Source organism: Schistocerca serialis, chromosome 2 (genome assembly GCF_023864345.2).
Source record: "Schistocerca serialis cubense isolate TAMUIC-IGC-003099 chromosome 2, iqSchSeri2.2, whole genome shotgun sequence".
NCBI classification, from domain to species: Eukaryota; Metazoa; Arthropoda; class Insecta; order Orthoptera; family Acrididae; genus Schistocerca; species Schistocerca serialis.
This window is the reverse complement of record NC_064639.1, coordinates 445,330,458-445,452,090: the sequence shown is the minus strand read 5'-3', so window position 1 is coordinate 445,452,090 and position 121,633 is coordinate 445,330,458. Positions and strand designations below refer to the sequence as shown.

General features: G+C 42.6%; 1 protein-coding gene across 1 annotated transcript; it reads left to right on the top strand.

Annotated features, from left to right (window-relative positions):
• The first annotated feature begins 4,064 nt into the window (after window positions 1–4,064).
• On the top strand, window positions 4,065–65,712 carry LOC126456058 (esterase FE4-like). The gene is made up of 8 exons (XM_050091813.1): window positions 4,065–4,091; window positions 22,013–22,150; window positions 37,724–37,855; window positions 39,541–39,688; window positions 47,204–47,389; window positions 50,612–50,811; window positions 61,110–61,275; window positions 65,513–65,712. Exons 1-8 carry the CDS (start codon window positions 4,065–4,067, stop codon window positions 65,710–65,712), a joined length of 1,197 nt encoding a protein of 398 aa, XP_049947770.1.
• The last annotated feature ends 55,921 nt before the right edge of the window (window positions 65,713–121,633 follow it).

Here is a 121,633-nt window from a genome sequence, read left to right as displayed (position 1 = left end):
GTCGTCCTCCCGAATGCGAGTCCAGTGTCTAACCATTGCGCCACCTCGCTCGGTAGTAACCTCTGGAGTGGATAGAGGTGTAAAGGGTAGAAAGGAGAAGAGGCAATCTTTGAGGTGGCGATAAGTAATGTCGCGACCAGGGGAAGTGCTGCATTATTTTGGATATTTGTTTTATGTCGTGTGCTGTGATTGGTGTATTTAATTCAGTTTGTTGTATGTTCTCCAAGCACTGGAAGCTGGGATTTAGGGGTGGGACAGCGGTATCTGTATGTTTGTGGATGTTAGGGAAAACTGAGTAATCAAAATGAGGGTCGTCATGGTGAAGACGTCAGAGGGACAGGATGCAAAATGTTTACCTTTGCTCAGATTACCAGGTAAGGGATGTTTGTTGTGGAGAAGCGAGGTAAATGCCAGTGGGGCGACGGAATGCTTTCCAGCAATTGGAAGACATAATTTCGAGTATGGTGTCGAATTCGTGTGCATATCTGGCTCCAGTCCAGTCGTTTTATTTCATTTAATAAATTCCTGATGTGTGTCTTTATTTGCTGGTGGTGAGAATATCCCGGTCACGAGCCTGCAAGAAGGAACAGTACACACAACAGGATTCTCAGAGGAGTATTAGGGCTTGTGGGGATGAGGTCTGGGACAACGATATACACCCTTAGTACGAATGTGGGTGGATATAGTGTGTGATAAGGTGTGCTGCTGGAAGGATGTGCAATGAGGGATATCATCAGGTTGTTTGGAAGGTCAGGGGGTGGCTTCCAGCCAGTGTTTCTTTGCATTCAAATGGTTCAAATGGCTCTGAGCACTATGGGACTCAACTGCTGTGGTCATCAGTCCCCTAGAACTTAGAACTACTTAAACCTAACTAACCTAAGGACATCACACACATCCAGCGGTTGCAGACTGTAGCGCCTAGAATCGCTTGGCCACTCTGGCCGGCTTTCTTTGCATTCCCGGTAGGTATTTCTGTTGTTGCAGGAGCAGTCCTGGATAACTTTTGTATGGAGATTTGGATGGAGTGCAAGGGGATGAGGTTGAGTGTAATAGACGGTGAAGAGTACAGGTAGGTCGTCACTTGCAGTTGGATCGAGAACATCTGCAATGAGATGTCCAAGGAGGTTGGGAGATGATAGAAAGACACTGGGATGGTGTTGCTTTCAGGATTGGTGTGATGTTGGATGGAAACAATGACAGATTGCATGGAGTCAGTTAACTGGCTCCATCACTGGGATTCTGTGAGTGATCTGCTATGAATGTTGAGGTCAATGGCAATAATATAAGTGCAAAGGGTACGACCTGTGTGGGTTATAAGGTCGTAGGGGTTTGGGTGATTAGGTCATATGTAGGTGGTGGCCCAGATAGTGATTAGGGTTTGGGAAAAGAGGGTAAGTGTATGGGTATCTGTGGAAGTATTAGAAGGGCTATGGTGGCCAATTGCAACTCCATCTGTGGTCACAGAAAGGAGGTTTTCTAAGGATAGGTTTCGGTGGTGTGATAGAGCTGGAGGGTCGTTTCATAAACGATAAAAGTATGGATGTTAGTTGGGATAGGATATGCACTAAAAGATGTTAAGCGATTGGTAGCCAGTGGATGTTGTGCCACATGATTGTTTAGCGCTGTCATGCCCTCATAAGAGATAAGACTTGTTTGAATACCAGAGGAGACTCAAACAAGCATGTCAAGGCAGGTGAAGATGATGTGGACATGGTTTTGGAAGCAGGTAGTTCGGATGTTGAGATACAAGACGAAGAGGGCAGCAAGGGAGTTTTGTTGGACATTGAAATGGATGAATGTCTTGTTTTATAATGTCTTCAGCAGTAGGAGTAGAATGGAGGGAACTGTTGGGGTTAATTGGGATATCCGAGGGACAAATTGGCGTAGTGAACCTACATTTGGTTGGTTGTGGCTTCGCTTTGCATTTTTCACAGTGGGAGATGTTTCAGGTGTTGCAGATAGGAGGGGATTCTTGATTAGGGACTGTTTAATAAAAAGAAACACTTTGCTGGTGGACAGGTATGTACGTTTTTACAATCCACAGTAAGGTGATCGTTGTAACGGAGATTTTTTGGCTGCAGCAGGATTGAGGATGGGATCTGGAAGAACTGAAACTGTGGCGGTGGTGGTATATCAGGGTTTCCTCTTTAAGGAGATGATGCAGGGTGGTGACCGATTCAGAGAAAATAAGGGCAAGGAGGTTGGTCAAAGATCACTATAGACCTGAAAGGCGTTTCAGACTTCTAAAGCCAGGTGGTCGTTCAATTTAGATGCCACTTCCTCATCCATGATCTCAAGTTCGACCTTTATGATCACTGTGACGAGGGTGAGACGACAGTGGGAAGTTTCAGGTTGTTTCGCTCTGGGTGTTGTGGTGAGACAGGTTAAGGAGGATTTGGAACTAAAGGTAGTGTGAGGAATTTTACAGAGGAGATCAGTGTGGAAATTGGGATTCAGGAACTTTAGTAAGACAGAGTTCTTTCTTTGGGTGATTCCTTGGATGTGAAGGCTTGGTAGATACTTTTTGATTTCGTGTGTGAGGGACTTAGGTTTGAGGAACTTTGGGTCATGGTAGGAGAGAATGAAAGTGTAGATGAAAGGAGGAAATGTTAGAGGGAAAGGAGTTGTTTCCATATGCTAAGTGTCTTCAGATTCAGTTTGTGTTTTTTTAGGTGTGGTAGTGGGAGACATGTCGGTGTTTTGACGTTCTTTAAGTTTCTTAACAGCTGTTGGAGGAAAGGATGATTGCGGTATGGGGGGGGGGGGGCGGGTTATGAAATGTGACATTTTTGATCGTTACCTTGGAGTTGCGCACGTCCTTCAACACGGCTGCGTTGGTCAGTGTGGTGGGGCTCCGTGAAGTGATGCTTATCATGCGACTTTTCACTTACGAAGTTATAGGAAGAATTCATGCAAAAACATGATCGAGACAGGTACTTTATTTTTTCAAGATATGAAATACAATGGAACTTATAAAAATGTATTCAATCGCAAAATGCAGCAGACGCTAATGAGGGCCGTCGCTTCGAAAGCGCCATATTCTACCGAGCATGGCTGGTAGCGCTGCGCGACAAGTGTCGTCTGGCGAACGTGACTTAATTTGCATTTTATGAACTCTCCGCCTGTTGTCAACACAAACCAGAAAGTCCTATGTGTTGCTGCTCGATCCGACATCAGGGGCCAAGGGACTTTTCCAACCAAGGACAGTTACGAAGCTTGTAGCTATAAGCAAAAATTTTGACCTTAGTTATTCGCTAACCAGTTGGTCAAATAAAAAATAAAAGGGAAATTATCTGAATTTATTGTAGGCGATGTTTCCGTATACTTCGAGGGGTTATCTTTTTAATGTTTTCGTCAGGGTTTGTGTGTGTGTGTGTGTGTGTGTGTGTGTGTGTGTGTGTGTGAGTGTTTCAGAGAGAGAGAGAGAGAGAGGGGGGGGGGGGGGTAGAGAGAAGGGGGAGTCAGGTAAAATGAAACCAGGATTGACTCTCTTTCTTTCCCATGATTTCTCAATCTCTAAAACACATATAATACAGTATCGTAGCTTAGCACGTCCTGTTGCCACTGTCTTAACGAAAAACTTGACATCAAGCACACTATGAATTAAATTTGCTATTCTGTCATTTCTCTGGGTTTCGTGGATTGTTTTAAAAGCGCCATTAGTTTTATGACGACAACGGAATCTCTCACGCCTCCCTATTAGCCTGAGTGCTTGTGGATTCAAGGTTCAGTTTTATCGCTCTAAACTATCGCTTTCACTGCTCAGATCTCTTATCAGCAGATACCTAAGAATATATAATCTTTCCATATCTCTTGTTGATTGTGCTTGTAGTAAGACACTGATCGACCTTTTAATCTAACAGTTTGCGTATTTTCGCATAGCTTAAAGAGATTTTTATTTTTTTTTTCCACTCAAGTATAATAAATGACCATGTCTCCTCCAAATGCCCTACTGATGTCCTTGGCTGCTTCTAACGTTAATGATCAATCACTTTTATATATATAGTACGCAACTGTACTTGAGATAAGAGATCTTACTTTTATCTATTGTGTTCGTATAAACCATGACAGTTGGAAATTCAGATGAATTTGTAAGTAAATCTTCAGTAAAAGTAACTTTATTTTACACCATGGACAATGATATTTCATGTTCAGAGATCCATCATCATGTGATCTTTAGCCTGATAAAAATTACTTGATACTTGGCACCACATACTTGCCACTACACGTACTGCAGCTGCTGTTCCGGTGTGATCTAGAATCCTGAATTTGACCCTTTAATCTCGTATTTCTTCAGATGCACGAGCGTTTCATACATATTGCTAACCAAACACTACTGGAGCCTTTCACAATAGAAGCGATTCAGTGTCACATACACTGATGAACCAAAACACTATGACCACTGTGTACCGCAACTTTGGATGCCGTCTGGTGGTGTTGCTGGCTCGTAACGCGGTAAAATAAAGTGTATAAGCGGAGCAGACACGGACGGGGGCTACACTAGCGAAGATATGGGCTGCAAATGGGAAATTCCTTGAGATAAGCGATTTTTACAAAGGGAAGACTATTATTACGCAGAGCCTGTCTGTGAACGAGTATCTCGAAAAGAAGAATCTGGTCGAATATGCACGTGCTACTGTCGTGATCATCTGCGGAAAGAGGAAGGACAGCGAAACTACCACGCACAAGCGTTCCGGAGCACACCGTTCATCGTACACTGTTGAACATGAGCTCCGCAGGAGACCACCCGGACGTGTTCAGATGTTGACACGACATCGTCCGTTGTAATTGCAGTGGGCACGGGACCATCGGGAATCGACCGTCGATCAATGGAAACACGTCAGCTCGTCGCGTGCATCACACTATATTGATGGTCGTCTCCACAAACGCCGTCATCAAGGCTCGAAACGTGCAGCGCGTCACGGACGCAGCCTTATGGGAGCAGTATTATTATGCAGTCCCTTGCATGGGACCTATGGTAGTGATCGAAGACATGCTGCCAGCTGTGAACCACCTGCATTTCTTCCTGCTTAATGTCTTGCTTCATGTCATCTTTCAGTTGTACAATTGTCCATGTCTCGGAGCCAGAACTGTGCTACAGTGGTCTGAGGAGCATTATAGTGAGCTCATCACGTTGATGTCTCAGCGACAAAATCCGCCTGATGTAAATCCTGTGGAACCCATCTGAGTAGCTATCGGCAACCATCACCGAGTACGCATATCAGCGGACTGTTATTTACGCGAATTACATGACCCACGCGTAGACATCTATTGCCACACACCTTCGCAAACATACAAGCTATCGAAACCCTGATACGCAGGATCAATGATCTATGTAGTTACAAATGCGACAAAAAAGCTACTGAGCAGGTGGTCATAATGTTTTGTCTCATCAGTATATACAGTTATTATGATCACAGAGGTCGGCTTACATCAGAAAAGTTTCGCATGACACCACATGAAGCCAAATTTTTGAATGCTGCAATTCATCGTTGCTACTGGACTATCAGAGCCTTAAATGTAAGAGTGTTATGTACCATAGTGTCGTAGACTAGGTGTTAGCGCATGAAGTTGTTGTGTTGAAGATCCTAGATTCAGAACCTCTGGAACATAGCGATTTTGTTTTCACTTCTAATTCTAATCAAAAGACTTTCATTATTCCATTATTTTGATTTTCATTATTATTTTTATTCAATTAATAGATTTATTTAAATGTAATTTTTCTTTAAATTTCTAATAATTTGAAGCTCCATGTTCACTATCATATTGACTTTTTTATTTGTCCTTATTTTTCTTCCTGTCATTCTTTTTTCGTTTGTAATCCGCCGGTTTATTTTATCAGCTACAGCCAAGTGCCAACCAGGGTTGCTCATCGGACGGTTAAGCGGCAATTCGTGTAATCAATGTGAGGTAACCACGAAATGATAACGTTAAATTACACTCGCTTTTTAGCTCTGAAACTCAAATTTTTGTGTCTTGAGTTTGCTCGTAGGAGTTAGCTTGAATCGACTTGAACAGAGCGATTGTGGTTTTAGTTCTGCTGCTGACTGATGACAGCTTTTTTACAGATACAGCGCACATCGCAAGGTTGTGGTTAGATTAGAACATGAGTTTAAATTCAGGGCTACAAAACTCAACGTCTGCCGCAGTTCAGTCGTTGGTCTTTAAAACCAACTGTCGACAGAGCACCTCGCATTTCCATCATACCTCACGGCACTCACTTCCAACATAGCTATCAGCAATTGCGAAGTGACCCTCCATGTCTGTGTGTCGCCTATAAGCGAGCGGTAGCCGGCAGCCGATGAGGCAACACTGGCCGGCAAGTGACAAATGTCAACTACCAAGTTTTTTTAAACGGACTATAGTTTCTACACCATCACAGGAGTTTCTTTTCACTGTCTCTTGCGTCTGTTGCTAACAAAATCACGTATTAAAGTTAATGTACGGAAAATACGATTGAATTAAATAGCTTTAGGACAGAAACAATTGCCATCTCTCAGCAACACATCGTTGAAAAGTCGCTCCTTGACTGGATGAGCAACATCAGGTGACCAGGTGCTTGGAGATAAGGTTAACATTTTCTGTGCTTGTCGCACCTTCATCAATTGCCGGCTGGTGCCAAGAGATGTCTTCCCAACTGGGAATGGGACTCGTTCTGAAGGTCCCTGTGGTCACTCTAATACGCTCGTGGTGGACTGTAACCAGTACCTTAAGGTATGATAGTCTGATCGATTCGTGCATCATGAACCCGCAATAAAGCCGATGCTATGCAAAAACTTCTACGAAACCTGCTTGTCACCCTCCTCCAGCTTGTCTATTATGCGATACATTTTGAAATATTAAGTGCTTCTTGGAATTGAGTATTGGAAGGTATAAAACACCACGGTACTAGTTGAAAGACGACATACACTGATTTTTCTGTCCAAAACTTAAAATTATTTTATGGTGCGCGTTTCCTTAGTCTCCTAACAGTAATCGGAAGCTGACGTGTATATAAGGTAAAACTGTAAAATGAATTAAAACTTGAACGACGTTCACAAATAAAGAGCGCTTGAGACCTGAACCGTTACTTTGGTCGTAATACTTTCTACAGCCATTAGAAACAGGGTCACACTTAAAATGCTAACCTCATCGACATCATTCTCTAATATGAAAGGATTTGATAGCCACATCACCGATTGGATATTTAAAATAATTTAGAGATGGAAAAGAATGGAAGATGACATGAGAATACGTTTTCAGAAGGCTCATGTGTGGTGCTTTACGAGGATATTATCGCCAAATAGTGCCATAGCTTTCGAAAGATCGTAAATATACGTCTTAATTGTTCTTTCGTAGGAAATCTCTGCACGAAAGGATTTACCACTTAGCAGAGGAGTTCAGAAATGGGATTGCTATTTGCTATCTGCAGTCCTTTAATAGAGAGATAAGTAAAATAGCTTCTTTCTGCGAATGAGGAAATCGTCCAATTTCCCATATCGAATGGAAAGTTTCGATGACGTCCTGATCATTCTCAGCAAGGTGTTGCAAAACGCTGCAGTCATTTTTGTGGTAGCCTTGTGGCGTGTCAGGTGCTGGCGGTTGGTGCTGAATCCAGTTTTCACTCAAAAAAGGGCCAGTTGTAAACTTCAACATCGATTAAACCAAAGACTCAACTGTCGCTCTCAACAAGAACTCGGTAGTAACACCAAGCCGCACCCAGACTGCCGGCGATGGTGTGGGTGTTCTCCGTCATCATGTGGACATCACCTTTCTTGATGGCCAGAAGATTCCCATTCTTCATTACAGCATTTGTATGGTATCTCCCACCACTCCTCGTAATTCTCCTATCTGTTTCCTATACTCTGACGGAAAAAGTCGCTACGTCAATAATGAGTTGTCCAACATAACCTGAAGCTCGTAGGCGTGTTTCTACTTCTCGTTAATTGCCTTTCCGGCTGGGCATAGTGTTGATGTCAGTCAGGAATGCCATTAAGGCGACGAAGAGCCACTATCAAAACTCATTGAGTGTGTACGACGTTGTAAGGAGATCGGGTTCCGAACGGCCATATGGCACTACCGAGAAGGCAGACCATCGTGTTCGGCGTATGGCTCAGTCGCTTCGTACTGCTCCTGCACCAAAAATTTGAGCAAAAATTGGCACCACGATAACATAACGAACTATTACAAATCGGTTACTTTTGAGCCACACATTCTGGCGTTCCACTGACCTCAAACTAACGATACTTGCAGCTTTAGTGGTGTCAAGCCAGAGCTCATTGGAGAGAAATCTGGAAGTCTGTTGTGTTTTTTCGTGAAAGTTGATTCTGCATCGGTGCCAGTTACGGCAGTGTCTTTGTTAGGAGGCCAGTTGAAGGCCTACACCCAACCTGTCTTTGTGCTTTGCACAGTCTTGCTACACCAGGAATTATGGTTTGGGATGCGATTTCTTACGACACCAGAACCACTCTCGTAGCTATTCTACACACCGTGGCAGCAAATTCATACGTCAGCCTGGTGATTTCCATCTGTTGCGCTACTATTCATGAACAGCATTCCAGGCGGCGTTTTCCGCCAGGTTAGCGCTGCCCCCATACCGCTGTTGCGATCTAACGTGCTCTACAGGGTCTCGACATGTTTCCTTGGCCTGCTCGACGACCAGGTCTTCAATCGAGCATATGCTAGCGTCATCGGACGCTAACTGTACTGTCATCCTCAAACAGTTTTAAGCGTCCCGGTATTGACCGACCAAGTATAACATCGCACAAAATCTGTCAACACATTGCATACAAGTTTACATGCTTGCATCAATATGCTGACCGTTACTCCGTTTATTAATGAACCACCATTTCACATTTGCAATGACTTATATCGCACTTGCATTAACCAGTTATTCTGCAATGTTAATCCCTTAAATATGTTACCCATACAAATATATTCCAAAAATTTCGTTACTCTACATTAATTATTGTTTAGTATTGCTATTTTTTTCCGTCATTGTATATGGTTCTGTTTACTGGAACAGTTTATGAAGTTCAAGACCTGTTGCCATGATGATTAACTGCACTCCTTAACGATGAGGCGGCCTTTAACTCTCGCCACCCAAAAATCAAAGCGGTTGCATCAGATGGCGTGCTTTAGAACCATCTGCATTTCCGCAGAGCAGCACATATACCGAGCGACAGCCGTTATTCCTTCGGCAGGGAGGAAAAAAGCAGCGTGATTGATCGTTTTCTTGATATTACCGATGCATCACAGCACATGGAAGCTACATTCAAACACATTACCGCCCAGGATCGTCTTGCCGAGCACTCATTTGGGTGCCGGTTTTATTTCGGGTTAAATAATAAGCTGTAAACAAGAGGGAAGTGGTCGTAGAAGCTCAAAGCACGTGACGTTCATTAGAATCTCAATAACTGGACAACGCTTGAAAGAGCTGTGTGATGAACTGCTTGAGAACTTCATTATCTACAATTTCGTTATGGTGCATTTGAGGGAAATATAAGAAGTGTTCATTTGAGGGGCACAAAGCAGGTGTCGTCACTTCCTCCTAAAAATTCAAGTCTGTACTCTCAGCAGGTAAGGTGACGTTCCCCGTCTTTTTCGACGTCAGAGGTCCAATACTCATCGAATCCCGAATCCCTTTAACAGGGAAAAATGACAGTGACGTGTACTGTGAGACAATCCGTAGCCCACACAAGTCCATTAGGAGAGAATGACGTGGTCTGCTTACGAGGAGGGAGTGATTCAGCTCAACTATAACGCGACTCCACGCGTCTCTAAGGCCACACAAAGTGTAATGGCCATTTCAAATTGTACCATCTTGAGCATCCAACCTACAGCGCGAACATGTCACCCTGCGAAATCCATGTTCTTGGATCGTTGGAACAACATCTCATAGAGAATCACTTAAACTCGGATAAGGAACTGAAGGACAAAATGGAGGGTGTCTCCTGTCACAGCCACTAGAATTCTGGGAACAGGAAATCCTTCGGCTAGTGAAAAAGTGGGGTGGTTGTGCTCAGGCTTCTGGTGCTAACTTTTCAATAAGACTTCAGTTTATTATACCCAACCGCATTACTGAATGCTGACCTGTGAAGCTGAGTGCACGTGACACGGTAAGGGAAGTATTTGAGCGGGGCAGAGACGAATGGGGAATAGCGACGATAAGTGGCGCACATCGAGAAATACACTGGCGTAAGTGACAAAGGTCAAGTTGCTGTGGCACAGTACCTGGGACGAGAATATCGGAAACGACGAAGCTGGTCGGCTGTTCACGTTCTACTGTCTTGAGCATCTATAGAAAATGTATAAAGGATGAAGAAACCACGAGTAGGCGACAAGAAGTAGAACGTCCACACCTCATCACAGAGAATAGGAATCGAAGGCTTCTCTAAAGCCCGACAGGTGGCGTCCAGTTGCAGGCCTGACGACAGAGTACGATGCTACCACAGAGACAAGCATTTCGGAGTACACTGTTCGGCGCACATTCTTGAATATGTTGTTCCTCACCAGAATACCCCACGTGTCCCCATGTTGATCCAAAAGCGTCTGAGCCACCCGGCACAGCTTCCTTCGATTTCCTGAGGTCTCTTTTTGCTTCGTTTCTTCGTTTCTGAGACGTTCTTCTTCTGGTGGAGGCGGGAGCTCGATTTCAGCCACGCTGGCCACGATAGGGCGCGATTGGCAATACGGCGGACGGAGCGATCAATGCAGGGTAGTCGCGTGGAGCAGCTCTGGCCGAACGGAGGTGGCAAGAGAAGTTAGGACGCGACCGCCAGTACAGATACCAGACGGCCAAATCGTTTTGCAGAACTAGAGGGCCACAGATGTTGGGGTCCACTGCAAAGGGACCATCACCTGCCTTGGTCGCGTTTTCACTGCTTAGTGACCTTGAACTTCGGTTATTTGGTGGAGTGGCCATAGTGCTGTCATCCTGGATACGGATTTTGATCCCAGTTACCAACTTGCTTTATGGCTTAGCTGTTTGCTTACAGGTATTCCTGAAAGAATACGCCTGGATGGCGCCGCCTTACTGGCGGTTGTGCTATATTTATTCATTTAATCAGGAGGCCCACCCGGTGTTCTAATATGAATACTTCCCGACATCTTTGGCGTAATGGGTGTGTATCATTAACTCCACCTGTGCACTGTATAAGTTGCTGCCTCCCTTCGAGTTGACTTGTGTTGGACGACTGTTTGGTTTAACCTTTTCATTTGTCGGGTACTTCTTGACTTGTTCTGGGTTTCCATGACACCTCTGTGGCGTTTTGGTTCGATACGGCTGCGTCGTGTTGCGGACCTTGCTTTCTGCCAGTTGCCTTTCAGCTCCCGGTAGCTTGGCATTTCCATATTGACTGTGATTTTACAGAGGCACTGTGCTGCTTCGCACCGGACTTGTATTTTTCTCCCGTTTGAGTGTATTGAAACTACTTCTCGACTATTGGTATGGAACCGGCAGTTAATACACGTCTTAGTGCGTTCTAGTGTTGCCGTCTTGAGGGCCACGCCTTGTAGAAGACGACGCCAGTCGAACGGAGTGGAAGGACGCCCGAACCTGCGACAACAGAGGGACAAAGGCTCGGCAGACGGCTAACCGTATCAAGAGCTACGCAAAGCATTACACATAGTTGGAAGCTTGCTATGAAGGTATACCTTGGTGGGGGCTCCCAAATTTTGCTTTTCCTCCTTTTCTCAAATGATTATGATTTTAACAGTTTTCTTGTTGATTAACTGAAAGAAGTTGTAAAGTTTTATTAAGTGTGGTGGCAACATGAAGAGAAATATTTTTAAACAATCATACACAATTTGAAGTATGTCTTGACTGTATATGTCGCATGTCCCTAAAATGGTTATTTTCTCTTAAATGGTTGGTATCCTTTTTTAAAAAAATATTATTGCTTTTAAATGGCAGAAAGATGTAAATCTGATGGTTAACATTTCTCTTAAGAATACTGTAATAGTGAAATTTCCTCAAGCCCTTCAGTCCGGGTATAGGTTAGGTTACTTGTTGTTTACATTTAAATTATATTTCTTAAAACCCTGGGAAATTTTTAATTGAAAAATCTTGGCTCTTGTTTCAGTAAATTAAAAGGTGAAAGATGTTTTCGATCTACTTTGCCTACCCTTTCCACGTTCCCTTGGCATTGTCTCTTTTTTCTTTAAATTGCTATTATGTTTTGTTTGGCGATGTCAGCATTGTCCGTTATGATTGTAGTATTCGCAGTATCATCGAGATCGGACAGCGGATCAGTGGAATCGTGTCACCTGGTCGGATAATCACGCTTTTTGTTAAATCAGGTCGGAGGTTGTGTTCGGATACGCCGTCGTCTAGGCAAACGGCTGCTCGAAACATGCACTACACCACTCACGCTTACCTGTGGGAGCAGTCTTACGTTATGGGGGGAGATTCACCTGGGCTTCCAGGGACGTGCGGTAGCAATATAAGGCACCATGACAGCTGGGGACTATATGAATATTACCACCGACCACTCGTAACCCCCTTACTCTTGATATCTTCCTCAACATCGATGGCATTTCCCAACAGGATAGCTGTCTGTGTCACAATCGTGCTGCAATGGTTTGAGGAGGATAAACTCACGTGATGTCTTGATCATCAAATTCGTCTCATCTGAATGAGATGATACACAACTTGGACGCTATCGGACCTAGCTCCACGCCCACAAGCCACGCTCCCTTAAATTAAGGAAATTGTGTTACCTGTGCGTACGTATTTGGTGCCACAAACCTCTGGAAGCCAAGCGCGTGGCGAATCCAAGGCAGGCTGAATCACTGCGTCCAAAAGGGGGACGTACACTCTTTTAAGCAAGTAGTCATAATTTTTTGGCTCTTCAGTGCTTATGCCGTTCTTAAATAGCAGCTGCACTGTTGCTGTAACTTCTTGCAAAGTGGTATGTAGGGAAGCAGCGAGGGGTGATATTTGTTTTGGACGTTACGACCCCACACCACAGAAGCATTGATCTTTAAGATGGATCTCTTGGGGACTAAAATTAAATCGCACTGCTCAGAAATGTTGCCCCACATACACTCTGTAATCAAAAGTATCAGGACACCTGGCTGACAATGACATACAAGATCGTGGCACCTTCCATCGGTAAAGCTGGAATTCAATATGGTGTTGGCCTTGATGACAGCCTCCACTCTCGCAAGCATACGTTCAATCAGGTGCTGGAGGGTTTCTTGGGAAATAGCAGCCCATTCTTCACGAAGTGCTGCACTGAGGAGAGGTATAGATGTTGGTCGGTGAGGCCTGGCACGAAATCGGCGTTCCAAGACATCCCAAAGGTGTTCTATAGGATTCGGGTCAGGACTCCATGCGGGGCAGTCCATTACAGGGTTGTTACTGTCGTGTAACCACTCTGCCATAGGCCGTGCATTATGAACAGGTGCTCCATCGTGTTTAAAGATGTAATCGCCATCCCCGAATTGCTCTTCAACAACGGGAAGCAAGAATGTACTTAAAGCGTCAATGTAGCCCTGTGCTGTGATACTGTCACGCAAAACAACAAGGGGTGCAAGCTCCCTCCATGAAAAACACGACCACACCATAAACCACCGCCTTTGAATTTTGTGTTGGCACTACACACGCTGGCAAATGACGTTCACCGGGCATTCGGCATATCCACACCCTGCCATCGGAGCGTCACATTGTGTACTGTAATTCGTCACTCCACAAAACGTTTTTCCACTGTTGAATCGTCCAATGTCTACGCTCCTTACAGCAAGCGAGGCGTCATTTGGCATTTACCGGCGTGATGTGTGGCTTATGAGCAGCCGCTCGACCATGAAATCCAGGTTTTCTGACCTCCCGCCTAACTGACATGGTACTTGCAGTGGACTCTGATGCAGTTTGGAATTCCTGTGTGATGGTCTGGATAGATGTCTGCTTATTACGCATTACGACCCTCTTCAACTGTGGGCAGTCTCTGCAAGTGAACAGACGAGGTCGACCTGTACGCTTTTGTGCTGTACGTGCCCCTTCACGTTTCCACTTCACTATCACATCGGAAACAATGGACCTAAGCGTGTTTAGGAGTTCGGAAATCGTCGCGTACAGACGTATGACAAAAGTGACACCCAATCACCTAACCACATTTGAAGTCCGTGAGTTCCTCGGAGCGCCCCATTCTGCTCTTTCACGATGTCTTATAACTACTGAGGTCGCTGATATGGAGTACCTGGCAGTAGATGGCAGTACAGTGCACCTAATATGAAAAACGTATGTTTTTGTGTGTGTCCGGATAGGGGTGTCCGAATACTTTTGGTCACATAATGTATATCCTGAATCCATGGACGTTCCACGGGAGTGTATTAGGCACTTATCGATTATTTTTTTCTGCTTCTGTCCTCTTGTTACCAACTTTATAAGCTATGAGGAGGGACCGGTTGGTTCCCTCCCTCTTCAAGAAGATGACCATTCTTCAGATTCGTTTGAAGCACCATTTAGAAATGTAAGAGGCCCTTGGAGCTCCCTTTGGTCAATTTTCTGTTTGTTAGCTTTTCGGTTTTCTTTCTACAGCAACGTTCCTTCGGTTGAACGCTTTGGTACACTACTGGAAGAGGTGAGGCTGAGAGGTCGGTTCCTTAAACCTGCTTTGTCACCTCACTCGCGAAGAGCGTTGTCTGCGAGAGGTTCAAGTTTCGGTTCGGGAAAAAGTCTTAACCAGCCCGGAAAGCTCAAAACTACGTACACTTAGCCGCAGAGTGAAAAGTTCTTCATGTATACTGGTTATATGTTTCGCAGTTTCTCGTTGGGTTGCTGAAGGCAACTTCGTACCGCTCTCAGACAACGCTACACCTGAACCGATGAGTGCCACAGAGGCAGCAATGGTCTCACAAGTGCACTGGGAAGAACATGTATTGCTTGTTGGCGCTTCTGGTTTATGTCTTCGCGGTTGTATAAACCTTTGTCAGAGGCATCTTTTATATGGAAAGGTATAATGAAAGAAAGCCCGGCTACTTCATTGATCTGAAAATTTTGTCCACTTCACTATAAGGAACTCTCTCAGTGATTTTGATCTATTGCACTTCCTTTTCTTCCAGGCTTCTTGTTTAGTTTTACGTGTATGTAGCCCAGGATACTCATATGGCCAAAGCGGTACACTGGGCGACTGCCGTCTAGATAAACTTGATGAGTTGTACAAAGAAAATTGAAAATAGCTACAGAGGTGAAACTGCACAATAATGGACACAATACAAAGAGATATTTTACTGCAGTTAGAGACAGCCAGTGTTGTGAAATGATACCATTCCATTAGGTTTTTTTCTTAGCTTTCGATACTGCGTAGCCAGTTACGGGTGTTACTACACTCCTGGAAATGGAAAAAAGAACACATTGACACCGGTGTGTCAGACCCACCATACTTGCTCCGGACACTGTGAGAGGGCTGTACAAGCAATGATCACACGCACGGCACAGCTGACACACCAGGAACCGCGGTGTTGGCCGTCGAATGGCGCTAGCTGTGCAGCATTTGTGCACCGCCACCGTCAGTGTCAGCCAGTTTGCCGTGGCATACGCAGCTCCATCGCAGTCTTTAACACTGGTAGCATGCCGCGACAGCGTGGACGTGAACCGTATGTGCAGTTGACGGACTTTGAGCGAGGGCGTATAGTGGGTATGCGGGAGGCCGGGTGGACGTACCGCCGAATTGCTCAACACGTGGGGCATGAGGTATCCACAGTACATCGATGTTGTCGCCAGTGGTCGGCGGAAGGTGCACGTGCCCGTCGACCTGGGACCGGACCGCAGCGACGCACGGATGCACGCCAAGACCGTAGGATCCTACGCAGTGCCGTAGGAGGCCGCACCGCCACTTCCCAGCAAATTAGGGACACTGTTGCTCCTGGGGTATCGGCGAGGACCATTCGCAACCGTCTCCATGAAGCTGGGCTACGGTCCCGCACACCGTTAGGCCGTCTTCCGCTCACGCCCCAACATCGTGCAGCCCGCCTCCAGTGGTGTCGCGACAGGCGTGAATGGAGGGACGAATGGAGACGTGTCGTCTTCAGCGATGAGAGTCGCTTCTGCCTTGGTGCCAATGATGGTCGTATGTGTGTTTGGCGCCGTGCAGGTGAGCGCCACAATCAGGACTGCATACGACCGAGGCACACAGGGCCAACACTCGGCATCATGGTGTGGGGAGCGATCTCTTACACTGGCCGTACACCACTGGTGATCGTTGAGGGGACACTGCATAGTGCACGGTACATCCAAACCGTCATCGAACCCATCGTTCTACCATTCCTACACCGGCAAGGGAACTTGCTGTTCCAACAGGACAATGCACGTCCGCATGTATCCCGTGCCACCCAACGTGCTCTAGAAGGTGTAAGTCAACTACCCTGGCCAGCAAGATCTCCGGATCTGTCCCCCATTGAGCATGTTTGGGACTGGATGAAGCGTCGTCTCACGCGGTCTGCACGTCCAGCACGAACGCTGGTCCAACTGAGGCGTCAGGTGGAAATGGCATGGCAAGCCGTTCCACAGGACTACATCCAGCATCTCTACGATCGTCTCCATGGGAGAATAGCAGCCTGCATTGCTGTGAAAGGTGGATATACACTGTACTAGTGCCGACATTGTGCATGCTCTGTTGCCTGTGTCTATGTGCCTGTGGTTCTGTCAGTGTGATCATGTGATGTATCTGACCCCAGGAATGTGTCAATAAAGTTTCCCCTTCCTGGGACAATGAATTCACGGTGTTCTTATTTCAATTTCCAGGAGTGTATTTTCTACAGTTGCATTATAATATATACCTTGAGGCACAGTAAAAAGGATCATATTATATTTTACTTTCTAATGGAAATGATTCGATTCATTAGCTATCATTTATATTTATTTCGTTACAGCATCACGACTTGAAGGCACTCTCGTAATAAACACGCATTCTTTCTGAAAATGCAGTTGCGTAACAGACCTTCCTCAAATTTACTAAGACGCGCATTAACGTGATAACATGATAAGCCAGTTATCTACGTGACAGGCTAATTATTTCATCAGACTGAACATTCTATAATAAAAAAAACGAGTAACATCCATTATTGTCATTACAGATTGACTTGGAAGTGTAGGCTGTTTCCTTTTCTTTTTGTCCTCGCATCGTTTAACACATAATTACTGACACTGCCATTTATCTGTGACGACACAGACGGAGCTACTCAGTTAGGTCACCGGCCGCCGTCGTGGAAGGAAGGGAGATCTCGAGGACGATGGAGACACTTCGCTTATTTGCAGTTTTACTCCTTTGTTTAATACCAGTCGCTATATCAGTGAGTACCCTCGTTTACTCTACATAATTCGTTACGTTTCGTACACGGAATTCTGTTTAACAAAATACGCGAATGCGTGAAAACAACAAAAACATTCTATAATCTGCCATCAAAACTTCATATTTACTAGTCACGATGTGTGTCACAGAGAGTTAACTTCAGATTCAGAGATCAGTTTAGAGTTTTAATCCTTAAGGATAACTCTTTTGAACAGAAAGCACTTAGCCAATCTAAAATATTTAAAGGACGGCTTCACGGCGTGTGTTATCTTGGTCAATTCTGCACCCCAGCTTTGCTCTTTTTCATTTCACATTGGTTGTGTAAAGTAAGTGTTGAATTCTGCTGCACAATTCACCAGAATAACACGCAGTCTTCATAGACGTAGTATTGTGCAAAGTGAAAATGCTCTGATGCTACAGGATGACAAATCGTATGCTGTTACGGATACTTGGCAACAATAAAATGAAGTAAGTGTTTTGAGGATTTTATGTCTATTTACGAAACATCAGGAGTAGAATTCGTAAGTGATTTAGGAATGAAAAAATTCGTAGTTCTACTACGAAGTGGGAAATCAGTTTCTGATTACTTTTGCGACATTCACGCCGAAACCGCTAAAACATTTAAAAACACACAGCACTTTGTCCAAAAGGCCATATCCGTATACATCTTACTTACGAAGCCATGGACCACAGGCGTACCCTACTATCAGCTATTACCAGCCGAAATCAGGACTCAAGAACTACTTGGCCATTGTCAATCGTTCTACCTGACAATGGCCAAAGACTACCTGGTCGAAAACATAGAGGTATTTTAAACACTGGATGCCGCGAGAATCCCGAGAACAGTTTATTCGACCACTTAGCGACCGAGGGCAGCGGCGATTGCGTTGAGTTGTCGGTGCTAACAGACACCCAACACTGTGTGGAAATAACCGCAAAAATCATCGTGGACGTACAACAAACGTATCCGTTATGACAGTGTGGCCAAATCTGCCATTAAAGGGCTATGACAGCACGACATCGCTTACGGCGCCTCTCCTGGGCTCGTAACCATTTCGGTTGGACCCTAAACGACTGGAAAACCGTGGCCTCATCAGATGTCCGATAACTATTCGATGGGATTCATGTTAGACGATATGGGTGGCCAAATAATTCTCTCGAATTGTCTAGAATGTTCTTCAAACTTATCGCGAGTAACTGTGGCCCAGAGACATAGCACATTGTCAACCATAAACATTCCATCGTTTTTCAATGAATGGCTGCAAATGGCGTAGTAAGAGTAAATGGCTGAGATGTGGTATTATCGGCACACTCTTGACATTGTGGATCTCGGAATACTGAATCCCTCAACGATTTCCGAAACGGAATGTTCCATGCGTCTGGTACCAACTACATTTCAGCGTTCCGTTAATTCCCACCGTACGACCGTAATCAGGCCGGAAATCTTTCCACATGAATCACCTAAGTACAAATGACAGCTCCGCCGCCAATTAACTGCCATTTTATACCTTGTGTACGCGCTACTACCGCCATCTGTGCATTACATATCGCTTTCCCATAACTTTTCGTCACATCCGTGTGCAACCACCCGCTCGACTGAAGATCCGTCCTTAAAAACTGGAAAGTTGTGCACATCACACCAAGGGCGCCCATACGATAGTTAGTGTGTGTGTGTGGGGGGGGGGGGGGGGGCGGCTTTTATGTAGTATTTTTAATATTTTGAATGACGAATGGCAAATTGCAAGTAGCCATGAGAAACTTCCAATTTCGACCCTGTTGAAAAGCTGAGTATTACCTACTTTCTTGGAAGAACAACACCTGATTACGCTATACTTTTCCTTTTTTTGAGAGCCGTGTACGCCCTTGCGTCTACGAATTTTTAAGAAACGAAATAGGAGAAATAGGGATAATCTGTAGATTTAGAGACTCATATAACTAACGACGATTTAGTGCAGCATTTCGGAACATATTTATGTTTTGAACAACTTCGAAGGAAACAACACACAAAACCGGTTCAAAAAATATCGTTTTTCTGAAATGTAATTAGCTCTTTATTCACATAAATTAATGAGTGCTATTGGCAGGGGATCTCAAACTGATTCCGTATTCTTAAATTTAGAGAATGCGTTTGGCATCGTTGCATACAACTGACTTCTAATCAAACTGCGTACCCGTGGGGTTGAACGGCTGGAATTGTTATTTCCTGTCAGAAACTCACAATTCGTAGGAGCTGAAGAAAAGTCTTCGAGTAAAACAAAAGTGATACCTGGCGTTCCCAAGAAGGTGCCATAGGCCCTCTTCTGTTCCTAAGCTACATAAAAGATTTAGGAGACAATCTGACGATCACTCTTACACTGTTTGCAGATATTGCAGTTATTTACCATACGGTAATTGCAAAATAATTTAGACAAGATGTCTGTATCATGCGAAATTTGGTAATAACGAAAGGTGTGAGGTCACTCACATGAGTATTAAAAAAAATTGGTTAAATTTCTGTAACACGACGAAGCATACAGATCTAAATGCTGAAAGTTCAACTACACTACTGGCCATTAAAATTGCTACACCACGAAGACGACATGCTACAGACGCGAAATTTAACCGACAGGAAGAAGATGCTGTGATATGCAAATGATTAGCTTTTCAGATCATTCACACAAGATTGGCACCGGTGGCGAAACCTACAACGTGCTGACATGAGGATAGTTTCCAACCGATTTCTCAGGATCTATGCACCCAAATTGCGTGAAAATGTAGTCACATGTCAGTTCTAGTATAATATATTTGTCCAATGAATACCCGTTTATCATCTGCATTTCTTCTTGGTGTAGCAATTTTAATGGCCAGTAGTGTAAATACCTACGGATTACAATTACGAATAACTTAAATTGAAATAATTACATAGAAAATTTTCTGAGTAAGGCGAGCCAAAGACTGTTTTATTGGCAGAGCAAGTCTACTAAAGAGACTGCCTACACTGTATTTGTCCGTCCTCTTCTCGTGTAATGCTGCCCGCTATGGGATCCTTACCAGATAGGATTCACGGAGGGCATCGAATAAGTTCAAAGAAGGGCACCTCGTTTTGTACTATCGCCAAATAGGTGAGATAGTGTCACGCGTATTATACGCTAGTTGGGGTGGTAATCATAAAACAAAGGCGTTGGTCGTTATGGCGAGATTTTTCCCGAAATTTCAGGCACTAATTCTCTCCTCCGAATTGGAAAATATTTTATTCACATCAATCTACACAGAGACAAACGATAATCGCAATAAAGTGAGAGAAATCAGGGCTTGCTTGAAAAGATTTAAGTTTACAATATTCCACGAGCTGTTCGAGAGTGGAGCAGTTGAGAAACAGTCTGTCGGTGGTCTGAGGAACCCTCTGCCAGTATGAACGACAGAATAGTTATGCGGATGTAGATCTTGGAAAAGAGCTGATCTGTTGAGCTGATTTGTGCCTATTAATGAAACGAGAGTCTTTCCACCTGAAAAGAGGCTAATCAAAGCAGTGGGTGATGGACGGTGGACCTGCTGCAAAGGACCAAATTATGGAGGAAGGCTATCTCAATACAACTAAAACAATGGATGACGTACTGTCAGTCGCTCTTTTGCTGTGCTTAATCTCTCACCTTCCTATTTCAATAAAACATCGCTTCCTATATCAGCTACATAGGAAATTTGTAAACAGCGCAAATAAATATGTTGTCGAATAAACTGTTCTCCAGATTCTTGCGGCATCCAGTGTTTAAAATACCTCGAGTTTTCGACAAAGTACGCTTTTACTCTTTGGCCAGTGTCAAGTGGAGCGATTGACTATGGCCAAGTAGTTCTTGGTCAAAGGTTCGTGGCATTTTGATCACTTGATACAGCACGAGACCCTACGCTCTTGCAAAATATCTTACCGTCCTCTGTCAGGCGTGTATACATGTCTAGATGGCCCTCTCTAGTCGTCTTCTTCAGTGACAGTTTAAATCTACTGTTTCATCATTTACATACACAGATAGCAATGATGAAACAGCAGATTTAAATTGACACTGAATAAGACTAGAGAGGGCCTTCTAGACATGTATACACGCCCGACAGCAAGGCGCATATGGTACAAGTGTAAATTTTCATGGTGTATTGCAATTTTTCCAGTCATGTCGATTTGCATTGCTTTTGTGGATGACGATAGGCTATTCTCTTCCAGTCTTCTACCACCAGGAGATTATAAGGTATGAGAGACGATTCTCAACACGTCGCCAACCATTTGAACTGACACAGACACAAGCTCATAATCCTCAATAAACATTTATCAAAAAATTTACAGCATTTATACCGTAACTACTGAAATTTTGTTATTTATTTTCTCGACTTTTCTCTTGTTCTCCTCTCATCAGAGGCTGAATTTGAGACTTTTTATGAAACAATGTAACTTTCCTCACAGTCCACTAATATGCAGATAGGAAGTTTCGGAAGTTTTCTTCTATCTCCTTCGTTCCGTGACAACACTTCCGCAGCGTCCAATGACCATTTCACCTTTCGTCCTTCCTTATTACCTAATCCTCTTCCAAAAGCTCTGATGATAATGCACAGACACTCTCCTAAATACCTCATGCCTTAAAGACAGTTCACTATTCCTTTATTGGTTTTAGAATGATTCCCTATACTCTTGATGAGCCTCCAATTTTCAGTTTGATATGTTCAGAATGCTTATTAACATGTTCATTATCTTCTTTGCTTTCTTCTTAAATCTTTTACAGGCTGTAGAATATGTTACAGTCGACATAGAAGAAGGCACCATCAGAGGTCGGATGTTCGAAACGTATACCGACAAACCCATGTACAGATTTGAAGGTATTCCGTATGCAGAACCACCAGTTGGAGATCTCCGATTCCAAGTAAGTAGTTGTCAATATCTGCTCAGTGCAGCTCGGAGAAGCACAACTACGGAATGTAGAAATCACAATCTATGCACATATTTTGTAGGATGATTTACACATAAAACAGAAAAAAGTTTCAAATTTTATGATAATATTGCCGCGAAGACTTTTCACTATCATCACGGACACTACCTTTTGATAAGTTAATAAGTATGTGACACAAAAACCGTTAATTGTTTTGACTATACAGATATTAAACAAATGATGAATTTCTACAGGTTTCTACATCCCACCACGCAGTAAATACGGCTGACAGCCTTCATATGCAACCGCGCAATACAATAATTGTAGATTTATCCGATGTGAGAAAATTATATGTAACATGGTTTCACTGGTCAAAGCAAAGAAAAGCTATTTTTATTTTTAGAATTTCATGAATGTAAGAGAGTTTTAAATGTTAAAGTTAACTATAAAATGAACCTTGAACGTAATCTAATACACAACATTAAATTTGATAAATAGTTTCGTCGGTTCACACAAGCATTTCAGACCCGAAAGAACAAGCAAATTCAGGTAACTGCTTTAGGTAAAACTGACTTAAGTAGTCTTTAGGAATACACATATTTCAAGATAAAGTAACGTACAGATACTAATGTCATACCAATTGGGGTAAAGACATTGTGTCAATGTATGCTGTAAAGTTAGACTGCACTGGCTGCATATCTTGCTACTACGTAGGAAAGGAAGCAGCTATCAGATGAAGGTGAACCATAATGAATTTTACGGCTTTACAAAAATAGGGAAATAATAAACATGAATGATGTATAATCCTCATATCAGAGACAGCTTCAGTAAAGTGCTGGCTATACCAACGAGATAAAAAAGGGTAATTCTAAACCTGTGGCAATAAAAGAAACAGTTTCATTACAGATAATGAATATGTACTCTGCTTATTGCAACTTATATCTTCTGTGCTGGTTATTTCATTATTTGTCATTATTTGTAATGAAACTGTTTGTTCGGTTTGTCACCCTCCATCAGTCATTTACGACTTCGTATTAGCTTTCCCTATACTGTCGACAAAAGTTTCTATTTAGTCGTTCTGCCTCTACGATACCCCGGTACTGTTTCCGATTCAATCTGAAACTCCTCTGCTTCTTATAGCGCTGTGCGAGGCCCTCATTTAGTACTCAAATGTAAAAGCGTCCATCACTGCTTCGTGATACCTAACAAATGCCTTTGCTTTCCCTGTTCAAGCGCAATGTGGTGATCTGTAATAACTCCACGTTGATCCAGAAGTCCAGGCTTACGGCTGCCACTAGATCATCTATAAAAAAACAGTATATTGTCCCTTGCCTTGCCCAAAAACTGGGGTATCCAAACTATCGGCACCTGATTCTAATGAAGGAGTGGTCAAACTGAACGGGATCCTATCTTCTCTCATAGCAAGTAGTTTACATTTCATCTCTGTGTTATCCACCTTCAACTGTATTACTTGATTTATCAAAGACTCAACTGCCTCCCACTCGAAAACACCCTGTGTCTCGAACTCTGATATAGTGGGATCCTTATGCATCAAACCACCACCACAATAACAACATAAGCAAACTATACCACAATGACAACAACAGCAAGAAACACACAGAGAAGACAACAATATCGGCAACTGCAATATCAGCATATAAATTCCACGCTTTACACCTAATCATAAGCGACCTCAACTCAGTGCGTTCTTTTCCAAAATGGCCATAGTGATGCCACGTATGACACACAAGTAGTGCTGACTCGGCACGTGGTGCACTGTGGTCTAACAGATTGTACTGCGTGCACCTCACTAATTGCGAGTAGTACTCTATATTAATTCACACAATAAGACAGCCGATTCCTCTGACTTCACACACTCCACCTTCATGATCCTATGACAGTCTCGCCTTGTATTCAAATCCCTTGCACACGAGCCAGTAAAAGGAGAAAAAATAGTTTGTTCTCATGTAACCTTCCCACTGTATGACTCTTTATGAAATTTAGCCCGCCTTTACCTCCCACTCTATGAAAAGTCTACATATACCAAAATTATGTACCCACATACTGTTATCCAACTTAAATTCCTATGCTAATCTTTAACTATACAGTACCTAATTTGAATTGAACTGTAGCGGTTCTGAATACAGCTTGTCTTTGTATTAAATGAGCAACTGAAGTAAAATTATTACCTGGCCCTAATCAGAATTTCCATGTGCCTCGTGTCTAGACAACACTGTTGCAGGAATCTCGAAAGCACAATAGCAGACCACAAGCAGGCAGCAGCTAAGTTAGATTTATATTTTTAAATAAAATTTCCAAACCATATTCAAGCTGTTGCATACCATATGGTACAATGTGGTAACGCGTAATGATAAACCTTCCTGAAACAGTGGAATGAGGTGAGTAACTATTCGTATGAAATGGTATTCCAAGGCAACGATTTTAGAATGAAGTATGAATGCAAAATGACACAGAAAAATTTCGCATCATCTTCACACATAACATTGGTCTGAGCAACACTATGCTTAAGAAAGCGAACAATGATTTGAAAACGGTACAGTGTTAAGAGAGAATTTCTATAAAAATCAAACAGCTTACTCAGTTTATATCTTAATACATGATTCAGTGAAGTGGGATGATCTCTCTCTCAACTCTGAGCAAGTTAACTAGCTGACAATAATTCCGACAAGCTGCGTAGTGCTGCAGTTTTACCTCAGACTTCTTCTCTTAAAAATAATACTAATAACAATACTCAAAATTTATATTCTTTTCGCCTTCCAATATATTCATCACATTCATCCTTGGTGTCCTTTACAATAAATCTTTCTTCATCTAAAAGATACAGGCACAAGTCAACACAGCACTACTGAATACGTCCATCACCTACCACATTTCAACCAAGAGTGTATTAGATTGAGCAGAGGCAAAGACTGGGGCACAACAAGACCAAAGATTACTTAGCAGTAACGTAACTTGCTCTCACTCTGACGTAGACATCAATAGCTTACAAAAATCAAATTGACATTTCCACCTTACTCACCTTCCTACTACCCGCCCTGATAGCCGTACATGTTAAAGCGCCCGCTTCTGGCGTGGGTGGATGCATCGCCCCCGGATCGAGTGCGCCCGGCGAATTCACGCTGAAGAATGGTGTGCCAGCCCACCTGCATGTGCTTTTTAGGCAATTTCTCACGATCCCCTAGGTAAATATCGGGCTGGTACCCAAGTGTCGTCTCAATTACACGATTCGCAAACACTTAGAAAATTTTCGGCCAGTTTCACATAACATTACAAGCGGGCAGTTGTGATACAAGTCTTCGGTTCCATGGAGTACAGTAACGGGCTGGTCAAAGGAAGGGCATCCAGCCATCCCTTAAACCAACCATGGAAGGTCCGTAAATAATCATGCTGAACCTGCACCGACACGGGACCACGGCACTGTTGCTAGCCGCGCTGGTGATTGTGGATCCACCGGTGGACATCAGAATTCGGAGTTGGTTGACGTTAAACGGCCATTTCTATTACCAGGTATAGCGATCAGAGGTGATCTGTATGGTGGATGGTGGAACTGGGCTTTCATAGGTCAAGAAGCCAGTAGTTCACCAACCTGGGCGAAGAAGCAGTGGAGCAGCAGATATGGAAGTTTGGTTGTTGCCCGAAGTAGTGTGGTAAAAAGAGCTCTTTTGAACGTTTATTTTATTACACAGCAAACGATAACACTAGTGACGACTCCCAGATGTGTCAGTGCCCCCCTTCCCTCCCCCCCCCCCCCCCCGCCCCACCTCCCCCAAGGAGTAAGCTGTTCAAGATAGGTGGGGAGTTGAAGCCGTCAATAACCGGCTTGTTGTTACCGGTAGCTTCCAGGGTCTATCGGCCGGTGGAGTCGATTGCGTTAGTAATTTAGCAAGGACGCCGACACCATCAGCGGTTCGAAACCAGCAATGCAGTCTAGAGTCCGTACACGGCAAGGGCAGGGTGCGCAGTATCACACTGTGGGCCAAGTGTGGAGGGTTCAGCTCCCAGCAAGTAGGCCTGCCCGCGCAAGCAATGGAAAGCAGTAGCAGAGTTTCACCGCCCAAGCACAGCTGCGCGCCTAACACAGGTTGCCAGGGCAAGAGGCTGGCAGCGACGGTAATAGCCAGGCCGGTGGCCCACCAGTTGATGCCACTAAGTCAGCGGCATCAGACTTATAAGGAGAAGTCCTCACCGGTTATGTAGGTTAAGACACAAGTTATCACACCCTGCAGACATATATCCTGCTGAGCCCTCGTTTGCAAGTTGCTGAAAAATAAAAACGGAATTTTGCATTACGCACAATAGCATTGAAGAAGTAATATCATATTGAGCATTTGCTTGTTGTAATCTACAGGGTTAGGCGTCGACGTGAAGTGGGTACGTATCTCGTCAGGTACTTTAAATTTTTATCGAAATTACTTTGATCATTGTTTTTATTCACTTTATTGTTTTAGATTTAATATTTTATTTTTATCCCTCTGTCGCATCATTTTAATCGTCATATCAACTTCTTCATTTACTCTCATTATTTTTCATATCATTCTTTTTCCGTTAGAAATCTTTGTTCATGTGATTTTAATTAATTTTATGCGTTAGTTTCGATTTAATTTGTTTCCTTTTATCATAATGTTCTTTTCGTCCATGTTGTTTCATTTATTATTTCTATTCCTCACTCTGCTTGCATTTTGTTCTACTTATAATCTCTTCTTTCGTTTCAATCTTCATCTGCATTATTTCGTGCAAAGTGGAATAGAAATTCAGAATATCTTTTAAACGTTTGTACGACGATTAAGATCCAAAAAGGCGAACATCTTGTAACGAAATATACATATATGAATATACTGTACGGTCAATATAAATAGATTACTTCCTCATTTGGTTTTTAGCTGGTAGATCAGCATTTTAAAATACTCAAATATTATAATATAAATATAATTAAATTCTCATTCACAAAAATTCCGAGCGGAAAAAGAATACTATTAAGAACAAATGAAAACAAATGAAAAACTTCATACAACGATTAAAATGATGTGACAAAGGGACAGAAATAAAAAATTGGATTTAAATCAACTAAATCAATGAAAATAACGACTACAGTCATTTCGGCAAAGATTTAAAAATAAAAAAATGTTAAAAACCTGGCGGGATTCGAACTCTCATCCTTTTGCACATGAAAACCTTACCCTATGTATCACACCACACTACAGGCCTATAATTTATTTTCTTTTTCAATGCTATTGCGTCTCACGCAAAATTCCGAAGTCGTCGATTATTCGCAAACGAGGACCCACCAGTGTGAATGATTGCAGGGCATGATACCTGGGATCTTAACCTACATCACCATACAGATGCATTCAAAAATTCGATCCGACTGCTGGGATCCTTTCTTCATTAGGCCAGATGTTAGGTCCGTGGTTACCAGGGACCAAGTCCACAGGTAGCGTCTTGCTGGCCACGTCAAGTCAAACACCAGTCTGGATTTCTCCTCGAAGTTGATGGCTATCAGACTGCATGCTTCGTGCTAGAAATCAGCAGTATTCAGGCAGGTTTGACTCGTTCCTTTTTTTTTTTTTTTTTTTTTTTGCCAAGGCATGGGTTGCTATCACATAAGCCACAACAGAGCCTCGGATCAGATCTGAAGCTATCAGGTCATCAACTTCACTGCGACTCTGCGTTTCTGCTGCATGGATGATACTGGAACTCTGGTCCCTCTGCTGACCAGGCTATGTGATAACTACCTGACGCCGTTGTGATAGTACGTGTTATATCAGCAGGTCGTTCCTGATGTAAGTTCACCTGGATAGCCATTGCCTGACCAGCTTCAATGAGATTCTTCATCAACAGTGGTGATGACTTGATTTTATTTATCCATACCCAATAAAAATGCCGCGCCACAACAGTAATCACATATTTGAATTCGAGTTCCTACAGGCTATTTAAAATCTTTATACACTAAGATAACAAACCATGGGATGCGGTATCACGTACACAAGGTATAAAAGGGCAGTGCACTGGCGGAGTTATCATTTGTACTAATGTAGTTATGTAAAAAGGTTTTCCGGCTTGATTATGGCCGCGCGACGGAAATTAACAGACTTTGAAGGTGGAATGCTAGATGGAGCTAGATTCATGGGACACTCCATTGCGTAAATCGTTAGGGAATTCATAACTCCGAGATCCACTGTGCCAACAGTTTGCCGAGAATACCAAATTTCAGGCATTACCTCTCATCACGGACAACTCAGCGGCCAACGGGCCTTCACGTAATGACCGAGAGCAGCGGCATTTGAGTAGCATTGTTAGTGCCATTGGAGAAACAACACTGCGTAAATAACCTCAGAAATGGGCTATGGCAGCAAACGACCGACATGAGTGTATATGTTAACAGCACATCACCTAAGGCGCCTCTCCTGGGCTAGTGACCGTATGAACTGAATCCTACGCGAGTGGAAAAGTATGACCTTGTCAGACGAATCCCAATTTCAGTTAGTAAGATCTGATGATACGGCTCTAGAATGGACCCAAATTGTCAACAAGACACTGTGCAAGCTGGTGTTGGCTCGATAATGATGTTGGCTGTGTTTATATGGAATGGACAGGGTCCTCTGGTCTAACTGAACCGAATATTGACTGGTAATGGTTATGTGCTGCTATCTGGAGACGATTTGCAGCCATTCATGGACCTCATATTTCCACACAACAATGGAATTTTTGTGGATGAGAGTACGCCATGTCACCAGGATACAATAACTCGCGAATAGTTTGAAGTACATTCCGCCCATTCCGAAGGATGTTTTCGCCACCCAGGTCGCCCGACATGAATACCGTCGAAGATTTATGGGACAGAAACGAGAGGTCAGTTCGTGTACAAAATCCTGCAAACTACACTTTCGCAATGATAATAAGAGGGCTTTAGAGACGCGGGGCTCACCATTTCTGCAGAGGATTTCCAGCGACTTGTTGAGTCCATGCCAGGTCGACTTCCTGCACTACGCCGGGTAAAAGGCAGTCCGACACGACATTAGGAGGAATCCCATGATTTTTGTCACCTCAGTGCACACTTCACCACAATTTCGTAAAGTCCACAAACATAAAACCACTCCATCTTGTTTTATTATTCACAAAGATCCTAGCTAGCCTAAAAGAATCAAACATCCTTCAGTTATTGGTGTTTCTAAACACGCCTTTATGCGTCTCGGTTTTGAGAAACGGATGAATACTGAGTAACATTAATTATTCTTTTATCTAAGAGCGTACAGTATGAGGCCATTCGACTGAACCAATGATTTTCCCACCTGCGTGCACGCACGCAGCACACAGCTACTTGGACCAGCCGTGTAGCGACTCAATATCGGTGCATCGATCGCATGGTGGTAGCGGCTTTACACGCTAGTGAAATAACCAACAGGCACAACACCCGAGAACCGCTCGATTATGTGATATCGATGTTACTGGAGAGCGAAAATCAGTTCACTACATGCGAATGGAGAAGGAATATGGTTATGGGAACAGGGAAATAGTTATTTCTGTTTTTGAATTACATCATTTAGAAAAGCTATACGTCTCAGGATAAGGAGATAAGCGAGTAGCCTTCTAAAAGAGGAAGATTCGAAGTATTGTGGGTGACACCACGGTATTTTAAGCTAAGGACTCTAACGCTAAGTGGTACATTAGGACGAACTGTATCGAAGAAAATGTCCATCTGTTCTTTGGCAAAGAAGAGACTTCTCCAGCAATACTACACCTCTGTTGGCGTGTATATTTTTGGGAGAGCTATTCCATGCCACACTAGCTTGCACATTGAGTCGCGCCATCTGAACTGTTCGCGTCGATATGAGCAGGTAGTTGCAGACTGGCAATAATGATTCATGAACTACTGTTTGTAATGAATCAAAAATTCTACAAATATCCACTTGTACCGATATCTATATTCCTGTGCGCTAAAAATCTAAAAATAATTAGTTTTTGTGTCATTACTTTATTTAGTTCCTCCTGATTAAATTTATGCCTTATTCATCGAGAAACAAGTTCTAGAAATCTGTTTTATTTGATTTTTGTGTTAAGAGTCCGCAACTAAATGTTATCTCAGTTTTTGCATGCTCTAAGATTTATGCACTTTCGAATTGAAAATTTCTTAAGGGACGGTAGCTGATAGCGTGCAGTAATCTCAGTGAAGAAGTTTTCTTGTATACAGTGCCATGTTACAATTCAGGTTTCTAAGTAAGATGTATATTCAGTTAAATGTGATTATTTTGTTGAAGTTGAAATTGTTTTCGGTAGTGATACTTGATAGTCTATTGATAATGAGTATTTTAGCTAATAGAAAAAGTCGATTTCAAGGAACTCTTTTCACAAAGTTACAGGGATCATGCGTATCTCGAATTTGTGATCGTACGGGATGTGGAAATAATTTTTTTTTTTTTTTTTTTTTTTTTGTGGCGGTGAAACATTCAAGACACAATCCGATTAATGCCTCACCAAGAAAGCTGAAACACTCTTCTGGGCTCACAAATACAGATATATGTGCCGACTGTGGTTATGTTATGGCGAAATTTTCAATTCTCTTTGAGTACATCTTTGTAGTAGTGTTTGTAGAGGTTACGGTAACATTAAGGCAGCAAAAATTATCCGAATTGCTAATGATATTGTCATTATTTATACCAACTGCAACAGTGAGACTACATTCTGGACCTCTAAGACCCGCAGTGGTACCGTATTTCAGACCAGCTTCAGGTAGAAGCGTCCGCTGAATACAGTTTGTATGTTGTACACAGCATCACAGAAATTTTGTACTGTTGTGGCCTTACAACCGCCACCCACCAGAATGCGTAGATGCACATAATTATTTGGATGAGCTGTGCAGTCCGTGGTAATTTCGGCTTTTAAAGCTGTTTCCACCGAAGTTAAGGAAAGGAAGGAAAGTTGCGCAAATATAGAGTTGTTTTTGTAGAGGGCTGCCAAAAGGGAAGCCACAACTCAAAAATTTATATCTCTGCAGTACCGATTGTGAATAGTGACAAATTTACTTACTTTCGAGTACACACAAGATATTTCCGTAGCTGTGTGAAGAAGAAGTGGAAGAATGAGCGAAAGATGAAAGTACTGCGAAACTTTTCAATAAATTCGATAAGAAACTTAGTGTCTGTTAGACACATTTCTTATGACGTGATGATTCTAACGCCTACATAAATAGGGAATGGACACTCGCTTACGAAAACTATGACAGACTATGAAGAATACAAATTTCTCGTGTGGAAAATGTACGAAGTGTAGGCTACCAGATAGAGTTATAGAGACTGCAATATTATAGTATGATCACAGAAGTAATGTGAAAAATTTACTGGAAATGCCATAGATCAGAATATTACATCGATATTTGGTGCAACAGGTCACTAATCACGACGCAAGTCAGGAACACTGAAGCCACTGGTACTTCTAAGTTTCACAAAACTGTACTACCTGCTTCTGTTTCGAATGCAGTAAAGCCAGTAAATCGAGACTTACGCTATGCAGAACTACCCAGGAAATATCTGAAGGCAGCAATCACAACTGAAATGAGCAATTCACTAATCTCATCTGGTTTGAGATTCCTAAAATTGTGTTTCTTGCCTTCAAAACAGTGATGGGGGATACATTAAATGTAGTCGCAAATGCGAATATGGACAACCATCAGCTGTAGAATGGAATAACAACGAGAATGTATGCCGGACCGGAATTCGAACCTGGATTTCCCTCATATCGCCAGCGGTCCCCTTACCATTTGGCTATTCGTGCACGAGTCGGTGCAAGACCCAAACTTCCATATATCGTCAACCATGCGTCTGTAACCTGTCCCGTAGAGGTCAGACATTTTACTTGAAAGTCGTTTTCCCGGTGTCATTTGATAAATACGATATTGCAGTACCTGTGTTATTCTGAATACGATGTAAAGTTCCTTTGGACATTCATGCTCGCATTAAGTGGGAAGTCCGGGTTCGAGTCTCGAGCCGGCACAAATTTTCACTATCGTCATTCCATTCTACAGCTGATAGCTGACCATATCGCAACTGCGAATACATTTAACATATTTCATAACTGCTGTAGTCACAGCATGTCCAAAGGAACTTTGCATCGAACTCAGATTAACACAGGCCCTGTAGTATCGTATTTATGGAGGACGTCATTGATGCTGTAATTTCATTTAAGGATGATCGTCTAGGTAAACTGCAAATACTAAAAATCTTACGCTTTTAATCTAATATCAGTGCAGTCGGAGGTCCTCAGACACCACCCATTCATCGCATACAGATGGCCAAGTGTAGCATGGGCACGTGGAGACTAGATTAAACAGCAGAGACACAAGGATACCAAGAATAAGAAAGTCAGAGACTGGATTAAATACCAGAGACACAAGGATACCAAGAAAGTCTCAGGCGGAAGTGGAGGATACAGAAAATGAGTGTGCCTATCATGAATTCATTCTTTCAAAGAAATGTCTGAGTTACACGCTATTTATTATAATAAATTACTTTCTTGCGATTTTCCGTTTTCGACCTCTGTCATGTGATTTGTACATGCTTCTTACAAACTAATGAAGACATGATATTCATATTCTACATCGATACTCTTTGAGCAACTGTGAAGTGCATGGCAGAGGGTATAATCAAGCCTATCAGTTTTATGGCTGTTTCCCGTTTCATTCGCGTATGGGCCATGGGAGGATTACATGTTCCTACGAATTTTACACCTAGCTATTCGTATGAGTTCACCGATTCCAACTGTGACTCACTGATATTATAGCAACAGGACATTACAGTTTTCGTTTTACCAAGTGCACAATTTTATATTTCTGAAACTTCAAGCAGATTACAATCTTTGCACCACTTTGAAATCTTGTCAATACCTAACTGAATATATGTGCAACTTCTTTCAGATTGTGCTTTATTATAGATAATTGTGTCATCTGCGAAGAGTCTGACGCCACTATTCATAGTGTCCGGAAGGCCACTAATACACAATATGAACAGCAAGGGAACCAACACATTTCCGTGGGGCACCACTCGAAGTTACTGCTACCTCTGGCGATGACTCTTCTACGTCCTCCCTACAAAAAGCACCTTAGTTCACTCACAAATTTCGCTTGATACCCCATACGATCTTAATTTTGATAATTAGCGTAGGTGTGGTTCTGAAACAAATGCTTTTCGTAAATCGAGAAATACTGCATCTTCCTGACTGTCTTGATCCATTGCTTCCAGTACGTCATGTGAGAAAAGTGCGAGTTGGGTTTCACATGATTGATGTTTTCGAAATCCGCTATGGTTGGCCTACAAGAGGTAATTCTTTTCGAGATATCTCATTATGTCTGAGCTCAGATTATGACCTGAGATTCCACAATTAATGGATGCCAGGAATTTTGGACGGTAGTTTTGTGGATCACTTGTGCTGTCGTTATTGTATATGGGTGTGAACTGTGCTTTCTTCCAATTACAGGTCACGCTTTTTTGTTCAAGAGATCTGCGACAGATTATAGTTAACAGAGGGGCTAATTCGGCTACAAATTTGGTATATAATCTGACAGGGATTCCGTTGGGCTATGGGCCTTTGGCCAGTATTAATTATTTCAGCTGTTTCTCTACGCGCCGGCCGGAGTGGCAGTGCGGTTCTAGGCGCTACAGTCTGGAACCGAGCGAGCGCTACAGTCGCAGCTTCGAATCCTGCCTCGGGCATGGATGTGTGTGATGTCCTTAGGTTAGTTAGGTTTAAGTAGTTCTAAGTTGTAGGGGACTGATAACCTCAGAAGTTAAGTCCCATAGTGCTCAGAGCCATTTGATCCATTTTTTTTCTCTACGCCGCTGGCATTAATATCTAGGTCACTCACCTTTTAAATTATGTGTTATCCTTTGTAAAGGCACATTTGAAAATAAACGTTCTGTTTTTGTCTTGCAACTCTCAATTTCACTTCCTGTCTCGCACTTGAGTGACTGGACACCAACTCTGATGCCACTGACAGCCTTTACATACGACCAGAATTTCTTTCGACAGTATTCTGCTTGTTAGTCACAGAAGGGTTGATGCATTGTTCTCTTTACAGCCAAGCACATTTCATAAAGCATCTCTCTATCTATAGCCTCATGTTTGTTACATACCTATTCTGAAGTGGTCTCTGTTCTTTAGAATATTCCATGGAGCGTCCTTCCTCTCATGAACTGTTCTACTGATTGCATATCTATCCAGAGCATTGTCAGCTAGTCTTTTAAACTCGAGCCATAGTTACTCTACATGGTACTGTGCTGAGCTAAGAGCTTTCTCAGTAAGATATGACACTACTCCTTCTTTGTATAAATCTTTCTATTTGTTTTAGTTGCCCTTTGTACTCTGGTATTCGTCGTTGCTGTACGTGCTTAATGGTTACTGAAAGCTGTTTCGATGTTTACATCATGAAGAAGGTCAGATCTATTTCTTTCCATTAGATCTAATATATTTCCGGCATGATTGGGGTTCCGAACTGTCTGTTCTAGGTAGTTTTCAGAGAAGTCAATCAGTAATGTTTCATGTTTGTTGTATCACGTCTACCGCTAAGAAAACTGTAATTTTTCCAGTTGACACTTGGGCGGTTAATGACTCCGCGAATGATTTCGTGGTGATTAGGGAACTTATGTACTGGAAAACTGAAGTTCTCTATGAAATTTCCGGTTATGTCAGGAGACGGGTCTGGTGGTCTATATGGGAGGTACCAGTCACAATTTTATGTCTATCCTTTATACTGAGTCTTGCCCAAACATCTCTCATGTAGCTTCAGTTTATATCTCAGTAGATTCTGTAGAATGCTTAAAAGAAAATATTGAACTAAAACTACAGTGAAACAATCCTTTTTACATGGATTACATTTACTACTTATTCCCCAAAGCAACACCAGAAAATGAAATAAACGCAATAAAACCAATGTTTCTCGTGCAAATAAAGTAATTCTAGTTCAGTAAACATAGAGGAACTGTCAGAAAAAGGCTTATGAGTTTCACAGTTACGACTTCAGTAGTTCTTTACGAAAAAGTAAATGAAGTTGACCAATTTAACATGTGCGAGGTAGGGAGTACCGGCTCCCTGAGTGGCATTTCACATGAAATGGCATGCGAAGAAATATAATTAGCTATAGCATGCATAAACATTTAATTATTCATGACAGCGTTCATAGCTAATTATTGGAATGACATTTCTCGAATGGTGCTGTCGGGAAATATGAATTTCCAGTATCACCTGCACTGGTGATTGAAGAGAGCGTCTGACTTTGTTTTTCAGACAAACGTCTGTGCAATGCAGTACATCCACAAGATACAGCATTTACAAATTATTTGCTCCAAATATTTACTAATTTTGATCTATTTGACGGGGATTATCTATTTCGGAATGACGTTAATTACCATCATGCAGTATAGAAAACTATTCCATGAGCAAATGTTAATATGGTACAACAACGTATCGACAATTTTGTTAGACGATAATTGGTGTTCCTTTTACGAAGAAGAATGGCAGTGTTCCAGAAACGAAGTTACTTTGTTATTAAGAAACTTGACGATTGTTTGGGTTGAGTGAGGTTGAAATCTCTGCCCAAATACCCTAACTGAGAATTTCTTATCTTTCCTTAAATCACTTAGATTTAACTATGTCGTGATGAATTTCGCCTTCATCCTTGTTGAAATAAGCTTGCTCTCCGTCTCTAGAAACCCTCATCTTCATGGGACTTTAAGCTGCACCCATCATTCAATATAGGTCGTGAGTTTAGTAAATGGTTTCGACGAAACATTTCTCGAAGCTAGAACATGCCTTTCTACAAATACAAACGTGGCATGTAACAAACACATCTGTTGTCGATACAAGTGGAATACACCTAATATAAGCGTAAATCGTCAGGAACGCAGGGAGCTCTTCAAAAATGGTTCAAATGGCTCTGAGCACTATGGGACTCAACTGCTGAGGTCATTAGTCCCCTAGAACTTAGAACTAGTTAAACCTAACTAACCTAAGGACATCACAAACATCCATGCCCGAGGCAGGATTCGAACCTGCGACCGTAGCGGTCTCGCGGTTCCAGACTGCAGCGCCTTTAACCACACGGCCACTTCGGCCGGCGGGAGCTCTTCCTTCCACTATTTCATAAGCAAATGCGCTTACAGGTGAGGGTTGCAAAACTTTCTGGCAAGTCATTAAAATCTACGATCCATACCCTACAAAACCCTAGCCTTCATCCTTCCGGTCCGTGTCCCTTGTTAAATAAAAATCAAATATCAGAGTCATGTCTTTACTCAGCACTGCTTGTACGGAGCAACGCTCGAGAATGTGCAGTCCTAAAGCGCCGACCACCGCAGCACCGCGTAACTGATCAAGTAGGCGCTGACCTCCGCGCCAGTGGGAAGAGCGCACAGCGCTACACCTGCAGGAAGACAGAGTTCAGCGCCTCCTGTCAATGCTGATTTATCCAGCCGCCCATCGCTGGCCGGCCCCTGTTCGGTCGCAGATTTCAAGAGCATCAGTACCGAACAATATCAAGACGACACTTAGCCTGCGTACTGCAAATGGTTCTTGCATGTAGGAGGCACAGGAAGCCACTCCATAAAGAGAAGTCATGTTTGTTATCATTTTGGATTCTCCTTCGTTGCTTGTGTCTGTGCTGTCTCCCACAATAGCCGACACAACAGAGAGCAACATGCTAATTAGGATTTCATCATCGACATTCTGCGTATTTTGAACGCATAGCTATGCAGGTTGGATAACATTTAGAATGATATGTAAGGTTTCTCTGTATTTACTGGACTCAGCCACGCCAAATTTCACCGTTCAAAATTTTTTAACTATCAAAATTAGAAGCTATTACAATGGGGGCATGCCCCAGGGGGTTCAAAACCAAATTTTGGAGGAGCAGGGGAGGGGGTGGGGGACGGTAAGCGCAGTAAATGTAATTTACGAAAACAGTTATGTTTAACAAATCCAATATAGCGTACTTATTAGAGTTACCAGTTTTTGCCCTAATTGATCACCTCCAGACCCGCATAACGGAAAGGAAATCTAATATAAGTACAACACTATGTTTTCAGTAATGAAGTAAAATATATCGTCCAGAATTCAACTTTTCACATTCATAAGTTTACTTACTTCGTAGAAAGATGAAACACATTGCTAAGTGTATAAATTTTTATGGCGAGTTACATTGCTGATTAAACTCTGGAAGGCATTTCTGATCTTAAAGGAAAACATTACATACATCTGAAGATGTCCACGTAAGTTCAATAGTGGCAACTAGAATGAGGATGTTATTTTACAATCACTTTCTGTGGTTGTAGTTTTTGTAAAATTACGAATTCAGAATTGTTGTTTCTCTCACAATCATCACACCTAAAAAAATTCACACCTTCAAAAAACTTCCTTTAACCGTTCTTACCTTTAAGTTCGTTTGATATTTTGATGTTGTTTCTTACTTACATTTCTTGTAAATCACTCTGAAGCCCTCGTAGAGACTAACTCGATCAATTGTGGGCACAGTAAGGTATCACATAAACAGAAGCTGTCTTTCTGCAGCCGCCAGTGAAAAAGTCGGCGTGGACTGGCGTGAAAGACACCCTGGCGGCGGGACCGAAGTGTCCCCAGTACAGCAGCGGAGAAGCGATCGGTGACGAGGACTGCTTGTATCTCAGCGTGTTCGGTCCAGGGGTACGTATTACATAGTAACAAACACAATGTAAATTAAAACTTCAGTCAATCTGCTTTTAACGTTTTAGAGTATATCTGATCAACAGTTTCCGTACACAAGGGCATTAGTATGAGTTGTGTCCAATCTTAATCTTTATGACGAACTGAATACTGCTGGAGATACTTCCAGTGAGGTGCCGGAATGCCTTTGGAGGAATGGTAGTCCGTTCTAAATCAAGAGACGAAACCAAAGGAGGTAATGATGTTGGAACCTGCGGTCTAACTCATCCCAAAGGTGTTCCACTGGTTTCAGGTCGGGATTCTGCCACATTCATTTACAAGAATTTTACTGTCCACGAACCATCGCATCATAGACGCTGATTTACTATAAGGTCCATGTCATGCCTCTACTACACAGAGTGCACAATGCTTAACATGTGTTCATATTTCGGCAGTTGGCGTTTACTTAACCAAAATAAGGGTATCACATTCTAACACAAGAAACCCCATTACCGAGACACCATATCCTCCGTACTTCACTGTTGGAACTGCTCATGATGACAAGTAACATTCTAAAGGCATTCACCAAACCCAACGCCTTTCAGAGGACTGCAACAGAGTTTAGCACCATTGCTAAGTGTATAAATTTTTATGGCGAGTTACATTGCTGATTAAACTCTGGAAGGCATTTCTGATCTTAAAGGAAAACATTACATACATCTGAAGATGTCCACGTAAGTTCAATAGTTGCTCACGGTGCAACAGAATTTCTCACTAAGAATAACTCATTTCCAATCGTCCTGTCATCTGCTGTCGCTCTTTGCACCACCGTATTGCCACATGGTACAGCAGAATTTCTCACTCAGAGCCACTCGTTGGCAATCGTCATATGACTTCTATCGTCGCTCAGGCGTTGCTTAACATTGTCTACAAAGTGTGGCTTATGAGGAGCTACTCGAGCGTTGAACACGCGTATTTCTAACTTGATATGCGTAGTTATTGCGCTAGCTGTACTGAAGGTAGCACTGTGACTCTGAAGAGTGGTTGCTTCCGCTGATTTCACGGCCACCCTCTGCGATGCACGAAGGTCCCCATCCGTCAGTACATGAAGTCTACCTGGTTCTGGTTTACCAGTGGTTGTTCCTTCACGTTTCCACTTCACAATCATCTCTCCAACAATGGCATGCGGCAGCTTCAAAAGGGCTGAAATGTCCCTGTCGCATTTGTCACGACCAGTCAACGTTCAAAGTCACTGAAGTTTCTTGACCTATCCGTTCTGCTGTTAATGGATCTGTACTAAAAATACCGCCCGGCTGAATTTATACTGGCGGGTCGGTCTCTTAAAGACACATAGTGATCAATTCTGCTTTACACAGAGGTGTCCGGAAACTTTTGATCGCCGGCCGATGTGGCCGTGCGGTTAAAGGCGCTTCGTCTGGAACCGCGTGACCGCTACGGTCGCAGGTTCGAATCCTGCCTCGGGCATGGATGTGTGTGATGTCCTTAGGTTAGTTAGGTTTAATTAGTTCTAAGTTCTAGGCGACTGATGACCTCAGAAGTTGAGTCGCATAGTGCTCAGAGCCATTTGAACCATTTTTGAAACTTTTGATCGGTTAGTGTAAACTGAAACAGACTAAAAAAATGAATGTAATCTTTAGACTGTAAATGTGCAGATTGCATTGCGATTGAGCTTTGTATTGTTGCAGATGCCGACGAGAAATGGAACACTGAAAAATGTTATGGTTTTTATCCACGGAGGATGTTTCACAGGAGGAGCTGGTTCTGCGAGACCGTACTACTACGTGGACCAGGATGTCATACTTGTCAACATAAATTATCGACTGGGACTTCTGGGTAATGAACATTATTAGTCGAGTAAAGTGAAGTGTTAAAGTCTTACAAAATTAGCCCAATGTTACATAGAAATTGCTGATAATTGAATATATTAACAGGGTAAATCAATCTACACAGAAAAGATTGAAAGCTGCTCTGTCAGTCTCGAGCAGGCATGGCAGCTGGTAATACAGCTGTATTCCGATACGTACTAGCACCAGACGGAGGCCGCGCTGGGTAACCGCGTGGTTTCAGGCACCTTGCCACGGTTCGCGCGGCTTCCCCCGTAGGAGGTTCGAGTCCTCCCTCGGGCATTGATGTGTGTGTTTGTGTTTGTGTGTGTGTGTGTGTGTGTGTGTGTGTGTGTGTGTTGTCCTTAGGGTAAGTTAGTTTAAGTTAGAATAAGTAGTGTGTAAGTCTAGGGACCGATGACCTTAGCAGTTTGGTCCCATAGGAATTTTCCGCTACTACCCAGACAGAAATTGCCTTTAAAGAACATATTAACCGTTAGTGGGAGATGATAGTAGCAGCCAGTTTAGGAAGAGAATGATAATTTCCAGGCTCTGTACCGTCGTCATAACAGTTAATATGTAACTTCTATATACTCTCTTAACACAAGTCGCTACAGTAGAGATAACTAGTACATGTTAACGTGGTGATGCTAGGACGAGTGTTTCTAATTACCAGCCTGTGCTTCAGTACGCCGGATTACCCACGTAGAGAGTGACGGAGTCAGGATATAAGACAATCATTGATGTGAGCCTGACCATCCAATGAACACGTGAAACTCAACGCTCCCCACAATCCAAAAGCTTCAATGTCTACATCTATATCTACGTGATTACTCTGCTGTTCACATCAAAATGCTTAGTAGAGGGTTAAATGAACCACCTTCATCCTGTCTCTCTATCGTTCTAATCTCGAACGGTGCCCGGGGAACACGAACACTTAAATTTTTCTCTGCCAGCCCTGACTGCTAGTATTTTATCGTGATGATCATTTCTCCCTATGTAGGTGGGTGCCAAGAGAATATTTTCTCAATCGGAGAAGAAAACTGGTGATTTAAATTTCATGAGAAGGTCCCGTCGCAACGAAAAGTGCCTTTGTTTTAATGGCTGCCACTCCAATACACGTAAAATTTCGGTGGCACTATCTCCCCTATTTTGTGATAGTACAAAACGGGCTGCCCTTCTTTGAACTTTTTCGATGACATCCGCCAGTCCCACCTGATGCGGATCCTACACCGCACAGCAATACTCAAGAATAGGACGGACAAGCGTGGTGTAAGCAGTCTCTTTAGTAGATCTGCTGCACCTTCTAAGTGTTCTGCCAATGAATCGCAGTCTTTGGTTTTCTCTATCCACAACATTATCTATGTGATCGTTCCAATTTAGGTTATTTGTAATTATAATCTCTAAGTATTTAATTGAATTTACAGCTTTCAGATTTGTGTGACTTATCGCGTAATCAAAACTTAGCGAATTTCTTTTAGTACTGAAACTTCCTGGCAGATTAAAACTGTGTGCTGGATCGAGACTCGAACTCGGGACCTTTGCCTTTGGCGGGCAAGTGCTCTACCAAGTGAGCTACCCAGCACGACTCACGTCCCGTCCTCACAGCTCTACTTCTGCCAGTACCTATGTTTTTAGTACTCATGTGAGTAACGTCACATTTTTCTTTATTAGGGGCACTTGCCACTTTTCGCACAATAGTTAGCTTATCTAAATAATTTTTCAATTCATTTTGGCCATCTGATGACTTTACAGGACAGTAAATGACAGCATCATTTGCAAAAAATCTATGACGGCTTCTCAGATTGTCTCCTATGTCGTTAATATAGGTCAGGAACAATAGAGGGCCTGTAATACTTCCTTGAGGAACACCAGATATTACTTCTGTTTTAATTGATCATGTCATCGGGCAATGCGTTGTTCGTTGTGAGAGGTAACGCCCGAAATTTGATATTCTCGGCACCCTCTTGACCTTGAGGACCTCGGAATTTCGAGTTCCTGGACGATGCGTCTAGCTCCAGCTACCATTCTGTGTTGAAACTCTGTTAGTTACCATCGTGGAGCCATAATCACGTCGGAAATCTTTCCACATGAATCACCTAGGTACAAATGACAGCTCCGCTAACACGCTACCATTTTATACCTTCTGTAGGCGATACTACCTCCATCTGTATACGTGCATATCGCTATCCCATTACTTTGTCAGATCAGTGAATTCCCGTCAACTTGCTATGGTGTACAATATGTCAGCAGATTTACAAATGGTCACACCCTAGCCTTTTACTTAGCGCCGCCATTCTGGCCATAGACGAGCAATGGGAACCATCGATCGCCGTATCATCCTCCGCCACTGACGCATTTGAATGCGATATAGAGGGTTGGGGGTCGCGTTAGCAGACCTGGTGCCGCTGTCACTCGCCGAAATAGCTCCTCATCCGACATCACGGGGATAGGTGCACCTTGTTCCAATCCTCCAGCAAAGATAAAAAAAAAAAAAGGCAAAAGCGGTAAACGATCCCTCACGCTGCACGTGGTAGTCACCCACGCTGATCATTCAGCTACAGAGGCAGACTGGTCATTTAAAAAACTGATTTTTTTTCAATTTCTTTAAATTGTAATGCGCGGTTCGTTCAGTAAGTAATACAACACTTTTTTCCGAAAACAAGTTGGTTTTACTCAAACTTCCAGTACACCATATTATTCGCGACTCTTTTCGCTACAAAAGCCTGTTTTTCAACATAATCTCCCATCAATGCGACGACCTGACGCCACCTTACTGGGAGAGTCTGTATCCCCACATTGCACCACCCTACTGATCGATATCAGAGCAGACGTCTTGCTGTGACATTAAGCATCACGTACTACTTTCCGCAGAGTTCATCCTTCATTGGGCCAAACACATCGAAGATGTGAGATGCAGGTTCTAGGGTGGATGAGGAAGAAAGTCCAATAAAGGTCTGTGAGCTCCTTCCAGTTGGGCAGATTGTGTGAAGCCATACGTTGACATGGAGAAGTTTGTTTGCATTTTTGTGGCGACGAACACGCTGAAGTGATTTCTTCAATTTCCTGAGGAAAACACTATGCACTTCAGAGTTGATCGTTGCACCATGAGGGAGGACATCAAACAGAAGAGGGTGCGGCTTTGAACTTTTTATTCGGAAGAGAAGGGGCTAGCATCACTGCGTGGATTGTCGTTCTGTTTCCGTTCTAAGCGACGAGCCCACGTTTCACTGCCGATGACAATGATCGCCAAATTATTTTCACGATTAGCCTTGTAACTCGGCATATATTGTCTTTCTTTGCTCTCTGCGGTTTTCTGTTAGGCGGCGAGGAACCTAGCGGCACACACCATGGACTACCCCAAATGGTGGACGAGTGTGTCTGTGTATGCAACCGGCTGACACACGGGAGATTGGACAGGTCTGGGCGACCTTGTTATGATCATGACAGTTGACTTGCCCAATGAGTCAGCGTGCTTTTGTTCACTGCCACGTCCCCGTGGTTATTCTACAAGCGTCTATGAATACATGAGATACTGTCGTTTTCTGCCAAAAGAAGCTCAATGACAGCTCTCTTCTTGGAACGCACCACCGTTACAGACGCCAGTTTGAAGGCTACGTGTAGTACCGCCACCTAGCAGATCTTCATGAAACTATAAAAGCTAAAGTGGTAATATTCCATGACGTCACACAACAAATTTCGCATTTATTCAACCGAAAATGGCCGAGAAAAAATGTGTTGCATAAGTTACAGAACGTCCTTCGAATAACTGTTGAGTAGGAATTGTCAAGAAAAAATGATTTCAATTTGTTGTATCTGTTTTATTACGTATCTACCTTCAGTTCACAATGCAAGTGGTCAAATATTTTTCATGGCTGTATATTTTGTTCCTTTCTGAGCAAGAGTAAAGGTATGGTCTGAACTGTGTACACAACTATCGTTCCTAGTATTAAATTTCTGAATTCCGCTGTTATTTTCAAATAGCGCCTGATTCGTCACAATAAATTTCATAAAAAAGTAGGTGTGTTTGGAGGCTGTTTTCAGTATGTCAGTTATTTTAAATATTTACTTGCATGAAGTTGTAGAATTGACAGATGATGTTATCTTATTTGAACGTTTGTGAAGTAAGTTTACGTAATTACAAGAAAGCTCGCTCTTTTGTCATCAAAAACGTTTCGTTTCATTTATATGAAATATGACCAGTCGTCTGTAATGAAACATATTCACAACTTGGCTTGCTTTCTAGACCTAAAAACAGTTCGTTACAAGATTGTTGACTTTACTTACGGTATTGTATATAAGACCTTCATTATCGTGAACAAGTCTCATCTGATTGCTCATTTTTGTGGTATTCTCTCTATTTCCCCTGCTGTTTTTCGCCTAATTCGACATTGCTTAGCAGCACTCTACATTTCTTGATGTAAAACGTGACAATGTAGCATACGGCTAGTTTTGCCTACTCGTGGCTAAACGTTTCTCTATGTTTTACTGCGAGAAGTGTTGCAAATTTATCCTCCAGTTATGGTTTTCACTTGATCCAAACATGTTCTCTGCAAGGCCAAACTACGCATACAAAATACAGAGACACGTTTAGCAATAAGTATGTAATGACACAGTAAAGGTGCTACGTACCGTCATGTTTCACATCATGAAATGTGTAGTGCTAAAAAACAATGTGGATTTATACGAAAACAACGCCAATGTCCAACAAGAAAATTTCTCAAAAAATTGCAAGCAGTTAACATTTCCTCATGTGGGCAAAATTCACAATGTCGTAAGTAAAATCAGTATACACTCCTGGAAATGGAAAAAAGAACACATTGACACCGGTGTGTCAGACCCACCATACTTGCTCCGGACACTGCGAGAGGGCTGTACAAGCAATGATCACACGCACGGCACAGCGGACACACCAGGCACCGCGGTGTTGGCCGTCGAATGGCGCTAGCTGCGCAGCATTTGTGCACCGCCGCCGTCAGTGTCAGCCAGTTTGCCGTGGCATACGGAGCTCCATCGCAGTCTTTAACACTGGTAGCATGCCGCGACAGCGTGGACGTGAACCGTATGTGCAGTTGACGGACTTTGAGCGAGGGCGTATAGTGGGCATGCGGGAGGCCGGGTGGACGTACCGCCGAATTGCTCAACACGTGGGGCGTGAGGTCTCCACAGTACATCGATGTTGTCGCCAGTGGTCGGCGGAAGGTGCACGTGCCCGTCGACCTGGGACCGGACCGCAGCGACGCACGAATGCACGCCAAGACCGTAGGATCCTACGCAGTGCCGTAAGGGACCGCACCGCCACTTCCCAGCAAATTAGGGACACTGTTGCTCCTGGGGTATCGGCGAGGACCATTCGCAACCGTCTCCATGAAGCTGGGCTACGGTCCCGCACACCGTTAGGCCGTCTTCCGCTCACGCCCCAACATCGTGCAGCCCGCCTCCAGTGGTATCGCGACAGGCGTGAATTGAGGGACGAATGGAGACGTGTCGTCTTCAGCGATGAGAGTCGCTTCTGCCTTGGTGTCAATGATGGTCGTATGCGTGTTTGGCGCCGTGCAGGTGAGCGCCACAATCAGGACTGCATACGACCGAGGCACACAGGGCCAACACCCGGCATCATGGTGTGGGGAGCGATCTCCTACACTGACCGTACACCACTGGTGATCGTCGAGGGGACACTGAATAGTGCACGGTACATCCAAACCGTCATCGAACCCATCGTTCTACCATTCCTAGACCGGCAAGGGAACTTGCTGTTCCAACAGGACAATGCACGTGCGCATGTATCCCGTGCCACCCAACGTGCTCTAGAAGGTGTAAGTCAACTACCCTGGCCAGCAAGATCTCCGGATTTGTCCCCCATTGAGCATGTTTGGGACTGGATGAAGCGTCGTCTCACGCGGTCTGCACGTCCAGCACGAACGCTGGTCCAACTGAGGCGCCAGGTGGAAATGGCATGGCAAGCCGTTCCACAGGACTACATCCAGCATCTCTACGATCGTCTCCATGGGAGAAAGCAGCCTGCATTGCTGCGAAAGGTGGATATACACTGTACTAGTGCCGACATTGTGCATGCTCTGTTGCCTGTGTCTATGTGGCTGTGGTTCTGTCAGTGTGATCATGTGATGTATCTGACCCCAGGAATGTGTCAATAAAGTTTCCCCTTCCTGGGACAATGAATTCACGGTGTTCTTATTTCAATTTCCAGGAGTGTAGTTTGTAGACAACTCTTTTTAGATCTAGAGTGTCAGTCAATTGTAAATACGTTTTATTGCAAACCGCTGATGATATTTTATGTCGATAAAACGAGACACGTTTCGTGAAAAAAAGACACACTTTCTTGTAGTTACACAAACTTCTTGTAGTTACAACAAACTGCAGAGGCAATGATTTCACAAACAATGAATCAGTATTATCTTTATACTGTACAATGAATACTTTGGGTATGTGTGTAGAATTTTCCAAGAGAATTGTTCCATACCGCATCAACGAATTGAAGTTTGCAAAGTTAGCTAATTTTCTAATGATTTCATTACCAAAATCAAAGATTAGACCAAGAGAAAATGATGCTGAACTCAAGTGATTGAAAATATCTCTTACGTAAGGTTTCCAAGTCAAGTTCTCGTTAATATGCAGTCAATTGCGTACTCGAACAGTGGGCGTCCTACCGCCAAATTCGAGTGCAACGCGACGCTGTGGTTTGCTGGTAGGTGATGCGTACTCGCCCAACCGCCTTCCCATTGGAACAGTTCCTATTTACAACAGTGGGAAATCTCGTAGTTTTAAGCTCTTAAAGGAAGCCGCCTCGTGGCTACATTCTCACTGTTCGTGGCGATCAGCCTTTTCCGCGTTCAGAAGCTGCCTTCACCAAGCTTCTAGCGATTACTAGGCCTCATCATTCGCGGAATTAATATAATTTTCAGTGCCCTACGGTCAAATTATTGTCAGAAAATTTGTGATAAGAATTAAGTGCTGTTGCAAACATACGAGATCCTTTTCCTGTCACCAACAGTTGTACGTATGGAACAAAAAGAGCAAATTTCAAATTGACGCTAAGTTAATATTAACATAATACGAAGTCGCAAAAGCAATCCGATGGGAAGCTACATTATAGTACCTGAGGCTGTGTGTATGTATTGAATTTCGTGCAGAAACACATGTCAATTTTTACATCTACAGTTCAGAGTTTGAATGGTTTACTTTTACTTGTCTGCCATAAGTGCTCTCGTCTACTTAAAATGTAGTTCCCTCTGTAACTTCTGACGAGTTTTAATGTTTGTGGAATGAAGAAAATAACATGTGTACTACAAATACCTACATTAGTTTTATTCCGACTCTTAATGCTGTCTGAAATGCATTAACGTAACACACTTTATACTCCTTAGACATGGGCCTGCATAATTTCTAAACTTCGACTTGTGAGCATTTATTACAGAGTTTGCAATGTTGTTACAAGTCTTTAGGTTATTTTTTGATAGTTTGTATTTAAGTGCTCTGTTTACCTCACAATAATAAATCACCGTAGGTTTCCTGAGCACCGGCGATGAGGTGGTCCCTGGGAACATGGGTCTTAAGGACCAGACAGAGGCACTTCGCTGGGTCCAGAGGAACATACAGGCTTTTGGAGGTGATCCACAAAAAGTAACCATCTTAGGTCAAAGTGCTGGAGGGGCATCCGTTCATTACCACGTTTTGTCTTCACTAAGCAAAGGTAATTGATTTTTGCTTTTGAAACTATATTAACTGGTCATCGAGAAGTGCAAGTGTGTGTGTGTGTGTGTGTGTGTGTGTGTGTGTGTGTGTGTGTGTGTGTGTGCACGCGCGCATGTGTGTGTGTGTGAGAGAGAGAGAGAGAGAGAGAGAGAGAGAGAGAGAGGGAGAGAGAGAGAGAGAGAGGTGGATAGACACCACAGTTTCAATACTGTTACAGAGAAAGCGCTTACCATAACAATGTAAATGGCGGAAGAGCATAAGGAACACGATTGATGGCGAATGTATACAACATTAATATAAATGAATAAAGTTTCAGAAAAGTACACTACTGGCCATTAAAATTGCTACACCACGAAGATGACGTGCTACAGACGCGAATTTTAACCGACAGGAAGAAGATGCTGTGATTAGCTTTTCAGAGCATTCACACAAGGTTAGCGCCGGTGGCGACACCTACAACGTGCTGACATGAGGAAACTTTCCAAACTATTTCTCATACACAAACAGTAGTTGATCGACGTTGGCTGGTGAAACGTTGTTGTAATACTTCGTGTAAGGAGGAGAAATGCGTACCATCACGTTTCCGACTTTGATAAAGGTCGGATTTTACCCTATCGCGATTGCAGTTTATCGTATCGCGACATTGCTGCTCGCGTTGGTCGAGATCCAATGACTGTTAGCAGAATATGGTATCGGTGGGTTCAGGAGGGTAATAATGAACTCCGTGCTGGATCCCAACGGCCTCGTATCACTAGCAGTCGAGATGACAGGCATCTTATCCCCATGGTTGTAACGGATCGTGCAGCCATGTCTCGATCTCTGAGTCAACGGATGGGGACGTTTGCAAGACAACGCCCATCTTGACGAATAGTTCGACGGCGTTTGCAACAGCATGGACTATCAGCTCGGAAACCATGGCTGCGGTCACCCTTGACGCTGCATCACAGATAGGAGCGCCTGCGATGGTGTACTCAGTGACGAACCTGGGTGCACGACTTACAAAATGTCATTTTTTCGGATGACTCTAGGTTCAGTTTACAGCATCACGATGGTCGCATCCGTGTTCGGCGACATCGCGGTGAACGCACATTGGATGCGTGTATTCGTCGTCGCCATACTGGCGTATCACCCGGCGTGATGGTATGGGGTGCCATTGGTTACACGTCTCGACCACCTTTTGTCCGCATTGATTGCACTTTGAACAGTGGACGTTACATTTGCGATGTGTTACGACCCGTGGCTCTACCCTTCACTCGATGCCTGCGAAACCCTACATTTCAGCACAATAATGCACGACCGCATTTTGCAGGTCCAGTGCGGGCCTTTCTGGATACAGAAAATGTTCGATTGCTGCCCTGGCTGGCCAGCACATTCTCCAGATCTCTCACCAATTTAAAACGTCTGGTCAATGATGGGCGAGCAATTGGCTCGTCACATTACGCCAGCTACTACTTTTGATGATCTGTGGTATCGAGTTGAAGCTGCATGGGCAGCTGTACCTGTACACACCATCCAAGCTCTGTTTGACTCAATGCCCAGGCGTATCAAGGCCGTTATTGCAGCCAGAGGTGGTTGTTCTGGGTACTGATTTCTCAGGATCTATGCACCAAAATTGCATGGAAATGTAATCACATGTCAGTTCTAGTATAATGTATTTGTCCAATGAATACCCGTTTATCATCTGCATTTCTTCTTGGTGTAGCAATTGTAATGGCCAGTAGTGTAGAGGCGTAAAATTTACGACAAACAATGGCTTTAACTGATGGGTGCTTTCATGTGGTACTCGCTGGGTAGCTTTTATCTTCTCCCAGTAGTGAGTGGTCACCTGCGAACACTGGCAATGGGAACCGATTAAATACGTTACAAATCTCTTATACTTTCAATGATATACGTTAAGAAAGCACATCACACTTCTTAGCAATCATAAATATCAAGGTAAAAAAATTCCCTTACTTCAGTGTCTCTTTGTACGCAACGTTTCCTGCAGGATGAGGGAATTAAGCGACACTACGTAGGAATTGCCAATAAATCACAGTTTATTAAAATAAATCGTATTTTAAAACTACACAACCAGATTTCACGTCATAGGCACAAATAATAACTTTTCATTTCACAGTAATACAGCCTTGGTTGTGAAATTATTTACCATCAATGAAGCTTTTCAACCTTTTGGGGCATCATTAAATTGTGAAAAGGTAATGGATACGTAGCCCATATGTCTTAAAGCATTACAAAAAGGAAAATGCGGGCAACAATGACCAGATTGTAACACATCCATCATAAAAACATATAAAATGCAAGGTGGACTTTTGTTTGATAATCGCTGCGTTGCTTTCGGAAATAAGAGCGACTACTTCGTCGCATGTAGCATCCACATAAGCTTGTACTGAGGACGGCAGTTATTGACGTCGAGAATGTGTCACTGGAAGATTGTGATTGTCTGGCCCGTATACTGGATTGCATGGAGTCTGATGTTATGCAAATGTTGAATAGTTTTGTTGCCTTGCAGTAACAAGAAAACTGACGAGATACATAATCTTCGGTGGCATTTACGAATAGATGGTGCTAGGTGGGAACGTGGGTCGGGCGAAAAGCGTGCCCAGATAGTTCGCGCCGTTGCAATAAACACTGTGTCCAGATGGCGCAGTGGTTAACGAAACTGACTAGTAAGCTGGAGATCACGGGTTAGAATCCCGATCAGGCACACAATTCCACTCGCCGCCGTTGATTCCGCATAGAGTCCCGATGCAGCTGACATCAACAGCACATTTCCTTTGTCCCCCCACCTCGCCCTTCAATTAAATGAACGTCTCAAGTGTTAACTGGGGCTCAAACGTATGCGCTTCGCTTCAGTGTTAGAGTCTCACAACATTTACTGAGTTCTTTAAAAATGTAAATCGCATTATATACACGGCAGTAAGTCTAGCTACATCTGTTGGTGACTGGGGGCAGTGTGCTGGCAACCGTACGTCGGTATTTACTTAATTGTGCAGAATAATAATTACTAGTAGTATGTTTTTGGGTTCGTTAGTACCTCCTAGTACGCATGGCACAAACAAAGCGGGTTGTCTATAATAATAGAAGTTACGAGTTTGCAGAAAACGTCAGATAGTATAATTTATGTTGGGTTTGCGGGAAGACATACGCAGAGTAAAAACAGTTAACACACTGAAACATGTCTGTTTACTCTTATTAATTGTAATCTTTCATTCCTTATCAGGTTTGTATAAGAGCGCCATAGCGATGAGTGGATCGGCATTAAACCCTTGGGCATTCACGATAAACGCTACAGACAGAGCAGTGCGGTTTGCCAAACACCTGGGCTACGCTGGGAAATGTTCCACTGATCTTCTGAATTTTTTAAAAAGTATAAATGCGAGCACACTAGTGAAGGACAGAACTGCTGCTCTATCGGAAGAGGTATGTACTATCTTTTAATTACGTGCTTTGAACTAGCAAAAGTGGTTGAACCTTCATAACCAAGAGAAACTGATGTGATTTTTAAATACCTGCTGAAACAATTCCAAGAGGAAGCGTGGTAAACCGACTCACAAATTTTATTTTCCTGCAACCGCTACAAAACAAAATAATTTTTGTCTACGTTTTCAGAGTTACTCCAGATTTACGTCAATCTATTTCAATGCCATTCCTGTATACGGCACGATGCATTTTATGGGGAACAATCAACGACACTCTTGCAACTAGCTTTATTTTTTTATCAAGACTTTTTTCGTTATGAAGGCAGCAGAATACGTATGGAATTTTGATGATGTTTAAGACAACTACAAAAAGAACCATGTTTAAGTTAACTCTAGTCGTGAAGTGTGCTAACTCTTCTATGGATGTCAACTTCATTTCGTAATCCTGGTCCATTAAAAAAAGTGATTAAGCATAGTAAATTTGTTTTCACAGTTATGATATGGTTGCATTTTCTTAAATCTAATCATTTCGTCACACTACTTATCGAACAGTAACAGAAGGAAGTAATATTAAGCGTCAACATCTAAAAATTACTTCGAGAAAGTAGTTAGACAACCCACTCGTGATGGCAACACCTTGGAACTGCTAATCCTTAACAGACCTGAAATTTTTGAGGCCATCAAGGAGACCATACAAAAGCATAAGGTTGTTATATCATCGATGATTGCAGGTGTTATCTACAAAGACTATTCAGAAAATTAGGAAAACATTTCCACTTACTAAGAGAGGCAGGAATAGCTTTCAGAGTAGCTGAATGGTCAACTTTAAGCATTCATTTCTGAGGGCGAAGATGTGGATCACAAATCGATAAAATTTAAAAATCATTGGTGATCCCTTGATGCCTCAGAACATGTCCTACCAACCGATCCCTTCTTCTAGTCAAGTTGTGCCACAAACTCCTCTACTCCCCAATTCTATTCAATACCTCCTCATTAGTTATGTGATCTACCCATCCAATATACAGCATTCTTCTGTAGCACCACATTTCGAAAGCTTCTTTTCTCTTCTTGTCTAAACTGTTTATCGTTCATGTTTCACTTCCATGCATGGCTACACTCCATACAAGTACTTTCAGAAACGACTTCCTGACACTTAAATCTATACTCGATGTTGACAAATTTCTCTTCTTCAGAAACGCTTTCCTTGTCATTGTCAGTCTACATTTTATATCCTCTCTACTTCTACCATCATCAGTTATTTTGCTCCCCAAATAGCAAAACTCCTTTACTACTTTATGTGTCTCATTTCCTAATCTAATTCCCTCAGCATCACCCGACTTGATTTGACTACGTTCCATTATCCTCGTTTTGCTTTTGTTGATGTTCATCTTATACTCTCCTTTCAAGACACTGTCCATTCCGTTCAACTGCTCTTCCAAGTCCATTGCTGTGTCTGACAGAATTTCAATGTCATCGGCGAACCTCAAAGTTTTTATTTCTTCTCCATGGATTTTAATACCTACTCCGAACTTTTCTTTTGTTTCCTTCACTGCTTGCTCAATACACAGATTGAATAGCATCGGGGAGAGGCTACAAACCTGTCTCACTCCCTTCCCAACCACTGCTTCCCTTTCACGTCCCAAGACTCTTATAACTGCCATCTGCTTTCTGTACAAATTGTAAATAGCCTTTCGCTCCCTGTGCTTTACCCCTGCCACCTCCAGAATTTGAAAGAGAGTATTCCAGTCAACATTGTCAAAAGCTTTCTCTAAGTCTACAAATGCTAGAAACGTAGGATTGCCTTTCCTTAATCTTTCTTCTAAGATAAGTCGTAGGGTCAGTATTGCCTCACGTATTCCAACATTTCTACGGAATACAAACTGATCTTCCCCGAGGTCGTCTTCTACCAGTTTTTACAGTCGTCTGTAAAGAATTCGCGTTACAATTTTGCAGCTGTGACTTATTAAACTGATAGTTCGGTAATTTTCACATCTGTCAACACCTTCTGTCTTTGGGATTGGAATTATTATATTCTTCTTGAAGTCTGAGGGAATTTCGCCTGTCTCATACATCTTGCTCACCAAATGATAGAGTTTTGTCAGGACTGGCTCTCCCAAGGCTTTCAGTAGTTCTAATGGGATGTTGTCTACTCCCGGGGCCTTGTTTCGACTCAGATCTTTCAGTGCTCTGTCAAACTCTTCACGCAATGTCATATCTCCGATTTCATCTTCTTCTGCATCATCTTCCATTTCCATCATATTGTCCTCAAGAACATCGCCCCTGTATAGATCCTCTATTTACTCCTTCACCTTTCTGCTATCCCTTCTTTGCTTAGAACGGGGTTTCCATCTGAGCTCTTGATATTCGTGCAAGTGGTCTCTTTTCTCCAAACGTCTCTTTAATTTTCCTGTAGGCAGTATCTATCATACCCCTCATGAGATAAGCTTCTACATCGTTACATTTGTCCTCTAGCCATCCCTGCTTAGCCATTTTGCACTTCCTGTCGATCTCATTTTTGAGATTATGTATTCCTTTTTGCCTGCTTCACTTACTGCATTTTTGTATTTTCTCCTTTCATCAATTAAATTCAATATCTCTTCTGTTACCCAAGGATTTCTACTAGCCCTCGTCGTCTTACCTACTTGATCCTCTGCTGCCTTCACTATTTCATTCCTCAAAGCTATCCATTCTTCTTCTACTGTATTTCTTTCTCCCATTCCTGTGAATAGGTCCCTTATGCTCTCCCTGAAACTCTGTACAACCTCTGGTTCAGTCAGTTTATCCAGGTCCCATCTCCTTAAATTCCCACCTATTTGCAGTTTCTTTAGTTTTAATCTACAGTTCATAGCCAATAGATTGTGGCAGAGTCCACATCTGCCCCTGGAAATGTCTTACAATTTTATACCTGGTTCCTAAATCTCTGTCTTACCATTATATAATCTATCTGAAACCTTCTAGTATCTCCAGGGTTCTTCCATGTATACAACCTTCTTTCATGATTCTTGAACCAAGTGTTAGCTATGATTAAGTTATGCTCTGTGCAAAATTCTACCAGACGGCTTCCTCTTTCATTTCTTAGCCCCAATCCATATTCCCCTACTACGTTACGTTCTCTTCCTTTTCCTGCTGTCGAATTTCAGTCACCCATGACTATTAAATTTTCGTCTCCCTTCACTACCTGAATAATTTCTTTCATCTCATCATACATTTCATCAATTTCTTCATCATCTGCAGAGCTAGTTGGCATATAAACTTGTACCACTGTAGTAGGCGTAGGCTTCGTGTCTATCTTGGCCACAATAATGCGTTCACTATGCTGTTTGTAGTAGCTTACCCGCACTCCAATTTTTTTATTCGTTATTAAACGTACTCCTGCATTACCGCTATTTGATTTTGTATTTGTAACCCTGTATTCGCCTGACCAGAAGTCTTGTTCTTCCTGCCACGGAACTTCACTAATTCCCATTATATCTAACTGTAACCTATCCATTTCGCTTTTTAAATTTTCTAACCTACCTGCCCGATTAAGGGATCTGACATTCCACCCTCCGATCCGTAGAATGCCAGTTTTCTTTCTCCTGATAACGACTTCCTATTTTATCCAAGAGGACGCCATCATCATTTAATCATACAGTAAAGCTGCATGCCCTCGGGAAAAATTACGGCTGTAGTTTCCCCTTGCTTTCAGCCGTACGCAGTACCGCAACAGCTAGACCGTTTTGGTTAGTGTTACAGGGCCAGATCAGTCAATCATACAGACTGTTGCCCCTGCAAGTACTGAAAAGGCTGATGCCCTCTTCAGGAACCACACGTTTGTCTGGCCTCTCAACAGATACCCCTCCGTTGTGGTTGCACCTACGGTGCGGCTATCTGTGTCGTTGAGGCATGCAAGCCTCCCCATCAACGGCAAGGTCCATGGTTCATGTGGGGCTGGTCACTCAACTTCTCCTTCCGCGGCTTTCATAATCTTTTTACAGTGCAGTCGTTTGTCCAGACCAGTAGTCGCGGTATGGTGCGTATACACTTGCGAACAACATGCTCGCGAGCTCAGTATTCTGTGTGATACTGCTCGCGAGAGCGTAGAAGTTATGGGTACGTGACAGTGGGGTCAAAACTGACTAGGGAATGGTCCATCCCGGCATATAGAAACATCCCCTGAAAACTTTTGTGCAGGAAGAATACAAAGAAAGAAAACTCTGACAACATTTTAGCTTCCAAGACGCACTGTAAGTATTTTTTAAAAATTGTAAGTAGGCTGTTTAGGTTTTCTTATTGGTAACGCCACGTAGTGCTCTGTATGAAAATCACTGGCTGTGCTGTGTGCAGTCTGTGGCTAGTTTGCATTGTTGTCTGCCATTGTAGTATTGGGCAGCTGGATGTTAACAGCGCGTAGCGTTGCGTAGTTGGAGGTGAGCCGCCAGCAGTGGTGGATGTGGGGAGAGAGATGGCGGAGTTTTGTAATTTGTCATGAACTGCTACATATATTATGACTATTAAGGTAAATACATTGTTTGTTCTCTATTAATATCTTTCATTTGCTAACTATCCCTATCAGTAGTTAGTGCCTTCCGTAGTTTGAATCTTTTATTTAGCTGGCAGTAGTGGCGCTCGCTGTATTGCAGTAGTTCGAGTAATGAAGATTTTTGTGAGGTAAGTGATTTCTGAAAGGTATAGTTTAATGTTAGTCAGGGCCATTCTTTTGTAGGGATTTTTGAAAGTCAGATTGCGTTGCGCTAAAAATATTGTATGTCAGTTTATGCACAGTCTTGTATAATAGAAATACGGAATAGCCACAAAATAATAACACAGCGCATTTCGGAAATTATGAAAGAAATTGGCAAGGTGCACCGAATTTTGAAATGGAACCGCCGAAACGACGTAACAATGAGCCATAATTATTTTGAAAGAAATATGGTTAGAATACAGAAAAGAGGTATAGATAGGACTTTTTGGGAATAGTGATGAATGAAGGGAGATCTCCAAGAAGTAAAGAAAGTTTTGTTTGCAAAATACTGCAGTACAACAAACCCTGTCCTTTCCTTTTGTATTATTCCGCTATATGTTTGTGTACCCTTGTGTATTTATCTTTTTCCTGTCTTTAATTGTTTAGTTAATAAGATTTATGTCGTAGAATTTTTCAAATACTATGTTATTTATCTTGTAAAGATGCTTAGACATTATTTATTCTGTTTTGTTTTAATGCTCATATGTGAAGTTGATGTTTCAAAAGTTATTCTGATCTTTTATGTATGTACTTATGTCATAATTCCTGTAACACTGATGTATATGTTATTTCGATTCTTTTGTAAAGCCTGTACCACAAATGTTATCTGTACTATTATGTTCTTTAATGATGTATTTTGTACCTTTATAATTGTATTTTCATGTTGTAAATTTATAATTGTATAGACACCAGTTCTTCAAATTAAGTTCCATTTCACTGCACACGTTTCTGTTGGTCATAGTATATGGGCAATATGTGAGAAGTAGGGACTGATAGTGTTTGCACGTGTGTTAATAATTCAGCAAGGGACTGGATAACAGCATTGCTGGTTCTAAGGACAATTCCAAAAACTTTGTGAGTGCACAAGTGGTGGTTATGGACTTGCTATATTGTCCACAAGACTCTTCAATGGTGATTGTGCACCTGCACAGTCACATCAGATGGCTGCTGGCCGTCTCTACAAGGACTACAGTGGGTCTGCATCTTTGATGACTCACCAGTACCACTATTTCTACAAGGACTACAGTGGGTCAGCACCTCTGGTGCTCCACCAATACCGTAATCTCTACCAGGACTACAGTGGGTATGCTCTGTGATGACCTACCCACCAATATTCTTCAAAACTTCGACTGACTCTGCTGTGGGTTTGCTCTGTTGTGGCGCATTACCTGTCTGCATGTCGAGAGTCAGCACTGTCTTTCCGTTGGAAGGACAACACTACTTCTTCAAGACTGCATGGAAATCCACTACTTCTGTGTGCATTTTCTTTTACTGCTCAGACTTTGAGAAAAACACTGCAATTTTACTGTGACGAATGATGAGGACTGTCTTTATGGACTGTGAGAAAATTTTAGCTTTTGACCAACATTGTATCAATAAGTGTGTGCATTTGATATCTTTGTTATTGTAATTATGAAAAATTTTTCAAATCTGTATTGGCCAATGCCCAAACCAATTTATAAAATTTTTTGTGGGGAGCATGGGGGCTATGTAAGTAGGCTGTTTAGGTTTTCTTATTGGTAACGCTCTGTATGAAAATCACTGGCTGTGCTGTGTGCAGTCTGTGGCTAGTTTGCGTTGTTGTCTGCCATTGTAGTACTGGGCAGCTGGATGTTAACAGCGCGTAGCGTTGCGCAGTTGGAGGTGAGCCGCCAGCAGTGGTGGATGTGGGGAGAGAGATGGCGGAGTTTTGTAATTTGTCATGAACTGCTACATATATTATGACTATTAAGGTAAATACATTGTTTGTTCTCTATTAATATCTTTCATTTGCTAACTATCCCTATCAGTAGTTAGTGCCTTCCATAGTTTGAATCTTTTATTTAGCTGGCAGTAGTGGCGCTCGCTGTATTGCAGTAGTTCGAGTAATGAAGATTTTTGTGAGGTAAGTGATTTCTGAAAGGTATAGTTTAATGTTAGTCATGGCCATTCTTTTGTAGGGATTTTTGAAAGTCAGATTGCGTTGCGCTAAAAATATTGTATGTCAGTTTAAGCACAGTCTTGTATAATTGTTCAAAGGGGACGTTTCAAAATGCATAAAGCTGCGGAATTCATGGCTCGCAATGCGGCTGTATAGTGCATGCGCAACTTGGCAAGCGCATACTACTGGCTGACGACGCATCACTAAACACATAATACGACTCGGTGGATTGTAATTTGTAAAGCGTACTTCTGTTTTCGTCGATAGTTCTCTGAAACAATTGTCCGCGGTTAATGTTTACTCAAATTTGCAACTCATTCAATACCCATTCTAACTACCAGTTGATTTTGCGGCGGCATATATGTTAACAATGGAGATAATCCCGATTTAATATTCACTGTATTTAACGTTTGCTGTTAAACAGTGCGGAAAATCGATTTTGCTTCCTAAAACGTGACCCTGAACTCTGAATGGAAGAAAGACTTACACGAAGTAACGCTCCGAAACGAAACTCACGGAAGTATGAAAAAAATATTTACTGTACAGGGTGACTATAAAGGCCCATTAGACGCGTTAATGACCACAATAAACCCACAAACTTAAATAATTAACATCAACAAGAGTTCTTTATAGGAATTTTCTTGAGATATGAATTATGTAGAGCTGCTCGTGAGAAGCAATCCACCGTTACCGACGTAGGTACACAAGACTGGGGCCTCCAAACCGCAATGGATATGAACATTGCTGATTTCAAGGTTTCTTCGACCTGATTACGCAGATTTCAGAAATCACACTGTAGAGGGAATCGCAAAACGCCAATGTTTAATTCAAGCAAAGTTGTGGAGGAGATGCTGTTAATTCGTAGCTGACGTGAAGACGACGCTTGCTATTATCCACACATCTGCTGCGACTAATGCCCGTCAGAACTGCGAGCAAAACGCACTTTATCATGTCGGGTGGAAAATGAGACAGGGTCTGTTGTGCAATCGATTAATGTTATGACATACTCATATACAACAATGCTTGTGAAAAGTGTGAGTCGATTACTATTTCCGCAGTTTTACGCCCGTCTTCAGAGACCTGAAGGTATGTTAGGAGCAAACATTAAGAAGAAGACAGTTCAGTGGCAAAAATCTTATAATTAACGTATTAAAATCGGAAAAAAACAGGAAAGAATAATGTTTTAAGAATTCGTTCAAAACGATTTCCAACCAACTGCAGATATTAATTCATCTTTTTGTTCGATTTTTGGACTGGACACCTGTCTCTGTCTTTGAAGAGGACAACGAAAAGGCTACTAATAAAATACAGATTCCACCCGGAACAACCAATGTGACTCACGGTACACTGTTTTTTCGACTGAGGAAGGCATTCTTAAGGGAAGTGTCGGATAATATAATTTCCGATAGCTCCGTGGTATTTGAGGTTCAACAGGAGAACAGTATTCTTAAATTTCACTAGTAAGTGCGTTACTTAGGCGCTTTTTATGAATTGCTTTAAGTATTCTCGGTGTGCAGCACGCTAAGCAGACCAACGGCCAGGACCATTTCTTAGTCCATCGCAGTTCCAAAACAAAACTAGTAACTACCGTGAAGTGCCTGAAAGCATTACTTTTTATTTCGTCAGTTGTGCCTGGTGTAAGAAAAGTGTTTGTTTTGTCATTTATTTTTCTATGGTACGAATTACATCTGCAGCAGTTTAGATTTCGATATGAACTGCATTTTATTCAAAAAATTGATGATCTGTGACATTTTTTGGAATGGCTTAGGTACTTCAGATTCGCATGTGTAACTCTGGATATTCGCACTACGCGGCGCTACGCCATCTTGTCACCGCCGATCGCGCGCTAGGCAGGAACGTCTGTACAAACCGCTGTCGGTTCTTCGTGCGACGAAAACGAGTAACCTTAACAATTAAAAAAAAAAAATACTTTCAGTGCGTCTTAGCAGCTAAAATTTTGATAAGGCATTTATTTCGTTGTAATCTTCCGGTATCCGACATGTCGGATTGGACCATTACCTTGTGAGCCTGAGCACCCTTTGGCGCTCGCCAGAGAAACCGGCAGCACGTGCCCTGCTTTGGCCATAAACAATTCGAGCAATGTGACCGGTGCAGCTCATGAGCAGCCCGGCTCTGTCTTTGAAATGATTTCTGTCAACTACACTCTAAGACAGAAAAACGCGTTGGTCCACGTGCGGTCCTCATGAAAGCACTTGTTCGGCTAGGCCTTGACTGACAGAGGTGCTCGATGTCCTGCTGGCGTAAGTTATTTTCGACGTACCGAAGTGCTGTAAGGATGCCGCGTATGACTTCCAAAGGGGTCCTGCTACGAAAACAAATGGCACCTCACACTATCGGTCCCACTGTTCTCCGGGGGTCTCCAGGCACGTCTTCCCTGGTCATCGGAGCTCAGTTTGGTGTGGACTCACCACTGAAGACCATTCTACTACGACCCATGAGATTCCCGGTAGAAGACATGTCTGGAGGCGTCCCGGACAGTGACGCGATACCAACACGGCTTTAGCCCGCCATACTGTAAGACAATCAGAAGTGGTGGTCTGGGGTGCAGTTGCGTGACATAGCAGGACTGTTCTGGTTGCTATCAGCTGCACCCTTACATCACAGCGTACGTCGATGATATTCAACGCCCTGCTTTGTTGCCCTTCACGGAAAGCCATCCTGGGCTTACATTTCAGCAAGATAACGCACGCTCTCACACGGCGAGTTTCTGCTGCTTCTCTTCGTGCTTGCCAAATCCTACCTTTTGCAGCCAAGTCGCCGGATCTCTCCCTAACTGAGATCATTTCGAACATTATGGGCAGTACATTCCAACCATGTCAAGATTCTGACGATCTAACGTGACAGTTGCATTGAGCTTCACACGATATACCTCAGCAGGACATCCAACAGCTCTATTAGTCAATGCCAAGCCGAATAACTGCTTGCGTAGAGAGCAAAGGCGGACCAATGCGCTATTCACTTGTTCAATTTATGGAGTTCTTTCTCCTAAATAAAGCATCCAAGTTTGCTGGCCGGAGTTGCCGAGCAGTTCTAGGCGCTTCAGTCTGGAACCGCGCGTTCGCTACAGTCGCAGGTTCGAATCCTGCCGCAGGCATGGATGTGTGTGTCGTCCTTAGGGTAGTTAGGTTTAAGTAGTTCTAAGTTCTAGGGGACTGATGACCTCAGATGTTAAGTCCCATAGTGCTCAGAGCCCAAAGCATCCAAGTTTCCTGTAACTGTAATCATTTGTTTGATTTTTTTAAAGAATGTATTTTGGAGCAACTACAGACAACATTTCGGAAAGAATAAAGGTATAAAGTATTAAGATATGTCATGGTTGGTCTGTCAGTTTCATCGAGCGTGAACTTCGATAAGCAGTGTGTTAATTCTCAGGGTGCTACGACTGTTTCAGTTTTCTACTGATTTGCGATGCTAATTAAGAAATATAATGCTCAGTTTTCTATTCTGGTAGAGGTCCTAATTAACGTAAAATGTAATATCAAATGTAGTCATAATAGCAGTACATCCTCAGGACGTGCAATAAATACGAATAAAGTAGATCTCAACGCAGTTTTGTGTCTCTGTTGTTTGTAAACTATCCCACTCGTGAATTACATTTAATAAAGAGTTAGAAAACACGATTTTACTGTGACAGGATAGCCTCAGTTTGTTCACCTGTGTCTGGACGCCCACTGCCGAACCGGAACACGATGGTGCCTTCTTGACGGAAAAGCCGTGGACGCTTGTTGCCGAAGGCCGCTATAATCTGGTTCCCTTCATGGCTGGTAATACTGACCTCGAGCGAGTTGGACACACACAGAGTAAGATAATATTTACTTGTGAATTTCATATAATATATTTTAATTTTTAATAATTTTCCAGACGCATAATTTGTGCTTGAGAGATGTCGTAAGAAATAAGTAATTAAAATCGGTTTATGAGTAAGCAAATAAATGCATGTACTTACAATACTTAGTACTGATGTACCGTTCTTTTAAGTAATTTCATGAAGTTGAGCATGGGCCCTCAAAACAGATCTGAATGATGCGAAATAACTGAAAAATCCGTAATTCTTCTATCCTATAATACTTCCTGAAGCAACTCCGGTGAAGAGTTGACGACTACGCCCACTTTGCACAGAAAGCGAGACTATCGATTTTATACTGCCTTCTGAAAATTTCTCCTGTTTCACTCACTTATAGAGCACCATTGCTGTCCCCGTGCCCACCGAACACGCACTTAACCAGTTTTCGGGAAACCCTGTTCAGGCAGAAGCATATCCTAAGACGGCTGACCGCTTTGGCTACACGCCAGAATGAGATATAGTTTCTAGTACATGATTAAGCATCTGTAATACATCACCTACTTGTGCAGAACGGAAACAGCTTCATTATTGTTCAGACATACACCCCAGCACTGAATTTCCGAGTGGAGATTTGTAAATAGATCTAAAAGTGTTCAGTACAGACAAAAAAATCATATCCATCTGGCAGTTCTCTTATACTGATCCTGTTTAGAGGCACACTTTCTTCTGATGCACTTACAAAACTTATCCGCTGTGAAAGAGAAACGTTCTGTCCATATTAATTACGGAACTGGTCATTCAGAAGTTCACTGACAAGTTTTGGAGGATAATCTAATCTCCATTTCCATCAACACTCCGCAAGCGACTTAACAGTGTGCGGTGAAAGGCACACAGGACATCAGCTGCTTTCTTCCAGTTCAACGGCTGGTTCCGCGGCTGGAATGCTCAGATATGCCTTTACGCGGTTTATGTGTTCTACGATCGAGTAAAAGCCAACTTGACTTTTAATGTGACCAAGGACATGATTTGAAGGATTTTATGCCAAAAAAAAAACATAGATGATTCCAAGCTTTTGCTTGTTTCCATACTTCCTGCAGTTTGCTGGCTAAGTCACTGACGTCTTCTTTGCTGCTGCCTCTTGCTGAAGTTGCAAAATCGAACGGTGAGGTCATTCGCCTGCCGTAGACGATTTCGCAATGGCTGAGCTGCGTGCTGGTGTGCATGTGTTGTCTGGAACGCAGGTGTGCCACAAATTGTGTTAGGTGTCCTGCAACCCACTTAGTGACATATCATTTTCATGAAAGTTGGACGAACACGTGCATCGCGACCATTCCCCTCTGTAGGAGCTGGTGTTGCCATTAACTTGGCAATCTTCCATAACTTGCACACTTGTTGTAATAAATCGGAAATGAAATCGGAACTTTGATCAATAATTGTAAAAAAAAGGTGAGACACATTCCAAAATCCACTCTTTAACAAATGCTGTTGTACTTTTTTCTGTATTTGGTGCATTAGTAGATATCTCAAAAAAAGCTCCAAAATGGTCAAAATATAGCAATTTCCATCTTTTGTTTCCGGTAGGGGTCCTACGAGATCAAGCCCCGTTCATTTAAAAGAGTTGCTCGTGTCTGGGAGTTCTTGCAGGCATCCTTTGGGTTTGCCCTGGTGATTCCGTTTATTGCATGAGTCGCAAAGTGAAACGTGACTGTAAGAAACAGTTTTCCGGGATGGCCACCAATAGATTTGTGCTATTTATAAGTAAGTTGCATTTTTGCCACTATTTCCACCCAGTGGACTCTCATGAAATTTTAACACTTGTTCCCGCAGTACTTCAGGTGCGACAAAAGCAAGTAATTTGTACATGGAGAACTTCGAGCAGGAAGCCCTGTCGTCATCCGAATGGAAACCTACTTGCTTTTTCCGTTATGTAGACGACACGTTCGTCATCTGGCCACATGATATGGATAAACTCCTTGACTTCCTTACACATCTTAACTCCATACACCCCAACATTAAATTCACTATGGAGACTGAAACGGAGGGTAAATTACCTTTCCTTGACGTCTTGGTCAAGAGAAGGGCTGACGGCACCCTAGGTCATGGGGTGTATCGGAAGACAACGCACACTGATCTGTATTTGCACGCAGACAGCTGCCACCACCCTTCACAGAGGAATGGGGTACTTCAAACTCTAGTACATAGGGCGCGCACTATATCTGACGCAGAGAGACTCCCCCTAGGAATTGGAACATCTGAGAACTGTATTTCGAGAAAATGGGTACTCATAGTGGCAGATTCACCGTGCTCTCCGCCCAACCACTACAGCACAACCTGTGGAGATGGATGGAATCACGAGGGAGGAGGTAGGCGCTGTGTTTATTCCATATACAGGCGCACTCTCGGGGAAAATCGCCCGCATTTTGAAGAAACACCGGGTCGGAACTGTGTTTTGTCCTCCGAATAAAACTCGTGCACTGGGGGGAGCGCCAAAGATGACCTCGGTTTGAGGAAGGCCGGTGTGTACCAGATTCCGTGGCAAGTCGTATATTCGTCAGACGATGCGTATCGTCGAGGATCGACGCCGTGAACACCAGAGGCACACTCGACTGATGTATCCGAGCAAGTCGGCGGTCGCTGAACATTGTTTGTCGGAAAATCACGCTATGGAGTATGAACGCACGAGGATTCTGGTACAGACGTCGAGATACTGGGACAGCGTTGTTAGAGAGGCCATCAAAATTCGCACCAGTGACGACCTCATAAACCGTGACTATGGCTTTAATCTTAGCAAGGCCTGGGAACCAGCGATTGGGTTAATCAAAAGTAAATCGAGCAAACGTATAGTTGTGACGACCACGGTGGACAGAGCCATCACACCGACGTCATCTCAGACCCCGTCGAAATCTGTTCCACCGCGCAACCTTGGCGCGGGGTGCGGACAACGGAGGAAGTGCACCGCGGGCGGAGGGTATTTAAATCGGCCACCGCCGCGACCGAACCCAGTTCCCTCTGAGCAGCCATAGCGTACGGATCTCCGTGCCGGCACGTTCACAGGAGCTCAGTCCGTCAGTTCACCTGATGATGGTGACATGTATGATCGCCGAAATATTGTGCCCGTTTTACACTGTAGACCGCCAGTACACCCGTGGATATTTTGATTAGTTATCGTTTGCACCCTGTATTCTTTACTGTAAGAAGACTTGACGATATAGATACTTAAGATTTCCCCACGAAAAAAACTATATAACAATAACTCTGGAAGCAACATCTCATGCGGCTGCCCCCGTCGGAGGTACGAGTCCTCCTTTGGGCATGGGTGTGTGTGCTGTCCTTATCATAGGTTAGTTTAAGTTAGATTAAGTAGTTTGTAAGCCTACGGGCCCTAGGGACCTATGACCGCAGTAGTTTGGTCCTATACAACTTACCACAAATTTCCAAAGTCTCATGGTTTCTCGTCGTGATTGATAAATGGTGCGTTTCCGGGTTTAAGCCAAGTTATTGTTTCCATTATACACCCAGCATTTCGAGGACCGACTTAGTATATTCTTCAGGTGCGTCGAGTTTTGCTGGCTGTAGTCCACGGCAATGAGTACTCGCAACATCTGAAGAAGACAACTGGTTCGGGTATCGAAATCTTCTTTCTTCTTCTTCCTAGCCTTATCCCGTTTCTCTCCAGGGTTGGCATTGTTGTACGGATTTTGCTAACGTTAATAACAGTTAATGGCCGGACGGCATGCATGACGCCAATAGTCCCTCCGGAAAGGAATTTATGTACCTCATCTGTCTGAGTCTAAAGTAAATCTCATGTTGAAGTGTGAGAATGTTTTCTAAATGTTTGCGTAGCGTGTGTTTTGAGGTGGGACATGGATATTTAATTGGAAATGGAAAACCGCCTAAAAACCACATTCACGTTAGCCGCCTCACCGGCCCTCGTCGTTAATCGGCGCGACGGATTCGATTCGGGGCAAGCTGTTCTCCATGAATCCCAGAACCAGCGACTTAACGAGGTCTGATACCCAAGAGGGTGGTCGCTTGTCGAAATGTTGTGCGTAAAATGGAAACAGCAGCTATGCTGAACGCCAATAAGCACGCCAGTAGCTTTAGACTTGTGTAATTCATTAGCAGTCATACCTTGTCTCTGTAAATCTCTTCAGATTATTGACTTCTATAACTCATTTTTTGGTTTCAGCGTGGTTTGCTCTGTTACCAGTGTTGAGATTTGATTCTAATATATTCGATGTTTTTTATGGCAGAGGGTGGTATATTATCCACTGAAAAACAAATAAACAACCTGAATGAGAACTTTGACGAGATTGTGGGATGTGATCTACGACTTCCGACGAGGGAAGAACGGCTGAAAGGTGCCGCGTCCGTCAAAGAGTTCTACTACAACGGCAGCGACATCACACTGAAGGACAACTACACCACCGCTCTTGTAAGTCGGAGAAAATAAAGCTAACAGGTGTAAATCACTGCCGTTAAACAATTACAGAGATACTTTGACCTCTCATATTACACTGAGCCTCTAGTGTTCAATCCTGAGGTTTGTTTGCAGCGGTACATCATTCCCCTCTTGTGTCTGCCTTCCTCTTTATTTCTGCGTATGTGGTGCAGCCCATGTAACTCATAATCTAATGCATGTATGACATCCTTGGTCGATCCACGTGATTGCGTCCCTCAGTAGCTCCTTATGCTATTGTTCCAATTATACTGTTGTGTCTTAAACTGTGTCCTACGTGTTTGTCTCTTCTTGTTTGGGTGTGCCTCCACAAAGATCTCGTTTCCTGTATTCCGAGCAGTTCTTCATTGGTCTTTCTCTCCATCTGAGCATTATCCTTCTGTAGCACTAAATTTCCAGGGCTTCTAGTTGTCCTCTCTCTTGTTTCTCTATTCTCCAAATTTCACATTCAAATGGGGCCAGACTCAAAACGCGTGCTTTCGTGATCTATTTCCTTCCTTACGGTCTTATGTTTCTCTTGGCGAATAACTTCTTCCTTAAATTTTACGCGGCTGTGGGCTGCTACATACTGCTAAGTATATCTTTCTGCCCTTCACCATCCCTAGATTACACCCACGCAGATTCGAGAGTCAGTGACCACGTTTCAAAAAAGCAGGTTTCTGTGATGGACTTACAAGCGAACATAATCTCATTTATTTCGCAATTACAGACACGGGTAATGACTTAGGCGATAACATCTAGCCCGAGCGACTCTACGACCTACAAAAAGCGAATCTGGAACTTTTAAGGGCAGAATTCAATGTACAATCAATCCCCTTAAGAAACAGAGCGAGGCAGACGAGGAGATACTACCAGAAATGATAAGGAGAACCAGAACGACAAAGTGGGCTGCTTCAAACAACGCTACAAAGAACTACTATATCAATCTACGATAGCGAAATGGGAGCAGTATATTAAAGACTAAATGGCAACAGATGTTCGGAGATTTCCATACAAACTTCCAACAAACATCCACTGTATAGTCAACCTTGAAACGATCCGACGGTACCATGACGACAGACTGGGAGACATTGGTCCAGTAGCTACTCGGAACTCTGTAGACGGAGGTTCGATTTTCCCGACAGAAAGGAAGGCTGGCAACAATGAAGTGAAAGAAGAAGAAGAAAGCACCAGGGCCTGATTGAATACCGTCAGATGTGTTGCATCAGTTAGTGGACCAAACTGTGCCATATACAGTACAATAGCGTTATTAAAGTCTTTCGTAGGGACAGGTGCCCAGAATCTGGAATACTTGCAGTAACATTACATTAGCAAAAAGGGGAAGACAAAGACGCAGAAGAACCGAAATCTTATAGGCTAATTTATTTGGGAAACGTTGTAGCCAAAGAACATGAAAAGCTTCTGTGACGCCACCTGAGGGACCACTGGCAGGCAGTGAGCCCCCTGAAGCAGGTTTCAGGAAACGGAAATCCACCGACGATGCGATAAATTACGCAACGAATATTGTGAACATCTCAAAAGACAAGTGCATTATAGGCATAATGTTGGTATCGCTGGGGTGTTTGATAGCTTGTGGTGACTTGCCTCGTTCAGAAGATTAAAATAGATGGACTGTCCCAGGTGTGTCTATAACTGTCTACGGGACTGCTGCACAGACAGGCAGGTAGAGTCAGAATGCACTGGAAAGAAAATTGTGGAAGACATTACCGAAGGCTGCCCACAGGGGTCTGTTTGCGGTCCATTGTTGTGGGATGTTGGCATAGAGCCATTACTGAACCAGCTTCAGAGTATAAGAAACGCATGGATCACCCATACAGACGATCTGCTAATTGTAGAGCTAAATTACAGGAAAATAGTAGGATTGTTCTTGAAAGATACAGCAACTGGTGCGTAGAGAGAAAAACTAACGACAGCAGCACACAAAACACTTTATATATTACTAAAAGCGATATTTTAACGAATGAAAAACCCCACAAGCAGAATAAGTGACCAAACTTTGAAAAGAAAAGAAGTTTATAGCTACTTTGGAATTATCATCGACGGAAAGCAAAATTTTCGCAGACATGTAGAAATCGCCTGCCTGAGAAGCATTAAAAAGTCTAAACAATATAGCAACAAGCAGCCAAAGATGTTTTAAGGTGCCACCAGGTGCAATAAGAACATACCACAATGCAGTCTTCCTCGCTGTTATGGGGTGCGGGTCGAGTGTATGGGCTCGCACAGCCAGGAAGGTAAGGACAGCACAGGCTCTACAGGGAGCACAGAGGGATGTACTTCTAACTGGCTCTGCTGGTGATGTTATGCTTGCCGAAAGAAAGAGAGGTACGCAATATTGCCTCAAAAAGGGAGAATACGATAAGGCAAAGGAAATATTGGACACAAGAGCCATATCGAATAAGGATATATAGGCAAGCATTGATAGAGAATGGCAAGCAATCTGGAACAGGCCAGAAAAAGGTAGGAGAACCTATCAGTTCCTTCCTAACATAAAGCAAAGAACGAAAATGACATGCTTGCTTCCGACCACGCGAGCTATACACTCCCTGTCTGGACATGATATCCCAGCTAGTTACTAAAAATACAACGCACCGCAGGCACTTGTGAATGTGCAGCAACAATCTAGGAATGTGCCACCATTAGACAACATGTTCCAGAACAGGAAAGAAACACCTTTGGTAGCACACCAGTCTATAATGTAATAAGGAATGAGAAACTACGCCATGAGCTGAACTCGCTGATGACAGCTAAAATATCAGCTTTTGAACTGCAAGCCCACTGCGTGGCTGTGAGACAACCAAGAAGAGATGATACGTCATGACAACGAGCTACTCCACGGTGGGACATCCACCTACAACAACCTTCCGGAAGTAGTGAGGAGATAAGCCTTGGGGATTTCCTGAGACCCTGACAGCCATCTCTCCATCTTTATACCTTGGGTGGTACATCAGCGCATCCACTTTCAATCCTGAGTTGTACTTCAGCGCCCTGAGGCTAACTATCCAGACATGAGAAATCCGTCTTTGTTCCAATACCATAGTGTAATGTTGAGTTGTGTAGTGTAGTGCTGTGTAGCGTTGTGTTGTATAGTAGTGTTGTCCAGGACTACAAATTGAAAAATTTGGGTTCTACTAACGCTGCATACTGTAGCTGACTAGTAACTTATGATTTCTGTATTCTGGACGAACATATACGTGTGTGCCAGATGGGCAAGTAGTACTATGTAGACTTTTTTCAAAAAATAGTATTTTTCGTTTTATGTAGATATTCTCTGTAGATTTTTCCCCCTTAGACTGCTTGGTTATACTAACACTTTTAAAATTATATTGAAATATTGTGTTCCATATCCATGCCAGTTCATGTGCAACTTCGGTCTGTTCCTCTACATAGATAACAGATTAAAAGAAAACAACAAATTAATAAATAAACATTCTGCACCCAAAATAGGTAAATTTCTCTATTACTTTTAACTCCTCTCTTCCCATTTTTGTTCTTGAAGGTTCATATTCGTCTTCAGTACTGCATACCATCACTTCAGTCTTGCTTGTTTGTTGTCATTCCATACTGACTACAGAAAATGCTTTCCATTGTGCTGAGGACCTTCTGTAGATATTCTTTCCTCTCGGTGACCACAACAATATTCTCTGCGTAACGCAGCATGTCTGTCTTCTACCCTCTGATTTTGTTCCTTACGTCACTAGTTTCGTGAACTTGGTCTGTAACTTTCTGGAGGTAGTACTGAATATAAGAGCAGAGGGACCACATCCTTCTCTCACCCGTTTTGTAATTTTTGCTTCTTGTGCGTCATGAAAATTTCTGAGTAAAGTCACTTCGTTCATACAGAAGCTGAGTATCACCTGCATGCCTTTTTATTTTAGATCTGCTTTCTTAGTACTCTTAACATCTCTCGCCACATAACGTCATCAGACGTTTATTTTTCTTAATTTGCTTTCAAGTCTGAGTGCTAGAATCGCCCCACTTGCTCCTAATCCTTTCTTGAATCCAAGCTGATCTTAATTTCTCCTCAGAATTATCTTTCCGAGAATTTTTGCTGCATGTGATATTACTCTTAGGGCTCGGCGCTGTTCAAATATTGTAATCCATTTCCTCTTGTACATGGGTCTAGTTTTTCCAACTATCTTTTCTGCTGCTTTATACATGGAGTAAAACACAAGGTCAATCTAGAGGTAGCTGTTTTAAGGGATATACAGCATATTTACGTGAGAGTTAAAAGACTGCGAAATTAAAATATTCAAAATAATGAAACGAAAAGCCATTAAAATTGTATCTTAGCGTTTAGTTTTTCAATGCTGTACGGTAAAATCTTGGAACATCCATGTTAAAGAATCAATGTTGTGCTTACGTAAGCTTTTTTGGAACATTCGTGTACAGGTAATTAATTGCCACATTTCTTTATTTAATGCTTAACTTGACTTACTACAACGCATTCGAAGCATGTTAACGCATATGGATTTTAATTAAAGATAAAACGTTTTAATGTCGATTAACCTAGAACTGTATCGTTTCCTGTTCTACTGCTGTAGTGGGTATTGTGATATTTGCGGGGAGGGGAATGGCAGTGGGTGGCCAGAAATCGAAGTGCAGCGTTTTCTTCCATTGGCGAGGAGCAGTGGCACGTGTTGTTGCGACTAACACCACGGCCTGTGCGGGACGCTGATGGTCTGGCATCAGTTTTTATGGTGCGATCCTCGCGTGATGTACTGGTTATATGTTGGTTGGTCACCTACGACACTGACGGTGAAAAGCTTCATGTACACCGTTCGTATGATGACGGAACTGTTGTTTAACATTACACTATTGCACTGCTTAACCTAACGCCACTTTTATGTACTTTCACTGCACATACATTTCTCCACAGACATCAACATTATACCTTAAATATAATATGCTGGCCATGCAACGTGTGTATGAATATCGACCATCGTTTCCGTCTAGATATATTCTTGATACTGACAGTCTGTTAGTCATTCGTTTCGCAGTGGCGCGATTTAGATTTATTGCGTTAGAACTGGTTAAAGGCTACTCAAGAATTTTGTGGTTTTGTATTCAGTTGTCTCATTAAGAATATTATAACCATTTTTTGTATTATGAACTAAAATTTCGTATCTTCCATGGTATCCTTTTTCCGATTTAGTACAAAATATCAAGATTGTCTTCGATTTTCAAAGGTAGGCCTGTGTCTTTAATGTGTGTTGCTACTGCTGATTTATTATATTTCTACAGTCTCTAGCAATCTCTATGGTTCTTTAAATCGTGTTCCGACGTTTCTACCTACTTGATCTATAAAATATTTGTTGCTTTGGTTGCAGGTAATTTCATAAATGCCAGATGCGTCAAGATCTGTATCTGTCGATTATATATTGTGAATAAACTTCCTACTTAGGTTGTTGGTAGTGCTTAAGCTGATGGTTTTGAATATCTTAGCTAATTTATCAGACATTATACCAAAATATGGCATGTTTACATATCCCACTGCTGGGTTCTGGCAGTTTTGAGTGTAGTTTGCTGTTGTTTGTTGAGTTTCTCTTTTTATGTTTTGTGACACTGTATTAATCAGTGAAGGATCACATCAACTGTTTGTTGCAGTACATTTTTGTTTCTTGTCAGAGTTCTGTACGATGAAATGGAAATCTGCACTGACTTAGATGTAGCTTTATTGTGGGAGTTTGGACGTGTAGAGGATTTTTGTGTAGTGCTGCCTGTACCATCAGGTTTCCGTGAAAGACTCCTCGTAGCTCTGTTGTGATATTTCCACGGCAAGAAAAGGTGTAGTGTTGTTCACTTCACAGTAAAAACTGAACTAAATATTTTCTGTAGGCTACTTAATTTATTAAAGAGGATTGTTACTTCATCCAAGAATGTACAGAGCTCCGACAAGAAACAACACACATAAAATGTATGGCGTTGTTCCCGTAACAGTCAAGGCTGAATGGGGTAATTTTATGTATACTACTGAATTTATTAAACAGGGTTGTTACTTCACTGTCTGTTCCATCAGTTCTTATAGCATTTTACTTTTCTTCTGATACTGTCCATTAGCTTCATTGTTTTATTCTCTATATGGCTGATAAATATTTCAACCTTTAGGCCACTAAAACGGCTTTTGTTGTTGGAAGAGAAGTAAATGTGTGATAATATTACACTGAGTAAATCTATCAACTCTAATATTTCTGATCAACTCATTGTTTTGTTTTTCTTCCTTTTTATCTCAGTCTTTCATCTACAGGCATACTGCTGTATAAGATTACAATGTCTAGGGTTAAAAATTTAGCTTCAACTGGTACAGTCAGGTCATGCATACGGTAAACAAATTGGTAGCTGTTCACAGAACAAAATTTATCGAATGTATCGCACTCATGCTTATTTCCTAATGTGTAAAGTAACTATGGTAGAATATTGATGTTTTTGTGCATCTTTCAGTTTTTTTAACCTCATGGAAATATTCATTAAGACTTTTGTTACACTTCACAGTTCGATTCGCATCAATTTTTTGTGGAAGGAGTTGACGCTGTTGTTAGGAGCATGGCTCGCTATTCTTCGAAGCCTGTGTACACCTACCAATTCTCGTTCGTTGGTCCCCTCAGCGCATACCCTGGTGGCCCAGGTGAGGATTAAACTTAATTAAATAGTACAATAAGCAAAATGTGTGTCATTATTCAATCATGATTTCGTCATTTGCTTAGATATTCAACTTACTTTATTACACAAAGTAACTCAATTCGAAAATAGTTACAAGGAATCTCTTATTAGACTTTTCCCTTTTCGGCCAGCCGCGGTGGTCGAGCGGGTCTAGGCGCTTCAGTCCGGGACCGCGTGACTGCTACGGTGACAGGTTCGAATCCTGCCTCGGGCTTGGATGTGTGTGATGTCCTTAGGTTGGTTAGGTTCAAGTAGTTCTAAGTTCTAGGGGACTGATGACTTCCGATGTTAAGTCCCATAGTGCTCAGAGCCATTTGAACCATTTTCCCTTTTCCTCGTTAAAAGAAAATTTGTATAGATCATCTGCTAAAGAATCGCAGAATATATTACTACATATATCAAGTACTACTAAATGGCTTGCACAGAATGAAAACTTCTTAGTAACCAGCATGCATTCTGAAAACATTGTCCATCTACAACCGAAAGATTGCCTAAAAAGTATGTGGTCGAAGGTGACATTGTGAATTCAGGCTGTCAGGATTTTCTTGGAGATTTACATTCAGATTCGCTCCGAAAGAATGTACAGTACATCTATAACAAGGTGTCAAGTAGTAATACCTTCCTCCATAGCTGAGTGGACGGCACGGCGGAATTCCATGCAACAGGCCCTTGCTCGATTCCCGGTTGGGCCAGAGATTTTCTCCGCTCGGGCACTCTGTGTTGTATTGTCTTCATCATCATTTTATCCTTATCGACAGGCAGGACGCGGAAGTGGCGTCAACTAAAAAGACTTACACAGACGGCTGGGCTCACGGGAGGTGGAGCTCCCGGGCCGGCCACACGCATTTCATTCCAAATATTAATTGTAATAACACACTGAAGCGCCAAAGAAACTGGTATACACATGTTCATTCAAATACAGATATACGTAAACAGGTAGAATACAGCGCTGCGGTCGGCAACGCCTATATACGTCAACAAGTGTCTGGCACAGTTGTTAGATCCGTTACTGCTGCTACAATGGCAGGTTATCAAGATGTCAGTGAGTTTGAACGTGGTATTATAGTCGGCGCACGAGCGGTGGGACACAGCATCGCCGAGGTAGCAATGATGTGCGGATTTTCTCCTACGACCACTTCACGAGTGTACAGTGAATATCAGCAACTCGGTAAAACATCAAGTATCAGACATCGCTGCGGCCGGAAAAAGAGTCTGCAAGAACGGTACCAACGATGACTGAAGAGAATCGTTCAGCGTGACAGATGTGCAGCCCTCCCGTAAACTGACACAGATTTCAATAGTGGGAGATCAACAAGTGTCAGCGTGCCAACCATTCAACGAAACTCATCGATATGCGCAATCGGAGCCGAAGACCCACTTGCGTACCCTTGATGACTGCACGACACAAAGCTTTACGCCTCGCCTGGGCCTGTCAACACCGACATTGTACTTTTGCGAGACAACCTCAGCAACTCATGGTCCCCGTATGTCAGCAGGGGACTATTCAAGCTGGTGGAGGCTCTGTAATGCTGTGGGGCGTGTGCGACTGGAGCAATATGGGACTCTTGGAAGCCTAGATATGAGTCTGACGGGTGACAAGCACGTAAGCGTCCTGTCTGATCACCTGCACCCATTCATGTCCATTGTGCATACCAACGGACTTGGGCAATTCAAGCGGGACAATGCGACACCTCACAGATCCAGAAATGTTACAGAGTGGCTCCAGGAACACTCTTTTGAGTTTAAACACTTCCGCTGGCCACCAAACTCCCCAGACATGAACATCATTGATCATATCTTGGATGCCTTGCAACGTGCTGTTTAGAAGAGATTTACACCCCTCGTACTCTTACGAATTTGTGGTCAACCCTGCAGGATTCATGGTGCCGGTTCCCTCCAGCACTACTTCAGACATTAGTCGAATCCATGCCACGGGCCGCTCGGGATAGCCGAGAGGTCTTAGGCGCTTTGACACGGTTGCCCCCTCCTCCCCAACCCATCGGAAGTTCGAGTCCTCCCTCGAGCATGGGTGTGTGTGTTGTCCTCAGCGTATGTTTGTTTAAGTTAGATTAAGCCACAAATGTCCAAATTTTATCCATGCCACGTCGTGTTGCGGCACATCTGCATGCTCGCGGGTGCCCTATGCGATATTAGGCAGGTGTACCAGTTTCCTTGTCTCTTCCGTCTAATACTGCATGAGTGACTTTGGCCTGGGCCATGTCATATGCAAGCATTGACGGAGTGGTTGACAGAAGCAGTTGTGCATACAGAAAGTGTGGTAGTTCCAACAGCGATACAGAATCAGGTCACTGCGACGAGGATCTGTCGTAATTATACCCTAAAGTAGCAAGGAATTAAAGATAACTGCAGGATGTTGTTTGCAATGGGATCACACGACTATTGGCCACTCGGAGGCATCCATTCTGGGTGTTCAGACGTATGTGAGAGTGCGAAGTTAATAGCATCTGTGTATAACTGTTATGCTTATCGGCATATTTATACAACTTCAGCGCTGTCAATAACAATAATAATAATAATAATAATAATAATAATAATATGCATAAGTTGTCTGAAAAAAGGAAAAATTGTTTTTGTGGATTTTTGTTGTTTTGTACATAATCAAGTACAGTTTATGGTTAGAACGAAATATCTTTTAAGCTTTCGCTACTCTCCGTTTCGGATTTTTGTGTAAGTGGGAGTTTACGTGGGTTCTTATTTTTTCGGACAAATGTACAAGATCTCTAATTTATGTATTAGCTAACGAATTCACTGCCAGGCTCAAAATCTGGTATTCTTTTGTTGCATCCTCAGAATAACTTACCCTTAATATACCCTTTCCTGTCACATGTCCGCTTGTAGTCGTGATTATTTGATTTCGTCACATTTTCAGACAACGGATTTGGCCTGGGAGGCCGTACTACCTTTGCGGCTAACTTTTTCTGATAATTTTCTTTTCGGCCAGCGCTTCAAAAAATGTTCAAATGTGTGTGAATTCCTAGGACACCAACTGCTGAGGTCATTGGTACCTAGACTTACACACTACTTGAACTAACTTTAACAATCTTATACTACGAACAACACACACACACCCTCGCCCGAGGGAGAACTCGAATCTCCGGCAGGAGGGGCCGCGTCATCCGTGACGTGGCGCCTCTAACCGCGCGGCCACCCCGCGCGTCGTCAGCGCTTGATACACGTTCAACAGAGTTCATGCTGACACTGCACTGGAAAGCCAGTTCCTGTACAGTAAACAACCAACTCCAAACCCAATTGCGTAAATTATTAAATTCGACTAGTATTACATACCAATACCGTCATTTGACTAGAATATAAATGACGCGCTGAGAGCCATGAGGGCAAAAAGGACACTTATGCGAATATCAAAGAAACCAATGAGACAGCTTTTCGTCAATATTAAGATATACATACAATGTAGACCTATAATACAGATAAGCCTGAGCCACCATAAGATCAACAGATGTCAGAAGTATGAATAAATCTACAGTCTCAAAATCGAAGGTGATGTGCTTTATGGCTCTCAGTGCCTCAAATGGATTACCAAAACTTAATTTACTATATCTCATTCAAAATCCTACAAAACAGGATTTTCTATTGTGTGAAATGGCATATCTGTAGAGTGTGCTACCACCTAACGGGATTTATTCCAACCTAACGTGGCTAAAAGTCTGCTGCAGTGTGCTACCACCTGGTGCCATTGACGTAAACTTGTAGTTGAATGGTAAGGACTAGCAGTGCACGCTGTGAATCGTGCACATTGTTTATCAAATCTGTAAGCTCAAATTCAAATGGCTCTGAGCACTTTGGGACTCAACAGCTGTGGTCATCAGTCCCCTAGAACTGAGAACTACTTAAACCTAACTAACCTAAGGATGTCGCACACATCCATGCCCGAGGCAGGATTCGAACCTGCGACCGTAGCTGTCGCGGGGTTCCAGACTGAAGCGCGTAGAACCTCTCGGCCACTCCGGCCGGCAAATCTGTGAGTATTTGGCCCATCAGGCAGTTACATCAAGCCAGTTGCATATGCTCACAACGACCTTAAAATGTGCACGAGTGAAGGTGTGCTCTCGACCCTGATGCCAAATTCATCGAGCTTAGAGGAGCAATGCATCTGTAGCACAGCACGATGAATTTAGTGCCGTTAAGATTACTGCATCTGCATAACATTTAACAGCATTAGTATAAAAATGACCAATAAATCCGCAAGGCGTCAAAAGTTAGGATTTTCACGTGCTCTTGTGCTCTTATACAACAGCCACCGCTGCACACGTCTGTTATGCAAATATGGAATCTTTAGGTTCAACACTATACAGAATCACTATAGCACACTGGCATAGCGCCAGAGAGCAGACATAGCTACTGCTTGCAGGATCATACAGCCATGTCACGGACCTTAAGTCAGAAATGGTTTCGAACAGACAGAGCTACAAGAGATGCAGCAGCATGGACCAACAGCACAGTTGCCATTGTTTCGACTTTCCTTGGCAGGCAGGAGATAACATCGTTATTTTAGAAATGTCTCGGTTCGGCATATATCATCATGAAGGACATATCCATGAGCGGGGCCTCTGAGCAGAACGAATGTTGCCATACCGTTTTCATCATCATACTGGCCTATCACGTGGCCTGATGGTGTCGGGTGCCATTTGGTAACAACACGATCATACCAGGTCCAAATAATCGCTATCTTGGCCAGCAGTGGTGACATTACTTCGTGTTAAGGATGGTCTTAGTGCTCTAACTTCAAGGTCTCCGAGTCGCTATCTTTCTACACGACGATCTAAGACAGAATGTTAGCCTTTGCATCTTGACCTACATCGATACAGACAGTGTTCGACTGTTGTCCCAAGTAGCACGTTCTCCACAGCTCTCAACCACTGGAATGTATGGTCATCGTTTGCCAAGAGACCAGCGTGCCACCGCTCACCAGCCACTACAGCTGATGAACTCTGGCGGTGAGTTGACGCTGCAGGCGATGACATGCCCGTATCTGTCAGCCAGGCTCAGTTCAACTCAGTGCCGAGCTGGGTTGGAGCCGTTGTTGCTGCCAGAGGGGGCAGCTCCGTGTACTGCATGTCACACCGTGTGTGCGCCAGAAAATGACCAAATTTAAAACGTATTCTTACTATTATACCACATCCGCACAATAAATAAAATTTTGTAAAATATTACCCCTTGTGGTATTGCACTCCTAGTAGCCATCGGTGTACATATAGCTCCAACTACGAGTGTACCCACTTTGCAGAGTGGTGGTGATTACTCAAAAGTCAGTTATTATTCAGTTGTTAACTTTTATAACCTGGAGGGCTAAGAGAGCCACGAGTCGACATCATCAATTTCGTGACATTCAACGAATTCACAAATTTAGATGGTCGATTTCGGAAAACTATCGGGAGTTCCACGAGGCTTGCAGTTCGACGTCAGCGACACTTCCCTAATCATAGTAGTTCATCGTCATGTGCTAACATAAATTCAGTTTCATGTTAAAATAAATCAATTCCAAGTCTCACATTGCAGAAATGATATTGAATGGTGCTGTTGTACTTTCAAACAAGCGGCGAATACTAATTCCAGAAACTGGAAGAGGACAGTAGTACCTGCGGTTTTCAATTGATAATTTCGTGCAGCGCAATACATTCAGATTCTAATTCAATGTTTTTGTTATTAATAGAGTTATTATTCGATGTGTGATTTTTGCTAATATAAAATTATTTGTGAATGTAACAAGTCCGAACTATAATGACATGAGTGAGTTCAGTCTCGAAGAATGTGTACACAGCATAAAACGAAAAGCAAAACTCAAGATTGTAAATACTTTGTTGTATTATAGCTACCAACCACCTGAGCCAAGTTCAGCCATCCATCGCTAGCCGGTGCTGCAGTCGCGGTAGTGTAGTTTTTGGCAGTGTAAGAAATTAAAAATCCAAAATTTCAGATGCCAGGAAATTCTAAAATCCAAGATGGTACTGGCAGAAAACAAAACATGCCAGATGACGCGGGAGGAAGTTAAAAAAGTCAATACTGCGGGAAATTTATAGAAAATATAAATGTAGTTACACAAAAAAATTCAAAAATTCGTAAATTGTAGATGGCAGAAAAAAATCACGTGTGCTAGCGGCCATTATGGTGCCATCTTCAAAATTGTCTCAACATTTTCAAATCTGCACCTTGTGCAAACGTATCTGAATGAACTGAAAGAGAGACGATGTTCAAAGTATCCGAATGATCTATTTTTTTCCTTCATGGCCTAAAACATGCAAATGATCTGAAATATGCGTGTTCAAAAGTATTTATCAATGAGTTATGTATTAGGTGTAACTTGCAGTATTTCCATGTGTAAAATACACGAGCGTTGTCGTCAGGAGCACACATCTGCACACATAACACCCATACAACCACCCACCCGCCCTGCCCACACGCACACACAAAACAACACCACACACACACACACACACACACACACACACACAGTCTGTATAACATAACGTTATAGATTAACTAGCTCTTCTGAACGCCTATAGTTCTGCTTCTGCACCAAACTTGATGCAAGGCACAACACACCCTCAAATTTAATATTTCCCTCATCTAAACTACTCTAGATGCTTTTCAAGTGTCACAATGTTAATTGAACGTCCAAAATATCTGCAAAAATACATCATCAACACAAGAGTGCAATGTTTATATCAAGCGCATCACTGAAAATTTATGCCTAAAACATGGTTGTGAACTCTCGGATTAAGTGCCCCTATACTATTTTCGCACTAAAATTATTACAGGACACCTGTTTGTAACAAATAACATCCTAAAGAGGTAGCTGATATTTAATTTTAAGGCCTACACTGGGTGTAATGCATAATGGAACCTCAAATATTTCCCTCATCTAAACTACTCTAGATGCTTTCTAAGTGTCACTATGTTAATTCAACCTCTAAAATGATTGCAAAAATTCACGGCTTCATCTCTTTTAGAATCTGAATGTTCTGTGTTACGTCAAACTCGACCAACAGAGAGCAATTAAGCAAAGTGGAGGTGGGAAAGCAAGAGCCGGTAGCCAAAAAATGCACGATCCGCATATTAGTGAGTCCTAATGGAGTAGAGTGAGCAACACCGAGACAGTGATTCCTATATAAAGATACACATGTTGATGTTCGATGTGCAACACAACACACCCTCCAATGCGTTGACAAGTGCGTTGAAATAGGTGGGAGACTTTTTGAAAAAATCTTGTAGGATGTATCAGACATCTGTCCCATCATTATTCTGTCCACGATAGCGTCCACACAGCATTTCGGTAAGTAATATTCACACTTGTCTCCATAACCATTCATGGGTGTGAGTAGTCTTCAACCCGCTCCAGTTACGTAACATTCGAAAATCGGAATTCATAGGAATTTTTCGGTATTTTGTGCACGAACCGGCCTCTCTATTATGTCTCATAAATATGTGACGGGACTAATGTTGAACGCTCTGGGTGGCCAAATCATTCGCTCAAAATGTTCAGAATGTTCTTCAATCCAATCGCGAATTATTGTGGCCTGGTGGTATGGAGCATTGTCCTTCCATCGCTGTTTGGGAACATAAAGTCCACGAAGGATTGCAAGTAGGTCTCCAAGTAGCCGGAGGACTCAATCTATCCCATGTAGACACAGCCCGCACCATTAAAGAGCCACTACCAGCTTGCACAGTGCCTTGTTTACAACTTGGGTCCATGGCTCCGTGGGGAATGCGCCCGACTCAAACCCTACCATCAGCTCTCAACAACTGAAATCGGGACTCATCTTACCAGGCCATGGTCTTCGACTCGGCTCCTAATGGATACGTTCGTTTGTATGTCCCAGATTGATTTCTGCTGTTATTTCAAGCAGTATTGCCTTTCTTTTAGCACTAACAACTCTATGTAAAACTCCGCTGTTCTTGGTCGTTAAGTGGAGACCACTGGCCACTGCGTTGTCTGCGGTGAGCGGTAATGCCAGAAATTTAGTATTCTCTGCACAATAATTTTGACACCGTGGATCTCGGAGTATTGAATTCCACAACGTATTTCCGACATGGAATACCCTATTACGCGTTCAGAGTCTTTAATTCCCGTCGTGCGTTTATAATCACGTCGGGAACCATTTCACATGAATTACCTGAGTACAAATGATAGCTCGGCCAATCACTGTTCGTTTATATCTTGTGTAAGAGGCACTACCGCCATCTCTATATGTGCATATCTTTATCCCCTGACTTTTGTGACTTCAGTCTGAAGCCACGTAATCAGCATCTAAGAGTGCTGGGTGTCCCTATACGACTCCGGGACAAAGCAAACAGCGGAAACATGTGGATTCACCAACCCCGAAAAGGCGAAACCCAGACACCATCGGGTAAGATAAGGCTAAGTGCTTTTTTTAGTGACTGCATCGCGTGGTGGAATAAATTATGGTTGCAAGGCGAAGGAGGTGTCTCAGGAGCGTTCTGTTTAGATCTTTTGAGGAATTTAAAGAAAGCTATCAATACGAAGCGTCGAAGACTATGTCCAGTGGGGTGCTGTTGCTCCTCGACAAATCCCCTATTCATCCTCGACAGGACACAGTCACACGTGCTGCTTCTTTATCCAGTTTTGTGCCTCCTGACATGGCACCAGTGCCTTCTTCTGTCCTCCGATGAAGAAACCATTGCTTGGGAAACATATCCAGAATGAATATTTCGTCCGTAAATGACGGCATTATGAGGGCTGTGACTATTGGTAAAATATACAAATAAAAGAGTTTCTTCGTCAGTCACTTGTTTATTTTGTCACTATACGTTGCCATGGTTCACACTGTCATCTTCACGTGGAGAACTGTTCATTTATATAGCAGTTATTTAAATAAACAAGTCTGTACCTGAAGATGATGATGTGAACCATCAACACGCGTATCCGCAAAATAAACAAGTGACTGACGTAGAAAGTGTTTTATTTTCACATATTCAGATTGGCCACGAGATGATTTTCGAGGTTGAACGTTCTCTGAACAGCCAAAATGAATGCTTATATAGCCAAGGTTATAACCTCATTCATTCTTATATATATTGTCAAGGAGTTAGTGACACAATTACGCTTCATTGCCACTGTGTTTTAACTGTTGCGTTTCGAGTGGACAATGCATCCGTCGCGTGACCTTACCCTGCGACCGACTCCCACACGTACCAAAACATTTAGTCTCGAAACAAGCCTTGAATTCAAAGTTTAACTGTTCTCAGTAACCCCTTCAATTAGAACTTACTGCGAAATTGGAAGTTGGCATTTCTAACAACAACTTCGAGAAGACTATAATCGTGTTTAGACGTCTACATCTACATCCATACTGTAATTTGCACGTCAGATGGTACGTCCCGCTGTATCCGTTATTATGTCTTTCTTCCGTCCTATTCACGTATGGAGCGCGGAAAAAACACGTGTTTAAAAGCTTCTGTGCTTGTAGTAATTAATCTAATATTATCGTCACGATCCCTATGGCAGCGTTGTAATATATTCCTAGGGTTATCGTTTAAAGCCGGTTCGTGGAACTTTGTTAGCGGGGTTCCTTGACACAAGGGTCTGTCGGTTCAGTTTGTTCGTCATCTCTGTGACACTCTCCCGCAGTTCAAACAAACCTGCGACCATTCGTGCTTTCCTTCCCTGTATACGTTCTGTATCTGGTTCAAATGGCTCTCAGCACTATGTGACTTAACATCTTAAGTCATCAGTCCCCTAGAACTTAGAACTACTTAAACCTAACCAACCTAAGGACATCACACACATCCATGCCCGGGCAGGATTCGAACCTGCGACCGTAGCGGTCGCACGGTTCCAGACTGAAGCGCCTAGAACCGCTCGGTCACTTCGGCCGGCACATTCAGTATCTCCTTCTAGATCTGTCTAGTAAGCGTCCCACACATGTGACCAATATTCTATGATGGGTCACATGGGTATGCAATTTTTTTGTAGACTGTGACTGCATTCCCTTATAAATAAAGAAACTGAAGTCTGCTACCTGCTTTACCTACGACGCGCCTATGCGATCGTTCTACTTCATGTCCCTCCTACGTGTTACACCCAAGTATTTGTATGAAGTGGTAAACTAATAACAATATACTAATAGGATACTTGTTTAGACTTCGATCTGAACAATAGCAAAACGCTGTCGTATAATACCTGAAGCGTTGGATGGATATATGATTTTCTTTCTTTGCATACAAAATACAATTTCAATAAAATTCACGACACTTCCTACCTGAGTGATCGTTTTGATAACTTAATGACATTTATCCAACATCAGTGCATGTATTCAGCACTAGGACAAAAGCAGCAGCTAACTTTCCATCTTAAAATAAATACCAAAACTAAATGATAATGGTCGCCAGTCCTCAAGGGACAAATATAGTATTTTATTGCTATAATTAATTAAAAAGAATTTCTGGATGTTTTCTTTTGATATCGCAGTCTTACCTGAAAAGAAAATGGATGCAAGCAAAATCATTACAACGTAGCTTTTCAACTATTATATTCGACAAAACAAATCTGAAGTAATTCACGATAAACCTGAAAAATGAATGCATGTTGAATGTAACCATGGTAATGGGAAATCCAACTATTCCAAATACACTGTCTCACATTTGGTACGTCATTTAAATATTGACTTTATTAAGTAAACAATACGTTGACATTGTCGTTACAGATAATTACATTTACTTAAATTGTAGCCGATCAATACATCGGTTTTCGATGATTACGACGTCTGTGTTCACACAGTGTCTGTATCTTCACAGTACAATGTGCTTAAGTCACAAACACATGGCTGAAAAACACTTTATTGTGAAGAAAGAGACAATAAACAAACACAAACGCTATAACCATCAACGATATACCCAATCCTCGACGGGCTAAAATAAAGATATAATATTTGTCTCCCTGTGTGGGAAACATGAACTGCACGACCATAGGAGTTGTGACATCATAATGTACGGGAGTTCGGATTGGTCCTCGAGGCGTGCTCGGGTAGTCTAAGTTCCGTGTCGAGCGCCGAGCGGGAATGTCGGTAGTTCACCGCCTCACCGCAGCGTCGAGCGCGCCTGGACGGCTTCTGCTCAGTGTCGTTTGTGTCGTCATGTGTGTCACATCGTCATCATCGTTTGGTCCGTAGCGTTAGTTGTGTGTGTCCGTTGGTAGTGGAGTAGGCCGATCATAGTGTCGGCCGTGGGTTCCAAGTGCGCTCCTCCAAAAGGTACCGTCAGTTTTAGTTTTTTAGTTTCGACAAATCCACGTGATCTGTACAGCCCGGATCCTTGTAGATTCATGGTGGTTCGATAGTTATTGTACTTCTTGCTAACGCAGAACTGGATTACATAAATGTCTGAATGTTCAATCTCCCGACAGAATCTGACAACAGTTTACTTAAGGATTTGTTCCCTTGTGGTGATATGGATACGATGCTAGCTCTGGTCCACTGAACCCCAGTTGCAATGTTGTGGCGGACTCATTTCAGTGGATACGGTAGTCAAACTTTCCCAATGACAGGTTTCTTGTTACCGCATTTATATAACGTACAGTGGGCAACTGTGGACGTGCTTACTCTCCAATGAAAGTGGCCACATCAGATCTAATTGCCCGCGGCGAGTATTTGTATTGAAGTCCTCATCTGAACAATATTGAAAATTGCCGTTAGCTGGTCTCATCTTTATTGCTCACGAAGTTGTTGTGAAAACAGCTGCTAGAGTCTCTAGTATTATTCCTAGTATGCCTCCCTTGGTTGAAGTGCGGAAGTCGTTGAACCATCTGGTGTTCCAATGACTCAACAGTAGCAAATTGAGGGGCCCCTAAATTTACCTGTTCCCCTGATATCACCCATTCAGGTGACTGGAGGCTAGAAAGTTCTACGTATCGACCCAGATGTTGCGATGCCTGACCACTCTCTTGTGCAGCGATCTGAATTGCAAAGATCTCATCCTGCGCAATGGGTCTCGCTCCCAACAACGCGTCAAACCTGAGCACAGGGTGGCTCGTAAAAAGAGGAAACGTGCAGAGGCGGTGGGTGCAAGCCGCCGCCCCCGTCTCTGATCTGTCACTTGACTCTGTAAAAGACGTTGACAATCACAGATGACGTAATTACGTTCGCCAGCACATTGAGTAAAGTTTCTTGTTGTGAAAGCATGCAGGCTTATACGTTTCTTTCCTAGAATGTTAATAGGATGGAATTGGATTTTCAGCTCTCTTCTTTGCGTCAATTTGTGGTACCTGTGAGTATATACTTCCCCGAGAAGTTAAATTTACTTGTTTTTCTCTCTGGTGTTTGCACGACGTTTAATATGGCTCCCGAATCTTCGACGGGGCCTACTGTGTATTTTAGGGGGGAATGAAGTTCTTGGTAGTGGTGGAGGAATACGGTGTATTTTTCTTCACTTGACGTTGATTCTCCTTTACGCATCATCCGATATCGAACGCATTTTCGGCCATTTCAGATTTTTATAAAGAAGACGTGGTTTATTTGTGACAGAGAAGTCCACCGAGTATTTTGATAGGTGGTGATTCTAACTGTCTGTTTCGTCCTGCAGATCAGTCTTCCCATTTCAATTTCTTTTGGGAACCATACGGTTCAGTTCTTTTCACGTAACTTCACGATGTTTGGATCTGTAAATATCCGACTTTAGTGAGATTTACCTGTTTTACTGCTATTTATAACAGTAGACTTCGCACATTTTATTTATCCGGTTGGATGCGTAATATGATTGTCGCTGCCGATGTCATCCCCGCCAGCCTTACGGACCACTGTCCGATGACTGTTACTTTAAACCACAAGTGACAGTCGGTGAAATCGTTTCGATCGCTTCACATGCTGAATGTGGCTCACTTGGAGGATCCCTCTCTAGATAAGGGGATATGGGGAGTGTGAGACCGTAGTCTCCGTTCAGCTGCATGGAACACCACCATTTTTTTTGTGGCAAACGCGAGGATCTGTCAAAGGCTGATGCGATACTGCGCTGGCAGAGTGCAGGAATTTCGGAGGACGCAAGAATTTTACTACTCTCTCTTACGTGATCTTCATGAAAGTGTTCATCAGACGCTCCTACGGTTCACAGACGTCATGCTCGTAAAGGCGTATTTGTTACCACTGAAGCAGCGTCAGATGGAGGTAACGAATGAACGACTTCTGTGTATCATCTGATTCGACATTAGACTTGTCCTCGACGTGCGTGTCTCACGTCTCTCAAGACCAGGGACGGCAATGTTTTGACGGCAAAGGCTGACATATTGTATGGCCTACAACAGTTCTACGTTGGGCTGTGTGAGGTTCCCGTCCCTGTCGATACGTCATCCGATTTCATTTGTTTATTCGAGTTAGGGATTGTTGACTTACACGTGCCCCTAATGTTATTCGTCTGGATGATACTCAGTGTACGATGTCTATGACCTTATTGTCAGGTCGCCTTCTCATAAGCCGCCAATGCTGGATGGTCTACCAAAGGAGTGTTGTGTTCGCTTTTGGGCTTTGTAGGGTACTAATTTCACATTGTATTTGAAAAATGTGTCTAGAAGATGCTTTGTGCCCGACTCGTTTAATGTTCAGAACTGTAATAATTTCTAAAAATTCTGGTCAGGCAACAACTGATAAATTTCGTCCCATTAATTTATTATATTTGCTTATAAGACTGTGGAGAAGGAGGCGAATAGCAGACTGTCAGTAGAGAGACTAAGTATGTGCCACCCCACTCTCCATTGTTGCCAAATTTATTAAAGATGGCGGCGATGACGCCATCCAAGATGGCGGCATATAGACTTGGCAACATCGCATGACATCATCCAAGACGGCGGATTTTGGCGGGAGAATAGTCCAATTGTGCTACATCCAATAACCTAACCTCAAGAAAAAATGGTGGGAAGTTTGAATTTTGGCGGGAAAATAGCCCAATTGTGCTACAACCACTAACCTAAGCGTCCAGAAGAAAAAATGGCGGGAAGTTTGAATTCCAACAGGATAATGCATGCAAAACTGACCTTATCTTTATTAGTATTGATTATCATTTATTAAATTTCTTTATCATTCATTGTCATTTATTATCATTCATTATCATTTATTATTATAGGCCTACCTCCACTAGAAAATTACGCCAAATTCAAATTCCAACACGATATTGTCTCGAATACTGTACTTATATTTATTATTATCATTTATTATTTATTCAAGATGTCCGATTTTCTCGGAAAGAAAGTCATTTTCCTTACATCCATAACAAAAATCACATGTTCAAATCCCAACACCATAATTGATGACATGTATGAGCTTTCTCCATCACTTATCTTTTTTCAGTGGTAGCCTATCATAATCGCGTCAAATAATAAACTGCACTTATAGTAACGTAAGTCACATCCTTTGATTTTGCAGGGGGGAAGGAACTGAAGACTTCTTTTCAAGCAGTACGGTCATCACTTGTTCTCCAACGCAGTCAGCACACACATCTTTGATATCGCAGTGCAGTCACCACGACGTCCGCGCTCCAACTGAATTAGTTCATATCCTCGCCACCTCCTGGCCAGCGCGCGGAGACACTTCCGACACTTGTCACGTGAGGCTGCCGCCCGCGCTGGGGGCGAGCCCAGCGATCGCTCCCACGTCGTAAACATGTTTCCGCTAGACACACTGGAACTTGCCGAGTTTGACGTTACAGTGGTCCCTTGTCCGCTCACCACGTGTATTCGTCGCCTCCGCACGTTTCCCGCCAAAATTGTTTGCCTCGGAGCTGAATCACACAACGGTCGGCTGTTCCCTGCTACACTTTTGGCGCCAAAGTTGTTTTCCTGGGCACGTTCAAATCTGTTGATGCCGACCGCTCACCGTCCACCACGTGTCCTTGTGCGATCAAGAACGCAGTGCTACACTTTTGGTGGCGAAGTTTGCTCGACTGTGGAATCCGCCATGACTATATAACACAACGTTTGGTCCGCACTAGAACGCTCGCTAATTTACTCGCTCTCGCGCGCGCGTAATAACTGTATAATCGCTGCGCCGCCGCCCCGCTTACGTCACACACCCTCCATACACGCGACGGACATAGTCTTCTGTAAATACCTGGAAAATTACTCTTTATTTCAGACATTACGGTCATGCAGGTGTGTCCCAACTGACTTCTCTATGCTCACACAGCGAAACTCCAGAGCGTAGTTGACGTACGCGCGGCCGTCTGAGCCCGCTCCATCGGCAGCTCCCTGGCCGGCTGACGTGAAGTGGCCAGCGGTGCCCGCACAGCCCCCACGGCCAGCGCGCCAGCAATAGTAGCTTTACAATCCATTATATACAAATCCTACACAATGCAAGCCACATTAACTTTACGATATCCACTACATGCCGCAATTCTCTCAATTCCCAAGGAAGCACTGTGAACCCGCTCTTTCACTGTTCCACAAATTCGGCGATCGCTCCACCACAACACAAATACGTTGCTCTCTCTTCTTCTTCCTCGCCTGCTCGCTTTTTTTCTACAAACTTATCCAGAGTCTTAGACTACAAGAACACCCCAATTTTTTTTCTAAGTACAGCATTCTTTAAACCACTGAATAACTAGAAACAAACATACCAAAAAATTATATTCTGACTCCCGAATACCGAAGTCGTTGATCTCATTATACTTATACAGTTAAATCTTACGATCGCGGTCTCATTTGATTGGCATTTCACAATGAGTAAGTATCGGAAATACACTCTCTTGACCGCTGTTACTCTGGAAATATCTCTACCGTCCTTATGACTTCCTCTCTACTCGTCACATAACATAATCAATATTAACTTTACAGTGCTGTATATACAAACGCGTAAACCACATTAACTTCACAATACAGTATATACATATTTGACACAAAACAGTGCACTTAACCAGTATATCTCTATAGCATGCGAAAAAAGGTATCCTATTCCTACAGCGTCTATATACAGCAATGCTCCCCAATCCTAGGAAAGCACCGTCAACCTGTTCTCTCTACAGACCCGACACTCAGAGCTGATCTTCCCTCTTACATCAGCGGACCTAAGTCACCGTCAGAACTCTTTTTACAAATTCGGTATCGTCCCCCCCTCAGCACAAACGCCTTACTGTCTCTCCTTCCTTATCTGTTCGCTTTTCTACAAACATCCTCAGGCTCAAAACTGCAAGAACACATGTACTTTCTCCATAATATTACACCATTTCAGCTGTACTTCTCAGTATCATGTACCAGGCTACACCCTACCGATCACTAGTCATCATCATTCCCAAGATATAGACTTCAAATCAATTCTCTACAAACGTCGAACTTTATCTATGTGCAGCATGCTGTAAACCACTGACTAACTAGAAACAAACCTACACAAAATGATATTTCCTGCCGGCCGGGGTGGCCGAGCGGTTCTAGGCGCTACAGTCTGGAACCGCGCGACCGCTACGGTCGCAGGTTCGAATCCTGCCTTGGGCATGGATGTGTGTGATGTCCTTAGGTTAGTTAGGTTTAAGTAGTTCTAAGTTCTAGGGGACTGATGACCTTAGAAGTTAAGTCCCATAGTGCTCAGAGCCATTTGAACCATTTGATATTTCCACTCTCGAATACTGATCTCAGTCATGTAACATTTTCGTGATGTTGGCTATAATTTACACGTCAACTAAGGTCTGTCCCAGGTCTAGAGAACAGACAAGCGTGCAGCCAATTGATCTTCACTCAGCTAAATAAAGGAAGCAAATGTGCAGAAGTAGTCAACTGAACAATCTACATGCCATCTAATAACACTCCAACCCAAATGAATCATCTTCTCAAATTCTGACTTGATCACCAAAACCGCCCAACACTTACTATTACTTCGCTATTCGGTCGTCTAGAGGACATCAAAGTTCGCTCTTACAGATCCATACACTCCAACAGGTCTCTGCATTCGGACAGCTGCTCCATTTATTTATTATCATTTATGACCATTTATTATTATTTATTACGATTTATTATTATTTATATCATGTTACCTAACAAAAATGGCTCCAAGTTCAACTGTGTTTAGCTCCTATGACAACCATCAGAGCCCTCTGTCATCACGTCAGTTGATTACGCAATTACCATTATTCAAGACGGCTGCACCCAGTGCGAAACGTGTCGCCTTTGCCGAACCTGCATGCTACATTAAAATTCCAACTTGGCTTTAGTCACACCCTACACATCGTTCAACTGATCCCATTTCCAGATCTTTGCGCATCTGATATATGCAATTTAAGTCGGGGAAAGAAATATCAATTACCTTCTGCAGCCTGTCTACAAGCAGAATGGCCTCAGTTACTGCAACATGACATTGTCTTGACCATTCGCCTGAAATGCAAGCGATGGCGGCGGCATGTCAAAGCCACATATCTGTCCATCTAAACAGCCGTCCACTAAGGCCCAGGACCAGCATGCCGTAGTGGCCTCTCTCTCTATACCTGTTCTCCAGCTATTGTCTAACGACATACACTGCACAGATGGATTCCTGAATAGCGCAGATCTCTATCCTCCCCTCCATCTCCAACTCGACATGTAAACAGTGTCTCCCCCAGCCAGCAAGCCCGTCGTCATTCACGCTGCGCCGACAATTCTGTCAAAACTCACTTTCTAAGCAATGATGAGTATTCATTTAGAACAAATAGACAAACATAACTCCGAGCAGAACTCATACACATGATTAAAAAGAAAAAAAAGACCTCAATTTAGATGATCCGACATTTATTTACATGTCCTAATGATACAGTATACTTATCTTAGAAGAAAGATTCTTAAAGGCAAACCTACGTTTCTAGCATTTGTAGACTTAGAGAAAGCTTTTGACAATGTTGACTGGTATACTCTCTTTCACATTCTAAAGGTGGCAGGGGTAAAATACAGGGAGCGAAAGGCTATTTACAATTTGTGCAGAAAGCAGATGGCAGTTATAAGAGTCGAGGGGCATGAAAGGGAAGCAGTGGTTGGGAAAGGAGTGAGACAGGGTTGTAGCCTCTCCCCGATGTTATTCAATCTGTATATTGAGCAAGCAGTAAAGGAAACAAAAGAAAAATTCGGAGTAGGCATTAAAATTCATGGAGAAGAAGTAAAAACTTTGAGGTTCGCCGATGACATTGTAATTCTGTCAGACACAGCAAAGGACTTGGAAGAGCAGTTGAACGGAATGGACAGTGTCTTGAAAGGAGGATATAAGATGAACATCAACAAAAGCAAAACGAGGATAATGGAATGTAGTCAAATTAAATCGGGTGATGCTGAGGGAATTAGATTAGGAAATGAGACACTTAAAGTAGTAAAGGAGTTTTGCTATTTAGGGAGTAAAATAACCGATGATGGTCGAAGTACAGAGGATATAAAATGTAGACTGGCAATGGCAAGGAAATCGTTTCTGAAGAAGAGAAATTTGTTAACATCGAGTATGGATTTAAGTGTCAGGAAGTCGTTTCTGAAAGTATTTGTATGGAGTGTAGCCATGTATGGAAGTGAAACATGGACGATAACTAGTATGGACAAGAAGAGAATAGAAGCTTTCGAAACGTGGTGCTACAGAAGAATGCTGAACATAAGGTGGGTAGATCACATAACTAATGAGGAGGTATTGAATAGGATTGGGGAGAAGAGAAGTTTGTGGCACAACTTGACTAGAAGAAGGGATCGGTTGGTAGGACATGTTTTGAGGCATCAAGGGATCACAAATTTGGCATTGGAGGGCAGCGTGGAGGGTAAAAATCGTAGAGGGAGACCAAGAGATGAATACACTAAGCAGATTCAGAAGGATGTAGGTTGCAGTAGGTACTGGGAGATGAAGAAGGTTGCACAGGATAGAGTAGCATGGAGAGCTGCATCAAACCAGCCTCAGGACTGAAGATCACAACAACAACAACAATGATACAGTCGTAGATGAGTCGTATCATCCACTCGCTCACTCCTTCTACACACGTTTTCACAGAACTTGTTCTACTTATATGCCACCTACACTGTTATAATAAGTTTGAACAATCATTTACGCCCCCACATACCATCCAGCTCAATAGAACATAATAATTCCTTTTTCCACAGACAGTCATATTCGGTGAACACTTAAATGTACTAAATTACGCATACATGTAGTCAAATAAGCAAATAGTTTTACCCACATACACACCCCTCTCACTGAGGACAGGGCATTTAATATTATATACTTAAACACAAACCAATGACAACAATATTCCGACGCGCACCTTGTCCTCGTAATAAAACACACTGGCCAATCATGTGACAGCATGTTTTCCTAGTTTCAGTGTCATAGCTAAACCATACCTCCTGTACTTTGCAAGTGTCATTGCGAGCATTAATAGATGACTGCTCAGTACGTCCATTCACACTTAATTCTCGAACACTTAAAAACGATCAAAGTATACCAGACCACGATATACATATTTCTAAGACCTTGCGCATAGTACTCGAACAATCTCTCTGCCTATGGCATTCACAGAGAAATCTCGCCCTCTTACGTTAAAAGAGCATCCTGACTTTGGCATTGACCACTCTACCCCGCAACGTCGCTACCCAATAAATCCTCAACCGAGCATAGGAATATAGCTACACTTCACCTCTCTTGTCTGAATAGAGCTTTCCTAGGCCTAACCCCTTCAAGTGCACCACATTTCTCGAGATGTACCCAATTATTGGAGCTTAGCACACCATATCGATCTATAGTAACAGATCTCAAAGTGCCTTAATTTAATAGCATACAGTTAAGAAGAACAAGAACGGAGTGATATTTACACACAACGTAGTTCGACACATATTTACGTAAATCGTCTAATCTATCATGTGTAAAGCATTGTAGCTGCATATGGCTAGAACGCAGATTATATCACGTGACTAAAGAATCCAGATAGAACACTCGAAAAAAAATTGACCTTCATCAACTTGTCCTTCTCTAGAATAAATGAGTCAACGTTTAAATCGTACCTAGTTACAGCTCTATCTCAATCGATCATCCCGTACGCTCTCTGTTATCATTTAACACTGATGTGAGTAAGTTTAGACGCGAATGATTCTCTGTCCTCCCGAAAGCATCAAATACAGTATTCAACTCGCGTGTATTACTGCACTTTACACTATAATACGAACTCAAAGAGAAAAAAAAAATTGTCTACCTTCCTGATTCAGCTCGCTTCGATGTCATCGTTTTCCTACACTCCTCTTGTTGCCGCATACTTGACTACATGTACAAATTTCTCCCTGCTAACCAGAAGATAAGCAAGCACGTCCTCACTTTCACCGCATCTCGGTCTATATTAGGTCAGTTTATACGTATGCGCTAATCAGTTTTCGCATTTCGTTCGATTTTATGTCAGATCGATCCATGCGACCGCGATTTAACATATCGTTCTGTGTTCTAAAATTGCCTGTAAATGTAACCCACGCCTATCCAGTCACCTCCACATTCGGAGAGCGCTTGCTCTGTTTTCTGTATGTCTTTGTACATTACCTCATTGTGGAATGCCAATCAAATGAGACCGCGATCGTAAGATATAACTGTATAAGTATAATGAGATCAACGACTTCGGTATTCGAGAGTGAGAATATAATTTTTGGTCTGTTTGTTTCTAGTTATTCAGTCGTTTAAAGGATGCTGTACATAGAAAAAAATTGGTGTGTTCTTGTAGTCTATGACTCTGGATAAGTTTGTAGAAAAAAAGCGAGCAGGCAAGGAAGAAGAAGAGAGAGTAACGTATTTGTGGTGAGGGGCAGCGATCGCCGAATTTGTGGAACAGTTCTGAGAGGGACTTCCGTCCATTGATGCAGAAGGACTGATTACCGCTGAGTGTGGCGTGTGTAGAAAGAAAGAGCAGGTTCACAGTGCTTCCTTAGGAATTGAGAGAATTGGGCATGTAGTGGGTATTGTAAAGTTAATGTGGCTTACATTATGCAGGGTTTGTATGTAATGGATTGTAAAGTTACTATTGCTTATTTTATGGGATGAGTAGAGAGGATGACCATGTGTGTGTGTAGATTGAGGGGGCTGTGGATGTAATTTAGCGATCTCTGTAAACGTAAGCACAGGAAGCCTCAGAAAGAAAAGCAGGATGGTACTTCGATAACGGGTCCTTAGGAAATTAGGCCAGTAAATTCGATATGGAGGAATAAGAATGATTAACCTGTGTGCTGGGATATAGGAGGGTTGAGAACATTTGCGTATGTTGAGAGCTGGAAAGGTAGGAGGTGGGGAGCGCATTCTGTATTATTTTGGTGAACAACTTCTGTTAGGGTAAGAATTGGAATTTACAAAGAAGCAATGTTCTCGGCTTAGGTACTGGGGGTGTGCTCTGGCCATGTGCTAGACCGTGTGGATTGAACAACAGTATTAGGGTCATAGTTTAGCTAGAATATCTATAGAGGAGTATGTCCGACGCGAGTATAAAGGTCCAGACTGTGATGTGGGCGGTCTCGCGTTTTAGGTCTGTGAGAGAGGCAAGGCAGACGATTTTGAGTCATTGCAGGTGACTTAGGTTAGTGGCTTCGTTTGCCACAATTTTCTTGTGTTTGGAAGCGAAACACGAACTGACCATCAGATTTGAAGCTTGGCTTATTTGCATAGACAGAATGTGATATAAGTTAATGTAGGTTAGTACACGTTGGTGCACGTTAGTAAACAGAAGTTAGTACATGTTAGCCAACGAACATGGGTCGGTAAACGGACGCGGTGCTCGGTAGGGACTTGAACTATTTCATTTCAAGTCCAGGTGGTTGTGGCAGTGGCAAAAATTGATTCCAAGTCTAGGTGGACGTGGGAGTTTTCTGCATGAGAGAGGTTAATTAATTGATCAGATTAATTAAATAGTCATGTGGACTTTGTTACATTCACTTGCGGAGGTACTCAGCTAGGTGCACGCGATTGCTCATGTGTACGGACGTGTGTTTTCGCCAAGATCCTGGATTAGATAATCGAAGCATATCGGCTGAATAATGAGAATCAGGTGATCAGTTAATTTAGTGAGAGCGTGCTTTGTCCGACAGAGCCACGTGGTCGATCGCGCGTTGTGATGTCAAGGAAGTTTCCAACTCGGTAGGAAAAACATTCCAGTTCGAGCGTGACGGTTCCTGTCTATCGGTCTTGAATTGCAAAGTTTGAGGGGATGAGCGCGTCCTTTGTGCTCCATCACACATGCTGGTGGGGTGGTATGTGGCGTGCGGGTGGTTTGTACAGAGCAAGCGTGTCGGTTCCTGTCCGTCAGTGCTGAGAATTTGCGAACTTTAGGACCGATATAGCTTTTAGCGTGTCACGTGATAGAACTTTCCAAACATATCGGGCGGTTGTGTGAGGTAGGTATCGGCAGGTTCGAACCTTTTCAGAAAAATGAATTTGGAGTGGAACGTGTCCTTTGTCCAGCACGTGGTCGACAGGTTCCATCATGTCTAGCGTTAAGTCCTGGCAGGCACAGAAAGATGTTTCCACAGTCGGACTCTGAGGCGAGCGCGGCTGACAGTCGTGGCTGGACCCTGAGGCGCTGCTCGCCGCCTACTTGGCGCGCTGGCCGTGGGGGCTATGCGGGCACCGCTGGCCACTTGACGTCAGCCGGCCAGGGAGCTGCCGATGGAGCGGGCTCAGCCGGCCGCGCGTACGTCAACTGCGCTCTGGAGTTTCACTGTGTGAGCATGGAGAAGTCAGTTGGGATACACCTGCATGACCGTCATGTCTGAAATAAAGAGTATTTTTCCAGGTACTTACAGAAGATTACGTCCGTCGCGTCTTGCAGGGTGTGTGACGTAAGCGGGGCTGCGGCGCAGCGATTGTACAGTTATTACGCGCATGCGAGAGCGAGTCAATTAGCGAGCATTCTAGTGCGGACCAAACGTGGTGTTATATTGTCATGGCGGATTCTACTGTCGAGCAAACTTCGCCACCAAAAGTGTAGCACTGCTTTCTTGATCGCACAAGGACACGTGGTGGACGGTGAGCGGTCGGCATCGACAGGTTTGAATGTGCCCAGGAAAACAACTTTGGCGCCAAAAGTGTAGCAGGGAACAGCCGACCGTTGTGTGATTCAGCTCCGAGGCAAACAATTTTGGCGGGAAACGTGCGGAGGCGACGAATACACATGGTGAGCGGACAAGGGACCGCTATAACGTCAAACTCGGCAAGTTCCAGCGTGTCCAGTGAAAACATGTTTACGACGTGGGAGTGATCGCTGGGCTCGCCCCCAGCGCGGGCGACTGCCTCACGTGACAGGTGTCGCCAGTGTCTGCCCGCGCTGGCCAGGAGGTGGCGAAGATTTGAACTAATTCAGTTGGAGCGCGGACGTCGTGGTGACTGCACTGCGATATCAAAGGTGTGTGTGCTGATTGTGTTGGCGAACAAGTGATGACCGTAGTGCTTGAAAAGAAGTCTTCAGTCCCTTCCCTCCTGCAAAATCAAAGGATGTGACTTACGTTAGTACAAGTGTAGTTTATTATTAGACGCGATTATGATAGGCTACCAGTGAAAAAAGATAAGTGACGGAGAAAGCTCATACATGTCATCAATTATGGTGTTGGGATTTGAACTTGTGATAGATTTTTCTTATGGATGTAACGAAAATGGCTTTCTTGCCGAGAAAATCGGACATCTTGAATAAATAATAAATGATAATAATAAATAGAAGTACAGTTTTCGAGACAATATCGTGTTGGAATTTGAATTTGGCGTAATTTTCTAGTGGAGGTAGGCCTATAATAATAAATGATAATGAATGATAATAAATGTCAATGAATGATAATGAATGTTAATAAATGATAATCAATTGTAATAAAGATAAGTACAGTTTTGCATGTATTATCCTGATGGAATTCAAACTTCCCGCCATTTTTTCTTCACGACGTTTAGGTTAGTGGACGTAGCACAATTGGGCTATTTTCCGGCCAAAATTCAAACTCCCCACCATTTTTTCTTGAGGTTAGGTTAGTGGACGTAGCACAGTTGGACTATTCTCCCGCCAAAATCCGCCTTCTTGGATGATGTCATGCGATGTTGCCAAGTCTACATGCCGCCATCTTGGAAGACATCATCGCCGCCATCTTGAATAAATTTGGCAACAATGGAGAGTGGGGTGGCACATACTTAGTCCCTCTACTGCTGTTCAAAATGGTTCAAATGGCTCTGAGCACTATGGGACTTAACTTCTGTGGTCATCAGTCCCCTAGAACTTAGAACTACTTAAACCTAACTAACCTAAGGCCATCACACACATCCATGCCCGAGGCAGGATTCGAACCTGCGACCGTAGCAGTCCTGCGGTGTCTACTGCTGTCTGCTTTGCTCGAGAATGTTGTTGGTTACTATCAAAGTTGTACTTCTGGCGGTACTATTCTGACCCTGTTAGATGAATGTCATGATGTCCAATCGGTGACTGGTGTTATTTCTTTTCCTGAGGCTCTGTCATTATTGGATTTTGACAAGGTGTTTGACTGGGTCGGCCATGGCTTCCTGTTGTAGGTGCTGGAAGCCGCTGGGTTTAGAATTAAACTACGGGGTCTTGCGTAAATTTTTTTACACTTACCCAGTCTTCGGTGGCCGTCGGCGGTCAATTTATACCCTCGATTATCATCCGTAGTGGTTTTCCTGAGGAAATTACGCTTTCGGTGTCGTTGCTTGTTTTATCAATTGATCCCCTTCTTCGAAGGATTGTTGCTCAGTTACAACGACGGATACTCTTGGCCGGTACGACCTCGGTGCGCCGATTCCCGGACGATGTGACTGTCTTACTCGGTTCTCCCGCTGAGATTCTACTCCTCAGACTACGCTGGATACCTTGTGCCTTGTATATGGTGCCAACCAGTGCTCGCAACAAGGAAGGCAGCCGGCGGTTGATGAAATTACGGGCTTTTGATAATTCCGTCATTCCGTTGTCGACGGACATGAGTTTTTAGGAGTATTCATTGATTGTTCTCTACCCCAAATGGCTATACATAATTGGAAGTTGGGTTCTGCGAGGACACTCATGCAAGCCTGGGATATGAATGGTGTCCTCTTAACCTGTTTGAGATAGTTTGGATCCCAGATACCTACGTCTTCTGAAAAGCGTCTTACACCTCTCACATCTCTCCCCTCCCCACTATGATGACTAGGAAACTAAAACGGCTGTCTAGTCGTTTTCTTATCGAAGCATCCATTACGATATGACATGGTTGCACATGCCTGTTAGCTCTGGGGCTTGGTACTTTCCGATATTAAAAGGAAAGTGCCTGTGTTACTTGTTCGGCGCACCGTGTTGACTATCTCTCACACAATCCACAATTTCACGCCTCAGTTATTTATCTGCGGCTGGGCAGTCTTCATTCGCCTGTCGATGTTGGTAGATTGAATATCCAGTCGAAAAATGTCCATGAGTTTTGTATTGCTGTAAGTTATTTCTACGCTACCATGGTTTTGTTAATGTTCAGGGGAGGGACAGGCATCGCAGCGAACTTCTTGGAGGATGGGATATTATCATCTTAGCCTTTCTGTTCTACCTATGGCAGTGGCATCCTCCTGGTATCAAGTGTTACACAAAGCGCAATCCGCCAATAAGAGCCTATTTCGTGTCGGACTTAATGACTCACATGGCTCTGAGCACTATGCGACTTAACTTCTGAGGTCATCAGTCGCCTAGAACTTTGAACTAATTAAACCTAATTAACCTAAGGACATCACACACATCCATGCCCGAGGCAGGATTCGAACCTGCGACCGTAGCGGTCGCTCGGCTCCAGACTGTAGCGCCTAGAACCACACGGCCACTCCGCCCGGCCGGACTTATTGTCTCGGAACATTGCAGTCGCTGTCCCACCATAGACGTGCAGCAGCATAGGTTGCAACGGTCACGAAGCGAACTGACACTGGATTAAAAAACAGTCGTGTTTCTGATTCGAGCCTTTGAGACTGCCCTTCCAGCTGATCTCATCCTACTTCCCGAGGGCAAAGTCAAATATAACTGCTTGGCTGTTGGGCCACTATGTTCATTGCTTTGCAGATGAAGGGGGTGATACAGATCCACTCAGCTTCTTCCAATACGTGATCCCGTATTGACTATGGGAGCCTGGTGCAATGTTCAGCATCGCCCTCCGCTCTGCGTGTGCTGTACCCTATCCACCATTGTGGAGTTTGGCTCGCAACGGGAGCTTTCCGAACGAGCCCCATGAACAGCATCCTCATGGAAGCTAGCGCTCCTCCATTGCGGCTCCAGTGCAAACTACTTCTTGTAAAATATACCGCCCACATTCACAGTTCACCTCACCATCCAAATTACCGTCTGCTTTTCCCTAACACGACGTTCCATCTACCGCAAGCGCGGCGTAAAACTGAGAATCCCTCGCCGTCTGTGCCCGGTCGTTTCTTAATGAACTCGACGCTTTCCCCCTACCACCTCTCATGTGGGTCCACTTCCGTACACCTATATGGTCCACACCTCCGCCAAGGCTTATGCTAGACCTATCGCAAGGACCCAAGGGCTCCGCTCCACCTGAGGCCATCCGCCGACAGTTTCTCTCTTTTCTCGGCGAGTTTCAGGGCTCAGAAATAGTCTGCACCGATGGATCAATGGTCGACAGTTTTGTTGACTTCGCTTACGCTCACTTTGGACATACTGAACAGCGCTCCTTGCCGGATGGCTGCAATTTTTTCACTGCAGAGTTCGCTTCCATCTATTGTGCCCTTGAAGATATCCGCTCCTGCGCTGGTGAGTCCTTCGTCATCTGTAGTGACTCTTTAAGCAGCCTACAAACTCTCGACCAGTGCTTCCCTCGACATCCTTTGGTAATGACTATCCAGGGGTCTCTTTATGCCCTCGGGTACAGTGGACGTTCAGGAACTTTATTTGGACTCCAGGACATGTCGGGATACCGGGAAATTGACTTGCTGACAGCCTAACCAAACAGGTTACGGAAAACCAATTCTGGACATCGGCCTACCGGAGACTTATCGCGGTCCGTCTTCCGCCGCAAAATTTTCGTGATGTGGAATACTGAATGGCGCTCCCTCAATATCCCAAACAAACTCTGTGTTATCAAGCAGACAAGGAATGTGTGGCGGTCATCAATGCGAACCACTCGCACGGACTTTGTTGTATTTTGCCGGATCCGCATCGGCCATACTTGGTTAGCACATGGTCACCTTTTCCGTCGCGAGGACCCACCTCGGTGTCTCTTGGTTCCTGTCTAACTGTCGTTCACCTCTTACTGGACTGCCTAATTTTAGCCGCTCTTTGGAGGACTTTTAACCTTCCCACCACTCTACCTACGGTGTTGGGCGACAATGCCTCAGCGGCCGATTTAGTTTTACATTTTATTCGTGAGGGTGGTTTTTAACTTATCGTGTAAGATTTGGCGTCTGGCTTTCTTTCCGAGGCCTCCACCCTCCCTCCATCTTACGTCTTCGTCACTCTTACTTTGCATTTTGTTTGCCTTGTTGTTTGTCTTTTCCCTATGTGTGTTCCTCTCGCCTTGTCTTTTCGGGCTAGCGATTTTAATATCTTGCCGAGTGGCTGGCTTATCCTTTTTTATCCTTTGATCAGCCACCCTGAGGCGTCTGCTATGTAATTTTACTGCCTTCCTCTATCTTTCCTTTTAGTGAATGTCTCCCCCTCTCATTCACTTCTTTCGTTTTCTCTTTCTGTGTGGTTCCCCGTTAGTTTTACCCCCTTTTACTTTCCCCAACTCCTTCGTTATAATTGTTTTACCTTGAGACTTGTTTGCTTGACGAAATAGGGACTGATGACGCTGTAGTTTGTTGTCTTTATACCCCAAACCAACCAACCAACCAATACGTGACCACTGCCTACTGGAAGTGTTTGTTCCTGCCACGGTATCATGACTAATTCTCAAGTTAGTTTAACCTTGTATTTAGTCGTCAAGGTACAGATTGAGTTAGCCGGTCTTTGTGATATTCTTGTCATGGCCCGTTCACAGGGGCAGTTTATTTCATGTTTGTAGATCTGTTGGTCTAGTTTGTTTAATGAAAAAACCGATAAAATGCATGGCTACAAACCAAAAGGTCGAGAAAAAGCAGTGAAGTGGGCGCCTATAAACCGAGAGATCGCGAAATCGAATCTCGACGAAACCAGGGTTTTTCAGTCTTCGTTAAAATAATAATAAATAAGAAGAAGTTGGGAAAGTGCATCACGGGATCGAATCTCGGTCTGAACACTTTTTTTCTCTCGTTGTTTTAGTCTGACCTTCACCTCTCAGTGATGTGAGGAGTCGGCAGAAAAATCACGTGATTCAGATTCCATGCTGTAGGTCCCATTTCCCCAGCTGTACAACTGGAGGAGGTTAGGACACTTAATTCGCTGAAGTGCCGGCTGATAGAAAAACTTGCACAAGGCCATTAAGCCAAGCGAAATAATAATTATCATCTATTTAAAAAAAAGTTCTTAAGGTAACCGCTCGCGATAAGCAGGAAATACGGGTTCGAGTTCCGGTCCAACACAAATTTTCATGTGTCGCAAACAGCTGACTTCAACACACAGTCACAGAATGCACCCCTATTCCGTAAATCAATCTTTTCTAGAATACAGTGGTAACAGGATAAGAAGTGTTTGAACGTAATTCATTGAGGGAAAAAGTCGCAATTCCCAAAATTGTTTAATGTACAGTAAGGGAACACATATATCTAGCTAACATTTTAAGGCATTAACGTTTCAAGGTTACAGGTTAATGTAAGCACGAGATAAACTATTGCAAATGCGAAATGCTGGTACATTAATAACGATGTAATTGCCAGACTGTTTCACGCAAGCACAGTGTTGCACAGTTGCCGGATGTCAGTTTGTGGGATGGAGTTCCTGTTGCACTTAGTCGGTCAAGACAGGAAGGGTTAATGCTGTTTGTGGCTAGCATTGGAGTTGTCGTCCGATGATGTGGTATGTGTGCTCGACTGGAGACAGATCTGATGGTCGAACAGGCCAAGGCAACATGTCGACACTCTGTAGAGCATATTGGGCTACATTAGTGGTATGTGGGCGAGCGTTGTCCTGTTGGAAAATATCCCCTGGAATGCTGTTCATGAATGGCAGCACAACGGATCCAACCACCAGACTAAGGTACAAATTTGCAGTCAGGGTGCGTGGGGTGACCGTGAGAGTGCTCCTGCTGTCATACGAAATCACATCCCGCATCATGGCTCCTGGTGTAGGTACAGTGTGTCGATCAAGCAACCAGGTTGATTGCAAGCTCTCAACTGACCTCCTTCTAACCAAAAGACGGCCATCACTGGCATGGAAGCAGAACCAGCGTTCACCAGGAAACACAACAGACCTCCACCCCGTCCAATAATGAGATCTCGCTTAACACTACTGAAGTCGCTATTAGTGACGGTTTGGGGTCAGTAGAATGCACATTAGATTGCTTCTGGCTCGAAGATATCCGTCAAATAACCATTTTGTAACAGTTCGTTGTAGCACTGTGGTGTAAACTGCTGCTCAGACTGCTGCTGCAGGTGCAGTACGATGCGTCAGAGCAATACGCCGAACACGATGGTCTTCGCTCCCTGTAGTGTCAGGTGGCTGTCTGGAGCCCGATCTTCTTGCGACTGTACATCCTCATGACCACCACAACAGCTACCATGTACAGTGTCTACACTTCTGCCAAGTCTTTCTGGAGTATCGCAGAAGGAACATCTAGCTTCTCGTAGCCTAATTACAAGACTCTGCTCAAACTGAGTGAGGTGTTGATAATATCGTCTTTTCGCCTTAAAGGCGTTCTTGACTAACAACTCACCAAGGCCAATTTCAAAGATAGCTGACATTCACGACCTTTACAGGGTATATGTACAGAAATCCGGATTTCCATCCTCATACTTCTGCGATTGGCGCGAAATTTTAATAAATACCTTCAAGATGTAGAAACACGCCTACCAACTTTCGCTTCTGTCGCACAACGTCTACCTCGTGTTACGATTTTTTTTTCCATCAGTGTATATTATTTCAAACAAACAAAGTGATGTGACTGTTCTTATCTCTCATGTTTCCTCGACACGATTGGTTAATAGTGTCCTTCCGAGCGTTCTGACAAGGTTTTTTTCCCATTTTATGCACCCCAACCAATAGCTGTCCAGGCAGCGAGTATGCAAACCAGCAAAACTCAGAGCACCTGAAGAAGACGGATGGGTCGGTCGTCGAAATGTTGTGCCTAGAGTGGAAATAAGTACTGGGCGGAATGACTATTACTCATACAATTCTAGATACGAGAGAAACTGAAAGTTCTTTCCTTGTAGCAGTTGAGCAGTAGTAATGTGTGGCATCGGTTGCTTCATGACTCTGTTGTTATAGACAAAGATGATTCAATAGGAAGCCTTCCAGCGCCATTGTTTTGGACCGCTACGGTCGCAGGTTCGAGTCCTGCCTCGGGCATGGATGTGTGTGATGTCCTTATGTTAGTTGGGTTTAATTAGTTCTAAGATCTAGGCGACTGATGACCTCATAAGTTAAGTCGCATAGCGCTCAGAGCCATTTGAGCCATTGTTTTGGAAGTACCAGTGACGAAATTATTTGTTCATCATTTTTTTCTTTGTCTGGAAAAATTTTTCATCCGCGACAAATACGTTACTGACACGATTTAAAACTGCCCACTTATTACCACAGCTCTTACTTAACCTTCATAACAAAGTTTCGTCCACAATAATTAACATTTTAACTGTGCTCTCGAAAAGATCCACTGCACCACAGCACTGCCCACAAACGAGTCAAGCTCAATAGCTTCCGACCTGTTTCACTGTTGACATCATTTCCCAAAATTTTTTAGAAGATAGGTGGTTCTAGGATAACATCTCACCTTAACAACAATAATATCCTCAGCAAAATAGAGTAGGGGTTTCAGAAGGGCTGCTCTACTAAGAGTGACATTTGCATGTTTTCTCACCAGATTTTACAGACATTAAATAATAAAATACCGCTTATTGGTATTTTCTGTGGCCTATCTAATGCTTTTGACAGTGTGATCACATTTGTCCTTAGTAGCTCAACCAATATTGTCCAAGCATATAATTCTTCCTGTGGAGAAAAAAAAAGACGTTTGGGGTTCCCCAAGATTCAATTCTGGCTCCGCTGTTGTATTCAATCCAAGCATACATTCAGAAATAATGGTAAATACAGTAACTGGAAGTGTCATCGACTTGTTTTCTACTAATGGTCTCCCCCTCAATTTTAAAAATTCACATCATATTCAGTTCTGCAGATCTAGAGGTACTATACCAATGACAAATGTAACATATCGTGAGTAGAAACTTCAAAATTATTAGGTTCCATATTGGCGGGAACTTAAATTGGAAACGGCATATTTTGTACTCACAGCTACAGCCACATCTGCATTTACATTCGTAGTAAGCCTTGGGGAGAGACAAATCAGTAAGTTGACGTATTATGCATATTTTCATTCAGTAATGTCTTATGGATTAAATTTCTGGTGTTACTCATTTTTAAGAGGCAACCCTTCATCGCGCAAAAACGTGCTGCAAGAATTATATTCGGTGCTCACCCACAATCATCTTGTAGATATCTGTTTAACGAGTTGGGCGTTCTGGCAACTGCTTCACATTATATTTCTTCTCTGATGAAGTTTTTTGTAAATAATCGACTACAGTTCAAAAGGAAGAATGATGTATATAATTGTGCATGATATACATAATTATACAGGTGGTCCATTGATAGCGACCGGGCCAAATATCTGACGAAATAAGCATCAAACAAAAAAACTACAAAGAACGAAACTCGTCTAGCTTGAAGGAAAACACCTGACAGCGCTATGGTTGGCCCGCTATATGGCGCTGCCATAGGTCAAAAGGATATCAACTGCGTTTTCTTAAAAACAGGAACCCCCATTTTTATTACATATTCGTGTCGTACGTAAATAAATATGAAAGTTTTAGTTGGAACACTCTTTTCGCTTTAAAATGTCGATATTGTGTTGATGTATGGCTATTGTGATCAAAATGCCCAACTGGCGTGTGCTATGTATGCTGCTCGGTATCCTGGAGGACATCATCCAAGTGTCCGGAACGTTCGCCGGATAGTTACGTTATTTAAGGAAACAGAAAGTGTTCACCCACATGTGAAACGTCAACCACGACCTGCAACAAATGATGATGCCCAAGTAGGTGTTTTAGCTGCTGTCGCGGCTAATCCGCACATTAGTGGCAGACAGATTGCGCAAGAATCGGGAACCTCAAAAACGTCGGTGTTGAGAATGCTACATCAATATCGATTGCACCCGTACCATATTTCTATGCAACAGGAATTGCATGGCGACGACTTTGAACGTCGTGTACAGTTCTGCCACTGGGCACAAGCGAAATTTCGGGACGATGGCAGATTTTTTGCACGCGTTCTATTTAGCGACGAAGCGACATTCACCAACAGCGGTAACGTAAACCGGCATAATACGCACTATTGGGCAACGGAAAGTCAACGACGGCTGCGACAAGTGGAACATCAGTGAACTTGGCGGGTTAATGTATGGTGCGGCATTATGGAAGGAAGGATAATTGACCCCCATTTTATCGATGGCAATCTAAATGGTGCAATGAATGCTTATTTCCTACGTAATGTTCTACCGATGTTTCACTGCATGATGGAATGGCGATGTACTTCCAACATGATGGATGTCCGGCAGATAGCTCACGTGCAGTTGAAGTGGTATTGAATAGCATATTTCGTGACAGGTGGTTTGGTCGTCCAAGCACCATACGAAGGCCAGCACGTTCACCGGATCCGACGTCCCCGGATTTCTTTCTGTGGGGAAAGTTGAAGGATATTTGCTATCGTGATCCACCGACAACGCCTGACAACATGCGTCAGCTCATTGTCAATGCATATGCGAACATTACGGAAGGCGAACTACTCGCTGTTGAGAGGAATGTCGTTACATGTATTGCCAAATGTATTGAGGTTGACGGACATCATTTTGAGCATTTATTGCCTTAATGTCGTATTAACAGGTAATCACACTGTAACAGCATGCGTTCTTAGAAATGATAAGTTCACAAAGGTACATGTATAACATTGGAACAACCGCAATAAAACGTTCAATTCAACCTACGTTCTGTATTTTAATTTAAAAAACCTACCTGTTACCAACTGTTCGTCTAAAATTGTGAGCCATATGTTTGTAAATATTACAGCGGCATCTATCACAAAGCGAAGAAAGTGGTCCAACTAAAACATTCATATTTCTTTACGTACTACACGAATATGTAATAAAAATGAGGGTTCCTGTTTTAAAAAAAACACACTTGATATCCGTTTGACCTATGGCAGCGCCATCTAGTGGGCCAATCATAGCGCCATCTGGTTTCCCCCTTCAAGCTAGACAAGTTTCGTTCTTTGTAGTTTCTTTCTTTGACGCTTATTTCGTGACATATTTGGCCCGGTCACGATTAATGCAATATCTGAGGTCATCAATCCCCTAGACTTAGAACTAGTTTAGCCTAACTAACGTTAGGACATCACACATATCCATGCCCGAGGAAGGATTAGAACCTGCGACCGTAGCGGTCTCGTGGTTCCAGACTGCAGCGCCTAGAACCGCACGGCCACGGCCACTTTATTACCCACATTAAGGTTCTCTTTCCCACAAAATGGTGTGCTCAATAGTCCATCAAAAATTTTTGATCACTTAACCAGTAGCATAAAATGTATAACAGACAACAAAGTAAAATTTGAAAACAAGCTGAGAAAGTTTCTCCTTGACAACTCCTTTCCCGCAGCAGAATTTCTGTTACTGTAATGTTTAAAAGTTGAGGTAGGAATTTCTAACTCGCATCTGTATATGTCTTTTTATCTTTTTGTAAACAAAGAAAAAACTTACAAATGTTCAGAATGTAGCCACATGTATAATTTAGTTATTGATGTGAATGTAGAATGTCTTGTTTCACGTTTTTACGATCTATCGTGCAAAATAAATCATGAAACATGTAACTAACTAACCAAACAACTAACTAGCTCTATTGTTTTCTACCTCGGCCGCTACGCGCATTAAGGTGAGCTAAAAAGCGCGCCACAGGGAAAGGGATACTGTTCTCCCGGCATAGTTGATTATTACAAATCCGAATTTCATGTAGTGTAAATCGCTTGGTAGTATAACACTCATCTATAGTGAAACGAAGTGAGCGTATTCTATTTTATATTGCATTACAATTAGTAATCCGTGTACCTTTACAAAATATTTACAAAGCATTCTGTCAATTGAATTCACAGATAGTGAAATGTTGTTACGATCCTTCTTACCAGGTTATTAGCGACCTTAACAACAACGACATCCAAAAAATACAATATTTTCGAATTACACACATAAAAAAAGGTTTTGCATCGCCTCGGTTCCGAGAGTTCCAGAACCTGTACCAAAAACTGGAACAGAGATCAACATTAACATCATTTCCGCCCTTTTGGTTGCTCATGAAAATCACACTTGCATATTGTACCACCATACAGCGAGACCTTCAGAGGTGGTGGTCCAAATTGCTGTACACATAGGTATCTCTAATACATAGGAACACGTCCTCTTGCACTGAAGCGTGACAGTATGTATCGTGGCATATTATCCACAAATTCATCAAGGCACTGTTGGTCCAGATAGTCCCACTCCTCAACGGCGATTCGGCGTAGATCCCTCAGAGTGGTTGGTGGGTCAAGTCGTCCATAAACAGCCCTTTTCAATCTATCCCAGGCATGTTCGATAGGGTTCATGTCTGGAAAACATGCTGGCCACTCTAGTAGAGCGATGTCGTTATCCTGAAGGAAGACATGCACGACGGTGGCGCGAATTGTCGTCCATGAAGACGAGCGCCTCGCCACTATGCTGTCGATGTGTTTGTACTGTCGGTCGGAGGATGGCATTCACGTATCGTACAGCCGTTACGGTGCTTTCCATGACCACCAGCGGCGTTCGTCGGCCCCATATATTGCCACCCCAAATCAGCAGAGAACTTTCACCTTGCTGCACTCGCTGGACAGTGTGTCTAAGGCGTTCAGCCTGACCGGATTGCCTCCAAACATGTCTCCGACGATTGTCTGGTTGAAGGCATATGCGACACTCATCGGTGAAGAGTACGTGATGCCAACCCTGAGCGGTCCATTCGACCTGTTGTTGGGCCCATCTGTACCGCTCTGCATGGTGTCGTGGTTGCAAAGATGGACCTTGACATAGACGTCGGGAGTGATGTTGCGCATCATGCAGCCTATTGAGCACAGTTTGAGTCGTAACACGACATCCTGTGGCTGCACGATAAGCGTTATTCAACATGGTGGCGTTGCTGTCAGTGTTCCTCCGACTCATAATCCGTAGGTAGCTGTCATCCACTGCAGTAGTAGCCGTTGGGCGGCCTGAACGAGGCATGTCATCGACAATTCCTGTCTCTTTGTATCTTCTCCATGTCCGAACAACATCGCTTTGGTTCACTGCAAGGCGCCTGGAGACTTCGCTTATTGAGAGTCCTTCCTGGCACAAAGTAACAATGCGGCGGACGCCATCGAACCGCGGTATTGACTGTCTAGGCATGGTTGAACAACAGACAACACGAGCCGTGTACCTCCTTCCTGGTGCAATGAGTGGAACTGATAGGCTGTCGGACCCCCTCCCTCTAATAGGCGCTGTTAATGAATGCTTATTTACATCTTTGGGCGGTTTAGTGACATCTCTGAACATCCAAAGGGACTGTGTCTGTGACACAATATTCACAGTCAAGGTCAATCTTCAGGAGTCCTGGGGACTGAGGTGATGCAAAACTTTTTTGATGTGTGTAAATTAAAATTTATGAAGACGTTACGCTACAAGGTTTCCGCCAACTTACCTCTCGTTGGGAAAAATGTGTCCCTTTGAAGGGCGGTTGTCTAGAGAGAGACTAACAGCAAGTTCCCTGCTCCCAGTTTGAAGTTTCCAAGGTGATAATTCAAATTCTTTACCAACCCTCGCATTTTGAAGTGTAGGCCTCATATGCGCTTGAGTCTACCATACTGACCTCACACCATCGCCTTCACTTCAGCGTACTAGAGCGGACGAACTCTAAAATAAGTGCGACATTTTGGGGTACCATTGAGCACCTATATGTTCGCGACTCATGCGTATCGAGAGTGATATTAACAGGATGCATTTCATTAGGGAGGACTTGGAGCAGAGGGCACTTACTGACACTTCTTTAAGCAACGCCATATATGACGAGAACAATATAATCCCACTTCAAAGGACGATGGGTGCTACCACTCCCGCACCGAAACGGATTCGTCTTGCATGTGGCCTACCGAATTTCTCAGCAACGTAGTTGGTCGATATTTGTTCTTACGGGTGTCTACCAAGTGTTATTGATACTCTGTGGTTTTTCGTACAAAGTAAACGGAAGAAGATACCCAAAAACATCTTCAGGCCTTCTATGGAAAATGGAAATGAGCGTTTGGCGTCATTGGCCGGGGGGCTTCTTGCGGGGCGGGTCGGACAGCCTTGGTGCAGGTCTTATTACATTCTACGGCACATTTGGTGACCTGCCCGCCGGATGGGGATGAAATGATGATGATGACAACACAAAACCCAGTCTCTGAGCGGAGAAAATCTCCTACCTCGCTTGCAATGGAACCCGGGCCCGTAGGACGGCAATCCGTCACGCTGACCACTCAGCTATCGGGGTGGACAGGCCTGCTATGATTCGCGAAATGACAATTAGACTGCAGTACACGGAGGATTCACACTCCGTCTAATATTGTAGGTTAAGATTCTTCGGTGTTAATGACTTTTCTATTGTCATGTGGTTAGTGTGCGGTACGGAGTTCTGACAGTTTCGTAGTTGTTTCACGACTCTCATTGTACGTGTGATTAACTAATAATTCATTAAAAGTGTTCGCTTGTGTATGTTCCAAATCACCTCCTAACCGCTGGGAGGATTTCAAGGCAATGATGGCTGTGGGGGTAAGCACTGTCTATTTAATACTTTTCAGAAGATACCCCGTCATAAACAGTGAGATGTATGAAAAGCTGGCGCATTATGCATGACGTTTTAATTTATTACTTCTTTGGTACCAGCTGTGTTCGCAAGACATTTTACAGACAGTATCCACATATGCCGCTCAATGTACCTACACAAATATATCACTGTAAGACACATCGTTCGAGAGATGTGACGTAATTTGCACTGAGATTCATGGAAAAAATGGCTCATAATGCATGAAATGTTATACATTAATCCTTCACCACTAAGACACTCCTACAGTTGAGTCAGTTTAACGAAATCCATGACACTTCGCAGCACTTTTGAGAGCTTTCAACTGCGAAGCGCAAACAGCTGTAGCTGAAAATAACAACCGTCTATAGAGCTATGAAGAGTCGTTGCCATACTGACGTTTACAAAATCGCATTGTAGGCACGCGAATCAGCTGCATTCAGCGTACGGAAACTTCATCATAATTTCAAAGGTGTTTTCATAAATACGTGGATATGAATTTTTTTATATTATGGTTTTGGGTTTTCGTTTCTAATAGAGAACTGGCAAAACGAATACCCAGGCAATTTCGAGTTTGTCAGGTAGTATTCCATAAATACAGCGTCGTTTTGATTGTCTAACTGAGAACAAATTAACTGATTCAATCGAGTGTTCAAATACATAATGAGTATGCTTCTGTAGTAAAAATGCACTACATATCTCTTACATCCAATTCACTTACTTTCAGGTGCAGCTCATACCGATGACTTGAAGTACATGCATGCAGCAGACACTCTGGATTCTGATTCGGATGGAGGTATAATCAGGGATCAGATGATAAAGATGTGGACAAACTTCGCTAAATATGAGTAAGTAACATCTTGCTAAATGTTCATATTTTTTCAGTAGGTTGCTGTTATAATGTGACAGTTATTGAACTATATGAAAAAAAGAGAAACGTAAATTAGTTACAAACTGCGGCGTGCACACAATTGGTTCAACATGTAAACGTCACTAAAGATGGTCATATTTAGGTTATGACATGTTAGATATGCCTGCCATCATTGGAAATGACGTGACACAGACGAATAGCGAAATTCTGTATGACCCGTTGAAACGTCGGAATATGGATGCTGTCGATGAAATCCTGAATGGCTGTTTTCAGCTCCTCAATGGTTTTAAGGTTATTGCTGTACACCTTGTCTTCGCTATAGTCCCACAAAAAGGAGTCGCATATGTTCAGATCCGGAGAATATGGTGGCCAGAATGCGATCCTCAAAGTGCTCCTCCAGGACATCAAACACTCTCCTGTTTCGACAGGGTCGAACTCCGTCTTGCATCAACCACATGTTATCGAAATCGGGTCACTTTGGATAATGCGGATGAAATCATCTTTGGAAACCTTCACGTACTGTCCGGTATCACTGTGCCATCAAAGAATATCGCACCAATTGTTCCGTGACTGGACATTGCACAACATACAGTTGCCCGTTGAGGGTGAAGAGACTTCCCGATCGCGAAATGCGGATTCTCAGTCCCCTAAATGCGCCAGTTTTGCTTATTGACGAAACCATCCAAATGAAAGTGGCTTCATCGTTAAACCAAACCATACATGCACGTAGTAATTCCCATCATGCCCTGCGGCCAGGCGTGCAGTTTTAACGTCCTAAGCAAACCATTCAGAAGTTATGACGATTTTATTTCATATAGTTCAATAACTGTCACCCTGTATAAAGAAGATGAAATGTCTGCTGTGCTATTTCTACAGCAACATGCCCATATGACTTATCATTCATGGCTTAACCATGCTCTTTACAGTGGAATCGTTGTATATCTAATCAATACTTAAATAAGATTCTTAAAACTCTATATCAGCATTATCATACAATAATGTAATTATTATTTTTCAGCAATCCAACCCCGGAACTGACTTCCCCACTGACTGAAACGTGGAAGGAGTACGGCAAATCTTCTCCTTACTATCTGGAAATAACGAGACCTCTTCGCCTCAAAACTAACTTGTCCGAACCATACATGACCTTTTGGCACAACCTGCTACCGTAATGACATTTCATGTGTCACTAATAAGCACAGTAAAACAATTTCGTACCAGTTGCCTCGTGCTTAAATTGAAAATTTTAAAACCAACGATTTTGCTGCCCTATTATAGATTGTAACAGATATTACTTCAGGATACAGGTAGTCAGACGGCAGAATCTGTATAATATCAAGTACTGTTTTGTAATGAACGACTTTACAGTAATAGAACTGCATTCTTCAGAGACACAGTTGCACTAAGTCGCTAGTATGTTCGCATGTTGTACCCTAGGTTTTCTTATCTTGTATTCTGAAAAACATAATGACCTCTGTTTCGTGAATTATACTGTATAGAGAGAGGCGAAATTAATATGTTCTGGAATACCTTGACAATATGATTTTTCTTAACCTTTCCATTTAGTCTAGTATTCATCACACTATCCCAAAATAACAATTATCTAAGCTACAATTATTTTGAAAGGTTAGTTCTATACGTACTTGAAATTAAGTTTTTACACGTAATTTGTCTGAAAAATCATACAAAATAAGCAGTTGTGCTGCCATGTTTTCGTGGATAATTGTCGCCATTATAATCACTACATTCATGTTATTTCACAGAAAACATTTTTGAAGAACTTCAATACAAACTTCACGTTGCTTCTTTTACGAAGGACATCAGTGTGCAAACAAAACACTAATTAGAACAATTAGTATTTTTTATAGGAAATGAAATACACAATTTCCGGACAGTACATTCCATTGAATGGATAACACAAGAAAAAATGACATTTTAGTTTTTCGTTTTATTTCGAAATTTTGTTTCACTTTTGGTTATTTTACTGACGCTATCCTACTATGGCAGAACCACATTCAGACTTCGACTGATCACTAGGGTGCATATTAATGTTTTAGGTGCTACTTAAAAGTATGTTCTTAGAACAATTGTATGAACAGATTCTACTACACTTGATTGTAGCCTTCATTACGAAAACGGTAGCTGTAACCAACTCTTCCTTTATATACGCTCCAGTCTTCTAGGCATGTGCTGGAAAACTATGACACATAGGGTAAGAATAAGGGAAGAAAAACAGACGACGTGGACTTATTTACATGTTGTGCACATTTCAGTTCTGTTGGTAACGTCGCCTGGTCTTAATGTTCCACTGCTGGCTGATTTGCAGTGCTTTAAAATGTATCGCTCATTACCTACTCCGACAGGTGGTGCACGGCTCATGTAAGACTGCCTGTAACGGGTGAGGCACTGCAACGCTGGTAGGTAATCATCAGGCTAAATGGCACGTAATGTGAGTGGAATGTCTGCATGCACTGCAAACGCTTGTGATATATACCCCTGATGAATATATATCCTTAGAAGTTCCCTGCTATCCTTTTATACGAACACATATGAACTCTTAATGAAGTAGTAGACATTGATTATATAAGTCCGTTGGGGGGCAGTGAGGTTCGAGTCAGCATCACTATGCGTCTCGCCGGTTTGAAAATAACCTAAGCTTGTGCTACAGAACGTCCACTACAGTGTACAGCTCTTAACGGTCGCTTCTTTGGCATTTTCAGTCAGTCCTGAGGCTGATGGTGCACACTGTCCACTGCAGTGGGCACTCCCCACTGGTGCTGTGCCCTGCATGCGTTTGCAGTCTAATCACCGATTGAAAACACTAGAGAAGTGACAATTAAAAGCTGTTCACTGTAGTGAAGATGGTGCATGATAGGGATAACATGTATCACAGATTTTGTACACAACACTTCACACTATGACGAGTATTTAATCATCATATTAAATTCTGAAGTCATCATCATGTAAATAAGAGAGTCCCTTATTCTAGCTATCACTTAACATAATCAACGATCCTTAGACATGACAAACTCCCTCAAAAATATACTGCTCGATAGTCCCTAGCATAAGCATAAAGTATTCGTAGCTCTACACTAACCACACTAAAAAGTAGACAAAACCATCAAATAATTAAGGTAGTAAAGTGTAATTAATCATTAGTCATTAATGTTATCATTAAACTTCATGGTACAGCGTAAATTTTATTACCAGTAGCACAACGAATTATGTTTTATGAGACAACTAGGTGGCCTGCACAATGCAGGACAGTCACAGGGTAGGCACCAAGTCAACATAGCTAGCAGGAATTTTCATGTCATACGAAAAATGACAGATACGGCTTCGTAAGTGACGTTAAGTAACCTAGTTCTTTGAAAATTTATTTTAGTTCATGTTAAGTTTTAATTAACGATAAAATTCTCAGATCATTACTATCAATTCCTAGAAAAGAGAGGACTGAAACGACAGAAAGAGATGGTTTTGGCAGATGAACATAATATAATGAAGAGACTGTATTTTATGTTCCTCTGTCAAAAATATCTCTTTCTGTCTTTTCTATCGCAATCCTAGCATATAACCTCAAGTCCATTTCTATACCGTTATTTTCACTAAAATCCGATATTGTAACATATTCTTTGTAAATCGTGTATCACCAACTCCATATCACAATAGCAGCCTTTGTTTTCTTGCAGCTTTACTATGTATCCCTTTCGTTTCCCTTTTTTAACCCACACTATGGGCACGTCGGTGAATTCTTGACTGTTTTTCTCTCAGTTTTTCAGAAAGCCCACAAACGAGACTGCCAGTACCCGCAAAACTGTTACGCTCCCCCCCCCCCCCCTCCGTTATTTGTGTAACTGTAAATATATGGACTTTGTTGAATCTCATTCATTTTTGTACCATCTTTATTATCAATGCAACTCATATAATCCTTCCTATCCTTTTCCATGAGTCGTTCCCCTTCAGTCTGAACTACACTCCTAGGGACACCCAGACCAGACGAGAGGGAGGGGGGGGGGGGCACGGGGTGGAAAAGTTCCTAGGCTCCAAAACTCACGGGGGGGGGGGGGGGGGAGGAGGAGGAGGAGTCTCTAAGCGATTCAGATCCCCTTGGGTGCTGTGTTCGCAAATACCAGACTGCTATTGTAAAATAATCTTTTTATCCTACTAGGTTTCAGAACATGTCCATAGATGACAACATTCACTAGTCATTGGACCATAACAAAGGTCAGTGTTACCAAGTCGGCAATGTTGCAGCTATGCGTCCACCAACTCAAGGTTGTATGTGGCAGTTCATTTATAGATTCGCTGTTCTACAAATGAATAACAAAACGTATGCGTCTAGTGTCATCTAATTCCTCAGTTATCTTCCTGTCACTGGCAGATAGAAACCGCTAACGACGTAGTAAGGAATTACTGTAGCTATGGCGCCATTGGGATTCCCCTTGCTGTTGTCAACGACGAAGTAAAGAATTACTGCAACTACGGCGTCCTTGGGATTCCTCTTGCTGTCCCTAACGTCGTGAGAACCTATCACCTGTCAGCTGCACCCTGAGTGCGGGAAACTACCAGAGAGCAGTTATATTGTATGGCATGTTGCTTCATGCATAATGGTGCCAAGAAATGACCGTAGTGTGCCTCAATCTTGTCTGGAGACCTTTCAGTTTGCAACATGGGCAGTCATTTGTTTTAAAAACTTTAGACAGTTGCGGGTTTGGTGTGGAAGAGCGCATGCTTGATTTAAGTGATACCAACTTTGTTAAATCTAAACACAAGCTGAGGCAATGAAGAGAAAAGAAAGAAGAACACATAAAGAAGGCAAAGTGAAAAAAAGTTGAGACAAGCGCGTTCAGCGTCGGATTTGCTTACACCTCAATGTATAGTAGCAAAAACTGTCTCAGATCAACTCCGTATCAACAAAGCCTCACAAATTCTAGACATTGGCAACTGAATCTAATTCGGCAAGGCAACTAGACTTTGATGACGTGATTCAAACATCTGCTGAACGAAAGGCTCGCGAAGCGCCATTGACAGTATTATTGGTAAACGAATTGTAACGTACTACCCACTGCATGACTCACTGCGGCTTTTGTGTAAGTGCACTGATACCTGTTTACTGAACTGTGTGGGCATCCAAGGGAACGAGAGGGAACAGAACATCCCACAACGCAACTTCACTGACACCAGACATCCGTCAATGCTAAAATCAGTTTAATTTGTAATACTTTGTCTTTTATTTTGAAGTTACGTGAAAGTAAATTAAACTAAACTAAAAAATAAAATTAAATGGAGTGCACATATTTTACAATAATTCATTATTGAGTAGCATCTGAAGTCAAATTTGTAAATTCGTCAGTCATGTCAGTTTTCTGTCTTCCCACGTAGGACTTGGTCGAGCAGTTATCCGGTCCCTTAAGTGTGGTGGTCTTGGGATCCTGATAACTGTCTTCGTCACTACTTTTAAAAACCAATGTTTGTTACTACTTTCGTTAGTCTCACATTCCATGATGGCGTCATGAAGCGGGTATTCTTTTTCGGTATACTTAAACCAACATCATCATCTTCACTTCAGGTATTAGGCCTTCTTCCGTTTCGCCCGTTACGGTATCCATTGCTTCCTTGGTCTTCCTTGACTCCTTCTCCTAACTGGCTTAAATATCTTGTCTGGGAAGGTAATCTTACCCTACTCATTCTTTCAAGATGTTTAATCCAGTTTCTTGTATCTTCTTGAATGTTAGTGTGGATTTAAATATATTCAGTTCTTCACTAATTTCCAAATTTCTAAATCTATCGGCTCTTGTGCATCCCTTTACTGCTCATGGAAACCTCATCTCTGTTGCTTGTGCACTCCTTTCTTGACGCTTACTTATAACCAACGATTAATTTCCATAAACAAACGTTGGAACTGCCATCTTCTTATAAAATTTCGATCATGTTTCTTTACGTTATTTATATCGTAGAAATCTGTTTATTGTTTCACATATATTCCCAAATTTTGCTAATTTCTTGTCTATGTCTTCATCGTACTGATATGTAACGTCATATCCCGAGTAACAGAAATCTTCAGTCTGTTCTATTGTTGACCACAATTTTTGTCCATACAAGGTGTTTTCCTTTGAATGCCTCTGATTTTGTCTTCTTTTCTGAAATCACAAACCTTACCTAATAAACGTATTCCCCTTTTTAGGTCGTCTTCACTATCCGCCGACAGTGGCGCGTCGTCTGCATATAAAAGACAATTCAAGTGGGAATTACTGTTAATCTTAATTCCCCGTTAAAAATCTCCTTCCATTTCCAAATTGTGTTATCTAAATAAACGTTAAAAAGTTTGGGTGAAATCCTGCACTCTTACTCCTCGTTTATGAATATAGGCCGTGTTAGAGTGCTGCTTACGCTCAAATTACAGTCGTGTGTTTGTACAGACTTTGTAAAACTTTTGTTAAGTGTTGCAGATATCCTCTTTTCCTCATAATGCTCCACAGTTTCTCTCTGTCAACATTATCGAACTCCTTAATAAAATCAATGAACGCTAAATGGGTTTCCCTATTACCCTCCCTAAGTTTTTTGATTATTTGTAGTTGGTTGGTTGTTGTTGGTTGTTTGGGGGAAGAGACCAAACAGCGAGGTCATCGGTCTCATCGTATTTGGGAAGGACGGGGAAGGAAGTCGGCTGTGCCCTTTTGAAAGGAACCATCCCGGCATTTGCCTGGAGCGATTTAGGGAAATCACGCAAAACCTAAATCAGGATGGCCGGACGCGGGATTGAACCGTCGCCCTCCCGAATACGAGTCCAATGTGCTAACCACTGCGGATTATTTGTTCTCTTATAAATACTGTATCTGTCGTTGATCTGTCCTTCCGAATTCACACTTGTTCTTCGCTTAATAAACTCTCTTCTATAATCTTTGACTTCTTATTCACTATTCTGGCATAAACTTTGTATGTGGTGTCAAGTACGCTGATCCCTTTAGAGTTCTCGCAGCTATTTGGGTGTCCTTTTTAAATAGCTATATTATCTCTGCTTGTGATCCTGCTTCTACAGCACATATTAAGTAAATGTAGTAATCTCTTTTGGAATAGGGTGCTCCATAGTTTAGCAGTTCAGCGTTTACAATATCTACACAAATAACTTTTCTGTTCTTTCTGTGGAGTTGATGGCTTCTCTTAATTCATACATACACAAATCATCTGCACATCCTGTTTCAAGTTCATCGTCCATAATCCCTGTGTAGAAATTTTCTTCATACCACAAGTTCTTATACCGTTCTATTCATTTAATTTGTTGCATGTTATTTATTTGAGCAACTTCTTCCTATGTTTGATTTAGCAGTTTCGTCGTTTTATAAGCTGCCAATAGTCTCCCATGAATGTTGTCTTCTGTTATGCTTCTTAACGTATCTGAAGGTTCTTGACGAGTTCGTTTCACTGCTCGATTTTAACTTTCCACGCTCATTCACCATTCATCTGATTGGCATGCTAGTTCTCTCAAGACTGAAGTGGGAACTTGGAGAAATGATGAAGTTCGTTGAAGCAACTGCCAGTTGCTTCACATTTTTGTGCAGAGCTGGTTTACGACTATTGTTTTTTTACTACATTCAAAATTATTCTGATTCTAATAGAACACGGTCACGGTAAGTATCCTTGTTTTATGAAATAACAGACGGTAGAAAATTGCACATTTTGCTTAATAAAGTAATATCTAGAAATGGGGTGTTTTGAATTTATGCTGTAATGAACGGAACTGTATACTGTAATAAAAGTGATGGAAGAACTTCACTATGTAAAAAGGTATGAAATTTAGAGCACTGTGTTAGCAGTGACACTTCACAGAAGTGTGCTAGAACCTGTTTTCCTTTGTGTGGACTTCTCTCCCAGCAAGGGGCAAAAGAGCAATGAAAGAGTATTGATATAGACGATTTTGGATGTAGAACAAAAGAACAGTGATGAGTGTTATATCTTTAATAGTCATTTTGTGTGATTTTGTTTGCCTGTGAGAGCAGATGTTCACGTGTGTATTGGTAGGCGTAAGTGCAATGAAAGCATCATTTACTGTTCATATCAGCTAGTACTTCATTCAGTAGTAGTCCTACGATAGATCACCTACATTTTCTAAGAAATTATTATAATTAAATATATTCAAAGTTGCAAATATATTTATAGATGTTATTTATATTTGCAGCTACCGTAATCTAATTCTGAGTGAAAATGAGTGTAGAAAGCAGAACTGTGATTACGAATATGTGCTCGGAAAAAATTTGTTACCGGGGACAGAAAATTTAACTTGCAGTATCAGTTCTATAACAAGAAAGCCTACCTTTCTCACTTTCATAGAAATCAGCGTTATGTAACTTTGTACCAGAAACTAAGTGAACAAATGTCATAGAAGATGTTCTGTGTGTTATATTAACAAACTAATTAACTAAATTCAGTAGTTCATTAGTTCCAGGGTAAGAATAACAGGTGAAATAAAATCATCTGAAATATGAGTGAAAGTTCTGGCTTTATTTTAGAAAACGAATGATTTGCAGATCATGTATAATTGATAAGTAATGTTTGTATTTTTGCTCTCTACAACAACAGAAAAATAGAAACAATTATTGTTATACAATTGTATATAAATTTTCTGCTCAGTGGCAGAACACTTTGTGCAATTCCTTTGTGAGGGTCTGCTTTCTATATGAAGACTACCCAGAAAGAAGGCGTTAACTTCATTTTATAGATTTTTCAGGGCAGCAGTTTTCTTTGGGAGCGTCTGCTTTCTGTATTAAGACAACGTAGAAAGAAGAGGTTACGTTCATTTTATAGGTTTTCAGGGGATCAGTTTTAAAATTTGAAACTTTCCAGTTTAAGTGTTAACTGAAGTGTGTTTTTGATATTTATACAGTACATTGAATCACCATTCCTCAATATTCCTTAAAATTTAAAAATAGTTTTAAAAATTGGACTCCATGTGTGTGTTTATCTGAAAGTCTATTTTTTCAGCTTCTTAGTATAACGCTCATATCAGAATAAACAGTGTGCACGCCGTATTTTGTACATCTACATCTACATCTGCATGGGTACTCTGTAAATCACATTTAAGTGCCTGGCAGAGGGTTCATCGAACCACCTTCACAATTCTCTATTATTCCAATCACGTATACTGCGGGGAAAGAATGAACACCCATATCTTTCCGTACGAGCTCTGATTTCCCTTATTTTATCGTGGGATCGTTCCTCCCTATGTTGGTCGGTGTCAACAAAATATTTTCGCATTCGGAGGAGAAAGCTGGTGATTGGAATTTCGTGAGAAGATTCCGTCGCAGCACCAATCCTGTATCACTTCTGTGACACCCTCTCCCATATTTCGCGATAATACAAAACGTGCTGCCTTCCTTTGAACTTTTTCAATATACTCCGTCAGCCCTACCTGGTAAGGATCCCACACCGCGCAGCAGTATTCTAAAAGAGGACGGACAAGCGTAGTGCAGGCAGTCTCCTTAGTAGGTCTGTTACATTTTCTAAGTGTCCTGCCAATAAAACACAGCCTTTGGTTAGCCTTCGCCACAACATTTTCTGTGTGTTCCTACCAATTTAAGTTGTTCGTAATTGTAATACCTAGGTATTTAGTTGAATCTACGGCTTTTAGATTAGACTGAGTTATGGTGTAACTGAAGTTTAACGAGTTCCTTTTAGTAATCATGTGGATGACCTCACACTTTTCGCTATTCGGGGTTCAACTGCCACTTTTCGCACCATTCAGATATTTTTTCTTAATCGCTTTGCAGTTTGTTTTGATCTTCTAATGCCTTTATTAGTCGATAAACAACAGCATCATCTGCAAATAAACGAAGACGGCTGCTCAGATTGTCTCCCAAATCGCTTATATAGATAAGGAACAGCAAAGGGCCTATAACACTACCTTGGGGAACGCCTGAAATCACTTCTGTTTTACTCGATGACTTTCCGTCAGTTACTACGAACTGTGACCTCTCTGACAGGATATCGTAAATCCAGTCACACAATCGAGACGATATTCCATAAGCACGCAATTTTACTACGCGCCGCTTGTTTGGTACAGTGTCAAAAGCCTTCCGGAAATCCAGGAATACGGAATCGATCTGAAATCCCTTGTCAATAGCACTCAGCACTTCATGTGAATAAAGAGATAGTTATGTTTCACAAGAACGATGTTTTCTAAACCCATGTTGACTGTGTGTCAATAGACCATTTCCTTCGAGGTAATTCATAATGTTCGAACACAATATACGTTCTAAAATCCTGCTGCATATCGTCGTTAACGAATTGGGCCTATAATTTAGTGGGTTAGCCCTACTACTTTTTCAGTCTTTGGGTACGTTTCTTTCGTCGAGCGAACCGTTGTATATGATTGTCAAGCATGAAGCTAATGCATCAGCATACTCCGAAAGGAACCTAATTGGTATACAGTCTGGACCAGAAGACTGGCTTTTATTAAGTGATTTGAGTTGCTTCACTACTCCGAGGATATTTACTTCTACGTTACTCATGTCGGCAGCTGTTCTCGACTCGAATTCTGGAATATTTACTTCGTCTTCTTTTGTGAATGCATTTCGGAAGGCTGTGTTTTGTAAATCTGCTTTGGCAGCACTATCTTCGATAGTATCTCCATTGTTATCGTGCAGAGAAGGCATTGATTGTTTCTTGCCGCTAACATACTTCACATACGATCAGAATCTCTTTGGATTTTCTCCCAGGTTTCGAGACAAAGTTTCGTTTTGGTAACTGTTACAGGCGTCTCGCATTAAATTCTGTAAAAGATCGCCAATCTTGAGTATTTTGCGTTTGTTTAAATTTGTCATGTTTGTTTCGTTATTTCTGCAAAAGTACTCTAACCTGTTTTGTGTACCAAGGAGGATCAGCTCCGTCGTTTGTTAATTTATTTGGTATAAATCTCTCAATTGCTGCCGATACTATTTCTTTGGATTTAAGTCACATTTGGTCTACATTTATATTATTAATTTGGATTGAGTGGAGATTTTCTCTCAGGAAATCCCAAGTGAATTTTTATCTGCTTTTTTGAATAGGTATAATTTTCGCTCATTTTTCGAGGATTTGGGGATTACAGTAGTCAATCTCGCTACGACAACCCTGTGTTCACTAATCCCTATATCGGTTTTGATGCTGGTTATTAACTCAGGATTATTTGTTGTTGTCACAACCGTTTACTATTCGCGTGGGCTCATGAACTAACTGCTGGAAATAATTTGCAGAGAATGCGTTTAGCACAATTTCAGATGATATTTTATGCGTACCTCCGACATTAAACATGTATTTTCGCCAACATATCGAGGGTAAATTAAAGGCACCACCAAATATTATCGTATGAGTCGGACACGTGTTTGAAATCAAACTCAAGGTTCCTTTGAACCTTTCAGCAACTGTATCATCTGAACTGGGAGGTCGGTAAAACGATACAATTATTATTTTATTCCGGTTGCCAACA

Bases quoted from the DNA above. Each gene is read 5' to 3' on its own strand.
- LOC126456058 (XM_050091813.1), top strand. From the start codon at position 4,065: ATGACAGTTGGAAATTCAGATGAATTT. The intron at 22,151-37,723 runs GTAAGTAGTTGT...GTCTTTCTGCAG, and splicing joins TTGGAGATCTCCGATTCCAA to CCGCCAGTGAAAAAGTCGGC. The intron at 61,276-65,512 runs GTAAGATAATAT...TTTTTATGGCAG, and splicing joins GCGAGTTGGACACACACAGA to AGGGTGGTATATTATCCACT.